At 31.6% G+C, this 144,179-nt stretch overlaps 4 protein-coding genes across 7 annotated transcripts; 2 read left to right on the forward strand and 2 right to left on the reverse strand.

Annotated features, from left to right (window-relative positions):
- Positions 1–36,799: 36,799 nt before the first annotated feature.
- On the reverse strand, positions 36,800–62,829 carry LOC134725872 (uncharacterized). Of its 4 annotated transcripts, none has more exons than XM_063590116.1 (11): positions 62,617–62,829; positions 60,835–60,914; positions 59,021–59,123; positions 57,216–57,247; positions 55,026–55,166; positions 54,000–54,202; positions 53,475–53,645; positions 52,111–52,297; positions 51,590–51,744; positions 46,318–50,298; positions 36,800–43,530 (listed from the first exon to the last, which is right to left on the reverse strand). In XM_063590116.1, the coding sequence occupies exons 2-11, from the start codon at positions 60,887–60,889 to the stop codon at positions 43,303–43,305; spliced, it is 5,256 nt and encodes a 1,751-aa protein (XP_063446186.1). In that variant the 5' UTR covers positions 60,890–60,914; positions 62,617–62,829; the 3' UTR covers positions 36,800–43,302. The 4 variants fall into 4 exon arrangements, with proteins under 4 accessions (XP_063446186.1, XP_063446187.1, XP_063446184.1 ...); XM_063590117.1 differs by having other exon boundaries at positions 55,026–55,154; positions 62,598–62,634; XM_063590114.1 differs by having other exon boundaries at positions 62,598–62,634.
- A 10,328-nt stretch (positions 62,830–73,157) lies between these two features.
- On the reverse strand, positions 73,158–89,061 carry LOC134726685 (NACHT domain- and WD repeat-containing protein 1-like). Its single transcript, XM_063591099.1, has 13 exons — positions 89,000–89,061; positions 88,208–88,339; positions 87,337–87,433; positions 86,641–86,687; positions 85,892–85,959; positions 85,288–85,328; positions 84,694–84,819; positions 83,819–84,021; positions 83,189–83,356; positions 82,087–82,270; positions 80,755–80,912; positions 75,565–79,545; positions 73,158–73,385 (listed from the first exon to the last, which is right to left on the reverse strand). The coding sequence occupies exons 3-13, from the start codon at positions 87,380–87,382 to the stop codon at positions 73,158–73,160; spliced, it is 5,250 nt and encodes a 1,749-aa protein (XP_063447169.1). The 5' UTR covers positions 87,383–87,433; positions 88,208–88,339; positions 89,000–89,061.
- Positions 89,062–89,285: 224 nt separating this feature from the next.
- On the forward strand, positions 89,286–101,994 carry LOC134725874 (mitochondrial dicarboxylate carrier-like). Its single transcript, XM_063590118.1, has 9 exons — positions 89,286–89,654; positions 91,180–91,296; positions 92,087–92,247; positions 92,838–92,879; positions 94,414–94,528; positions 95,275–95,367; positions 96,147–96,218; positions 97,282–97,338; positions 98,441–101,994. The coding sequence occupies exons 1-9, from the start codon at positions 89,553–89,555 to the stop codon at positions 98,537–98,539; spliced, it is 858 nt and encodes a 285-aa protein (XP_063446188.1). The 5' UTR covers positions 89,286–89,552; the 3' UTR covers positions 98,540–101,994.
- A 3,276-nt stretch (positions 101,995–105,270) lies between these two features.
- On the forward strand, positions 105,271–132,168 carry LOC134725875 (protein HID1-like). Its single transcript, XM_063590120.1, has 21 exons — positions 105,271–105,415; positions 106,723–106,936; positions 107,476–107,585; positions 108,853–108,897; positions 109,451–109,504; positions 109,972–110,140; positions 110,321–110,378; positions 112,772–113,000; positions 114,239–114,295; positions 114,731–114,871; positions 115,190–115,280; positions 117,615–117,766; positions 120,339–120,417; positions 120,685–120,746; positions 121,452–121,554; positions 122,997–123,227; positions 123,874–124,064; positions 124,235–124,342; positions 125,416–125,507; positions 125,814–125,972; positions 130,162–132,168. Exons 1-21 carry the CDS (start codon positions 105,350–105,352, stop codon positions 130,223–130,225), a joined length of 2,475 nt encoding a protein of 824 aa, XP_063446190.1. The 5' UTR covers positions 105,271–105,349; the 3' UTR covers positions 130,226–132,168.
- The last annotated feature ends 12,011 nt before the right edge of the window (positions 132,169–144,179 follow it).

A 144,179-nucleotide genomic window follows, 5' to 3' on the forward strand; every position in this document is an offset into this window, starting at 1 on the left:
CTACAGTTGAAGTAAATGCGTGCAAGTGCAATGAAAAAATGATGTGTGCTTCTCCTTCGTTTTGCAATGTGTTTTGATTGCTGGAATAATTGATTTTGATGTGATTAGTAAATATTTTAGCCTTAAATTAAGAAAATTAGCTTTTTGAAGATGAAATGTCATAGGAAAACGGTTATATAAAACTGATATTTTAAATAATATAAATTATTATAATTTAAATTAATTTATTTAAGTCAGATATTAGATGGACTTCGTATGGACTTATTTAAACTGTCCTGGACGAAACGAGTTTAAATAGCCTCCATTCTTCTTGTGCGTCTTAACATATAATGTTTTAACACAGAACCTTTGATCTCCTGTTTATCTCAAATCTCAACGATCCGATAGATGGGCTTGCACCCTAAAGGTCAAGTGTTCAGGGAGAAAAATTCATTGATTTGTTCAAATTATATCTTCAATCTTATATTTTTTGTGTATTAGTAATTATTTAAACAAAGGATTTGTCATTTTCAACGGTAAAGTGAAATGTGTTATATGAGAAATTGGAATTTTTGTATTAAACTCATTCCGTCGGTTTCCTTTGATCTTTGTCGGCAAGCCTTTGTGATACCTTATATGGCAGTTCAGATTGAACATTCAGTCTAGTTTGTTTACAATTTGTTTGTCTTGTAACTATCGCCATCTAGTGGATGCGACAAGGAAAATTATACTTTTTGGTCATCTAAAATTTATGATATATATATGTGTATTGCATTTTGTCTTTTTCTTGACAGGTAAAGTTATTCCGGTGAATACAGAGAATAAGCAGAAACTCGTTGCACACATTATGCATTTTTCGGAAAACTTGTGAGAACTATTGAATGTAGATTTAAAGAGTACGTGGTTTACAAGAAAACATCAAGGATATCATCTTTCAAATAATCTGGAAATGTTTATTCCACTTGTTTACTGATGTCGTCTTCTAAATTTCTTATCAGGGCAACTGTTTATAAACCTAGGGTAAGCAATTAATATCCTTTAGTTGAAATATTAGACGAAGTTTATCTTTTAATTCCTCTTTTAAAAATAAAATGAGACTAAAGCCAATTAAAAATATTCTGAAAAAAATAATAGTGAATAAATTCTGTGTTAAAATTGTCTGAGATCAAACGTATTGAAATATATGTTTCTTATTAATATAACTCAAAATCACTAACTTATACGGGTGATTATGAAAAAAATATAACAATTATAAATCATTTCTGATTATAGTTTTGGTTTTCCTTCTTTTCTGTCTTTAAAATAATTTTTCCAAACAAAGAAACAGATAAAAAATAAAATAAGGGGCGATCATTAGATTCTGAGGTGGAGAGTATATAACAGTCTTATTTTTTTTTTTTATCCCAAACCGTTGAAAAGAAATTTTAATATTATACCGAATGTGAAAAAGAATATTAGCAACGGATTTTTAAGAAGTAAGGAATTTTTTTTTAATAAATATTCCGATTGGTCCAAATTTGAAAGCTGCCCTGCTTTCCAAGAAATAAATTGTCGTCCCTCAAAAGCATTGCAAAATCTCGTCCTAGAAGCCTTAACAACCTAAATCTTTCTCAAAAAATATTCACTCAGAAGAGGCAATTGAGAAATGCAGACCTTTTAAGAGAATATCTAGACCCTGCCTTTTCTCTCGTCAGACGTTGGAGATTAAATTTAAACATATATGTGTGTGTGTTTGTTTGTTCGTGTATCATAGTGTCAGAATAAATAAATAACATAAAATCTACAAAAAACATAGATACATTTCTACGAATAACTTAGGTTCAAGCAGAAATGGAACCCGTAAGCGATACTGATGCAACAATTAGCGCTACTCAAAATGATCAAGTCTTTCTCTCTTCCTCTTTCTTCCCTTGGTTTTTGTTTTTGTATTATTGTTATTCATTTTTCCAGTTTTTTTTAATGTATCGTTTATTAAGGGTTTTTTTTGTTGTTGTTTTTTTTTATTAATAATTTGTAACAGTTACTTTAAAACTAACCTTAATGAATAGATAAATATTATTTAAATAGTGAAAACAGCTCCTTATAGAATTATTAAAATGAAAAAATATGTTTTATTCACATTCGCGACGGGTGGATGAAATTAAATTTTCATAGAAATCGATAGAAAAAGATGAAAGAAATCAGCGAAACGGATTTGATAGCCATGTATACCGCCCTCGAAGGTTATGTTACTTTTATTATATTAAAGAATCACTGAGCGTAAATTATACCCTACTGAAGCGGAATTGTTTTGTTTTGTAACATTTTATTTTTATTCCTTTTTTAACAGACTTATGTTATACATTTGTTAAAGCGCAGTACTGTTTTGTTTTATGACTATTTAGGGGTTTATTTTACCAGAAAAATGTTGTATGGAATGTAAATTTGACTTCAATATATTTATGCTATATATCCAATATTCCAGAAGTCGATTACAGTATAAGTATTTGCTAAATATTAAGTATCCCAGTATTGAGATTTTTAATTTATGATTATCAAAATTTTGTAAATGATTAATAAGCTGCATGGAATATATTTAGCCCATTTAACCATAAGATTAGTGTCATGGAAAATTATAACTGTTCATAGTCAGGCTAAAATGAAAGTACAAATTCGTTGAAACTTCACAAAAAAAAAATAACATTCCGTCCTATTATGGAAGTATTTTATATATTGACGGTCACTGATATATAATACTTCCATGGCCCTATACATTTATAGGAATTCACTTTCATCTACAGATGTGTATATAGATTTTTAAATAAAGTGTAACCATATGAATGCTACAAATGAAATCATATATGCAAAGGAAGAAAAATAAAATCAAGGAACTAAGACAAAACGACGTAAGACGTACGCGTCATCAGGAGAAAAAAACACCACGATATAAACACGGACCTCGTTGAATAGGTTTTAAACTGGATACTGGTGCTAGCTTATTGTTTGAACTTTTAAATCAACTGGACTTATTACATACACATATTACATTATACAATATTTCCAAAAATCTTCGCCTTTTGCTTGCAACATTTTGGTCGTGATACATTTTCAGGAGCAACATGGACAAACATTACCCATTCTTTATTTTAAATGTGTTATTTGTTTCATTTATGTCTGTAAATCGGGATGTAAATCATTATAAATTATTTCGGTTGGACCTTATTATCTTAAAACAACCACTAGACATAGAACTCTTCATAATAAAAATATTTTAAATTTCTTGTAGCTTGCTTGAGCTGATATTCAATATTCCTTAGAGTTGAACGAAAAGTGTCGTAGCAGATTGAATATTTCTGTTTCTACTGTAAATAGGGTCATTCCTTGTGACCTAAAATTATGACCATGCGACTTTAGGAATTTTACTATTTTATTGTTTTCTGCTCCGCATTACTTTATTTCATGCGAATAACGTGCTGCTACTTCGTAATTACGAGAAAGCAATGAGTAATGCCATCTTATGTTCCAGTGACCTACTTTTGACCTATTTAGATTACTTGCAGGTTTGGCTGGATACAGTTTATCGGTGTTTTTTGCGGTTTTATTGAATTTCAAGTTTCAAAAATGATTGATGTGAATATAGATTTGAAAAAAAAACCTCATGGGAATGTACCCTGAATCAAATGCGTCAACACAGTGTTGTTCTGATGATTCACGCCGTTGTTTATTTTCAGTGTATGAATTGGGAGCCAATGTTCTATTTTAGACAAATAATTTCATGTACACGATTTACAACTTGCAATCCCGTATATAGGGGTGAGTGGAAGATTCCAAGTTCCATTTTTTCATGGATGGGTTTCCTATAGCGGTTTTAGTTTGGGGCCGGGGAAAGTGGGAGGGAGGTAGTTAATATATCGTAGAGTGTCACATACAGCTGATATATAATGTCTATAGTGAAATTTTGGTAGCAATGACTATATGGATAATTTTTACGAAGTGAAATCTATACATCCTTCATCAGTGTATATATATTTTGATGGTTAAGTGTCCCGCTGACGCTGATGTCTCGCCTGTGTCTTTTGCTGTCATTGGCCCCTATTTCAAAATGATCAACTTACAAACAAACAAAAATAGAATCGAGAACTGAGGAATCGTAGAATATGTCAAAGAGACAAAAAAAATCGCCCATAGAGCAGAAATCAGCCCAATATCACGGCCAATCGGTCAATGCAGCGAAATATTTCCCAACTCGGAGGCGGACTTCAGCTGTACCATTAACAATTATATACTAGTTCAGCAGAAATGACGTCACACTTAAATACGAAATATAAAAAAAACACCCAAAAATATATCCTTTTATTGGTTAAATACAAAATATGAAGAATAAAAAAGATGTGGTCTCTCTTTGAATTATAAAGAAGCTTTCGAAAACAAATTATGAAAATTTGAAGAAGTTTCGACAAAATTATCTGTTAAAAAAAAATATTACTATATGTCAATTGGACATGCTTTGATACTATATATGCCCTTGAATTTTTACCAGATAACATTTTTGTTCGCTTTGGGGATTCCGTATATCGTCAGATTATCGGAATTCCAATGGGGACTAACTGTGCACCACTTATTGCGGACCTGTTTTTGTATTGTTATGAGTTACAATTTATGACAAAAATAAGCAAAGACCCATCGAAACAACATCTGATAAACAAATTTAATAATACTTTAAGATATTTGGATAATATTTTGGCTCTCAATTATGACGACTTCAGTATGTATATTAAAGAAATTTATTCTGTAGAACTTACTTTAAATAAAGCTAATACTAACACAGACCAAGAGCCCTTTCCTCGATCTTGATATCTATATCACTAACGGAAAGCTGAATACTAAAATTTATAATTAAAGAGATGATTTTTCATTTCCTATCGTTAATTATCCATTTTTAGATGGTGACGTTCCCTTGTCACCATCTTACGGTGTTTATATATCTCAACTTGTACAATTCGCTCGTGTATGTAACAATGTTTTAGATTTTAACGAGAGAAATTTATGTATTACTGAAAAATTATTACACCAGGGTTTTCGATATCACAAACTAGTCAAAACATTTACTAAATTGATTCTAAATTTTATCATCGGTATAAGGACATCATTCGTAAATATAGCTCAACATGCAGACTACTTTTCTACATTGGCTATAGAGGTATAGGGGGAGGGTTGAGATCTCACAAACATGTTTAACCCCGCCGCATTTTTGCGCCTGTCACAAGTCAGGAGCCTCTTGCCTTTGTTAGTCTTGTATTATTCTAATTTTAGTTTCTTGTGTACAATTTGGAAATTAGTATGGCGTTCATTATCACTGAACTAGTATACATTTGTTAAGGGGCCAGCTATTAAAGGACTCCTCCGGGTGCGGGAATTACTCGCTACATTGAAGACCTGTTGGTGACCTTCTGCTGTTGTTTTTTTCTTTGGTCGGGTTGTTGTCTCTTTGACACATTCCCCATTTCTATTTTCAATTTTATTATTATATCTGAATTTGAAATGTTAAAAATTAAGTTTGCCTATCAATGGTAGACTAACAAACAAATTATGTCAGTCATATTTTTTTGCAGATTCTGTTTAAAAATTGAAAACAAATTCTATCAATTTTCATCAAATTTCACGAAGGTTTGACAAAGATTTTATGTCCTAAAAAGTATAATTTCGTGTATACTTAACATATATATTTATAGAGAGACGTTGCCGACGACAATGACGAAATCTATGTCATCGTAGGCGATACATGCTCGTTTTATATACTCAATGTTCGAGATAAATGATAATAACAAAAAAAATCAATAACTCAAAGAATAAAAAAAAAGACATAAAGATATAACTAGAATTTGTGTTTTTTTTTTTAAATTTGTATGTCAAAGAGACAACAGCCCGATTAAAGGCCTTGGCTCACATCGTCGGAACAGCAAGCTATAAAAGGCCCCAAAAGTTACTATATAGTGTAAAACCACCCCAACGGGAAAACTAACGGTATGATCTATATTACAACGACAAACGAGAAACGCGTATGAACTTCATAAACAGACGACATGCAACTACTGTACTTCAGATTCCTACTTAGGACAGGTGCAAACATTTGCAGCGGGATTAAACGTTTTAATGGTACCAAACCTTCTCTCTTTTCTGAAACAATAGTATGCCATCACAACATAGAAAGACACAATATAAAATATCAATTGGAAGACTTAAGGATTATATATAATGGTTATACAACACACAAATATAAAGGACATATAATACCACAACATAACATTTCTCTTTCTGAATACTAGTATATAGTTCAAAGGATTTTTTGTCAATAATTAGTTGACTGTTTAATACCGGTGTTACTGCATGCAATAGATCTAGTAAAACAAAACACATTTCGGTTATGTCTGATATGGTGACACTACTTTGAAAATACAGTTTTTGCTCTGTGGCAATTTTAAAATATATAAAAGGGCCAGTGTCTTAATTTCTATGTATAGTGCCAAAGCAGTGTCGAGATAGCAATATTTGGCAATTACGACTATCTCGGACTGCTTTGCCTGATAAATCCATGTTTTGTCATACCGGGCCATTTCAAAGCATTATCATTTGTACACAGTATATCCGTTTTGCTCATTGTCGACGGCAGTAGATGAACAGTTATTCTCAATCATGACTGGACCTTATACCACGTATTTATTAAGCCCAGATGAGATTAAGGAGAGAAATTTGTTTACATACAATGGATGCCACGAGACGATGATATACAATATCCATATAGAACAGGTAAGCTTAGAGAGAAAGACTAATAAAAAATAATATAAACTAGAGGCTGTGTCACTCGGTCACCTTTAAAGTTCTGCTGTGTTTTGGGAAATCTAAATAGTGTTAAAATCATGATAAACTGTTAACAGTATCAGATACCCTAATAAAGATGGGCGCAGGACATTTTAGCGAAAAATTTTGAACTACTAGGGGATGATTTTAGCACCTACATTAGAGCCCATTTCAGCGCCGAATTGATCCGTTCACCTGTATTTTCGATAGCCCAATTTAGCGAAAACTTACCTGGTTGAATAATACTAACTATAAGCTTTGGGCAGAAATGCAGTATAATTCAATGCGAACAATAATGGTCCAGAGTCGTTGCTTGTCCATTATAATGAGCAATGTTATAGTTTTCACCTAGCTTATTGCGTTTTTCTTGATACTACATGTACTATCAAATTGCAAGCAACAACATACATAAAAATACGAAGTATAGACGAATGTGCACTAAAATCTAGACAAGTTAAAGAGAAAGAACAGTTTCTAATGCAACCCAACAGTATTGTAAAGTGAGGGGGTTTATCCAGAGTCCATTACGTACGTTCTCTATGATATAAATTCCAGACTAGAAAGAAATTTTTTTATTCGAAAAATTTGTCAGTTAGCATTTTAAATGATTGAAATCTTCTCTTTTACCCATGAAAATAACAAAAAATGTTATGCTTCATCTCATGTTTACCATAAAATTCAATGTTTGCCATTTCCCCTTGCTATATTAATATATACACATGATGTCACGTTGTTTCGATGGCAACCAGATTTTTAAGTGACTTTTTTTTTTAAATTTTATTGTTTATTTGGACCATTTAAAAACTTTTAAAAAAGTAATAGAAAAAAAATAATCTGGCGAAAATTTTTCATATTTGGTCTATTATTACAGAGAATTGATGTTAACATTTTGATTAAGTCTTTTAGACGTTTAGTGCTCTATTTAAATGGACATCATATAATTTATATGGTGCTGTCTTTTGTCTATTTAAGTTTTTTCATTTATTATATATTATAATGGGTTAAAAAATATTTTGCTATAATGGACATTGACAATTTTAAATTTTGCTTAAATTGGTTTAAAATCAGGCGCTAAAATGGGTTCTACTTTGGCGCTAAAACGTCGTTTTTTTTTTCTCTCGTTCAAATGTCCTATCAATGCGCTAAAATGTCCTACGCCGATAATGATTGAGGCCAAGTTTAGTTTAATTTGACCCATTAAAGTTTAATTAAACGCAGTTCATCCTATTTTAGTCTAACACTAAATAGTTAATGAAGAACCCTTTTCATTATTTGAATTAGTTATCGAGTTATTTCCTGTTTTTACAATTCACCCTTATACTTCTGTAGTTACCCCTATGTTCTATTGTTAACCATGTCGGCCATGTTGGTTGGATGACAGGGCAAACAGATACATTTTTCAATTAAGATACCCTATCGAAAATTATATGTAATTCTATTTAACCTAGTAGATAGGGTGGAAACAATTTCTAAAACATTACAAAAAATTACGAAAAAAAATATTCGTAAGGGGTCAATTGACAATTATGGTCGTGTTGACTTAGTTGTAGACCTTACTTTGCCGAACATAATTGCTGTTAACAGTTTATATATATATGTAAAAATATTCAAGATAACATAAAACTGCAAATGTTCATAAAATCACCCATTCAGGGGCAACAATCAAAGAACAGATTGTTTGATTTGTCTGAAAATTTCAGGGGAGGTAGATCTTACCTGATGAACAAATAACTTGTCGTATTTACTCTAAATGCTTTTATTTCAGAGATATAAGCCTTCAACTATATTTTACATCTACGTTCCATTTTTAGTCATGTCCGCCATGTTGGTTGGCAGGCAGGGTAACTGGACACATTTTTAAAAAAACTTAATAGCATTATTATGATGATGGCTAAGTTTGGTAAAATTCTTAAGGGGGCTCGCGGGTATAAATCAATTTGTTTTTAAAATATAGGATTTTGCTATTTTTTTCTATAAATAAACCTTGTCATATACATACTAGAAATGGGGGGGGGGGGATGAAGTCACCGTTCATTTGAGCTCACAGTCTGCCTTCGAAAGTAGAATGCATTTTTGTTAAGATATTTTTTTCTGTTGTACTACATGTAATACGAGAAAAAAAAAGTATTATCGAAATAAAACTAGAGGCTCTCAAGAGCCTCTGTCGCTCATCTTGGTCTATGTGCAAAATATTAAACAATGGACACAGATAACTTCATGACAAAATTGTGTTTTGGTGATCATCACGTGTTTGTAGATCATACTTTACTGAACATTCTTCTAGCTACAATTTTTTCTTTCTATAATGAACTTGGCCCAGTAATTACAGCGGAAAATATTTTCTATAAAAATTTACAAAAATTTACAAAAATTGTTAAAAAATGACTTTAAAGGGCAATAACTCCTTAAGGGATAAACTGACAATTTTGGGCATGTTGACTTATTTGTAGATCTTACTTTGCTGAACATTATTGCTGTTTACAATTTATCTCTATCTATAATAATATTCAAGATAATAACCAAAAACTGAAAAATTTCCTTAAAATTACTAATTCTAGGGAAGCAACCAAACAACAGGTTGTCTGTTTTGTCTAAAAATTTCAGGGCAAATAGATCTTCACCTGATAAACAAATGACCCCCTGTCAGATTTGCTCTAAATGCTTTGGTTTCGGAGATATAAGCCAAAATCTACATTTCGCCCCTATGTACTATTTTTATCCATGGCGGCCATCTTGGTTGGTTTGCAAGGTCACGCCATACATTTTTAAAACTAGATACCCAAATTATGATTGTGGCCTAGTTTGGTTAAATTTGACCCAGTTATTTCAGAGAAGAAGATTTTTTAAAAGAATACTAAAATTTTAGAAAAATGGTTCAATATTTACTATAAAGGGCAATAACTCCTTAATAGGTCAACTGACAATTTTGGTCATGTTGACTTGTTTGTAGATCTTACTTTGCTGAACCAAGGACGTATAACTAATATACGTCCTTGGCTGAACATTATTGCTGTTTACAGTTTATCTCTATCTATAATATTATTCAAGATCATAACCAAAAACTGTAAATTTTCCTTAAAATTACTAATTCTGGGGCAGCAACCAAACAACGGGTTGTCTGTTTTGTCTGAAAATTTCAGTGCAGATAGCTCTTTACCTAATAGACAATTTTATCCCATATTGGATTTGCTCTAAATGCTTTGGTTTTAGAGTTATGAGCCAAAATCTACATGTTACCGCTATGTTCTATTTCTAGCCATGGCGGCCATCTTGGTTGGTTGGCAGGGTCACGCCACACATTTTAAACTAGATATCCCAATGATGAGTGTGACCAAGTTTGGTTACATTTGGCCCAGTAGTTTCAGAGGAGAAGATTTTTGTAAAAGTTTACAGACGACGGACGACGGACAAAGTCATCTGGGACCAAAACGAATCGATTTTTTGGGTGATTTTTGTACCATACCATAAAATGACAACTAATATTGTACTAAATAAAATTTGTAATGAAAAATAAAATCTTTCAAGTTTTGCTGATTTTTTTATACCCTCAAGCCTCCTTAAGGGACCAATTGACAATTTTTGCGTCAAGTTGACTTATTTGTTAATCATTATTGCTATTAACAGTTTATTTTTTATCTATAATAATATTCAAGATAACAACTATAAACTGAAAAATGTCCTTTTAAATTACAAATTCAGGGACAACAACAGGTTGTCTGATGAGTCTGAAGATTTAAGGACAGACATATTTCAACCTGATTAACTTTTTAACCCCAACACAGATTTGCTCTCAATGCTTTACTTTCAGAGATATAAGCCAGAAACTGCATTTTACCCATATGGTCTATTTTTTTATCAGTGGCGGCCATGTTGGTTGATATGTGGGATCAGCGGACACCATTCTTGAAACTATAGATACCCTAGTGATGAATGTGGCTAAGTTTAGTTAAATTTGGCCCAGTAATTTTAGAGGAGAAGAATATTGAAAGCCTTTTATAGTGCTTGAAATTATTCGCCAACTCCGGACGGAAATTCTGTTAGGATTATTTGCTAGAAGTGGTATGTGCAATCATTTTATAGTCAAAATTCGAGTTTGGGACTATTATACTATTAGTCACTGTAAGTATGATAGTCCCAGAACGAGTGGACCAACACAGCGTCAATAAGAGGCAACATATATAAAACAAGATGTGATATGATTGTCTATTAGACAACTCTCCACAAGAGACCAAATGACACAAAAAATTAACACCTATAGGTCATGAGAAATTTGTTCAACAAGTTTGTATACAGGAAGTAAGCTTTTCGGTAAAAGCCTGAAACAAAACGATTATTTACACTTTGAAAGGAGATTGTAAAAGATAACCCAATGATTGTTTCACCTCTAAGCTATCATCTGGATTCAACATTTTATGGCCAATGAATAGTTTTGAAATTTGCAATTATTTTGTTCAAATGTATAGCCAATATCATTTATGTCTAAATAATGGTACTTTTTTTTTATCTTCTCCTTTAGGAAATAAGCCACCTGTCATAGTTATTATAGTTCTTTTCAAGTTCTCACTGTAATGCTTTTTATAATTTATAAAATATCTATTCCTCAAAAGCCTACCAAATAGATTGAATGCTTTATTGGATGGGTGTAGTTTTAGAAGAACATTAACATATTAGGAAAAGGTGAAAACATTTTGCCCACAAACTCACTTTTTTCTCTCAATGAAAATCAAGTTGAAATGGAATGCAATCATATTAAGGAAAACTTAGAAATCAAAATCAAAACAAAATTGAAACAAATAAATGAAAGAAGTCGAGTTTTATAACTTGACTGTCTTATATCAATATTTTTATGCCCAACCTACGATAGTAAAGGGGCATTATGTTTTCTGGTTTGTGCGTCGTACCGTCTGTTCGTCCGTCTAATCATCCGTTCGTCCCGCTTCAGGTAAAAGTGAATCAAGGTCGATTTTGAGAAGTTGAAGTCCAATCAACTTGACACTTGGTACACATGTTCCCTATGATATGATCTTTCTAATTTTAATGCCAAATTAGAGTTTTGACCCCCAATTTCATGGTCCACTGAAAATAGAAAAGGAAAGTGCGAGTGGGGCATACGTGTACTATGGACACATTCTTGTTACTAGTACTTATATTTTGTAGACAGATCAACTAGAAAAGGATGTAGGCATTTATAAAGGAATAAATCAGACGCTAGTTGGTCATTGAAACGAATAACAAAAAAAAATAGGTTAAAAATACCAAGGAGGCATTTGAAATTCATATGTTGAAGAGAAACTGACAGCACCGTTACGAAAAACTACAAAAAGTCAAGCAAGTCCACATAACACAACATACAAAACTGAAGAATGCGGAACACGACTCGAACAGAGGCGGATTAGGGGGGAGGGGACAGGGGACCCGCCCCCTTTTTGAGAAGAAAATTTGTTGCTTACATAGGGAATCACTGAAGCGTGACTGGAGCGGGCCCCCACTTATCAAAATTCTGGATCCGCCTCTGTCGAACCCCATAAAAAACTATGGGAGTCTGAGGTCTCACAGAAGAGAAAGCAGATCCTGCTCCAATTTACGCATCCGTTATTTCAACTCATCAAATAAAATTCGTCTTGTTCATTTCAGTTCTTCTACCACTCAGTACTGAACAGAAGGAAAGAATCATGATATACAGGATTAGTTAAAACAAGGTTCTAGTGCTGAAAGGCAAATGTGAAAACCGGAAAAACCAAACGGTATCTCTTCCCCCTTTATTTCCTGAAAAAAAAAGACCGAACCAAGATTTTTCAAGTAACTAAAGGGTCACAAGTGGCAGAATCCTTCAGCAGCGGTCAACATCAACCACCAACAACCACTGAATTACAGGCTCCTGTCTTGGTACAGGCACATAAAAAATGTGGCGGGGGATGTATATATATGACAGTTTGTTCTTCATTATGACAGTGCGAATATAAGTCAAATAAGTCAAAAATTGTTCAAAAGTCGTAATTTAAGGGCAATAACTCCTTTAAGAAGACGTCTTATTGAAACGGTTTTCTCCATGTCAGTTTTCTGTGTCTATCATGGTTTTCGGAATATTGGATATCTTTTCTCAATGGTAGATATAGTAATTAAATTGCTAGAACTCATATATTAGGCGAATATCGATTATTTAAGCTATACACAAGTTTCTTTCTAACTACGCATGTTCTCATCACATCATAAAAATGATTTCACTGTCGACATCTAAATAGTTTTCAATATTATATACATATATACTAGTAAAGTATGAAAATATAGAGCCTTTAAGGTAGAATTTGAATATGAATCAAACATGAATAGAATTTATTCATACTTTGCCAACACGTAGTATGTATAGTAATCATACAAAAACATCTTTATGTTATTAGACGCTACACTAAATGATCGAATTTTAAACATAAAATACGAGAAAATAACTTTTTTTTAAAATGATTTGGATATCAAAAGAAAAAATATGGTCAACGTACGTTTTTTGTCTAAAATGTAAAATAGCAAAAGTTCATCTAGATACTTTTTGAAAGTGCACTATTTCAGCGTAACCTCCCCTGAAAATACCTAATTTTAAAGACATTTAGACTTGTCGAAAATAACCTACGATTGTAAAAATATTAATATTCAAAATTTAAGATTTTATGAATTTGTTCTTGTAAATGAAAATTCACATTAGTTATATGCATTCCTGCATCAAATTTTGCTAACTAGATTGAAAATCTGGACCTTAGGTTCTCTGTTATTTACAATTTACAATCCATATCATCTAGTAAATTATTGTAGTACCTCTCTAACTAGTGAACTTTGAGCTTTTATTAACATCCATATAGAGCCTGCTCACTGTGCTTGTAGAACATTAATATATAAGCTTCATTTACACAGATACAAACTTTTAAATTTAGATCAGAAAAGATCTAGAAAAAATAATTTAAGATCATAGCCCTATTTAATGAAGAAAAAAAAAAGGTTTTGTGTGGACTGCAAATCTCATATTTTCTATTAAGGACTCGTTATTAGATTTTATAGACGAGAAAGTGTGTGATTTGTGTGTAAAGATATACCGACATTTTTAAATAGTGTACATCGTTATATATATTCTATTGGTGATTGGATATTGTAATTCACTACTGTATGACATTCTATTGGTGAAGGGATATATTGACTTCATACTGAAGGTGTGCTTATATTGGCAGAAAATATACAGATACAGGTACAGATACAGAATGGCAAAAGACATCCATTCTACCTTGAAGACTCTGTGTCGCTCATCTAGGTCTTTGAGCATCTTCGACGACGGACACTCTCCATCATTGTCGACTATATTTAGATTTTATGACAAAAAATCAATTCTTTCATGATCTGTATAGTCTTGCTGATCATTTTTGTTTATCGAAGTTTCTATCTATCTTATATAATTTTTCAATATAGAAGGCAAAATTGAAAAAAAAAATGGTAAAAATTGTCATTAAAAAACCCCATTAAAAGACAATAACTCCAATAAAGGGTCGTCAGATGATTTATTGACCATGTCGACTTATCGTTAAAAAGTCACGGAAAAAAGTCACGGAAAAAAGTCACGGAAAAAAAAGTCACAGGAAAAAAGGTCACAGGAAAAAAAGTCACAGTTAAAAAGTCACAATATATATTTTTTGAATGAAATAGTCATAGGGTCTGCACATACATATTAAGCCCTAAACCAAACACACCAAAAACATGTAAGAGTCATCGTTAAAGGGCAATAACTCCAATTAACTTGGTTCTGTTGAATTATTTGAAGATCTTGTCTTGCTGATATTTTCTTGCTTTGTTCTGTGTCTTGTTGTCCACTAAAGTTAATGCCCAAAATGGGAAGGGGGGTCATTAAAGTACAATAACTGCTATAAGAAGTTGACTGGAGTTTTCGGTTAAACAAATAGCAATATAATATTTTCCACAGAAATAAACCAAAAGTTAGCTTGCAATAAATCCCATTATTGCACTAGTGCAATAAATCATCAAAATTCATAACGTCATCAAAGACAAAATCTTAGTTTAAACCAATTTTCACTTTCAAATATTATATTACTACTTCTTATAATGTTTTGTTGTACTGAATATGCATTGAATATTTCCCAATGAAGGTAACGTAAGCAACAAACAACAAAATATATCGTATTTGGGTAATGCATATCTTTATGAAATGAGAAGATATATACGGTATGATGAGCGCCAATGAGACAACTCTCTACTAGAGATCAATTGACATAAAACGTATTAAAGTGCAATGTTTTTCCATTTAGATCCGAAAAGGAGGAGGATGTATATTTTGCTTTAATATAAAAAGTTTGTCGAGAATAACAAGTTAAACGGGTCTTGCTTATAAAATTCACTACACTTTCTTTAATAGCGCGGTACAACAAGGTCATGAAATGAAACGATTGTCAGACAAAAAAGGTTAATTATAATTCATCTCATATGTTTACAAGCTTTGTATGATGTGGAGAGGTATATAGCCACACTTTAGGCCCAATTTTATTTTCACTTTCAATTCTATACACATGAAAAAAAAATCGCAGTCAGTTTACGCTTCCCAAATTTGAAAATTTGATAAAGATGATTTGTTATCCTCTTGTGATATAAAACTTTTCACAACTTAAGAACCTCATCTAAACGAACAAACCCAGTCACCGGATTTTTTTATGATACTTTGTGGTCTTGTTGATAGTATCTGACTATCAAGAAAATTCTGTCTGAGGAACTATATACAGGTGATCCACCATAAATAGCGTACCCCGAATCGACAAAGTTTAAAACGTATGAAAACCGTGCAGTGGACATTGTTGAAAACGAAGTCGTTTTGACTACGCAAGTTATTTAAAAAATATGTAGCTGTTTTGTAAAGCTAAAGCACAATTACGGAAAAGGACTATTTAGCATGCAACTAATCTAAAAAAAAATATAAATAACGTCGCAAATGACTATTTATTTGTAAAAAACGGCGAAATCCGACATTGGACATCTAGCAAGACATTTGCCAGAAGCCGTTGCATTTTTATATGTAGTGTGAGTGCTCCAAAAATTCGATTTTGATATGGTCTATGTATGCACATATGTGAGCCGAATTTACACAAACGAAATATATAATCTTATATTTTAAAACCTGTAAATTTTGATAACTTAACATCTTCCAAATTCTGACCAATATGAACACTATTTGTTTTTGTCAAAAAATAGCGTTGGTCCTATTAGAAACACATATCCAGTAATATTGTTATACTTTATATATGAACCATATCATTCATTCGAATTTTCGTGGATATAACACTATTTTGAAGAACACAAACACCCCTGCTAAAGTGATTATGCGTATAGTCTGTTACGTCTGACACGCATATTTTTTACGTTTTGTCAATATGTTGTCCTTATTTTAGACTAAAGTAAAAATAAGATAAAACAATTTGTACTTTTTTTCGGAATAGTATTTACCTTAAGTTTTATATAACTTAACTGTTATGATTTGATAGAAAAGCTGTTTATTATAGTGTGGACTGGTTGGTTACATGGTATTGACGCAATAACGTGCGTAACGTGTATACAATAAAAGGTATTGGGGAATATTGTCCCTCGTAGAACATATATTGCACTCTAAAGCTCGTGCAATATAAAATTCTATTCGGGACAATATTCCACAATATTCATGCGCAATAACCCTATAATATTCCCCTATTTTTAAAATTATTTTAAAAATTGGGGAATATTATAATTTATTTAAAGTTTAATATAAAAATCATATAACACTAAACTCCAATGTTTTAGATGCATTTCGTGAGCGCTACGGTCATGTCAGAAAAGCTATCTGAGAGGATATTTAATATTAATTTAGAGGGAAAAGCCACATATGTATCAGGATGTTATCAAAACATAAGAAAATCATTATATATATATTGTATAGTATTTTTAAAGAAAGTTAACGGAAGTTATGATGAGATGATCTGTCATAATTTTTTGTCTAAAGTTTGATTTTGTTTTCAAAACTTGGAAAATATATTTATATAAACGAGTCTAAATTAAAAACTACGTTCAAACCTATGATTGCGTTGGATAAAATCCGAAATTTTTATACGTGTGCATGTTAAACAAATTTCGTTGTAGAAGGGTCTAAAAACAGCACAAACAACATTTTCCAAAAGACCAAAAAAGTGCAAAAGTATATCTAAACAAAACGCATTTGACTAAAAGGTCGAACAACTGGTGTTCTTTAACCCTGCTGACTACCATTGGCGATTGCCAAATGAAATTGATAACAAGATGTAACAAAATGCATCTTAATATAAATTTAATACTAAACAGAAATTTGTTTTAACTTGTGGTCACGATGTTTTGCCACAAACATACGGTGTCAATAATTTTTTAGTAAACCAGATCCGGATTTCGACAATAAATGTCTCTTCAGTGATGTTAGGGATGGAAACGGTATTTGAAAGGCCATATAAAAAGTACCCTCATTTTTAGATAGACTATTGAATTTTAAGAGTCAATTTAGGATGAACGGATCATATAAACCGGAGGGAAAATATGAGACAAGCCCAAACGAAAATATATAAACGAGTCTAAATTGAAAACTACGTCCAAACCTATGATTGCGTTGGATAAAAACCGCAATTTTTATATATATACGTGTGCATGTTAAACAAATTTCGTTGTAGAAAGGTCTAAAAATAGCACAAACAACATTTTCCAAAACACCAAAAAAGTGAAAAAGTATATTTAAACAAAACACATTTGACTAACAGGTCGAACAACTGATGTTCTTTAATCCTGCTGACTGCCATTTGCGATTGCCAAATAAAATTGATCACAAGAAATAACAAAATGGATCTTAATATAAATTTAATACTAAACAGATTTTTTTTTTTACTTGTGGCCACGATGTTATGCCACAAACATAAGGTGTCAATATTTATTTAGTACACCAGATCCGGATTTCGACAATAAATGTCTCTTTAGTGATGTTAGTGATCGAAACGGTATTTGGAAGGACATATAAAAAGTATCCTCATCTTTAGAAAAAGTACCCTCATTATATTGGTTCAGAAGTAGGACATATTCGGTCTTACGATAATAACAGATATGACCGTCATAGATTAATTTAGGTTTGTTTTATATCCTAAGAAATGTCTTCGCAAAGTTCTAAACCATCTTAAAGTAGATTGTAAGACGTATCTTGGGACATATACTATGATACTTTCAATGACATGACCCCTGCATACAATCTCAATGACATGACCCTGCATACAATCTCAATGACATGACCCCTGCATACAATCTCAATGACATGACCCCTGCATACAATCTTAAATTAATGAGATTTGATGATAATTATATTTATTTGAAGAAATGGGATCGTAATAAAATATTGGTTTAAAGTCTGGGATAGGTTTTGACACAGAACCATGTTTAATAGAACGATTCCATCACATAAACAGGATCAAACAGAAATCAATCGGTGTAAACTTCTTTTACATCAGGCTGCTTACTTTGTGCTTCAACTTCAAAGAATATTTTATACCATTTAGCATAAAAGTAGCAGAGAATTTTTTAATGTACACTTTTTACACCGGTTGGTTCTCGTGAATATTTAAGAATAAGTACATGTATATGCACATATTTTGCGTAATAGTTACATTATTTTTTAGTTCAGTACATGTCCTGTGTTTTCTTAACAATTTTAAAGAGGCATAACCAAAATAAAGATATATGTTTGGAAAATATTAATTTCCAGTGCTCAATTTATTGAAACTTGCATCTAAATAGCTATGTAGTACTTCATTATACAGTTCTTCATTATACATACATTCTAAACATGGTCTCGTTTGTTTCATTCTAAGTTTTTAACCAACTACATTAAGATTTACAATGTAAATTAACAAAACAGTTTACTGTTATCTGAAATTTTGTGAATTTTTTTATTTAAATAAAATGTCTCTGACGTGCCCGCCTCTGAGGGTGTCTTTCACTATCTTGGGTCGTACAAAAAAACAGAGAATCTAAAGTCAAGATTTGCAATCAAGTTAGCAAAATTCGATACAGGAATGCGGATAACTAACGTGAATTTGCATTAAAAAGAACAAATTTATAAGATTATAACTTATGAATATTAATATTTTTACAAGTGTGGATAATATCGCTTGTTTGTTTTAATGGTTTTAAATTAGCACTTTAAGGGGAGGTCACTCTAAAATAGTGCATTTTCTGAAGGAATCTACCACGGGGGGGGGGGGGGGGGGGGGGGGGGGGTAACTTCGATATTTTTTTGGTAGGGGTGTGCCATTTTTGCCTAAAAAAAGGTACCCATTTTAATATAACATTCACTGAAATTTGATACCTATAGTTATATAAAAATTTAAGAAAGAATGACCTATACTTATAAACAATATTCAAAATATGACCCATGCTTATATAAGCACTAACTCATCATCACTCACAATTCATAAATATACCAGCTAACCTTAGTTTTTATAAATGAATCGACATCGTTTGGTGCACATATATTTTATAATGTAAGATTCTCAATTTAGCATATTTATATGATCTTATATATGATATGTAGATCATACCCCAAATCAATATACAGTTATTAAAAGTAAATGCATTTTAATATAGCATGTCATTAAAAAGGAGGGTCATTCTTATATTAAATCCCGCAAAATTATGACCCATATTTTTGGCACATCCCCGTATACCCAATAATAGGAAGTTGACCCCCGTGGAATCTACACAGGATTCTGCTATGTTAACGGGAAAATACGCACGTTCGGTGACCTTATGTTTTCAATCAAATTATTTTCCCGGGGAAAACGGGAAATTAGGTCTAGCGGGACCCGGGAAATGACAAGAAAATGAGAATTGCTTACGTACATAGTGTAAGCGGGATACGGGAATCTGACAAAACAGTAAGCGGGATCCGGGATCGGACGCCCCCCCCCCCCCCCCCAATGATACCCCCTATAATATACTACGTTTTGGCAAAGTATGAATAAATTCTATCATTTTTAATTTAGTTTGTTATATCTGAGACTACTATAACACATATAGTAGTCTCGGGTTATATTCAAAAGCATTTCTGTCTTTAAGTAAGGACAACGACCATTTTAGTTGATTTCTCGTGCAGCTTTTAAAAAAGAAAAATATATATTTTTTAAAAGAGGTTCCAAAAAACTAGTTAAACATTTAAAAGTTTTGAACTTTATTTTATTTTCTGTATATCTACACGGCATGGGACATATAATTCCCGAGTATATATCTCGAAATTCGATGACAACCATTTTTTCTTACAAGTGATATTTCAAGTGGTTAATTAAAACAAATTGATGAAGTATCTAAGCAACAATTGATAAAACCAGACGATACAATGTTTGCTTGAAAATAAAGTTAACTGAATATCTCTGAATTACTAAATCAAATTATAATTAATAGATTAATGTATAAAATATAAGTTGTTGAAATAAATAGAAAAATAAAAATGATAATAATATAATTTATTGCAAGCTAACTTTTGGTTACTTTCTGTGGGAAATATTTTATTGCTATGCAATAATAATAATAATTAAAAAAAATGAGCAGAGCAAATGCTATAAAAGGCCCCGAAATGACAATTTAAACAATTCAAACAAGGCAACTAACAGTCTAATTTATGTACATAAATTTAACAAAAAATTAAAATGTAGCGCATAAACAAACGACAGCCAACGAATTACAGGCTCCTGACTTGGGACAGACATATATATATATAGAGAGAGAAAGAGAGAATGTGGCGGGGTTAAACACGTTAGCGGGATCCCAACCCTCCCCTAACCTGTGACAGTGGTGTAACAGTACAACATAAAAACAAACTATGAAAATCAGTTGAAAACGGCTTAACTCATCAGATGGAGAAAAAAAATACAAAAAATACACAGAGTGGACGTGGCCGGGTACTTGTATATCACAACAACAAAAAGACACAAGTACAGATCTCTTTTATAATATTAAGCAGGAAATAAGGAGCGATAAAATAAATTTGGATTGGTTATACATTAACAAATTATCATTTTAACGGTATCACATGTCTTAATTGAGGAAGACGAAAATATAAAAAATGGAATAAATCAAAATGAACAGTTATTTTTTTTTCTCGCCGTATTAAAACGTATTACTTTCTTAAAAATTGGCAACAATACCGTGTTATGCAAACTATTGTACAACAGACAGTGTAATACAGATATAAGACATGCGATATATGCAAAGAATTAAAGAATTAAAGAATTTCCTGTTTTAGTATAAAGTTAGTTAACAATGAAAATATATACAAGGCAGACAACGAATATTATATTATATATATCATCATACTAATGATGCCTAGATTTCATATATTCAAACTTATGTTAACAAACCAAAATTTTACTTTCTAAACTACAAAAATACAAGAGAGAGAGAGAGAGAGTTATCTATTAAATAACACGTTTAAATATCATTAATATAATGTGTCCGAAAGACTGTTTTCTCTTTTCACTGTTTCAAACGCAGGGTGAAAAATAATATTTTCAGGGAGCTACTATTTAATTTTAGGGGGGATTTGAAGAAAAAAGGCAGGACAGTAGTTTTGAGTAAAAAAGCTCAGTAGGGTGAGCAACTTGGCAAATAAAAGTCAGGATGACAATATATGTCATAAAAAGTCAGGATGACAATATATGTCATAAAAAGTCAGGATAAAGTAATAAATTAAAGACAGGACCGTATTGGGTGAAAAATAAAAAGGCAGGACAGTGATTATAAAAAAAATTGAAAAAAATTGACATCCTGAAAATAAAATGTTTGCCCTTTTAAGAACTATTCAGCTGAAGGTAATTTTCAGAAATAAATCTTATTTGATTGTTTTCTAGAAATTTTTTTAATTGTTACTTAAACATTCTAGATTACAAAAGACAAGCTGTAAAATATGTTTCAATTTTATATTTCATATTTAAAATTAACTTCTGCATCATTCTCTAAAGATTACAGAATTATCTGAATACCAAATAATCTTCATAAGTAGCTTATACACCAAACTGCAGTCGCCTTATAATCTAAATAGTATAATCAAGTTAGCATTTAATGGATTCCTTCTTAACTCTGGCACCACAGTACTTTTTAGCTACTTAATTTGTATTAAGAGAAGCGGTGCTTTGCTTTTGCGCCAATTGGCATTTCATTTGCGCCAAAAAAATCTTTCATTTGCGCCACAAACAATATTTCATTTGCGCCAAAATAAAACCTTTCAATTGCGCCAATATAACAGGTAAATACAGGTAAATAGTATAAAACACATATATTTAAAAAAAAAGACTATTGATAATTAAATAAAATTGAGAATGGAAATGGGGAATGTGTCAAAGAGACAACCACCCGACCAAATAAAAAAACAACAGCAGAAGGTCACTAACAGGTCTTCAATGTAGCGAGAAAATTCCCGCACTTAATTAAAGTTTGTATCATTGATGTATTCATGTCTGGAAAATTCCTGCTCTCAAGTGCATACCATATTGATAAAATATTGTCCGTTTTTTTTTCATGAACTGCAGTCAATTTCATTTGTTATAATTGCTTTGCAAGGTTTATTTCTATTTTGGGTACTCATACATGACTTGGTCTCAATTTTTCAGAACGTATGATCTGATAATAAACTAAAAGTGTGGTCATCAGATATTACACACTTTTAAATTATTCTCCTGTTTTATGTCTAAATTTAAAAGGACAATCTTGACACCTCGAACATGTGAACACTATATATAATTATAAACCTTAGTGACTCACAGCTTCTGAAATGAGTGTGGCATTGAACTCACCACAATTACTTACCTTGGTGACTCTCGGCTTCAGAAATGAGTGTGGCATTGAACTCACCCCATTATCCAGAGAAATACTGTAGAGACAAACCTTTTAGAGCAATGCATATTTAACGCTTCCGTTATTGCTTACCTAAATTACCTGTAAAATGGCGCAAATGAAGTTTTTATTTTTTGGCGCAAATGAAATATTACCTTGTGGCGCAAATGAAAGATTGTAATTTTCAAAAATTGGCGCAAATGAAATGCGCCCAAGAGAAGAAGTGAGCAACAATGGCATTCAAGTAATTATCCAAAACTCGGTAAAAAAATGTGAGGATTGAAAAATTTGCGTATTTTGAACGAATTGGCAGTTAGTGTATCCTGAACAGTTTAACTTGAATTAAAATAGAAACAGTTTAATAGTTTCCTACATGTATCTTTAAATACAATATTTGCATAAATGATAATAAATTAATTCAACCTTTGGCACAAACATATATTAATTATCGCCATAAAATTTGGTCTGGATTTAATAAGAATACGTTAAAAAAAATTAAGCTGAAATCCTATCAAACAACATTACACACAAAGCAAATATATAACTTACATTTAGAAGCTGTTGTTGGTGTATATGGACCACACAATAGCAAAACACTTGTTTCCCTTTTTATTATATAACTTACAACAGAAACTGTTGTTGATGTATATTGACCACAATAGAAAAAACCCACTTGTTTCCCTTTTTATTATATAACTTACAACAGAAACTATTGTTGATGTAGTCGGACCACAATAGACAAAAAACACTTGTTTCCCGTTTTATTTTAAACGTCATACAACATAAACAGTTGTTGATGTATATGGACCACACAATAGACAAAACACTGTTTCCTTTTTAATATAAAACTTACAACAGAAACTGTTGTTGGTGTATATACATACGTTACACAATAGAAAATAAACCACTTGTTTCCCGTTTTATTGTATAACTTACAACAGAAACTGTTGTTGGTGTATATACATACGTTACACAATAGAAAATAAACCACTTGTTTCCCGTTTTATTATATAACTTACAACAGAAACTGTTGTTGATGTTTATGGACCACACAATAGACAAAACAATTGTTTCCCTTTTTAACATGAAACTTACAACAGAAACTGTTTTTGATGTAATACGGAACACAATAGAAAAAACCCACTTGTTACCCGTTTTATTATATAACTTACAACACAATCTGTTTTTGATGTAGTCGGACCACAATAGACAAAACACTTGTTTCCCTTTTTAACATAAAACTTACAACAGAAACTGTTGTTGATGTATACGGACACAATAGAAAAAAAACCACTTGTTTCCCGTTTTAACAAAAGAAACTGTTGTTGATGTATACGGAACAACTGTAATAGAAAAAAAACCCACTTGTTTCCCGTTTTATTATATAACTTACAACATAAACTGTTGTTGATGAATATTGACCACAATAGACAAAACCCACTTGTTTCCCGTTTTAATCAGTTCTTCTACCTTCTAAAATATAAAGCTTTTAAGAAGTAAGCTAACGCCGCCGCCGGATCACTATCCCTATGTCAAGCTTTCTGCAACAAAAGTTGCAGGCTCGACAAAAACCCACTTGTTTCACTTACATAAAACTTACAACACAATCTGTTGTTGATGTAAACGTTACACAATTGAAAAAAAACACTTGTTTCTCGTTTTATTATATAACTTACAACAGAAACTATTGTTGATGTATATGGAGCACACAATAGACAAAACACTTGTTTCCCGTTTTATTTAAAACTTACATCAGAAACTGTTGTTGATGTATACGGACACAATAGAAAAAAACGGTTTCCCTTTTTAACATAAAACTTACAACAGAAACTGTTGTTGATGTATACGGACACAATAGAAAAAAAACCCACTTGTTTCCCGTTTTAACAAAAGAAACTGTTGTTGATGTATACGGAACAACTGTAATAGAAAAAAAACCCACTTGTTTCCCGTTTTATTATATAACTTACAACATAAACTGTTGTTGATGAATATTGACCACAATAGACAAAACCCACTTGTTTCCCGTTTTATTCAGTTCTTCTACCTTCTAAAATATAAAGCTTTTAAGAAGTAAGCTAACGCCGCCGCCGGATCACTATCCCTATGTCAAGCTTTCTGCAACAAAAGTTGCAGGCTCGACAAAAACCCACTTGTTTCACTTACATAAAACTTACAACACAATCTGTTGTTGATGTAAACGTTACACAATTGAAAAAAAACACTTGTTTCTCGTTTTATTATATAACTTACAACAGAAACTATTGTTGATGTATATGGAGCACACAATAGACAAAACACTTGTTTCCCGTTTTATTTTAAACTTGCATCAGAAACTGTTGTTGATGTATACGGACACAATAGGAAAAAAACTGTTTCCCGTTTTATTATAAAACTTACAACAGAAACTGTTGTTGATGTATATGGACCACAATAGACATAACACACTTTTTTCCCGTTTTGATATATAACTTACGACAGAAACTCTTTATAGAGCCCTTTAATTGGGAAATAAAATATTCTTAATTCTTATTCTTAATTCTATACGAACAACAAAAGAAAAAACACTCTTCTTTCCCGTTTTAGTATAAAACTTACAACAAAAACTGTTGTTGATGTATCTGGACCACAATAGAAAAAAAACCCACTTGTTTCCCGTTTTGTTTTAAAACTCACAACATAAACTGATGTTGATGTATGTGTTTAACATTTCGCAGGAAGACATGTTCCCTTCCGGGACACATCTTTCAAACTGTGAGCCAACCATGCAGTCTTTCGTTTTAATCCCTAGTGCTTAAATGATAGGCAGCAAATGTTTTAATATTTGGTTGATAGCCGGATCAAACCACGAATTCCTGCACTCGAGGCAAACTGCGTAATGATAAATTACAATAATATCTTGTCGATTTCGCAAGAGAAATTATGTAGCACCTGAGCGAACCATATCAAGAGCACTGCAAAATCCAGTTAAGTTTTGAATTTTCTAAATTATACGATGAATTGCAATTTTATTTAACTGGGACATTTTGCCAAAGGGTCCAGATGCATCTTAAATTTCAATGGGCTCGAGACTACATACATGTTCAGAGGCGTTATTATTCTGTTGTTTTTTTTTATTGTTATTTTCTTTTTCTTCTTTGTTCATCTAAAGTTTATCCGCCAACCCAGTCTTTCTAGACAGTCTCAGAATTTGCGAAAAGAGGTAAATCAAGTGTTACAATTCTTGCAGCTGCAAATTCTAATTCAACTACTAGTAATACCCTTTTCTGCAATTTCCCAAAACCTCAGTTATATTTTCAAAACAGCGTCTTATAAATACAGGGCACAGATTTTTCAAATTTTTTGACTAAGTTGATGTTGAAGTTTTCGCAGTACATTCAGATACTTTTTAACACGTTCCAACATATTAGTAAAGAATATCCATATAAATGGAGTGGAAAAAGACATATTATCTCTTAAGGGAACACTGGATTTTGATACAACGTTATTTCTCTGTTGTTACTTTTTAAAATTCCAATGCATTTTGTTTTACCTTTATATTCTTTCTGGATAGATTGATAGGAGAATCCATCTTCAATTTCATACAGGTATGCTATAAACAACTTTCAAACTTGATGATGCAACATTTTTTTACAGACAAGTCTGGACATATCCTTTAAGTGACTCATATCATAATTGACAGATCTATTTATAACTGTGAAAAATTCCAGAATCTTTAATAATCGGACGTTTGATCTTCGCTCAATTTGTATATTTCTTTTATATATATTTTTTTAAGGGGTTCCTTTTTTATGTGCAAGATATATTTTACAGACGTATAACATATACCATCTCTGTCTACGTGTTATTTTTTTTTTTGGTATCTTTAGTTTTGGGGATGTGTGTGTGGGGAGGGGGTGTCGTTGTTATATATGTTACATAAGAAATATGAGCCCGGGCAGTGTGCAGTGTGACGCGTCTTCCTGCAGACAGTAAACTTGTGAGCTATTTGTATTTTAAAAATGTTCAATGGAAAATATGGCCAAAAGAAGACTTGTCTCATACATGGACACTATATTTATATGACTCCGGCCCGATCAATCTTTCGCTCGTATTCTTAAAATATCACATCACAAGTTAACAATAATCTGGTTAGACGATGCATAGGGTCGTTTTTATGACTTTCCCACTGCATTCGAGAAGGGACCACTACCACGAGATCAAAGAGATGGTCTTGAATATAAAAAAAGGGATATACAAACTCATAAGTCGAAATTGAACTGACAACGCAGATATAAATAAAAAGAAAAAAGAAAAATACCAACAGACAAACAGCAGTTCACAACACATATCATAGAAAACTAGAGACTGAGTAACGCGAACTCGAAAAAGAACCTGACGTGATCTCAGGATGCTATGGAAGAGTTAAGCAGATTCTGCTCCACATATGACACCTGTCAGAGACGAAACTATTTAGAGTGCACTTATATATGTCTATTTAATAAGGTCGTTTGCAGTAATTGTGGGCAAAACGGATTTATATTTTATAGAATTATCTGAAACAAAACTATCTAGCCGATATTCCTGCAAGAATTTGTATGAGTTATAAATATATATACTTTACAGTTCTGTAGAAAAGTCTGGGTTCTTTACAAGTAGGCTTTCCCTCCAGTTCTGTCGTCGTAAAATGAGAAGTTCCGAAGAGGAAAATGTCATAACACATGGTTCACTTTCCCTCCTTTTTTTAATTAAAACGACATTCCCGTTTGACTGTTTTACACTAGTAATTTTTGGGGCCCTTTATAACTTGCTGTTCGGTGTGAGCATAGGCTCCGTGATGAAGGCCGTACCTTGACCTATAATGGCTACTTTTATAATTGTGACTTGGATGGATAGTTGCCGTCTCATTGTCAATCATACCACATCTTCCTTTATCTATTTAACTTAAAAAATAAAATTAGTGAATCAATGAGATATAGTTGCAACAAAATGAACTCACTGGAAGTGTTAATCTGGAAATATTTTAGTTCGAATGTACAACTAATACTAGCTTGCTCAAGTTGTTGTCAGTTTATTTTTTTATGTTTACATATCAATTTGCCGTTCCTAGTAATTCTTTTTGTTATCAAACCAAGAATGACCCAAAATTGACCATGTGTCTGAACTTATGAATATACATGTATAAAGATATTACAGAGGAACGTTGTATTTTAATATCATATGAATAACTTTTCCCAAGTTTTTTAAGTAAGGGGAAGTAACTCTAATTACTATTCACTCAAAAAGCGAAACAATTCTGCTCACAATTGATGACGTCTTAATTAATGGTTTGTATGAGAAAAAAAATTAAACCCGTTACAAGACATCTTATTCGGGTTTTATGCATTTAACTATGGCACTGATTTGAGCGTGCATGGCATGTTTTCCTGGAACAGACATTCAGGCAACAGATACTTGGCGAAACTTTTAGTTGCAATAAATTGAATTCGTATCAAAATCACAGGACTTAATTAAAATAACGCAAAACTGTCGGCATATTCGTGGTGTAGCGTATCTCATAGAAGTAATGGTGTATATCAGTGTAGTAATGGTGTATCTTAGTGTCACTGTGGCAAAGGTGCAATAACGGTGAATCTCAGTGTAGCAAAAGTGTAATAATGGTGTATATCAGTAAAGTAAGAGTATAATCGTGGTGTAGCGTATCTCATAGAAGTGATGGTGTATATCAGTGTAGTAATGGTGTATCGTAGTGTCACTGTGGTAAGGGTGGAATAACGGTGTATCTCAGTGTAGTTAAAGTGTAATAATGGTGTATCTCAGTGTAGTAAGGATGTAATAATGGTGTATCTCAGTGTAGTAAGGGTTTAATAATGGTGTGGTGTATCTCAGTGTAGTGAGGGTGTGAAAATGTTGTATCTAAGTGTAGTAAGGGTGTAATAATGGTGTATCTCGGTGTAGTAAGGGTGTAATAATGGTGTTTGTCAGTTTAGTAAGGGTATAATAATGGTGTATCTCAGTGTAGTGAGGGTATTATAATGGTGTGGTGTATCTCAGTGTTATGAGGGTGTGATAATGTTGTATCTCAGTGTAGTAAGGGTGTAATAATGGTGTATCTCAGTGTAGTAAGGATGTAATAATGGTGTATCTCAGTGTAGAAAGGGTGTGATAATGGTGTATCTCAGTGTAGTAAGGATGTAATTATGGTGTATCTCAGTGTAGTGAGGATGTAATTATGGTGTATCTCAGTGTAGCGAGGATGTAATAATGGTGTATCTCAGTGTAGTAAGGATGTAATTATGGTGTATCTCAGTGTAGTGAGGATGTAATAATGGTGTATCTTAGTGTAGTAAGGATGTAATTATGGTGTATCTCAGTGTAGCGAGGATGTAATAATGGTGTATCTTAGTGTAGTAAGGATGTAATAATGTTGTATATCAGTGTAGTAATGGTGTAATTATTGTGTATCTCAGTGTAGTAAGGGTGTAATAAAGTTGTATCTCAGTGAAGTAAGGGTGTAATTATGATGTATCTCGGTGTAGTAAATGTTGTATATCAGTGTAGTAAGGGTGTAATTATGGTGTATCTCAGTGTAGTAAGGGTGTTATAATGTTGTATATCAGTGTAGTAAGGGTGTAATAATGGTGTATCTCAGTGTAGTAAGGATGTAATAATGGTATATCTCAGTGTAGTAAGGGTGTAATAATTGTGTATCTCAGTGTAGTAAGTGTTTAATAATGGTGTATCTCAGTGTAGATATGCGTAATAATGGTGTATATCAGTGTAGTAATGGTGTGTCACAGAGAATAAAGGTGTAATAATGGTATATTGCAGTATAATAATGGTGTATCTCTGTGTAATAATGGTGTTTCTTAGAGTAATAATGGTGTGTCTCAGTTTAGTAACGGTGTACCTTGGTGTAGTAATGGTGAATATCAGTGTAATGGTGGTGAATCTCTGTGTAGTTATGGTATATATCTTTGTAATAATGCTATATCACAGTGTAATAACGGTGCATTCCAGTGCAATAATGTTGTATCTCGGTGAGTAAAGGATGTATCTCAGAGTAATAATGTAGTATCTAAAAAAAATGTTATTGTTAATTTACTCCAATTGAGGGTTAATTGCAGTTACGAAAAAAAACTTATAAAAAATCCTTCTAAAAACACATTTTTTCAAGTGATTTAATGAAAGTGACCAGTTAGAGGGGCATGCTAAATGCAAACTCAATTGATGGGCGAGGTCATCTGGTATTTTATAACCTTGAACTTACACACCATTCATGCAAAAGTGTTAATTATTCAATTATATTTTACATACAGGAACGTATTTTATTCAGGAAGACAGACGCCAACTGATGAAAAAGCATTTCCTCATTGGATATACAAATGCTTATCTTCAGGAAACTGTGTGGTAATAAATATATATATTGATAATATACTACATATACTATTGATTACTACATCACCACCAGTAGACTCGTACATGCCTACTGAAAACAGGTGCATGTGGTAAGGAACAATTTAAACCGAACTTCAGTATTACAATTTGTTTTTAAAATAATTATATCGATATAACTTTTAGCTACTCAACTACATGTATATGATCTATCCTTTCATGAAATTATGTAGAGTGTATCTTTTTTGGTTTTTTTTTTAACCATCTTGTATATTTTTTGCCCATGAAATATATATGCCACTGGACTTAAAGCAATCATCAATATTTACATTATAATGTTTTACTTTTAAGACCATTCCTGCATAAACCTACCTCGTTTAGATAATATATAATTTAGGCAGTAGGTCGTGCTGTAGATTTAATTTAGATTTACACCATGTGTGGTATAGAAGTCTTCAGAGTCCTGATTATGTCTAGCCGGAAAGAGCAGCAGGAAATTGTTTAATGGATATCCTGCTTGTATAGAGCTACCTACTATCCAGCGTCTTGGTCACTTTATTATCCTGAACCAATCAGATACCCTTATTGGATGGTACAAGGATCAATACGGAGACCTTTTAGGCCGTTAGGGGGTAAACTTTTTAATCAAACTGAAGATGGCTTTTAACCGTTTGTACAAAGTTTACTGGGATATTAAGGCAATATAAAAATAAGGTATGATATTGAGATAGCTATCCACAATGGACAAAATTACAACTACACAAGTTTTAGGTCAACGCTGAAATTTCTCCTGCTCTATTTACCATGATTGCATTATGTTGAAAGTCTAAGATCAAGGTTTTACTACATGATTCGTAAAATCTTTAACATATCAAGACCAAGGTCATATGAACCCTACCAGACAGACATGTACTATTTACATACACCAACAATAGTTGACATATAATAATTGCTTCAAGTTTTGAAGAAACAGACTTAACTATGCTGCCAAACAAACCATGAAAATGACCTTACGGTCAGATGAACACTGCTAGTCGGACACATACATCTTGTAATCATTCCTGACACCAACTTTATATTTTATCTGTTGCCTATAGAAACTGAGAAAATGGCATAATCAAGAAAAACTAAACATTTACAAATAAGTCATGAAAGTACGATAAAGGTCAAAACCATGAAAATGTGGCAAAGGTCAAAACCATGAAAATGAGACAGAGGTCAAATTAATCCTACCAGACTGACATGTAAATCTTTCATGCATTCCATACACTAAGGAAAGTTTCAGACTGAATATTAATGACGATATTGACGGCAGAAAAAAATTGGATCAACCTCTTGTTTCAGCGATTTAAGTCATAGTCTCGACAAAAAAAGTAATCCAATGGGCAATCAAACGAAAAATGGCAATGACAAAACACCCCCAAAATGTTATGGTGAACTTGATTTATAGCATCAGGAAGTTGAAACTTTAGACTCGAAAACTTGAACCCAAGATACACTGAATTATATGCAAATGGAGATGTTCAACAATTTCACATGAATCTATAAGGATATATGTCGTTCAGTTCTCACGTTGAAGAAATAAGTTTACAAGCGAATGCCTTTTTGTACAAATAACTGAAATGAAAAGATTTGTATCTGAAATACAAAGAAAAGAATCGCACATTATTATTTGTATTTAAAGCATATACATGAGCTCTCTGTTGTAATAAACCATATAACCTATGTCATGTTAACATTTTTTTAGAATGGTGCAAGCGTCTTTACTGATGTTCGGTTTGACTTTTTCTATTGTATAAAATTCAAGATTTAGTAAAAGTTTAATCTAACGAGACTCAAAGATGATTCATTTCACATCAGAATCTGACTGACGAAGGATATCTGTTATCCGAAATATTTATAAATAATTACATTTATAGTTACCTTTTTTTGTATTTGGAGTTGTTGTGTACACTTTTTTAGGCGTTTATATATATATATATATATATATATAACATGGATAATACAACGAAAGAAGTGATATCTTCAAAAACAGCACCTTTATAACAAAGCTATTACAAAAGGAAAAATATGATTGTCTAAGATTCAAACAAATTAACAAAGAATAATGCCTTCTTAGCTAGTTCACCTAAATGGACCTTTAGGTTGTAGGAAAAGGGGGGGGGGGGGTCTTGTGAGTGTGTATAGACACACTCAAGTGGCAAGATTAAGGGGTTATGATCGTTTCCCGTAATTGTACGTCGGATCATATTAGGTTTTTACTTTCCTGCGGTACCGCAGGAAGTTCTGTTGAGACCATCTCATGTCTACCCTGAGTGGCCGGTTCTGAATTGGTACCAGTTCGAGCTTGACTGTTAATGATACATAGTATGGCCTATGTATTCAGTGTTTTATAATATAAAAAATGTTAATCTTTACTCCCCTGAAACCAGGGGGTGATGCGAATAAGACCCGACGTATTTGGGGATCATAACCCTCGTTCTCTTTAGAATTTAACCTGGAGGAACTTGAGCATCCATTGCTACCAATGGTGCACAGATTTGTCAGTTAAAACTAGCATGTCGGCATTCTGTAATCATGTCAGACCTCGTCATTCTAAGTGAACTGTGGCCGTTATTTCCACAATAGTTATTTGTTTGTTATGTTTTTGCCTAAAAATGGATTCTGTGATTAATACGGTTTATCGCTTTTATAAGATAAACCAATTTAATTAAAGAGAAATGATTATTGCCTCATTCGGATCCGGTTCTTGTTTCCCGCCAATCAACGTCACATGACTCGTCAGCATTACATTGCACTAGCCAATCTTGTAGATATGTAAAAGTTTCAAAAACCCACCCACCTCCCCTTGCAATCTGCCATCTTATAACAATTCTTGTGTCTGCTGCTGTTTTATTTATCTTTTCAGAATGACCAGAACATGCCGGATCCATAACTTTTTGGACAAAAAAGAGGAGACAATCAAGCCGATGGATTTGCTAGCTGAATCATACGCTCGAGAACTATAATTATTATGTCAATGCTAATTTTCATGAATGGCTACCACCTTTATCTAAACATTTAGACACATTCAGTGCGAAAATGGAATTACCAATACCTGGTATTAGTTCTTCGCCTAGATGCATTTAACTTTTGACTTTATTTGGATAAAAATCATGCAGCATTTATTTTAATTACTCGATTCTAATTGTTCATTGTTTTGTAATAAAATCATTCGTCACAGTCAAAAAGGATGTCGGGATCTGGCAAGATTAAGGGGTTATGATCGTTTCCCGTAATTGTACGTCGGATCATATTAGGTTTTTACTTTCCTGCGGTACCGCAGGAAGTTCTGTTGAGACCATCTCATGTCTACCCTGAGTGGCCGGTTCTGAATTGGTACCAGTTCGAGCTTGACTGTTAATGATACATAGTATGGCCTATGTATTCAGTGTTTTATAATATAAAAAATGTTAATCTTTACTCCCCTGAAACCAGGGGGTGATGCGAATAAGACCCGACGTATTTGGGGATCATAACCCTCGTTCTCTTTAGAATTTAACCTGGAGGAACTTGAGCATCCATTGCTACCAATGGTGCACAGATTTGTCAGTTAAAACTAGCATGTCGGCATTCTGTAATCATGTCAGACCTCGTCATTCTAAGTGAACTGTGGCCGTTATTTCCACAATAGTTATTTGTTTGTTATGTTTTTGCCTAAAAATGGATTCTGTGATTAATTGCAGTTACGAAAAAAAACTTATAAAAAATCCTTCTAAAAACACATTTTTTCAAGTGATTTAATGAAAGTGACCAGTTAGAGGGGCATGCTAAATGCAAACTCAATTGATGGGCGAGGTCATCTGGTATTTTATAACCTTGAACTTACACACCATTCATGCAAAAGTGTTAATTATTCAATTATATTTTACATACAGGAACGTATTTTATTCAGGAAGACAGACGCCAACTGATGAAAAAGCATTTCCTCATTGGATATACAAATGCTTATCTTCAGGAAACTGTGTGGTAATAAATATATATATTGATAATATACTACATATACTATTGATTACTACATCACCACCAGTAGACTCGTACATGCCTACTGAAAACAGGTGCATGTGGTAAGGAACAATTTAAACCGAACTTCAGTATTACAATTTGTTTTTAAAATAATTATATCGATATAACTTTTAGCTACTCAACTACATGTATATGATCTATCCTTTCATGAAATTATGTAGAGTGTATCTTTTTTGGTTTTTTTTTTAACCATCTTGTATATTTTTTGCCCATGAAATATATATGCCACTGGACTTAAAGCAATCATCAATATTTACATTATAATGTTTTACTTTTAAGACCATTCCTGCATAAACCTACCTCGTTTAGATAATATATAATTTAGGCAGTAGGTCGTGCTGTAGATTTAATTTAGATTTACACCATGTGTGGTATAGAAGTCTTCAGAGTCCTGATTATGTCTAGCCGGAAAGAGCAGCAGGAAATTGTTTAATGGATATCCTGCTTGTATAGAGCTACCTACTATCCAGCGTCTTGGTCACTTTATTATCCTGAACCAATCAGATACCCTTATTGGATGGTACAAGGATCAATACGGAGACCTTTTAGGCCGTTAGGGGGTAAACTTTTTAATCAAACTGAAGATGGCTTTTAACCGTTTGTACAAAGTTTACTGGGATATTAAGGCAATATAAAAATAAGGTATGATATTGAGATAGCTATCCACAATGGACAAAATTACAACTACACAAGTTTTAGGTCAACGCTGAAATTTCTCCTGCTCTATTTACCATGATTGCATTATGTTGAAAGTCTAAGATCAAGGTTTTACTACATGATTCGTAAAATCTTTAACATATCAAGACCAAGGTCATATGAACCCTACCAGACAGACATGTACTATTTACATACACCAACAATAGTTGACATATAATAATTGCTTCAAGTTTTGAAGAAACAGACTTAACTATGCTGCCAAACAAACCATGAAAATGACCTTACGGTCAGATGAACACTGCTAGTCGGACACATACATCTTGTAATCATTCCTGACACCAACTTTATATTTTATCTGTTGCCTATAGAAACTGAGAAAATGGCATAATCAAGAAAAACTAAACATTTACAAATAAGTCATGAAAGTACGATAAAGGTCAAAACCATGAAAATGTGGCAAAGGTCAAAACCATGAAAATGAGACAGAGGTCAAATTAATCCTACCAGACTGACATGTAAATCTTTCATGCATTCCATACACTAAGGAAAGTTTCAGACTGAATATTAATGACGATATTGACGGCAGAAAAAAATTGGATCAACCTCTTGTTTCAGCGATTTAAGTCATAGTCTCGACAAAAAAAGTAATCCAATGGGCAATCAAACGAAAAATGGCAATGACAAAACACCCCCAAAATGTTATGGTGAACTTGATTTATAGCATCAGGAAGTTGAAACTTTAGACTCGAAAACTTGAACCCAAGATACACTGAATTATATGCAAATGGAGATGTTCAACAATTTCACATGAATCTATAAGGATATATGTCGTTCAGTTCTCACGTTGAAGAAATAAGTTTACAAGCGAATGCCTTTTTGTACAAATAACTGAAATGAAAAGATTTGTATCTGAAATACAAAGAAAAGATGTAAATTCATTGCAATTTTGATTTTGTAGGGAATGTCACAATTACTAATTTTGTTCTGTTGATAACCTCTGATTTTCAATAATTGTTAAAGTTTTGATTCATTTCTTAGCAAAGCAGCTACAATTAAGCAGCATATTCAGTAAAACTTGTTTAACCCGAACACATTTTATGATGGTACAAATGTACAATGTACCAGGTCTGGCCATCTACCATCATGTCTGGTTCCTTGTGATTTGTTTATTTGGTTTGTTTTTTTAATATTTATTGATGTGTTGTGCTGAACTGTGCAGCATTTTTCTTACATTTTTTTGTGCAACTTACTTAAATTAAAAGACCCTTTGAAGATGGCCCAGATGGGACATGAATTCAGGGAAATTGGACCTACTAATGTTATGAAAAAGGTTGTATGTGACAATTTATCTAAGTAATGTTTGGCATACCCAAATCATAACAGAGACTTAATGTATCACTACAAGTCAGATGCAGAAAGTAGGAATTTGTCAACTCTGCTCCAAGTTTTTCTTTCTTTAAGTGGTAGGACTGTTACTTGTCAGTTATCTCTCAGTCATGCTGACTGTATTTATTTTCTTCATTTCTGTGGTGATGACATAATCATCTCAATGCATTGAAATGTCCACTGGTTTCAAGCCTTAAATTATTTAAGATGTTTTAAACTATACTGAACTTAACTAAAAACCATTGTCTTGAACATGCATGAAATATTTGCCACCAGACATAAGCAGATATTAATGTCTGTGTCATTTTGGTCTTTTGTGGATAGCTGTCTCATTGGCAATCATACAATATCTTCTTTTTATATTTAGCAAAACACTAAAAATCGGGTTAACTGTATGCATTTTGTGGTACATTAGATGTAGAAGCCTTTTTATCCTTAAATGGAAACCAAGGAACCAAGTTACACAGTTGTACATATAGGTTCATATGACAAACTGTTGTTAAGCTGGGATGTGAGTACATTATTAAATATCATGGAGATTGATAAAGGTATGTAGCTTGAAAGGGTATCATCCAAAATAACAAAAATTATAACAATATCAAAATAAAGTTTTTTAATCATTAAATAGTTTTAGTGTAAATATCAAATTTATAACAAATAAATTAAATGTATAAGTAGAAAAACTTTTAAGTCGAGCTCAAGTTAATATATCCACAAACTCCAAATACTTTTATATATTATCAGAGTAAAAAGGTTTGAAATCCTGTAAATGTCTGAGAGAAATTGCCAATACAATGTCTTAACCTATTCGTATAGTTGTAAATGTCTGTCTTAAAAAAATGTATTTCAGATCAAAATATGAAATAAGTAGCATTTTGTAGTTAAAATTCAAAGAATGTTTCATTTCACAATTTGAGATGCCTATCCACATGCAGCGTCCATGCTTTAAGGGAAATATAAAATTTCATATGTTTAGAAAAGCAAGGAAGCATAGACTCATTACGTCTCAGAAGATATTTTGTAAACAGCTGTTTTTAGAGGAGTTGTGGATTTAAAGTGCAAACAACAAACAGAAAACAGCTAAATACAAACAGTCACACACAAACAATGATAAATATATATCCCCCACGTCACTGAATGGGGATATAAAACATATCACATGGCATAAAAAAAAGTTATAAAAAAATATAACATCTTTTATAAAATATTATATGCCACATTCTTCTATCTGTTTCTCAAACAAAACAAATAATCTTAAGAAGTGCAAGTGAATTTGCTACAATTCATGGTGTACTAGCAGATAATCACATTCACTATTGGTGAGCATGGCTGTGACCTAACATAACTATAATGGCATCATATTTTTTTTATTTTTTTTTAAATAAACATGACTGTAGAGTCAGCAAAGTTGATGTAATAAATACCGATAGATTGTTGTTTACTTATTGTCCAGTAAATATATTGCATGCACTCACAGGATAAGAACAAAGATCATGAATTAGCAAGAAGAACAATAGTTAGGTTCTGGTAAGTGGCTTATCAAGACAAAAAGAGAAAGAATTTTGGCACACCAATTCAAAATTCAAAAGACAAAATGCATAAAAGTGGCAGAAATTTTGCCCTGCAACAGGCAACCTAATAACGTCTCAAAGAGAAGTCTCACTTACAGAGAGGAAACCCACTTAAGTAGCATCAATCTGAGCATAGTTTTAATAAAGGAAAGCACTTGGAGATGAATTGTATAGTATCAAGGTGAACATTTACAAGTAATAAAGGCATACATATACATTGAATGAGTTGTAATAATATTAGGGTAATCCTTTTATGATACACATTAATATTACTGCTGTACTGTTTACTCAAAAATATCCAGGGAAATCAGTTATTTCCCCACATCTCCTTTCTGTGAAATGCTTTTGATTTTGTTCTTAATATTAAGTAATAAATGCACCATTCAGTACAATTGAATAAAACATATTAGAAAGAAAAAAAACTACACACAAGACGACCATCCTTACTTTTCGTAATTCAAGAATTTATCTCCCAATTCTCATATCTTTGGAGTTTTCAGAGTCAAGATTTGAATTTAGAACACAAACAAACACATATTAGTATGATATATAATACAAATACCAAGCATCATTACAATAACAAATGAGACATTAAAAAATTATATATCAAAAACTTACTTCTTTAAGTTCTCTGAAAATACTTTCTACTTGTTCTGAAGGTTGTTTTGAAGGTTTACAGTAGTTTAAATTTCAAATAACAAAGCAGTTTTTAATCTTTAGAAATACAAATTTGCTTACCCATATTTTATAACAATAATTTTAGGAATTTCTTATTTTTTAAAAATTTTTTTAGTTTTAGTTTAAGAATTCCATTCTAAAAAAATAAGGAAGAAAACTTGATGTTTATAATGAAAAATATTTGAACAGATGATGCTTTTTAATTTATAATAAAACTAATAACCTTTGAAGACTTCATGTAAACTACAAATACAAAATATTAATGATGTAACACCCAAAGGCTGCCACCATTCTCCTAATGTATTTTTAATTTCCGTATTATTTAATCAGAATCACAATTACTTGCAATTTTTGTAACAATGAATAATATTTTTAAAGAGTCTTGGCGTCTCTTTTCATTGTACATACAATTCTAATTTATTACCAAATGCATTGATTGCCCTCGCATCAGTTATCAAAGTATCCAAATTGGGATAAAATTACTCTAATTCAGGGATGTTTCAATAACCTTGATTCATTCACCGAAAAACAGATCAATTTTTTACTGACTGTCTATAATCAAAATCACTTGATGTGTTACCTTTTTAGAGTGTTTAGCAATCACAAGGAATGCACCATGTCACTAAAGGATGAAATATTTAAAATAAGTAATAAAATATAATTGATTCAAATATTTGTTAAGCTATAAAGAAAAATATCTGATAGTTTTTAAACAACTCTACACAAATGCACAACTGCATGACATATAGTAGGCGATATTATCACCATTTTAATATAACATTTACTTTGTTTTGGAGAGCAAATGTTTCCTGCACAACACTCAGCAAGAACTTGTCATTGGGGTTATATTCTAGTATAACTTATAGCTTATCTTTTCATATCTAGCCACTACTTCAGCGAAAAATTTCAAAATTAAAACTGGAATTTTTATTTTTCAAACCAAATCACCAATTTCGGGGACTGTCTTAGTATTTATGGAAATCATCCGACATCACAATGAAACAATGAAGACACTGTAGGAGTCCAATAGTATTCAATTAAGACAAAGTAGAAGCCCATTTTTATTGTACTTAAACCTATAAATCTATGGAGATTTGTAAAAGATTAAAAATGATATTTCCTGACTGGGATTTCAGGGTCATTAGAGGCTTTATAAGCACAGGCACTTGTCTATGAAAAAATATTAAAGTATACAGGAAATTAGTTTCCAGAGACAAGTGTCTGTGCCTAGTAGTAATAAAAAATATTTTCTGCACTCAATTTGTCAACAAAATTTAAGTTTAAATTTACTATATCTAAATTCTTTATAATTTTCTATTATGTAACTGGACAATACCCAGGCTGCTTTCCATTCAAATTAATACATGTAATAGCAATGTTATGTCCATTGATGTAATATTTAAGGAATATCAGAGCTGTATAAATTTTGAAAAGCAGGCCACCTGATCAAATCAAAATCTGAAATCAGCGACTCCTCAAATACAGTACTGCCATTCCTATTCTAATAGAATAAATACCCCTATAAAGTTCAAATTATACATTTCTAATTTTTCATAATATGACTGCAATTGAGGAGCATTTGTGCCCGTGACTCTGACAGTCAACTGTGGAATTGATTGCAGACAGTATCCAATTAAAATTGTTGTTAAATGCCGAGTTGCATTAGAATTAGATATATCTTACCAACAAAAAAAACTTAATGTTAAGAATTTAAATCATATTGGTAAAGTACATATAAAAAAAAAAAAAATCAAGTATCGACAGTGTACAACACATCATTCTTTATAAGCAGTACTAATTAGGTATCTAAAAATTTGAACAATTTATTAATTTGAGTCATTTAAAAGTGACCCCTTACATAAAAATATGTGTAAGGTTTACCAGTCGACAGACAAAAATCTCAAATATTGTCTGTTAGTTATATTTAATCAAAGTGAAAACAATCCATATAAAATTTCAATCAAAAATAAATCAAATTTTAATTATATGGGGATTTGTACCCCCTCTCAGTCCCACTAAAAGGGTATCCTTTCAACAGTGGTATACTACTGTTGCCTTTATCTATCCACAAGTACCTAAGCTTTCAGTTTGTACACATGGGGGTTAATGCAACAAGTTACCAAATATCTTCTTCTTAAATAACAACAGTGGTATACTACTGTTGCCATTATCTATCCACAAGTACCTGAGCTTTCAGTTTGTACACATGAGACAGAGTTCTAATACAACATGTTACCAAATATATATAACCAAAACAAAAACTTGTAGCATCTGAATATAACCAGGACAGGAATTGGGACATTATGTTCCTCTTGCAATTATGATGTTGAGAGGGAAATGAAAAATCAAGACAAAGAAAAACCAGAGGTAATTAGAAGTATTAACATTTGAAGAATTTATAAATATTCATATTTACTTGAGAACAACAAATAGGTGGAACGTCATATTTTATACTGTGGATTCATGTATTTTTGTGGATATCAATTTTTGTGGATTGAGAAAAACTTGTATTTTAATGAATATTTTATGTCATGGTTTTGCAAATCAGAACCCTGTGAAGACAATATCAATGACAAAAATCGAAGAATAGAGAGTATTTTCTATAGTTAAAAAAAGGTTTTGATGGTGCATGGAACTTCCCTTCATAATACATAACTTTCAGTTTATAAAAATATTTTATGTGAAAATAATAATGCTTATAAATAAATTTTTAAATATGATAAATGAAAAAATAAACTTAAAAGAATAAAAGGTTTTTAAGAATATTAGGATCAAAAGCCTCTGGATGATTTAATTCACTTTTTTTTGTCGTATTACTTAGGATTACATGTATTTTTAATTCTAAATTCCTAAAACATTACATTAATTATTCTTTAAAAAACTAAAAGCAAATATATTGAATTCCTATTTTAATTTTTTATGAACTTCAAATTTTTTTTTACAAAAGGGCAACAGAGTAACAGAATTCAGTTATAGATTTTAATTTTTATTTTACAACTTTGTTATTTTATTTATTAATAGGTTTCATCAGTTCTTATTTTTGAGTGACTTTAATTCCTGCATCCATGATTATAAATGCTGCATTTCAAAATCATGGTATAGAACATCTGTACTGTAAAATCCTTATATAAAATAGTTGTATAAGATTTTCTCCTCCAAGAATTATTTTTTCTCAACATATCTTCCACAGCTGTGCCACAGACATTGGTATAGGACAAGATGACAAACTGTATAAAAATTCATAAAATTTGATATAAAACTATAACATGTGTGACAACTACTGCTAATAATATAAATATACAAAACTAAGTAAAAATTATCATATTTCTAATATATACCTGAGATTACTAAGAAATAAGTTGGTAAAACACTAAATCTCTACCATCATGAAGATTTACATCTATTTCATATATTTTTTAATATGTTGGTACTTACAAGTTTATAACAGAACTATTCCCTATTCATTATAGGACTGTGGAGTTGAAATATCTACCAAGACACTTGGTCTTTAAAAAATCTAGATTTTCCTTAAGTCATTGAAGCATTGGATACAATTTATTTTCAGAAATATGGGTTGGGCTATATAAGAGGGCAGTAAAAATGATATACATGTAAAATTTTAGGTATGGTAAAAAAATTAAATATAAAATATATATTCAGAAATGGTTGACTTATACTTGAGTATTTCAGGAGTGAAACTCATTGATATAATACTTTGGGTATGAGGTACAAGAAATATTAACCATAATAATGTTACTGAAACCAGTAAAGCAAAGGGACAAATATTAAATTTATCAAAATAGGTATCACAAATAGCAAATATTCTCACATATTCAAACCATTCAAAACTAAGTGTAAAAACAGCACACAAAAAACTGTGCCTTATCTTAAACAATAAGTTGTGTAGAAGTACAAACTTAATAGGAAATAATGCAAAAAAATATTCATGCTGGAATAACCAGTATATTGCATAGTTTTAAATGCACATAAAAATAGATATTTTAACAAAATAATATGTATTACATGTCAAATAAATAAAACAAATAATTACAATTGTTTTTGTATATATTATATTCAAAATGTGGTTAATTAAACAAGGAAATGTGTAAATCATAAGTAAAAAAAGATCACATTCATTTGACAGATTTTTTTTTTAATCTTTATTTTTTTTTAGAAATGTCATACACAGCTACAAAGCCTTGCTCCAATTTTTTTAAATTGCAAGTACTTGTGATCACAATTTTTTTGACAATATATACAATGAATGAAAAGATGTAATAGATACAGGTTAGTATAGATAAATGGTTCCTACCCTAAATTCTGAGTACAATATTATGAGGATTTTAAAAGAGTGGAAAAAACTTGAAAGGCAAAAAAATATAGAAGGTTTTCTACATTTGCAGCAATGTAAAATAGATATTTTCAAATTCAAAAATTCATATTTAAATGTCTGATTTAATCAAATTAAGTAGTACATGTAACAACATTTTTAAAGTTAGACAAAGCATTACAATACTGAATTTTTTTATAAACAAAAGTATTCCAAAATTACTATAGAAAATTACAATTAAAATGGAACAATTTTGCATTCAAATAACCTGCTTGCCCCAAAATCTCTGTAACTATAGTGAAAGTTAAAATGATTCTGCACATCTCACATCTATTTATATTCTATCACTCTATTAACAAATTCCTGTCTATAAGCCCCTTAAACAGAGTTTCAACACTCTACAGTTTTCTCTTTTAAAAAAACCCAACCCAGACAACTGTTTAATTTAAACTTTGCGAGTTGTAGAGCTTTTAAAAAACAACTATTTGAGCTAAATAACATTGTGTAAACTTTTCCTGTGTATTACTTTTGTCCGGGATGAAGTCTGTATACTAACATTCTAGTATTATGAACTCCTGTACTGATAACTAGGTGTTTAGAATCAGCTGTGAACTTCATCTGTGTGACATCTAAGGGTATCTTCAGTTTGACCACGTCTGTTGCTGTAGTGATGTCCCACAGTATCAGCCTGTTATTCAGACACCTAGAGGCAACCCATTTACTGTCTGGTGATATAGCAATGGTGACCACCTGCAAATTATATATTATATGTCTTGTAAATTATGAAAAAAAATCAACATTATTTTTTCTAGCTCTTGTGATTTTTTCTGACTCAGGAGTCATATAGACTTATCAGGCCCGTAGCCAGGAATTTCTAAGGGGGAGTTTGTTTGACTCACAAACTTGACTTTAACAGTAACAATTCAAACAGAACACTGACTTTAACAGTGCTTTAATACATGTATTTGTTTACAAGGGTGGGGTTCATCCGAACCCCCTGGCTACGGGTATGCATATACCCCAATTATCTTTTCATATTTAATCTCAAAATTACCCTTTAAAATGATATTATAGTCCAATGGTAAATATATAAAAATATATAATGGAAATTATTGTTTGCATTAATTTTTGATGTTTGAGATGTGAACTTTATTCATGCAACTTAGATATATTTTTTACAAAACAAGTGCTGAACTGAAAAATATAGGTAATCAATTATACAAATTACAAAGTGTTTCTTGTTCTGCACAGTATGTTAAGTAATCTAAAGTCAGAAAAGCAAAACAAATATTGAGTTATAAACTCATATGCAATTCTAATTTCAAAGTCAAAGGAGGAGCTTGGACAATAGGTCATAGGAGATAAATGCCATGGTAACCAGACCTACTCCATTGAATCCATGTCATAGAATAAATTACTGGCTAAAATGAAAATGTAAATCTTGAATAATTGCATTATATAAGGAGATGTGGTAAAAAATTGAAATTAACTGTAATAAAAACTAGAGGCTCTAAAAAGCCTGTGTCGCTCATCTTGGTTTATGTGCATAATTTAAACAAAGGACACAGATGGATTCATGACAAAATTGTGTTTTGGTGTTGGTGATGTGTTTGTAGATCTTACTTTACTGAACAATCTTGCTGCTTACAATTATCTCTACCTATAATGAACTTGGCCTAGAAATGACAGTGGAAAATATTTTGTAAAAATTTACAAAATTGATGAAAATTATAAAAATTAACTATAAAGGGCAATAACTCCTTAAGGGGTCAAGTGACCACTTTGGTCATGTTGACTTATTTGTAGCTCTTACTTTGCTGTACATTATTGCTGTGTACAGTTTTCTCTATCTATAATAATATTCAAGATAATAACCAAAAGCTGCAAAACTTTCTTAAAATTAGGGGCAGCAACCCAACAACAAGTTGCTCGATTGGTCTAAAAAATTTAGGGCAGTTAGGTCTTGCACGAATGAACAATTTTTTCGTGATCAGATTTGCTCTAAATGCTTTGGTTTCAGAGATATGAGCCAAAACCTGCATTTTACCCTATATACTATTTTTAGTCATGTCGGCTATCTTGGTTGGCGGGCGGGGTCATTGGACACATTTACTAAACAAGATACCCTAATGATGATTGTGGACAAGTTTGGATAAAGGAGTAGGTCCAGTAAGGACCGATTTTGGCCTCAAATTTCAGTTTCATCTGAAGAAAGATTTTGACCACTTTTTAAACACTAAGTGTCTATTTTATATGTTTCGATTAATTTATGTGAAAGTTTTTATAATTTATTTCGTCATTAAAAATGGTCCGATTCAAGCTCAAATATGAAAAATCTACCAAATATGCGAAAAAATGTAACTTTTCAGATGGTTTTTGTCAAAAACGAAAGTGGCCGCATCCGTGTTCATCCTCAACCTTCATATATATATGTTATGTATTATCATCAAATACAACTTCCATTTCAATATTTTGGATGAACACGAATGCGGCCACTTTCGTATTACACGGAAACCGTCTAAAATTTAAGTAAAATGCTGGAATTGTTAAGATTTGACTAATTTAGTATGACTTTATGGTGCTAGTACCCAATATATGTGCATTATATTGTAAAAAACAGCCCATATTTATGTAGCAGCACCATTTTGCTATCCAATAAATAACTAAAACTTTACATTTTAACGATTTTGTAAAACTGCCAAATTTTGGGGCCAAAAAAGGGTCTTACCGGACCTACTCCTTTGTCTTTGTAGTTTCAGAGGAGAAGATTTTTATTAAAAGATAACAAAAATTTACAAAAAATTGACTATAGAAGGGCAATTACTCCTTAAGGGGTCAACTGACTATTTTGGTCATGTTGACTCATTTGTAGATCTAACTTTGCTGAACATTATTGCTGTGACAGTTTATCTCTATCTATAATAATATTCAAGATAATAAAAAAAAACGGCAAAATTTACTTAAAATTACCAATTTAGGGGCAGCAACCCAACAACGGGTTCTCCGATCCATCTGAAAATTTCAGGGCAGATAGATTTTGACCTGATAAACAATTTTACCCCCATGTCAGATTTGCTCTTAATGCTTTGGTTTCAGAGATATAAGCCAAAGTTTTATTTTTTAGCCATGGCGGCTATCTTGGTATGTTGGCCAGGTCACCAGACACATTTTTTCAAATTAGATACCCTAATGATGAATGTGGCCAAGTTTTGTATTATTTGGCCCATTAGTTTCAAAGGAGAAGATTTTTGTAAAAGTTTATGGAAGCAGGACGCTGGACGCGGGACTTTGGAGAAAAGCCAGGTGAGCTAAAAATGCATTCAAGTCTGAATTTTCAATGTTTTAATAATAATGCTTATATTTATATCAATTATTGCAGCTATATGGTAAATTCTTATAGCAAACTGGACATTACCAGAAAAGAATATGCAACCACAATGACAACAATAATAATGTCAATCATGCTTGAAAACAATAACTCAGTCTTTTTCTTGCACATTGATTGCATGCGACACAATAAAATAAAAAAATTCTTACCGAAGCTGTGTGCCTTTTCTTTGGTTCTTTTCTTCCTACTGGAAAGCCAGTGTTGGCCTCCCACACAATCATGTAGCCATCTTCAGATCCTATAGCTACATACAGGCCATCTTTACTTTGTTCCACTGCTAGACTTGTCCCTTCACAGGATTGTCCCAAGTGATCGGCTCGATACATAAATCCAAGTTTTACTCCTTTTGTCACTCTCTGATCAGATTTGCCAGTAGGAATATCCCAAAACACTACCCAACGACGAGTGGTGACCATCATGACATTTCCTTGATAGGGGCAGACAACTTCTCCTAGATGTGGACTCTTTGTCAGAATTCGATTACATGGCATTAGTCCTCCTGTAGCTTGTGTTTTGTCTATAGCATAAAACCTGTGTTTATGAGACTGTGGTAAAAATCCTCCACCTTGTTTACGCCATGATGTTTGGATGTCAGCATATTCTTTGTCAAGAATTTTAACCCTTAGTATGAGATAGCGTTCTGAATCATTTATGGACAGGTCTATTCTCTCATAAGCCAGCTTCTGTTTCAATAGAAAGGATGTTTTTACCTTGAGAAGACTGATATCTATTATTTCAATGAAATGAGCCTTTTCACCAGTTTTCAAGACATATAATGTCTTATGATCTTTTCCTTGGCAGAAACTTACTACATGTCTGATGCTCATTTTCACCAATCCATCTTCAAAATCATACACTTTTAAAGTATGAGCTTGACTGTCTAAAACAATACACATTGAGTTTATAGTTGCTGATACTTTGTGACCTGTGATTCCCATGTAAATTTTATCTTGTAGTTCTACATTATCTACAGACCAGATCCTCAAGTTTTTGTCTTCTGAAGCAGTTATGATGAAGTGTCCTTTGAGGTCAACATCAAAACCAACAATATCCTTCTGTGCCAGTAACTCTGAACCCCCACCATTGACCTCTGTTCTGGATGATTGATCACCATCAGTATTTAGTAAGGTTGTCAGCTTCCAAATTTTTGCTGTATTCTTTTTGCTCACAGTGACAACTTGATCCTCAAGCACTGCCACTTTCATGATTTCATTATTTTCAGCCTTGAAATCCCCGAAGTGTCTCCCTGTCTGTGCTTTGTACATAATTATCTGCCCTTGGTTGTCTCCAATAAAGACTAAATCATTGATCCAGCTCACTCCAAAGCTGGTTATTGTATTATTTATGTTTAACTGCTGGACAACCTCCCCATTAGAGATGTCATACACAGCTACAAAGCCTTGTTCCAACCAAATGGCAGCCAATGCATGGGAATGTGCCACAGATAACTGCAGTAACTTAGAAGAGCAGTCCTCTGTGATAGTTATTTTGACCTCATCTAGGTCAACGACTGTCAAAGTTCCATCTGTTTCTCTATTACTACTTCCTACAAGCAGGTTCTCATTAAAACCAACTGCAGCAAGACCTCTGGTAAAAGGATGACTAGTTTTCACCATTTTTCCATTTTCTGCAGCACCAACAACATGGATTCTAACAACTCCATCTTTTGTATTTTCCTTTTCACTTACAACAGTATCTATAGTGAAAATAATCTTTAAATTGTCTATACTTGTAGTGATGATGTTAGAAACATCATTTGCTTCTTCTCTCAAGGTGATGAAGTCAACTTTTTTGAAGCTGTTTGTATCCAATATTAAAACATCACCATTGCTAAATAATATTGTCAAATGTAAGAAATCGGTACTGAGACAAACCATTGTAGGTAACACCTCTTTCCCTAGGTTTTCAAAAATATCAGAAAACTTCTTAATGTTTGTAAGTTGATTATGTAAATGGAATATCTGAAGGCTGTCCTTGCCTAAGTTAATTACTCTTTTCTCAGAATGATCCAGTATGGGTGGCATTATTGGCTTGAAGTCCTTGTCATGGCTTAATTGGTTAACATCATTATTACTGGCATCATAAACTAGGTACCCTTTTTCATCGTCATCTTCCTCTTTCACATGTGTCATCAGAACTGATTCTGAACCACTTGAAATGATATTGTTGACATCATCATAGATTTTTAACAGAGCTGATGAAGCATCTTTTCTTGGTGCCAGACATGGGAATACTGGTATAAGTAATGGAGTCTTACTACAGTAGACTGTATCTTTAGCTTGCTGCAGTAATTCATTTAGATATTTCTGATCCTCATCTACATGTAATTGTGAAAGTAGATTAATTGCAAGGTTAGTTCCACTTTCATTTCCTGATTTAGAGACGAGGAAGTAATTTCTCAAAAAAGCCACCTCTTCATCATCTGTTTTGTCCAAATATTCTGTCATGTCGTCCACCAATGTTGATAAAGGCAAGGCTTGCATTCTCACTGAAAGGAAATTCAAATTACAAAAGCATTCTGACTTGGCAATTGAAGGATCTATCTGATCTCCAGCATGGGTAATGTGATATGGGGCAGCTATCAGTTTTCTTTTATTCTTCACAACAAGTAGTTGTTTTGTGACTTGTCTGTCTGCTTTCTCCACTGTCAGTTTTCGCCTGTGAAGAGTTATGTCCCTTTGAATACCATCATTGGCAATGAAATATTCTGCCAATACTTTGTGTAATATTTTGCCTGCACTACCAGTTGCATATCTTCCATGAGCTGTCTCAATGAACTGCCTATGATACCAATTCAATGTCGTTTTACCAAATGATCTTCTTTCTACTATATATTCTCTGAGATCATATCTTATCCTTGCTACAAGTACTGGTGGCATTCGTACAATGCCAGGGACAGGTGGATTATGATAGCGGTAGATATCATCTAGAACTTCGTCATCACAGGATAACACATCCTCCCATTCAATATCAGAAATTCCATTGTTGGCAACTGTAATGTAACCTAGCGCATGGCTTATCAAGACTTGCCCAAATTTCTTTTCCATGTTGTCAAATAGCTGGTTTATGGCCCCTTGTACTGAATCTTGCAAAACAAGAGCATGATCTGGTGTGTATGAGTTCCAGTTAACTGCCTCATCTAAGATAAGTTTTAGAAACAATGGACCTCTGCAATTTCTGAATGCGCTAATAATCTGTTTAGTTTGAATTTGTGTAACAGCTCTTTTCTTTTTTGCTAGATATTTGTCAATCATTTCAAAGCCTGTATCATCAGGTAAAGATGGGACTTCTACAAAGTTGGTAGTATCTGGAAACAGTTTCTGTAATGTGTCCAAAATTTCATGTTCCCTGGGTAATGTTGATACAATTATCTTCAAGTTTGAGGGGAGGATTGTAGGCAGCCAATTTAACAAGTAAGAATCATCTTTTGCTGTAAGCTGATCTAGAGAGTCCAAAAGAATAACAATTGGCTTTTTCACCTTGCTCGACACTCGACGTAAGAATCTTGGCATATATTCTATTAGATTTTTCATGTTTTTGTACCCAACTGGCTCCATTAATAGTTTTGCACAGTCAGCAAGTTGTCCACAAATTCCATATAGTACATCATATATGTTCAAACTATAACCTGATGTGCCCAAAAATCTTATAATTCCAAAGTGAGGCTCCTTTTCAAACCATTCTGGCAGATTCTGCAAGATTTTGGCCATAACAGATGTTTTTCCAGCACCTGACGGAGCATACAAAATCAGAGGCCTTCTGGACTTGTCCTTGAGAATATATTCTTTGGCCTTCTCCAAAACATCAAGTCTACCACAGAAAGTCTCGCATTTTAGTTTACAAAAGTGCTGATGATGCAGTACTTCTTGATAGTCTGTGTAATATTCTGAATCTCTTATCAGGCCTTTCTGGTCTTCTCTGGCCTTATCAATAAGTTCGCAAATGTCCTCAATAAGATCAGCACAAAGATGCCTGACATAATCACGTTGCTCTGCATGTTTTTCAGGATCGATGCCACCACTATGCCACTTAACTTGATACTGATGGATTCGGCCAGATTTCTTCAATACAGATGGAATTTGTTGCCTTACTTTCTCTCTTAATGTCTTTGCTTCTTCATCGATTACCATCTTAAAGTAGAGTTTTCAAAAATATTGTATTAACTACTTGTACTTTAACATTTTAAATACATTGCACTACTAATAATTCTTAAATTTTAGAATATTTCATAAGTCAGTGGATTCATTATAATTTATTGAGTATCTTTTTTTCATAGATTTCATGAGTAAAGGCCTAGGTGAACCACAAAATTTAAAGTTCAACAAATGACAAATGTTCTATAGGCTTATATGCAGAAGTCTGTAAAACCACAAAACTAAATATCAACGAAAAATGTATGTTTTCTTTAATTCACGAATATTGGTAGCCAGGAAAATAAATGAGTATAACTTAAATATTTTAATTATACATGGTGCATTTGATGATTCTCACTCAGACACATAGAATTATTTGTCTTTAGAAACTTTCAATATTTGAACAAAAAAGAAAATACATTACAAGTGAAATTGATATGAAAATTGAGAATAGAAATGGGGTATATGTCAAAGAGACAACAACCCGACCAAAGAGCAGATAACAGCTCAAGATCACTATTTATTTAGTTAATATATGACAGATATTTGATTTGTTTGCATTACCATTGTGGCAATAAGAACAAAACTTTGAGGTTTATATGCAAACACAGTTAAAGTCAGTTGTTATTTGTAACAAATACTGTGGATTCATTTATTTTCGTGGGTACCAATTTTCGTGGATTGAGGAAAAGGTACATGTTCGTGGATATTTGATTTCGTGGTTTTGCCAAAGTCTGCATACAAGCCTATTGAAACTTTGCCATTCGTTGAACATTTAATTTCGTGGTTCAACTGTTCCCACGAAATCCACGAAAATTGGTATCCAACGAATAATAATGAATCCACAGTAGTCTTTTTTTTCTTGGAAATTCTAATATTAAAACTTACGATGTTTATGAACCAATTCTTAATTTATGTTTTGTTCTTAGGTGAAAGGATTGTTACAATTTTTTTTATGGATATCTACTCAAAATGCTTGGAGACCTATTAATCTCCCTTTTGACTATATACAAGTTGTTGCCAATATTTTTTTATATTCACCCACTTGGTTGTCTCATGTAGAGTGTTTGCCTCAAGACTTAAAAATGTGTATTTGCTACTTCTCTACTTGGCATGCAGCAAAAAGAAGACTGGTTTCCTTGGAGTCAGAATAAATATGTGGTCAGGTAAGGTGATATTTTAAATTGTTACTGAACGTTAAGCAGACTTCAATCATCATCGTCATTTTTTTTATTGTCAAATTGTTTTCCTGCAAAAGTATTGAAATGTATTCAAATTGTATAAGTACCTGTCCATTTTTCATTTTAGTGTCAAAGTATCTTTTGGCTGTATCATCAGTGATATTATTGCCATCCAAACCACGTAAATCTCTCTGATAGGTACTAGTATGAAGATTGGGTTCTTTTGCTGTCAAGATTCCTTTATTGACTTCAATCTCAGTGACTGTAATATAAACGGTTATTTAATTGAAGAAGAAAAATGTTAACAAAGGGTAACACAGAACCCCACATCTCACCTTAAATTACAGAGGTCTTTTATCAGTTAAATATGGCAAAATATATAAAGACTGATAATTGCATGAACTAAAGAAGATTGGGCATTCACAGATTAGAATGCTGTCCAAAATTTTCTGTAGAGTATTCCTTCTGAGTAAGGTAATACCTGGCACTGTTGGTTCAGTAAAGGTTTTACAATATGAATAAAAATTGTAAATTGCTTATTATTTTTTAAACTTTTATCTTTATGAATGCCTGGTATTTCTATGCTCTAAATTGAATTTTTTTTATTATCTATTTAAAGGATCGTAACCTGAATAAAAGTATTTGTGAAGTTTGTCCTTGTTGAGTTGTTTAGCATTACAGGCAAATGTTGCTGCTTTCCTTAGAAGTGTCTGTAGAGATTTAAAGGTTTCCTCCCAACCCATTGTGTCTTTAGCTCTGGGTTCTTCACATCCAGCAGAGTAATCACCATAGAATGTAAACTGTGATCTGATTGGCTGAAATAATTACAATCAAAAACATTTACATGGTTATGGCAGAATAAAAATTAATAATACCTATAAAGTCACTGACTTTGAAAACTTGAAATAAAGCAACCCTCAGGCTGCTTGGCTCATAAACTGGTTTTCCAAGTGACAAATATTTAAATATCAGGGTTTTTTCAAGAACAAGACCAGCTAATTGCAGCTGCAATTGTTTATCTTCTATAAAACATTCAAAATGAAAAGAAAACTTGATCCCCATGAATGGAATTTATTTATCATTCATGTTAATATATAAATTATAGTAATCATTCCACAAATAGAACTTGATCCCCATTAATGGAATTTATTTATCATTCATGTTAATATATAAATTATAGTAATCATTCCACAAATAAAACTTTTCTTTTTATAAGATAAAACAAAGTTGACTTGATAAGTTCAAATCAAAATTATCAACATCAGTTCAAAAGAATAACATCATTGCTACAGTCCAGTACAAATTTTTTAACAACCAGCAAATCAAATTTGAAGCTGTATGTGAAAGGAGTAAGTTCGGTAAGGGCCATATTTGGCCCCAATTATAAAGTTCATAGTTACAAGACAATACATGTTTTAAGTTGCCTTTAAGACATGTTAGAACGTTAAACAGAACAGTTTTTGTGCAAAGTTTAACTCTAACACGTTGATTTTTACGTCCATAAAAGGTCAAAATAAGGGATTTTGGTAAATTTGACAAAATCAGCTAGATTTCAACCAAATAAAGGACCAGGAAACATAGAGCGCAGGCGTCGACAAGCTTAAGATTCAAATAAGACATGTGAAATGTCTTCACAAACATTATTTTAAAATATCTTTGTTGTCGACGCATGCGCTCTATGTTTCCTGTCCAATAAACTATGGAAATTTTCCCATTTTCATTGATTTTTTCGTGTAAAATCAACATGAGTACAACTTGTGACGTCATAATGAAGCGCAGAAACGTAAAATGTTCAACAAAATGGTTTGTATCCGAGCTAGTCAATGTATTAGCTATAATTTATCGTGATATTGGTCGATAAATCCGAGTTTGAAATTTAGCTAAAAAATGGGGCCATTTTAGGACCTTATCGAACATACTCCTTTTGTAAAAAGCTTGAATACTGCTACATTGATTAGGCATTTTGAAAATCCATTGCAAAATGAACAATACCTGTAAAATATACAGAGGTGGTTTAGCATTTTCATCCAGTAAATACCAAACATCCAATAGTTTAATATCAGGTAGAGAGTTTTCTTCAGCAACCTTCTTAATGGTATCAAATTCTTCCATATCAATTTCTATTGGGATTGGTCTGAATCCATATCTGTCACCTGATATAAACTAAAATAGAAAAAAAAGAAAAACAATAAAGCTTAGCATATAAAATTCAGATGCATTTATTGCAAACCAAATGAAACTTTTCCACAGAGTCACATCCTATTGGTCAATGTATCTAAACTCTTGTCTGTTCTATTGTGTCATTAAATATAAAATATAATAGCTATTGTTCTCTGTTTAGTTTATTCACTGGGGTTAGCAATAACATTTCTAAAAGTACATAATATACTAGAAATGATATTTCAACTATGAACACAAGTTTCTAAAGACCAATTCCGTATAACAATGAACAATAAATAAAAAAACAAATATGTAACACAGCAACAAACCACAACTACTTTATGTCTTTCAACTTACAATAAAATTAGGTCCTAAAGAAAGGTTCTGGCAATTTTCCACTTCTAGCAAACAAATTTTCTCCACAGAATGGTCATTTTGGCTATCTTCTGTTACACCCCATCGCATATCTACTATTTGAAAGTCAAGGTCATATTTGGCACAATACTCCTTCAGGAGTGGATTGACATCTCTGACAATGGCATTTCTTTCTGCTCTCATATCTGAAAAATAAACATCAAATATGACGCAAGCTTGTAGGATAAGATTTGTGAAGGCTCAATTGAGCCAGTCTCCCTCTTGCATGTATTTATTGTTTCAAATTTGAAGTGGTGTACTTATAAATAGAAACATTTAGTTAATGATGATGTCTTCCTTCTGCATAAAATCCAAAGGCTATATTCTAACCCTCTATGGATAAGTAGGACTCAAAAGTAAACCATATATTACTGCATACTTATTTTTGAAACCATACATGGGAGTAAAGCATGAATTTAATAGAGTCATTGGTAAAAAAAGGCAGAATCTTCAAAAGAACAATAAATATTAAACACAGCAATAGGAATCTAAGACATGGTTCATATTCAAGTTGAGTCTTGTAATTTCAGAGATGATTTATTATTCTAGTCTGGCAGCCATTTCTTCCATTTGATAGAAAGTATGTTCATATAGGCCTTACAGACATTATTCATCTTCTTAGGTCAGACTTAAGAAAAGATGAATAGAAATTTTGTAAGTTCTGTGCAATATATGAGGCGCCATGCCTTACATCAAAGGTTGTTTAGTGCAAATTCAAGTAATGCTCTAACAAGTTCTAACATCCACTACAAAATTTATAGCTTCTGAACGTCTTGACTAAAGAAAGAAGAAAATTTATGAAACTTTTCCCTTAATAACCTCTGGCTGCTTTGCAGAAATACATATCAAAAATAAGAAAGTTTTTAAATATTCTATTCTGATTATGAAAGAAGGAAGGTTGGACAAATTATTTATCCCTCCCTCTTATTGTAAGTTTTATTTTACATGCTACATTAGTGAGATACATACCAGAAAATGTGGAGCTCATGAATATCCTAACTGTAGAATGAGGTAAATTAGGTAGATCATCAAGACATCCTTCCAATAACCTCTCAAACTTAGCCTCAGCTTTCTTTATCTGTTCTTCTGTTGTTTTGTCTGAAATAAATCCTGCAAAGTTATATTTGCCTTGCATAATAGCATTACACTCTACAGCTTATCAAAATCTTAAAATAACATTAATGGAATACAAGTGGATTTATTTCTTATTTTCAGAATTCTTCATCAACCTACACATATATTTGGTAAAAACTACTAAAGTGAATTTTACTTTTTGGTGCTGAGTAAGATACCATTATACTCTACTTGTAACAACATTTTTTATGCTTTCATTTTTGTTTTGATATCTAGGTCATTATTTTGTTATAATTGATGATAGAAAAGTCACCCGAATTCTTTGTTTTCCTCAAGCTCTGTGCACTACTGCTGATTTGCTTTCCAATCACTTTCAAATTATTGTGAACAGATTTGATAAATTGTGTGTATTTTGAAAATTTTCAGATGTCCAGTGTGAATATGGTATTATCTCCCCTTGCTACTACATCTTATGCCTTTTTAAAGTTACACTTATATGATGTCTTGTTCTGTGAGTAATTGAGTCATAAAAATAGAAACAGATACTTAGTCATCAAAACTCATTCTGCAGAAAAGGATGCAAAAATTGATAAACATTTTGTTCATGTTTTAGATGAATTATAAAATTCTTACATCAATTGTAAGATTAAAGAATCATTTTTTTAATATTAGTATACTTTTTTTGTTTTTTTTTAGAATTGGTAGGGATTTACACCATTGTGCTTGATTATAAATTTCGCAGAACATTTATTCACCACAGCAATATTATAGCATGTCTATGTGTTTGAAAGTAAGTTTATGTATATAATATATACACATATATATGTAAGTCTTAATTGAAAACAATAATCAAACCTATAATTGGGTTGGATAAAAACTCTAAATATGTATGCATTTAAAAATATTTGTCCTACTCAGACTTCTAAAACTATTTGTCCTACTCAGACTTCTAAAAATATTTGTCCTACTCAGACTTCTAACCTTCATAGACATGATTTTATCAATTTGCCAAAATAACACTCAAGACTCAAAGTATCATCAAACGAAATTAATTTAAAATTTATATACCTTATATCTTTTTTCTTTTACTAGTTAAGAAAAAATTATGATGCTAATAGAAAAGAAAACCAAATATACCATTTTTTAAGTCCTTTCTTACTCCATTTACTAACATAACACTTTTTATCTAAAGACATGAAATGAATAATTGAATTTCTTTAAAAAAAAAAAAATGTTTGATCATAAATTTTATTATGTAGCAAACTGTTTTTTGAAGTCTTGCTTCTGTTGATGTATATTGTGTTATCTTTGGATAAAAGAAAAGCAATGTCAAAACTATTCAAGATATTTTTACGAAACCAATAGAATAACTATGCATTAACTATATAGAAATATAAAAAAAATTGTAAAAGAATTAGAAACAGGATGCATGTGAGGCTGTGCTAAACATTTCTATCCTGTATATGGCCCAGTACAAATTAAAAATTGATAATTCTAGACAAATTATGGTAATTCTCTTTATACAAAACTTGTACATTTTTTTTAAATCAATTTGTTTGGTTAAGAAAGTACATAATAATACAGGGAGATATCTCTGTAAAATCGACTAAATGTTTTAAACGCATCCTATTGTTAAGGAAATACTAAGCTTCTTAATGATCAAAATGAGTGTTTTCCAAACTGCTATTTATCCAATGAACTTTTTGAGACAAAGTTTGTGGTTCAAGATTTTTTTTAATTTTCACATCTTTTTTTCAAATGGTCAAAGTTAATATTTTGTCAAAGTTTGATGAAAATTAAACAAAGCAAGTGTTTGGTACCACCTTAAACTTTACATTTGAATATGCCAGTGTAAAAACTCTTCACAATTTGTATTCTTTTTTGACATCATAAATAAAACTCTCAGAAAAAAATTGTCAATGTCATAAAAAATGGGATATAAGGTTAGTGACTGAATATAACAAAATATATAGAAGAAGCAGTTGCAGTTTGAGAAAAAAAGGGTCAATGTTTAAAATGAAAAAGATTCCATTTCCAATTAATTTCTATTCAACAAAATACTATTAGAAATACATATCAACTAACTTTCTTCCTTGCTTGCTGTGGGCTGTACATTTCTGAAAAAGAAAATATTTAAATTTTATTGTTGTAAAATTAAAATAAATAACAAGTTAAAACAATACAATATACAAAGTAAAAGTAAGATGTGCAGTAAGTTATATCCATGATCAATTTTGTTGACTAATTGTGAGGAACTTCTTTCATGGCATTTGCTCATTGTTGAAGGCCATAGTGATACAGTGACCTATAGTTGTTAATTGCTGTGTCAATTGGTGTCTTGTGGAGAGCTGTCTCATTGGCAATCAATGAATCATACCACATCTTCTTTTTTATATGACAATTTAAAGAAGTGTTCTCTTAAATCGACCAGGATCAAAACATATTAATGTGATTCCAATTCTAGTACTTATTCTGCATTTTTAGGCAAAAGATGCCCATAATGAGCCAGATTTTAAAACTTACTATCCAAGAAACTAATTTGGCAGAGAACATGTTACCACATCAAAACACATTATCTTTACCCTAAACCTCTTAGGCTTTGCATTTACTGCTGAATGTAGCATGTGTAGTAAAGTATCAACAAATACCAACTTTTAAGGTTCTTAGTTTGACAAAATCAGTGATTAAATCTAAGACCTTCTCCATGCAAGATGAGCACTCTATCAAGATATAACTGAGGTCTTCACACCTGATCCCAATATACATACAGGATAGAAAGTGTGAAGAAACTGAGCCACAGAAAAGAGTAAAAGTACAAATGTATATTGATTTATTGTTTTTTGTTTTACTTCTAGTGAAAAACATTTCATGCATGTCAAGGACAAGAAGAAATTATCATCTGATAAATTAATTAGTTTCTGTAACATGTTTCAACTTAGATGAAAGGAGGGAAATGTGAAAATGAGGGTACATTTTATAAGGCCAGGAATTGAGTATCATAACTGGCCTTCTAATGCCTCCTCACAGACTTATCACAAGGATTATTTATCGTACAGAGAAAAAGACTGTGTCTACAGGAGGCATAAGATTTAACATCCCCATTCTGACATGATCTGACTGTGAATTTATGCATCATGCACAACCAAACAGACCATATTTCTTAAACCCAATCACACTTGGGTATGGTAAAAACATATTGATAGATCTATACGAAAGGAGTGGGTCCGGTAAGACCCCTTTTTGGCCCCAAAATAAAACAGTTTTACAAAATTATAAAAATGTAAACTTTAAGTTATTTATTGTACAGATGAATGCTTCTGCTACATAAAATTGGGCTGTTTTTGACAATACAATGCACATTTATCGGGTTGTAGCACCATTAAGTCATGCTAAATTACTGAAATCTTCAAAATTCTATCATTTTAGTTAAATTTTAGACGGTTTCCGTGTAAAACGAAAGTGGCCGCATGCGTGTTCATCCTTAATATTGGAATGTAAGTTGAATTTTATAATAATACATAACGTATATAAAGATTGTGGATGAACACGGATGCGGCCACTTTCATTTTTGACAAAAAACATCTGAAAAGTGACGTTTTTTGGCATATTTGAGAGATTTTTCATATTTCAGCTTGAATCAGACCGTTTTTAATGACTAAATCAGTTAAAATCTTTCACAAAAACTAATTGAATCAAGTGAAATAGACACTTAAGTGTTTAAAAAGATGTCAAAATCTTTCGTCAGATGAAACTGAAATTTGAGGCCAAAATGAGTCCTTACCGGACCTACTCCTTTGCAAGAAAAAGGGATTTTTTTTATGTTATAAATGTTTTTTTCAGTCTCCACCTGAATATATCATATAAATGGGGAAAGTTTTTTTCCGACATACTTGGAAGTTTTAATAACAGGTTTTGTCACTTTTGGTTTTGTCGGCTGTATCTTCTTGACCATCATATTTCCTGTATCCAAAAAGGATGACTGTCTTGTTATACCTATGATAAACATAGAACACAAATGAATATAAACATAGAACACAAATAAATATAAACATAGAACACAAATAAATATAAACATAGAACACAAATAAATATAAACATGGAACACAAATAAATATAAACATAGAACACAAATAAATATAAACATAGAACACAAATAAATATAAACATAGAACACAAATAAATATAAACATTACATTTTTAAGTTCAGATTGATTAGTGTGTAAATAAAGTTTTTTTTATTGTTTATCTACTGATAATTGTTCTTATAACTCATAACAAAACAAAGTAAATCTTAATTTCAAGAAAGAAAAGGTCATTGATTTCTCTTTTGAATTGTTTTACATTGTGTCATATCTGTGCCTTTTGAAGCTTTAATAGAAGAGAAAACAATAACACATAAGCAACATAATCTATACACAATATGTATCCTGCATACCAATATTGCATTTGTGATCGAATAGTGTGATAAAGGGAGACAATTAGGAGATAACTGTATTGTATTTTACGCTCCCACGGCATCAATTGGGGATTTGATGTTCGCAAATTAAGTTTACTGGCGACGCGTTAGCGGAGACAGTAAACTGGTATTTGCGACCATCAAATCCCCAATTGATGCCGTCGGAGCTTAAAATACAATATTGTTATCTCCATTCTAATGAAACTGACAGAAATCAACGTTAAAACATGTATTTAAAATTTGCCATATGTCGTCTGCGCTTGCGCCAACGTCCCATAGCATCAATTGTCAATTGATGCCATGTAAAATATATGACGTTATCCAATCAAAATGAATGTTACAAACGTTGTTGCATTAGAATTAATAATTGAAATTAATGCCATTGCTTTATACATCTTGTACTTTGGTCAAGTTTAAGTAAGTTTGAAATAGATATAGGAAGATGTGGTGTGAGTGCCAATGAGACAACTCTCCATCCAAATAACAATTTAAAAAAGCAAATCATTAAAGGTCAATGTACGGCTTTCAACACAGAGCCTTGGCTCACCCCGAACAACAAGCTATAAAGGGCCCCAAAATTACTAGTGTAAAACCATTCAAACAGGAAAACCAACAGTCTAATCTATATAAAAAAAATATATGAAAGTCTAGAATTGCCTACTTTAAGGTATGAATTTTATATGTGTATTTTGGTCAAGTTTAACTTAGTTTGACCTCCAGATTGCTTACTTTAGGGTATGGGTTTTATAGGTTGTACGGTGACCTGTTATCATTTACATCTTTGTCCTTTATTCTTAACGGATAGTTATCTCATTGGCAATCAAGCCATATCTTTTTATTTGAATGTTTTGTACATAAAAAAATCCAACTGGATAGAACAATCAATCATTGTAATTACTCAACCAGAACACCTCTGACACAAACAAGAAACATTAACTGAAAACATCATTTATGTGTGCAGCAAAGATTAGCATCTTTTACTAGTGACTTTTCATTTGAGCAATGTTCATATTAAATACAAAACAATGAAACAAAGGGAGATAATAGCATAAAAGATAGAGGCTGCTATTCTCTTTTCAAAGGCAATATAGACAAGCCAATTTTAACACATTTTAAAACAACTATCTAACAACATCTTTATTTCACTATAAAGATAAAAGTGAGTTTTAAATGATAATTTCATTTCTTTTAAGATACCAACAGTTTCATGGACTATCAAAATCTATATACAAAACATTAAATTCATACCTTGCTTTTTTTTAGACACTGATGTCCTGTCTGTTCTAGCAGAAGTTGTAGCCATAATAAAAGAATGTTAACCCATTACTCTGAAAATGAAAAAAAGATTTATTTAAGCAAAATATTCAAAGATGTATTTGATTAGACCAATATTGATAATTATCTTTTTCTCAAAGAAACTGAATAATATATTTAGATCATTTTTATAAAATTTCTGTCTTTTTGGACTGAAATTACATTAATGAATTCATATCCCTAACCAACAGGCAATTTTTCAGTATATCAAAATTTGAAGCGAATATTGCATGATTGTTATCCTTTTGGGATTTCAGTCTTGTGTGATTATGTGGGGATACACATACATGTAAGAATGTCCCACATAACTAAAGATTGGAATAAGCTATATGAAGTTTTATTGCTTTGATTAAAGGACTGCTGAGCTTCAAAGAAGATATGAAACCAAGAATTCCAAGTGGCGAAGTTGAAATCATTCCCTGAAAATTTTACAGATGCAACTAGAAGTAGGTTGACCGTAATTTATGGATTATCTAGTTCCAATTGTCATTACCCCATTCCTGTGACGTGATCTGCAGAATCAGTCACAAGGTTTGTGTTTACTTGCCCAACACAACAGGACTGAGGTGACACTGTGTTAGATTGTATTTGTATACCTGCCAACTTTTCAAAATGCCCACGGTGGTTTTACGTGCAAGAGGACTCTTGTGGTCCCATTAAAACCTTGAAAAGGGGCTTTAAATGCATTTAAATGTTGTGTTTTGGCTTCTTCATACTTTTAATAGCCTAAAGCAATTATAAAATTAACTGTTTTGTTTAAGATCATAGACAAAATTGCTCTTTTAAAATTTCCATCTTGGAGCTTTCATGGGGGAAATCCCCTGCAAATAGCGACAGTTGGCCGGAATGTATATTTTGAATCTGCTTACCCTTCCAGGGCACTTACATGTAGCTGAGATCACGGTAATCTGCTTACCCTTTCAGGGCACTTACATGTAGCTGAGATCACAGTAATCTGCTTACCCTTCCAGGGCACTTACATGTAGCTGAGATCACGGTAATCTGCTTACCCTTCCAGGGCACTTACATGTAGCTGAGATCACGGTAATCTGCTTACCCTTCCAGGGCACTTACATGTAGCTGAGATCACGGTAATCTGCTTACCCTTCCAGGGCACTTACATGTAGCTGAGATCACGGTAATCTGCTTACCCTTCCAGGGCACTTACATGTAGCTGAGATCACCCCAAGTTTTTGGTGAGGTTCATATTGATTAGTGGTTAGAATTCTTGTCTTGTTTTGTTAAATGTTGTCAGTTTTGAGGTCTTTTTTATTTTTTGGCCATGGCATTGTTAGTGGTTTTTTTTTTTATTCTTATTTATGTCAGTTTGAATATCCCTTTGGTTTCATACACCTCACTATCATTTCAAAAGCTACAATGATATTTCCTTTTAAATTTTACAAATTGAATTTAAGTTTCTTCATTTATACTTATGAGAGCTGTCGAAAACTTTAAAGGCAATACAGATGAATATTTCTGCATACACAATTTCAACTTCTATCATGAGTTTTTGATTTTATATCCTACCATATTGGTCCCTACCTGTTTTAATGCGATTTGAAGCTTTTTACTTTTACTATTTATAGGCTTTTGCATATCTAGGACTTTATAGAAATTTTAAAAACTAAATAAATTATCATTGAATTGGCTGCTAAAGTTTCTTTCTTTCTTTTTTTTCTTATGTGTTAAATTAAAACCTTGCAAAAGTTTGTTTACCCAGGAGACAGAATAAAGGACTTGTCAAATTAATACACCTGTCCCGAACTCTGAAGTTTGAGATATGTCGTCACCTTTCAAATGCATATTTCTTAAGAAAAAATGTTTAAAAAATTTAAATTAATTCTTTGTCAGATGTCTGTTATAAAGATTATCCTTTTAACGATACGCGTAATATTGTTTATATCAATAAATTGTCCAGTTCAGTAATACGCAATTTGTAGAATGCCAAAGCTGTGTCGGGTGCCCAAAGGGAGACAACCTCAAAGAACCAACTAAATTAATCAAAGTCAGTGAAAGTACTATAAGAAGATACTAGAACACACCCGCGAAATCGCGGGCATTTAGAGCGTGGTTGAAAGAATGTAAAGTGTTGTAGGAAGATTTATTGACTTGTGAAATTCAAGAAAAGTATCAAAAGTCATATCTAGTTTGGAACAGGATAATTGTTTTTCTAGCCCGGCTCCTCCTTTTTCCACAAAAGAAATCCTTTTTTTTTTTAGTTCTTTATTAATTTTAATGATACATGGATAATTTTAGCGCTTATCTGTATATTACGAACATTCATAAAAGGGGGGATCGCAGCGGGAGAGGTCCTGATCCCGATATCCCGGTCTTAAGAACATGAAATCCCGAGGTTCCGAATTTAATATAAATTAAAAATCTCGACAACCTGAAATTCGAAAAAAGAAATCCCGACGTCCCGAAAAGGTCCTGCTTCATTTATTACTATAAATAAAATATATTTTGTTTTAAATTCAATTCTTAGTTTAATAATCGATCCACGGCGGTCATTGATATATTATACAGACACTCTCTATTTAATAAACTCTGTGACCGCCGTGGATAGTAAACTTGAAAATGGTATCAAACAGAAAATACACTTTATTCTTAGTATATGTATTTGTTTCAAAGTATACAATAAACGCAAGCGAGAGGTCTCATCTGAATTAAAATTTGGTCCAATGATGGATATCAGACAGAAAATACACTTTATTCGTAGTATATATATGTATGATAAAAGTTTACAGAAAACGCAAACCGGAAGTCTAATCTGACTTAAAATTTCGTCCAATGACGGAAACATATCCGGACGCCTTTTTTCTTGTTTTTCTCCCAAAATAACTCAATCTGGATAATCATATGAATGGATGACAAATGCAATTATGCACTGTACATATAGGATACAGAGGCATGAAGATTAGTTTATTGTGGAAAGAAGAGAAGCGACACCCAAAATGAGGTCTTATCGTTTAATAGTATAGATAAGCTGTTTTGGTTTACAATAACGATTTTTTTTTAAATCATTGTTTTGTCAAGCCTGAAATTTGGATCATTTCGTTTTGTTGATTCAGGTCAATGAAAAATGCTTTACATCTGAATCACATAATTATTGTGTTAGAATGGAGATACCAGTATATGTCTCTGGAGATACTGAGTAGAAGATTGAAATTTATACACATTAAAATCAGTGAGAATGGAAATGAGAAATGTTCCAAAGAACAACAACCCGACAAACAAGCAGAAATCTGCCATGAAGAATGCTTTTCTGAATTCACAGCCATGGAAGCTTAAACAAAGTTGCATTTTAATTAACAAAACTATACATTGCATATCTGAGTATCTCTTTCTTATACATTTATCAATTGTTAGGCTATCAACTACAAATGTGTCAAATTGCATTTCGCCACTGGCTATATGGAATTGAGATTTTTTCAGGTCAGCTATCCTCTTTGCAGTTGTACATAATGGTTTCCTGATAATATTCAATGTTTATACTGAAAACGACGGAAACTGTGACTCGTTTAAATAATATTATTGTGTGGTGAAGTGGGATCCTATTCAGTTAGATGAACTGTTAGGCAGTTAGTAACTGACCTACGTAATGTTATGTCCAAATATACTATGAGAAACATATGTATCAGTCAACTATATAATATGTCACAGTCGTTATTTCGACAACTACCACAATCGTTTTCACGGCAAACTTCACAATGGTCACAGTGATAAGTAATGATAAGAGGAGCATCTCACAATCTAATACTTTTATATATAATTAAACATAAATCAACATGTCTTAGAAAATACGAAATATACATATTTTGTGTGCCAATTTACAATTTTTAACATTAAATTTCAATAAAACATATGCATATTTAGAATAGTAACTGCATGCAACAAATAGCAACACAAGGAAATGTGGTATGATTGCTATTTACCAACGAGACAGCTATCCACTAAAATTTAAATGCGGTGGATGGTAGCAAAAATTGAGAAAAAAAAACATACTGTAAAGTCGGGAATAAAAGTCTCGTAAATGAAAAATATGAAATTCAATTGAGAAAACTATAACGATATAATTCATAACAAAACAATTTGCCACAAAAAAATATGTCCCGGTGAGTCAGATATTGAACCAATGACAACCACTGAACTACAGGCTCCTTGGGACAAACACATGAGGAATGTGGCGCGGTTAAACATGCTTGTGATCGATTAACCATCCCCTAATCTTGGACAGACTTAACAGCACAAAATACGAACAAACTATAAAAAATAGTCGAAAAAGACTTAACTCATCAGAAAGATGCAGAGCAGAAACAAATCAAACAAAAACACAGACCGGACGTGGCAGTCTATTTTCTAGTATTTTGTATTTCCTCATCTATCTTTCAATGTGAGACAATTGAAATCTTCCCTATCCAGCGAACCAAATGTATAATTTTAAATACTCTTCTCAGTGTAATAGCACTAAACTTCTCATGGCCAGCTTTTTTTCAGTAATAGAAAGTACGAGTTATATCGCATGATTTTTTGCATTTTATTAAAATAAATGTATATAGACGTCTGACCTCTAGATGTCTTTTGTATGTTTTGTAAATTGTCGTTGATACATTGCCTTACTGCAATCTATCTTTGATGAGTATTTACCCAACAACTTGTGTTATTCATATGCATGATACATTAGACGGACATTCAAATATATGGACAAACTTAATATCTTAATATTCTAAGTCATACGTTAAAACACGTGATTATAAATCACGGCACATGTAATAGTTATTGAAACTTTACGAACTGCCTGATTGTATATATCACAAGATATTGACATATACATTTTGAATGTATCCGAACCATTTTATACAAACAACACCTTTTATGTGCTAAGGAATTCTTTTTTTATTTTTTGGCCAGTTAAAGAATTGAATGGCAAGGTTGTGCAGAAGGAAAATGATATAAAACATCAACCCATATTAGAGTTTTCGAATCCCGGTAGTATGTCATGGTTTGATTTATCATTAAAAGGAGGTGTTTTTTTTTCGTTTTTGTCTTTTCATATATTTTACACGTATATCTCAGTAACATAGTTTGTTCTCGATTTCTATCCCCGAAGTTTGTACCAAAGATTTTATGTCGAAGACCCCAATTTATTTAGACTTGTTCATCCAGAAGATGAACCTAAACAGATGAACAAAGTATTTAGGTACAAAAAAAGAGGCAAACTGCCATATGTTTCCATTGAAGTTTAAAAGTTTATTAAAGCCTATAATGATCTTTCATGATTTCCCTGATTCATATAGGGTAAATTTCTGTTTACAAGGAATCCATTCAGTGAACCAAGGGTTTCCATTGATAAAATTGAAGCCAACTCGTCGAAAGTTGAACGGAAGCCTTCACACGATTTGTTTAGGCTTTGTCTAGAAAAGTAAAACCATATATAATTAACCAAAAATCTCAATTTAATCTCTGTCAAACCCTATTTATGTCCATATCTGCTTTCTAATTATTAAAAATCTATGATGTCATGCTAACTAATACATATAATTCATTGGTAGATTTCATATAGAAGCTTCTTCAGAACAAACAACCCAGGTAGCACAAAAACATTTTATTGATATTTTTAAAATATATTGCAAAATGTCACCAAATATCATTCAAAAACATGTTTTTGACGTGATTTGTATGGCTGTACTCATGTGAATAGCATATTTTCTGAAAATATTTGTTCTGAATGTTTAAAGAGCATTATTTTTAAATATCTTGATTTTATATTGAAATAACATAATTTTGATATTATTCAGGGTCAATTGAAAATATCCAGACAACATCTTTCAAACATCTGGACATAATATTCTTCTAATGTCTTAGACTAGGATATGTTTTATTGGTGCCTTCCAAATGTTTGTTTTAAATTTAGTCGGTCAACCTTATTCCCATTTTAATAAAACGTTGATGCACAAAATTAAAATATTTTAGTCATGTCAATGGTGTGTTGATTTACATGAATATGAACAAAATTAAAGTATATACAAATTGTATTTGTTGTTTTGGGCTGGTTTAAAATATTTTTTGTTTGTGCATAAAATTATTCAATCATTTAGGTAAATACATTTAAATGACTACACAGATTTGAAAATGTTAGATAAAGAGAAGGAAGAGCACATTTTTTTGTTAGAACATTGGAATAATATAATTTTCAAGTATGTGGTATAAAGGTGGAGATAAGTACCTAATACGTTGGCATATTTTTGGCACAATGTTGGCTTATATTTCTTTATTGGCATGAAATATCAATGATGTTTTTTCATAAACACTGTTTAAAAAACTTTGAATTAGGCAAAATACAAAGAATTTTCTTGTTCTAGGCACAGATTATCGTAGTCCTATTTGGTATGACTTTATCATTTTGATTTTTTACTCGGTCCGCAATGCTCTTCAAACACAATCGTTATTCGCTAGATAGTTTTTCATTTGACTTGATTTGAATTTTCATCTAAGTTAGATAAGAATTGTTAAAAGATTTTTCTATCAAAAATGAGGAGACATTGATTTCATGTTAATCTGATTAAAAAATTATATAAAAAATATATCCTTTTTCTTATCAAACATCATGGACTTCAAACAAATATCACTAATTACAAACATAAGAAAAACATTTGTCGTACATCTTACAAATATCAATTAAAAATGTTTATAAAATATTTCTTTTTTTCATATCAAAAATGTGCTTCACACAAATATCACTGACAAACATTTGGAGAAAATTTCTAGCATACATCTTACAAATATCTATTAAGCAAATCATCTTAAAACGTTTATGAAACAGTCTTTAACTAATATTTTCTAAATAAAATCGAAAAAATATATTGTTATGATGTTATTGAAATATTCATTAGATATTACCTTTTTATATTTTTGATTAGGACAAGAAAAGTATATTGATGTTACATGAAAAAGATATTTTATTATACATCAAACCTATGCTTTACATAGATGTAAATCAAAAATGTTTTATATATATTTCTTTTACACATCTGAAAAATATATATATTAAACGTTATGTAAAAATGTCCATCAGATATTGATTGAATATTGCAAAGAAATATCTCCTCGACATACAATTGTTCTCATTTATAAAACTGTCTATTTAACGTTTTAAAAACATCAGCAAAGAATATTTATTATTCATAACAAAAAAATATTTACAAAACATGTTTTTATATTAGCAATCAAACATTGGGATAAAATATTATTGTTAAAATATCATTAATGCATAATTTCTGATGAAACTTAAAAAAATGTCTATAAAATATTTTTTGGTAAATATTTTTGAAAAACATATATATAACTAGTCAATAATATCATGAAAATATTATGTGTTAGCTGGGAAGAATGTGTCCAAATTACACGAATGCCCAATGCGCACTGTCTTTTTCCATGTTCAATGGACTGTGAAATTGGATAAAAAAAAATGACATTAAAATTAGAAAGATCATACCATAAGGAACAGGTGTAATAAGTTTCAAGTTGATTGAACTTCAACTTCATCAACAACTACTTTGACCAAAAACTCTAACCTGAAGCAGGACAGACGGACGAACGGACCATAAAACATAATGCTTCTCTTCTATCGTAGGTGGGGCATATATAAAGAAAAGAAAAGAAGCTGGCTCTATCCTTTAATTTCACTTTCCTTTATACAGATATGTTGACTCGTCTCCAACACAAACTTGAAATAACGTATACCACAGATACATTTTTTTTTGTGTAAAATATCACTCTGATTAAAACCAAAAATTATCTGAAACTGACATTATCAAAATACTTGATTTATTGATTGAAGACATACTTAATTGTTACGTTCGGGTGATGTATGTTTCAATAAACAATCGGCAATGACCATGGGAACCAACTGCACTCCTCTTCTTGGCGACTTGTTCCTGTTTTCATATGAGACTCATTTCATGCAGGAACTTCTCTACAGAAAAGTTATAAAGGAGCTAGCATGATATCCTTTAACTACACTTTCCGCTGTCATCTACCTAAACAATTTAAAGTTTGGTGATAATATGTTGAGCAAATCTATTACCTCGAAGTTGCCCGGGATAAAAGCCACAACAGACACAGTTCAACATGATATCCTTTAACTTAATGTTTTGCTGTCCTATCACTAAATAATGTAAAGTTTTGTGACTATCTTGAACAAATCTATCACATCAAACTTGAAATAAAGGACACAGCAGACGCAGTTCAGTGTGTCTCATATATTGACTAACATCTAGAATTGACGATGAGGATCAGTTAAGAAGAAAACTTTATGACAAAAAGGAGTTTTCCATTTCTATACTGCAACATTCCAGCAGCGTCTGCATATTGAATATATCTCTCTCAGATGATACGATATTCCTTCTGTACAGACATGAGCAACACGACGGGTAAAGTATGATCTGATAACCTTTAGATCACACCCTGTTTTTTGTGGGGTTTGTGTTACTCAGTTTTTCTTTTTATATGTAGTATTTTGTACTCTCTTTCGTTTTTTTTTTAGTTTGATCTTTTTTCAGCCATTGTATTGAGTTTATTTTCAACTCTAGTTTGAATGTCTCTTTTTTTTCTTTTGTCTATTTTTTTGATAATCAGACAAACCAAATACCACAATGCAGCATAATACAAAGCGGAGAGGGACATAATTGAAAGAGATCATGTTTATTCACTTTAATTTACTAAAAAAGAAGAAAAGGCTATGTTTATGTGTTGATTATCGCCTGCAAAACCCGTTTTCCAAAACAAATATCCATACCGATGCCTAAATATCCAAAAATGAAACAAAATAGTTTCAACTTCAAAGTTAAGTAAAACATAAAGAGTATTAAAATTATAATAATAGGTTGTTATTGCATCACACACTACTATATTTTTCGATCATGGCAACATTAAACATGTTAAAACCCTTCAGTAAAACTCGAAAAAGGTGAATAGATTAAACAGAGACCAAGAGAACTAAAAATATCTGAGAAGTTCTTTAACATATGACTGGGTTAAAATAGTTTATCAAGAATTCCACAATGATGTAGAAATGTTAAAAGTTCTATTCCATGTAACCTATTGAACTACTCTTTACTGTAAGTTTTATACAGGAATAACTGGTTGGATTCTACTGATTGTGCCATCATGTAAATGTGATCTTGCAACTTGAAATACACATTACACGAATTAAGAGACAATAGATTCATAAGTACATTTACCCAGATCCTAATATTACAGCGAAGGTATTGAGAATGAAAATCAATTAATGAAAAATGATTTCACAAATTCTCCAATATGGACTTTTCATTTATGTTTGTAACATTTCAGAAGAACTTGAAAATAGAAAATGTTATTTGGCCAAATGCAAGTCCCAGAAGAAGAGCCTATATCCTATAATATGCCATATTTTATTCATAGTTCTGTCAACTTTTTTTTATTCAAGTAATATGCTAGCTAGCAGCCATATGGATATAACACACTGGAAGCTTTTTGGACACTTTCTCCATTAACTATAGATGGCTTAAATGTAACATCAGAAGTCCTGTGAATTATTAAATAATTTATTGGTAATAAAATATACCATAACAGTGGAATAATAACAATGTTTAAATTGTGATGGAGGCAGTTTTAGTGAGTTGTCTTTATTAAAAAATTTGTAAGGGTTCCGCGGAACCCAGTGTCTCGCCTACTTTTGCTGTAAGTCGCCTACTTTTGCTGTAAGTCGCAGGCTCAACAAAATTGAGGAAAAAAATCAATAAAAATATTCCTCTTGATACTATCTAAAGATTGTAAGAAGCTTCTGTCCAAGTTTTAGTTAATGAATCTAATAAATGTTTTGAAAACTTTAACTGCAGACTGTATGTAATGTTAACTGGAAGAAAATCTAAGTCCATTTAAAAGTAAAATACAGAAAAAATGGAGTTATCTTTTTACAAAATTTACTTCTGGATAATATCGTATGATCATAAATAAGCTTCTGTCCAAGTTTGGTACAAACCCAGTATAGTTTAAGAAAGTTAATAAAATTCTAAAAACTTTAACCACAGAGTGAATGTAATGTTTCCCCGCAGAAAAACTAAGTCCATTTAAAAGTAAAATACGGAAAAAATGGATTTTTTTTTTTACATAATTTAGTCTGGATACCATCTTATGATCATAAACAAGCTTCTGTCCAAGTTTGGTACAAACCCAGTATAGTTTAAGAAAGTTATTAAAATTCTAAAAACTTTAACCACAGAGTGAATATAATGTTTCCCCACAGAAAAATCTAAGTCCATTTAAAAGTAAAATACGGAAAAAATGGATTTATTTTTTTACAAAATTTAGTCTGGATACCATCTTATGATCATAAACAAGCTTCTGTCCAAGTTTGGTACAAACCCAGTATAGTTTAAGAAAGTTATTAAAATTCTAAAAACTTTAACCACAGAGTGAATATAATGTTTCCCCACAGAAAAATCTAAGTCCATTTAAAAGTAAAATACGGAATAAATGGAATTTTATTTTTACAAAATTTACTTCTGGATACCATCTTATGATCATAAACAAGCTCCTGTCCAAGTTTGGTAGAAATCCAGTATAGTTTAAGAAAGTTATTTAAATTTCAAAAACTTTAACCACAGAGTGAATATTTGTGGACGCCGCCGACGACGACGGAAAGTAGGATCGCTTAGTCTCGCTTTTTCGACTAAAGTCGAAGGCTCGACAAAAATACCCAAGAAAATGTTGTATGATTGATAATAAGATAACTGTCCACCAGACTTCATGTACTTTTCTAGGATTTTTTGTTCTATGATATCATGGCAACTCATTAATATCAGAGTTCCTGCTGCAAAATATAGATAAAATGATGAAAGATGTAAAATCATGGGGAATATAATATCAATTTTGGCAAAACTATTTGAGTATACTTCCAGTATCAAATATGATGAATTGACTTACAATACATGTTATATACAAATTCTTTACATATGAAAACCCTAACAATGCATTTTTTTATTTTATATAATTTTCATTTTTTAAATTTAAAAACTCTTAAAAAAAAGTAATTCAGGAGAGTTGAATTTTGACTTGTCCAGGACATTGCTGATATAAACCTTTAAAGATGGACACCTGGTTTTCTATGATTACAGTCATGTGTGGGAAAAAACATTCCAAAAACTGAACACAGTGTTACATAAACATACTATTGCTTGCTTATAATGTGCATGATAATAAAAACAGGAAAGTTTAATTTACTAAGGACTGCCTAAAAAAATGGAGCATTATAATACTAGTATTCAAAATCTTGCCCATTTTTATAGCTTTCTTAAAAATTGTTATCGTAGTTTTCTGCAGCGGATGCTTTCAATGATTTATTTTAACATGAAATAAAAAATAAGATTAGAAAAGGACACACATTTCTGAGTTTAATGATGCAAATTTCAATATTTTTTGGGAACATTTAACAACTTTTTATAGATTAATGATAATACTACTAAAAAGGGAATAACATTTGTACATGTGCTGTGTATCTATTTCTAGTAGGTGAAAAACATAAATAAATTGGACTGTGAAGGGTTTAAACTATATAAACAAAAATTTAAAAAAACAACAACAAATAAAAGTTTCAAACTTAATATAAAAATACTGGTTATACATGGTAGCTAAGCTGCTATGGAACCCTGTTGTATCATATCATATGACTATCCTAGCCAAATACAAGTATAAAAATAAATATAAAATTTGTTGCATTATGAAATCATTGTTATTTCAGCTTGAATGAATTAAACAAATTTCATTGAACAGATTGTTATCCTATATATACCAAGTAATATTTATATTTAATTGTCATGTTTTGCCATAATGAAATGTACACATACATCCAAGTATTTCTGTATTGATTACCAGGTGTTTAGAGTCATGGTTCACCAGTATGAAGTATGTACACTAACATCCTAGTATTAGGAAACCCTGTTGTTGAGAAACCCACAAACTTAAGGACGTCAGTAAGGAACTTTTATTGTAACATCATTCTTTTAAGTTGTTGTTACTCTATACCTGAATGTGACTACTGCAATACGAATATACAGCTTACAACTTTTGTTTCCCTCACAATATAATGGTGCCGTGACCAGGATATACCCTGTATTGATTACCATGTGTTTAGAGTTATGATTCACCAGTATGAAGTATAAACACTAACATCCTAGTATTACAAAACCCTGAATTGATTAATTACCACTTGTTTAGAATTATGATTCACCAATATGAAGTCTATACACTAACATCCTAGTACTACGAAACCCTGTATTGATTACCAGGTGTTTAGAGTCAGTTGTAAATTTCATCTGTTGGACATCTGAAGGAATCTTTAGACTAGCCACATCTATTCCAGTAATGATATCCCAGAGTATCAGCATGTTATTAAGGCAGCTAGACACAACCCATCTACTATTTGGGGATATTGTAATATGAACCACCTGAATAACAAACATCAAAACTTATCATTTAATAAATAAAAGACAAAATGAAATTATGTATCTTATAATAAACAAGAAAATGTGTGAAGAAGGCAGATCATGCCTCACTCACATTATCACACTTACAAGTTCAGTCAATCATTTAGTTGGGACTGAAACCTTAAGTCTCCAAGGGCAATGAAACGAATAAGAGTTTATTTTTGACATGTTGGATTTTTTGTAGATTATATTTTAGTGAGTTTTTGGCTTTTACAATTTCTGTCACAGTATATGCTAACAATGCAAAAAGATATGCTAAAAAAAATCGTATTTGAAGGGCAAAAACTCTCATAGACAGTCAAATAGATTTTAGATTTTAACGAGAGAAATGTATGTACTACTGAAAAATTATTACACCAGGGTTTTCGATATCAAAAACTAGTCAAAACATTTACTAAATTTTATCATCGGTATAAAGACATCATTCGTAAATATAGCTCAACATGCAGACTTCTTATACGTTCAGGTATTTCACATCCAATTTTTTATGGAAAAATTCTTTATAAAGAACAAAGGTGTCAGTATTCACCTCATAAACTTACAAAATCTTTGAATAGACTTATTAAGAAGGGATTTAATTACAATACTGATGTCAAGTCATTAAAGATTGCATATTTTGGCATTAATATTGAGTCACTGATAAGGTCTTTGCGTCGGAACTAAACACATTTATTCTAAAAACAGTTGTTGGCATGACACGGGTTATGTTCTTCTCATATATGTTATGATGGTATGATACTAAACCCCTAACGGGAAGGATTGTGCCTGATGTTCATATGATGAAATCATAATCTTTCAGTCAGTTTAATTGAAGTCTGGAGCTGGCATGTCAGTTAACTGCTAGTAGTCTGTTGTTATTTATGTATTATTGTCATTTTGTTTATTTTCTTTGGTTACATCTTCTGACATCAGACTCGGACTTCTCTTGAACTGAATTTTAATGTGGAGATTGTTATGCGTTTACTTTCTACATTGGTTAGAGGTAAAGGGGGAGGGTTGAGATCTCACAAACATGTTTAACCCCGCCGCATTTTTGCGCCTGTCCCAAGTTAGGTGCCTCTGGCCTTTGTTAGTCTTGTATTATTTTAATTTTAGTTTCTTGTGTACAATTTGGGAATTAGTATGGCGTTCATTATCACTGAAATAGTATATATTTGTTTAGGGGCCAGCTAAAGGACGCCTCCGGGTGGGAATTTCTCGCTACATTGAAGACCTGTTGGTGACCTTCTGCTGTTGTTTTTTTATTTGGTCGGGTTGTTGTCTCTTTGACACATTCCCCATTTCCATTCTCAATTTTAAATGTTGATTTTGTCCATGTGACTTGTTTGAAGATCTGATTGTCCTGGTTATTTTTACTGTTCAGAATTTCTCTGTTTCTATTATTGTTTTCAAGATAAAAACCAGAAACTTTAAAATTTGGTAAACATTGATGTGATAATAATAGGTGCAAAAGCTCAAAAATGGACTGTCTAATGTTCATGAAAATTTTAAAGAAAATAGACCTTTACCTCCTGAGTATTATACCGATGTAAGTTATTTTATTGAACAGTTTGTTTTTGAGGTAAAACCCAAAATTATGAAATTAAAAAAAAAATCATTTCAGGGGAAATAACTCAAAAATTATTATTGTAATAAAGGAAAATTAAGAGCTTTTGAGATTATGAGCATAAAAAGCATTTCCCCCCTATGTTCTAATTTAAGCAAAAGCAGACGTATTTGTTTATAGAACAAATCCTTGTATATAGTTCAATACAAGATACATTAGGACAATTCAGGTACAGTTAAGTAATATTTAAGGAATGACTAATATTTTTCTGTCTATGAAGAAACAACATAAAAAATTTGGTGCACACTGAATAATGCGCGCATTGGGTAATTTAATAGTGTGCACCCCATTTTTTATGTTATTTTGAATAGACAGAAAAAATATTACAGTCATTTCTAATTATTTAATTCTAAATTCCATTTTAAAATGTAGAAAACCATGAAAAAATGTTGATGACATCACGATCACATGACTAAATTCACATGACTAAATTATGTCTATGAGCTGATAACAAAATAAGGTCAGCGAATCAGAAGACCTGTTACATCCAAAATTAAATTATTTAAAGATGTTAAAAGATAAAATAAAACATACCGAAGCTAAATGCCTTTTCTTAGGTTCATTTCCTCCAGCAGGCAGACCTGTTTTGGTTTCCCATATAAGCATGTATCCCTCCTCTGAACCACCTGCAACACAAAGACCATCTTGGCTACATTCCATATTTAATATATAGGGAGGTTCCTCCAAATGTTTTGGCTGATACAAAAATCCAAGCTTTTCTTTCTTGATAATTCGATAGTCACATTTGCCAGTAGGAATATCCCAGAAACAAACAAAGCGACGTGTTGTGATCATCATAACATTGCCTTTATATGGCCGTATAATCTGTCCTAGGTGTGGAGTCTTGGTCAAAACTCTATTACATGGCATTAAACCGCCTGTAGCTTGGGGTAGATCAACTGCATAAAACCTGTGTTTATGAGATTCAGGCATAAACCCAGCATTGCGCCAACTTTGTTTTTGCCATGCTGCTAGAATGTCTTCATATTCTTTCTCATTAACTTTCACCCTTATTGCTAAAAAACGTTCAGAATCGTTTAATGTGAGATCAATTCTGTCAGTAGTTATATTTTGTTTCAATAGGAATGATTTTTTAATTTTAAGAAGTCCTACATCAATGATTTCTATAAATTGGTTGTTTTCTGCAGATTTCACTAGATACAATGTCCTACAATCTTTTCCTTGGCAAAAATCTAACACATTGTGGGTGACCATATTTTCTGCTCCCTTTTTAATGTCCACTATTTTCATGGTCTTGGTAATTCTATCCAACACAATACACATTGAGTTAATTGTTGCTAATACTTTTTGACCAAGGATTCCAATGTGGATTTTATTTAGTAGTTTCACATTATCTACAGACCAGATCCTCAGATTTCTGTCTTCTGAAGCAGTTATTATGCAGTGTCCTTTTAGGTCAATATCAAAACCAACAATACCTTTCTGTGCCAACAAATCAGTTCCCTCAGTACTGACTTCGACAATGGATAACTTGCTGACACTAGCTGTAAGTAATGTTGTCAACTCCCAAACCTTAGCTGTATTCTCCTTGCTTACTGTTACAACTTGATCTTCAAGTACTGCGACTTTAATGATTTCATCACTATCAGCTTTGAAATTTCCAAACTGTTTCCCTGTCTGAGATTTGTACATAATTATCTGCCCTTGGTTGTCACCAATGAAGACTAAATCATTCATCCAACTCACTCCAAAGCTAGTTATTGTATTTATTACGTTCAATTGTTGGACAACCTCCCCATTAGAGATGTCGTACACAGCTACAAAGCCTTGTTCCAACCAAATGGCCGCCAGTGCATGAGAATGTGCTACAGATAACTGCAGAACTTCAGAAGAGAGATCATTATCAATAGCTATACTGGCATCTTCTAAGTTTATTACTGTCAAAGTTCCTCTATTTTCCCTATTACTACTTCCAACAAGTAGACTTTCATTATATCCAACTGCAGCAAGGCCTTTAGTGAAAGTATGGTTAGTGTTTACAATCTTTCCATTGTCTGTACTTCCAATAGCATGGATTCTGATACAACTACTGGTATTCTTTCCCTTTTTTTCTGCACTGATACTCAAGATAACTTTTAAATTTTCTTCATTTGTAGTTATGATGTTAGAAACACTATCTGGTTTCTCTCCCAATGTGATCAAGTCAACCTTTTTAAAACTGTTTGTGTCAAGAGTTAGCACATCACCATTGCTGAACAGAATTGTAAGATGTAGGGAATCAGTACTGAGACAGCTCATTGTTGGATAACATTTCTTGGTCCCAATATCTTTACTAACTTTAGAAAACATATACTGGTTAGACAGCTGATTATGTAGATGGAAAGTCTGCAAACTGTCTTTCCCTAATTGGATTACTCTTTTCTCTGACTTATCTAGTATGGGTAGCATTATGGGTTTGAAATTTTTATTCTGATCCAATTGGTAAATTTCATTATTGATTGCATCATAAATGGAATAATATGCTCCATCTGAATTTTTGACTCTAGAATTTGTCATCAAAACCGATTCTGTACCGTGTGAAATGATATTATTTATATCATTATAGGTCTTCAATAGAGCTGTTGAAGGGTCTTTTCTTGGTGCCAAACATGGAAATACAGGGATAAGAAGTGGAGATTTACTGCTGTACACTGCATCTTTTGCTTGGTGAAGTAATTCCTCAAGATATTGTTGATTCTCAGCAATGTATAACCTTGACAGTAGATTTATAGCAAAGTTGATACCATATAAATTTTCTGATTTTGAGACAAGGAAGTAATTTCTTAAGAAAGCCACCTCTTCATCATCTGTTTTGTCTAAATATTCTGTCATGTCATCCACCAAAGTGAATAATGGCAGGGCTTGCATTCTCATTGTCAAGAATTTTAAATTACAAAAGCATTCTGACTTGGCAATTGGAGGATCTATATGATCTCCAGCATGGGTAATGTGATATGGCGCAGCCATTAGTTTTCTTTTATTCTTAACAACAAGTGGTTGTTTTGTGACTTGTCTGTCTGCATTCTTCACTGTCATATTTCTTCTGTGAAGGGTTATGTCCCTTTGGATACCATCATTGGCAATGAAATATTCTGCCAATACTTTGTGTAATTTTTTGCCTGCACCACCAAAAGCATATCTTCCATGAGCTGTCTCAAAGAATTGTCTATGATACCAATTCAAAGTTGTTTTTCCAAATGATCTTCTCTCTACAATATATTCTCTGAGATCATATCTTATCCTTGCTACAAGTACAGGTGGCATTCGTACAATGCCAGGGACAGGCGGATTATGATAGCGGTAGATATCATTCAGTACTTCGTCATCACAGGATAACACATCCTCCCATTCGATATCAGAAATTCCATTGTAGGCGACTGTAATGTAACCTAGAGCATGGCTTATCAAAACTTGCCCAAACTTCTTTTCCATGTTGTCAAACAGCTGGTTTATGGCTCCTTGTACCGAATCTTGCAAAACTGCATTATCTGAAGTGTAAGAATTCCAATTTACAGCCTCATCTAGAATCAGTTTAAGGTACAAAGGCCCTCTGCAATTTCTAAATGCATTTATGATTTGGTTTGCTTGATTCTGAGTAACAGCTCTCTTCCTTTTTGCTAGATATTTTTTCGTCATTTCAAATCCTGTATCATCTGGAAGTTTAGGCAGTTCTATGAAGTTGGTGTTATCTGGAAACATTGTCTGCAGAGTGTTCAAAATTTCATGTTCCTGTGGTAATGTTGACAAAATCATCTTCATGTTTGATGGTAGGACTGTTGGCAGCCATTTTAATATAAAAGCATCATCTCTTGAAGAAAGCTGATCAAGGGAGTCTAGGAGAATAACAATTGGCTTTTTCACTTTGTTCGACACTCTACGTAAGAATCTTGGCATATATTCTAGTATGTTCTTCATATTTTTGTACCCTACTGGCTCCATCATTATTTTAGCAATGTCAGCAAGTTGTCCACAGAGTCCAAAAAGTACATCATATATGTTCAAGCTATAGCGAGATGTGCCTAAAAACCTAATAATTCCAAGGTGAGGCTCCTTCTTGAACCAGATCTGTAAATTCTCCATAATTTTGGCCATAACACATGTTTTCCCACCACCTGATGGAGCATGCAAAATAAGAGGCCGTCTAGATTTGTCCTTTAGAATATATTCTTTGGCTTGCTCTAAAACATCAACTCTACCACAGAAAGCCTCACATTTCAGTTTACAGAAATGCAGATGATGAAGTACTTCATTATAACTCATGTAAAATTCCCTTTTTCTTATTAAACTTTTCTGGTCTTCTCTAGCTTTATCAATAAGTTCAGAAACATCCTGGATAAGATCATCACATAGCTGTTTGATGTATGTAGAATGATCTTTATGTTTTTCTGGGTCAACTCCACCTTCATACCAATTGAGATTATATTGATGAATTCTTTTTGATTTCTTTAAGGCCAATGGAACCTTATCTTCAACCATTTTCCCTCTTAGTAACTTGACTTGATCATTTATTATCAACTGAAAAGATATTTTTGAATGCAGAATGTTAAAAAGGATATTTACAAACAAGAATGTGTCCATAGTACACAGATGCCCCCACTTGCACTATCATTTACTATATTCAGAGTGCTTAGAAATTAGAGTCAAAAGTCTAATTTGGTATTAAAATGAGAAAGATCATATTATATGGAACATGTGTACTAAGTTTCAAGTTGATTCGACTTTAACTTCATCAAATACTACCTTGACCATGATGGCCAAAAACTTTAACCTAAAGTGGGACAAATGGACAATTGAACAAACAGATGGACGGTACAACAAACAAATGGAAGCACATAATGCCCTAGATGGGACCTCAAAATTTAAAGACCACCATCAGGCATACATGTCTAAGCCATACCCAGATACCAAATCAATATTGATGAACTTAACAATAAATAAAAACAAGACATATCAGACAAGCTGATTTAGTTTTAAGAATGAAGATTGTTATAGGGATATACAGTTGATATTGTTTGTATTGAAATCTTTAGCAGATGAACCAAGAGAAACTAAATTGTCTATAAAGATAACTGCAGCAGATAAACATTTGATAAGTTATTTGTTGATATCCACTTTATTGTCAATGTTGTCAATATTGAAACTTCATGACGTCTTGGACATAGGCCATAAGGGTAACCTATTGCTTAATTTTTATTGTTTAAGAAATAGATATGAATCATAGAATACTGAAAGTGAGTTAAAAATTCATTGACTTTCTCTATTCAAGAAATTCATCAAAAACTACTCCTAATTATAATCATTGGTTGTATTAATGTTATTACAGTAGAATTTACCTTGCCATTTTCTATGTTAGTGTGGTTGTTTTAATGTTATTACAGTAGAATTTACCTTGCCATTTTCTATGTTAGTGTGGTTGTTTTAATGTTAAAACAGTAGAATTTACCTTGCCATTTTCCATGTTAGTGTAGTTGTTTTAATGTTATTACAGTAAAAGTTACCTTGCCATTTTCCATGTTAGTGTGGTTGTTTTAATGTTATTACAGTAGAATTTACCACCTTGCCATTTTCCATGTTAGTGTGGTTGTGTAAATTTTATTACAGTAGAATTTACCTTGCCATTTTCTATGTTAGTGTGGTTGTGTAAATATTATTACAGTAGAATTTACCACCTTGCCATTTTCTATGTAAGTGTGGTTGTCTTAATGATATAACAGTAGAATTTACCTTGCCATTTTCCATGTTAGTGTCGAAATATCTTTTTACAGCTGTGATATCTGTACTGTTATCAATGTCTAACCCCAACAATATCCTTTGGTAGACACTTGTATGCATTTCAGGTTTATCAGCAGTCAGAATTCCTTTCTTTACTTCTAATTCAGTAACTGAAAGAACAATGTTGAAATTAACAAAATACAATTTTCCCTGGTACATAAATAATTGTAAGAATTAAAAAAATTAAACATGTTTCTAGTACTTGAGAAAAAAGGACTGTTTGACTATGGAAAATCTTAAAAACCAAAATTATTTGAAGAAAAGAAAAAGATGACAAATGAACAATTTCGACCCATTCTAGTTATCACTTTAATACATGTATAATATAACATCAATTCATGGAAACTTAGATATGCTTCAAAGTCATTAGACTGTGACTGAGGGTTGAGGCCAAATATTCTCCATGGAAATGAGATGTGCTAATGCTTATACAACTGAATACCAATTGACATTGGCCTACCACTAATTTTTCTTCTTGAACTGACATAATCACAAACTAATACATAAGAACTTATAAAAAATCTCAAAGTCAATAGACCATGACTGAGGGGGCAGAGTCAAATTATCTCCATGGAAATGAGATGTGCCAGTGCTTATACAACTGCCTACCAAAAATCATTGACCTACCACTTGTGGTTCCCTGTAAACTGACCTAATCATAAAATAATACATGTAAAATAAGTAAAAGTTTCGAGGTCAATAGACCATGACTGAGGGGCCAAGGCCAAATAATCTCCATGGAAATGAGATGTGTCAATTCTTATACGACTGCATACCAAATATCATTGACCTACCGCTTGTGCTTCCCTATAAAATGACCTAATCACAAACTAATACATGTAAAATAAGCAAAAGTTTCAAAGTCAATAGACCATGACTGAGGTGCCAGGGCCAAACAATCTTCATGGAAATGAGATTTGTCAATGCTTATACAACTGCATACCAAATATGACTGACCTACCACTTGTGGTTCACCACAAACTAGACCTAAACACAAACTAATACATTGTTGAAGCCAACGCCGCCGACACTGGAAACTGCATACCTATGTCTCGCTTATTGACTCCTTCAAGGCGAGACATCTTCAATGGTTTTCCTGTTTGATTGGTAATACACTAGTAATTTCAAGGGCCTTTTATAGACTTGCTGTTTGGTGTGAGCCAAGGCTCTGTGTTGAAGACTGTACTGCGACCTATAATGGTTTACTTTTACAAATTGTGATTTGACAATTGTCTCATTTGCACTCATATCACATCTTCCAATATCTATTTTGGAAATAATTACCTGATTTAAAATAATTATGAAGTTTTTCTTCACTTAGTTGTTCTGCATTACATTGCATTGCTGCTTGTCTTAGAATGTTTTGTAGAAGCATGAAAGTTTTCTCCCAACCAAGTGTGTCTTTAGCTTTCAGTTGTTCACATCCCACAGAGTGATCACCATAAAATGTAAACTGTGATCTGATTGGCTGAAAAGTAAAGGATTTTTCTCTAAAACAATATATTAGAATAAAACAAGATGTGTTAATATGAATATAATTATTTTCTGTGACTGTATCTTACATTAATTTGTAGGATCCTTTACTATAGATAATTTAGCTGATCTGTAACAATAACATCTTCATGCCTTATATATCATGTACTGTAGTACGCCACTAGATTAAAACTGACGTGGAAAGGTAACACATGGCCAGCGAAAGCTCTTTTTTTGAGAGCCCAGGTGGTCGTGTGGTCTAGCGGGACGGCTGCAGTGCAGGCGATTTGGTGTCACGATATCACAGTAGCATGGGTTTCGAATACCGGCGAGGGAATAACCAAAAATTTGCGAAAGCAAATTTACAGATCTAACATTGTTGGCTTGATGTTTAGACGAGTTGTATATATATATATATATATATGTGACAGCAACCCAACGACATAAAAAACAAAAGACATTTAGATGTGAGTATACAGTTTTCCACAATATGTCTAGCTCTATATTTTCCTGAGTCTAATAAAGACGTGATTACATTTTAAAACAGATACTTTAAAAGTTTTGCAATCAGCAACAAATTCTACTAATGACAAAAAAAAAACTAACAACAAAAATCAGAACAGTGAAAACACTCAGATGTATAAATTATTAAAAAACACAAGAAAAACCTTATCTATCTGTGCCTCCATCTTGAGTTTACTGTGTAGTTATTGTGGACAGTCATTTGTCACTTTGTTGTTGTTCTTTAATTACAGCATTGTCAGCATTTTTTTGGTTTACTGTTTTAGTAGTCAAATCTGTATTATCTCCCCTTTTATCCAATAAAGTGTATGTCTATTATTCACATTTCCCCACAATTAAGAAAAATATCATATTCCAAATGAGCACATAATTATACTGTTATCTAAATTACCTGTAGAATATATTTTGGTGGTTTAGCATTTTCATCAAGTCGATACCAAATATCCAGCAATGCAGCATTCTCTGATTCTTTCTCTGCAAATGTTTTCATAATTTCAAACTCTGTCTTCTCGATTTCTGTAGGTATTGGTGTAAAACCATATCTGTCACCTGACAATAGCTTTAATAAATAAAAGACAAACAACCAATTAAAATATACCTCTTGTGCTGCCAAATCCAATTACTTGATTGGACTGGATAAGCTAAAGTTTTTTCAAAAGATATATTTTTCTCAATTGTAATACCAATTATCTATAAATTTTACATTTCTAAATTCATGAAAGCATATTTTCAAATTCTATATTGTTATATTAAATGCTGGGCAAGGCATTCACATGATTTTAGAGGAAAAAAATATAAAAAGTTTAAGATGCTGATAATGAATGCTGAGTGATGGGATTCCATTTTCAAATTAAAATATCTAAGTTATCTCCCCTTATTATGAAAAGTTTTCAGACTTTTTGAATCAATCAAAATTTTTAATTTAAAATCTCATAAGTTTCTTTTTATAACTGTTGAAAGGAGAAGGCATGATAAGCCTTTCAGTGTAATATGATAAATATCTCCTTAGACTTTTACTTACAATAAAGTTAGGACCAAGAGAAATCTTCTGACAATTTTCTACTTCCAACAAACAAATTTTCTCCACAGAATGATCAATTTGGCTATCTTCTGTTACTCCCCAGCGCATGTCTACTATCTGAAAGTCAAGGTCATATTTGGCACAATACTCCTTTAACAATGGATTGACATCTCTGACAATGGCATTTCTTTCAGATCTCATATCTATTTTAAAAAAGAAAACAAAACTTCATCCTCATTTTTTTTAGGGAAAAGAGGTTATCAATATACTGTGAAATCAGAAATTATTGTTTGCATTTATTAATGCAATTGTAAAAGAGAGGGGAAAAAAAGTTAGTTTGATTATTGCGATTTTGGGAAATATCTGCGTCAAATTTTTCAAATAGGTAAAAAAAACTTTTCGAAAGTTTCTGAATTTACTGTGAATATTACTAATCTATTATTCAATTTAACAATTGGCCATTTCAGAATCTAAAGCATCATGGGTAATTTCATTGTTTGTACCCCAAAGTGAATAATGTTACGTCATTGGTTGAATTTCCATTGTGTACGCTTATGAAAATATTACCCAGGATGCATTAGATTCTGAAATGGCGAATCCAAGAGAAACAACTCTGAGTTAGTACAATGGAAAACAATGAAAATAGAACCTGAAAAGATTTTTATAGAAAAAATAACAATATAACCAAAATCTACTGTGGGGAAACAATAAAAATCAAACTTGACAGAATCAGCTATCAATAAGTGAGATACATACCAGAAAATGTAGAGCTCATGAATATCCTAACTGTTGAATGAGGTAAATTAGGTAGATCATCCAGACATCCTTCCAATAACCTCTCAAACTTAGCATATATCAATATGGGAGATACTTACCAGAAAATGTAGAGCTCATGAATATCCTAACTGTTGAATGAGGTAAATTAGGTAAATCATCCAGACATCCTTCCAACAACTTGTCAAACTTAGCCTCAGCTTCCTTTATTTGATCTGAGAGTTTATCTGTAAAGAAAGCAGCAATAAATATGTTTTGAAATTTGTGTGTGTGCGTCAAGATTCAAGAATATACTAGTTGGTATAAAATCATACATACTATACATGTTTAAAATTGTATATCGATAAATCAAAGAAGATTAAAGACACAAATATTCCATAATTTTGCATATTTCTCAGCTGTTAAAGAAAAAATAAATCTACATATTTGTTTCTGTTCACTAATGATACCCTCTCCCTGCTAAAAGTATCAGGTAAACAGGAAGTTGTTGAGTAATGAATCTGAAAAGCATCACAAGGTATAACTGATTCATATAAACCCTGAAACCAACTTTCAGAAATCCTTGTATTGCTGTTCCTGAGCAAGATGCAACAAAAAATTTCAATGGATGGACTGATGAACTGACAGAGGTAAAATAGTATACCCCTAGTTTTTTAAAGCAAGGTTTAATTAAATTTTGTAAATATTGAACATACCTGATCTAGCTTCTTCCTTCTTATCACCGTTCTGTAAGGATCTAGAAATATAGATTTTATAATAAAGAACTAATTTCAAACTATTTCATAACATAAGAAAAAGACGCAAATCTAATAAATAATAATGCTATCAAATATGTTGTAATAGTCATGCAGGCATAAAAAAATTATCCCAATTACTGTTACTTTCCCCTATAATGATCATAGTAGTTCAAAATAACTTGCAAAAACAAGAGTGATACAGGTTTATAGTAAGTTGAAATCCCAAAAACCATCTAATGAAATAAAACATTAGTAACAAATATTAATCAACATGCGATCAGGCCTGTAGCCAGGAATTTCCCGGGGACTAACGAACTTGACTTTAACAGTCATAATTCGAACAGAACATTGATATTAACAGTGCTTATTTGTTTTCAAGGGGGAGGGGGGGTCGTTCGAACCCCCCTGGCTACGAATATGTGCAATTATGATATAGGAAGGGTATAGTTAATATAAACAAATTAAAAACATAGAGCAGCAGATGCTCATCCAATGTTTATGCTATATATGTCACTCAATGATGATAGAATTTATAATACACAAGATATATGTTAAAGCATACTTTAAGGTCTTTGGTGCTGGGTTTGTCACTTTTACAGATGTTGGTTTCTTTACTGTCATAGCTGCTCTCTATAAAAAAAATCATTAGAATAACAATTTAGACATGTTTACTTGTTAATATAAACATCATAATAAATGTTAGGGAATCATTAAAAATCACTTATCTTTTGTGCACCTATATGGGAATAAGATAGTAGCCAGAAATAAATTTAAAAAAAAAACTGTTTATCTGTATATTTGACTTATAAATGGACTTTTTTCTGCCAGTTTATATAACATTCACTCTGTGGTTAAAGTTTTAAAACAGCAAATATTATCCAATTCAAAATGAGGAAGCAACATCATCCATGTTTTGTTTCTACAACTTTTGTCAAAGATGAGACAAACAATAGTAAAGTTCAACTTGGAGTAAATGGCTATGTCACAGATTTTGGCAACATTTTTGCAAAAAATATAAATTCCGTTTTATAAATTGTATAGCAACAAAAGTAAATAAATACCTTATTATCCAAATATACAATAACTAAAAAAATGGGACTAGGAAACAAGAGCAGTGCACTTTTATAAATCCTTCTACCTAAATTCAAAAATAAAATAAAATAACTATGTTTACATGCTGAATAGCAAACAAATATGTCTGTAACAAAATAGTCAATTATGAATACTAAAATAACCAAGGGATTTGAGAAATTAATGGATCTGAGAAATTCTGATATATATATATTTGTATCTTAAAAAATTATGGTATACCTCTCCATTTACAACTGCACCAAAAGACGATTTGTGCTTCAACACACCTGTAAGAATATAAAAAAAAAGTTTATCATGTGTTTAAATAAGTAACAAAGTTATTAAATATTAGTTCTTTATATACATTATTTCATGTAAAAGAAAGAGAATATCTGAAATTCCAATGAATTTATCTCAGAAGAAAAATAAAAAAGCTTGGAATAAGAAATGTAATCATTATATTTGAACAATTATGGTGTTTTTATTGAGGTAGATTCTCTCATATGTGTGCTTCGTAATTTTCTTGATTTAGCCTAGTTTTTTTTATTGAAATTATTATGCAGACCATGCACTTATTTTTCTTTTCCTTATGTTATTTCCTGCCAACCTATCTTTCATATATCTTGATGTGCCTTGAGGTTTCCTTAATGTTTATATTGTTTCTGTGGTTTACAGTAAGAGAGTTGTTTAATTTTTAACAAAACTTAATAGATTCCCTTGTTTGAAAATAATACAAAATTTCTTGATTATTACCCTGTAAATATTGATAAGATAGCTTGGCTGGAAATAAATTTGAAACGTAGGTATGTGACCATAGGTCAAGGTGATTTAATATAAAAAAAAAATCAGCATTTTTGTCCTTCATAGTTTTAGCTATGCCTCTTCATACTGTAACAAGTAAAATAAATACTTTATATAACATAATAAAAAAGTTACCTGTCATGTTTGCAGGCACTGGAGGCCTCTTGGAACCAGCAGACATTATGACAAAATTTAGTTGTTAATTCATTGCCATTGGATAATATCAGAGAACCTGCATAAACAATATCAGTATTTAAATGTAAATTATTACATTGGAACCAGGGAATTTTCAGATTTATTTAATCAAGAAAGTTAAATTGGAAAATTTTACTATCTGTATCAGCTAGTGAGATGGGATGAATCGTCCCATGGTACCTATGGCATGTATGTAAGAATCTGTTTCTCTTATGGTTTTCAAATAAATTTTCATTTTTTGACTATTGAAATTCCATTCAAGCCACTTCTACATTTTCGATTTTTATGTCATACAAATATATTTACAAATGAAGATGTCAATTTCTCTACACCTGTGAGCATATTTTGATTTATCCAGAGCTGATAAAGGTTATGACATCTTAACTAAGCCAACCATTCAATAAGACACATGTTGATTAAATCTTTTTATACAATGGGTCCAGAAAGGGTTAAATTGTCACAAAATTAGAGAAATCTAGTTATCTCACTTTTTTCTAAAAAAGTTATAAAATCTCTGAATAATCAATAAATTTAGCTGCACAACTGATAGGGTTATCCAATAATGATATGGTGTTTTTGGTTTATGCACTAGCCTTAGACAGTAATGTAGTTTAAGGGTTAAATACTTAATGTTCTATTGAGGAATGAATGAAAACATAAAATCTTAATATGGTGTTATGGTAATAGTGCTTAGTTAAAATATCAACTAGTGCTCTTAGAAAATACAAAAATTTGACTGTTTTTTTCATTCTTAATCTACTGAAACAATTTCATTTTCTAATCATTTTGAATATTCATGTATTATATTTACAGAAATTTCTGTATGCTTTTCTTTCTTTCTCACCAATTTGAGATTCTGTGATTACGTTGAGTGACAAGTGGCATCCAATACAAACATATCTGTCCAACAAGTGTGGCAGTCATATTGACAATTAATGGTCATCTATAAATTTTAAAATAAAGTAATTAAGTTCAATTTTCTCTCACTTCTCTATAAAAAAAAATGTTGAAACGCACAATAATTTTTTTCTATTTTTTTAAAAAACTTTTCAACATTTCTTTCGAAAAATGTATAATTAAAAAAAAACTTTTCCAAATTGCTGTAAAATCATTATGAAATTATTTGATACAAATTCATATTGTGATTGTGAGTTAACAGAAAAAAATAGGTGTATTATATGATGGCCGGATGCTGCCGTTTCGCCTTTTTTCTTTTTCGCGTTTTCTCTTCTCACTTTCACGCAAAATGGAGAAATGGAAAAATCGCAAAATCGAGAAAGCGAAAACGCAAAATCGAGAGAGCGAAAACGCAAAATCAAGAAAGCAAAAACGCGAAAACGCAAAATGGCCACATCTGGCCACCATATTATTACTAAAATTACAGGGAAAAAATGTTTTAAAAACAAAATGATAATAAAAATCAAGGATTTGTATAGTGACTATACAAATCCTTGTAAACATCAATTAATTATTGTTGGGCAATGGCAATAAGAATACTGCAAAATATACAAATACTGAAGCCATGAAAATTATCTGTTTACATAGGAGGAATGAGTCATATTCGTGATCAATTGACACCGGTGAGAAAAAGCCTTGAAAGTACCTATATTATTATTCAGTAAGCTTAGAACATTATTTGTTTATCCAGACAACAACATACAAAAGTACTAATTTGTGTCCGATAGTCCCGAATTTGTACGTACTGTGATTTCCATGATTTTATGTTTTAAATGGATACAAATAATCGGAAAAATACTTTAACAATATATATGTCAAAGAATAAAGATATTTTTTGGATGGTGACGAATGGTTTTATAGTAAGAGAAAAGAAATGATTCAGATTGGCAAAGACATAATTTAGGTATTTTTTCAAGGACAGGTGCCCGAAGGGAGATAATCAAAGGTTGTCTGCTATTTAACCAGAAAAAACAGGATGAAATAAATTGTATTTTGTAAAATTTGATACAATTTAAGCGTAACGGTCACTGTAAAATTATGTGATTACCTTCATTTACCTAAAAAAAAATACAATGAGTGATTCCTTATAAACTGTTAAAGTCACATAAAAAAAAATTGAAAGCAAATTGTCACAGAAAATAATTTTGCCAAGATACGTGACCACTCACTTGGCTTTCATTGAAATTGAATATTCAAACATGTCCCAGATTGACAAGACAAAAAGGGTTGGAAGATGGTATTTTGGAGGAGTTGCGAGTGCCATGGCAGCTTGTTGTACACACCCACTTGATTTGATGAAGGTTTGTTAGTGTACAATCCAGGATGTATAACTCTGAGGTGGTCCTATCAGTTGCATATATATTTGAATAAGTAAAACATATGGAAAAAAAATATTTTTGAAAATGAAAGTAGTGATTTTGTCCATAATGAAAGTAGGATAGAAATTAGCCTTCGTCATTAGTAGAGATTCAAATTTTACCATTGGCATGTTAATTATGGCTCTCTAAAGAAAATGCACTGATGGATTACCCTGGGACAAGCATATTTTATTAGAATAATAATGGTCTATAAGCAGTTAAATTTATTTCATGTTTGACACAGATTTTCTTTAATTCAACTTGACTTTACCAATGCATAATCACTGAACTAGTATATATTTGTTTAGGGGCCAGCTGAAGGACGCCTCCGGGTGCGGGAATTTCGCGTTACATTGAAGACCTATAATAATAAATATAATAGTAAAAATTTCAATAGCGCCCTATATAATAATCAAATCACTCTAAGGCGCTTTACATATATATATACATGATAAAAATACAAAATGGAATAAAAAATGTTATGTTTAAAAGAACTAAAAACGCATATATGAAAGATATATGAACATAAATAATTATATTGATAGAAAAATAATAGAATTAAAATCAATAATAAGTACAAAAAAAAATTAAAACATAGAAAGCGAAAATATATTAAAAATTTAGCAGAAAGATTATAATAAATAATAAAACTTGTTGGTGACCTTCTGCTGTTGTTTTTTCTATGGTCGGGTGGTTGACTCTTTGATAAATTCCCCATTTCCATTCTCAATTTTATTGTACCCAAGGGGAAGAATAATTGTGTTCTGAGGTCTAGGAGGGTAAATGGGATGTTAAAATTGCTAATCACAGTTCACTGGGAAAACAAATTTCCTCATTGCAGCTTACAACTAATTTGATAATAATTAAGCAGGTTGTTCACTAATTTCCTGGAAAGTTTAAGTACATTTACAATATTTTAAATCAGTTTGGATATCACCATACATGTACCTAAGAAAATGATTACTAGAAGTAACATAATTCTTTGATAGAAAGGCTGAGAAGCAGAAAGTTGGGGATAACAATATTGGGGAAACATGCCATTCAGCAATTTTGTGGTCTTTTTTAATCTGCAAAAGTGGATTATATATTCATTTAACCAATAAAAACTACTAATTTTAATTAAGGAATGACTGTAATATTTGTTCTGTCTATGAAGAAATAACATAAAAAATGTGTTGCACACTGAATAACCTGTGTAGCAGGTTATTTAAAATGTGTGTACCATATTTTTTATGTTGTTTTGAATAGGCAAAAAAATATAACATTTGTTTCTTATAATTTAATCTTAAATCCATTTTAAACCGAAGTAAATCATGAAAAAACGTTGATGATGTCACAGTCACATGACAAAATTATGTCTATGGGATAATATAAAAAAGACTTCAGCCAAACAGAAGATGTGTTACATCCAAAATTAAATTATTGATAAATGAATGATATATATTTCACAAGTGGAGTTATTTTACAGGTGCATCTACAGACCCAACAGACTAAAGTTAAAGTCACCACATTGATAGGAAGCCTGTATAAAAGTGATGGAGTTTTAGGATTTTACAATGGATTGTCAGCATCTGTTACGAGACAGGTAAAATATAACAATAAGATAATGTGGTATGATTTCTTATGAGACAACTATCCTTAAGAATTCAAATGCAGAGGCGGATTTAGAGTGTTTTCAGGGTGCCTGGGCCTCCTTTTGAGGGAAAAATTTGGTTGATTATATATGGAATCACTGGAGCATGACCCCTCTTAGGCTTAATTTCTGGTTCCGCCACTGAAATGAATGTTGAAGTAAGCACTATAAGTCATGGTATAGACTTTTACATTCACTGAGTGAACCTGACACCCTATAGTCTGCTATAAAATGCCTAGTTAAAAAACATATCAAACAATTTAAACAAGAAAACTTACCACCTAAAATGTAACAATTTTTTTTTTTTAAATTATTAAGTCTTAAAACAGATTTGAACTGACAACTACTGTATAACAAGCTCCTGACTTTGAACAGGCATATAAACATGATAAAGAGTTTGGAACGATTAAACCTGTTTTTGAGTGCTGAACCCTTAGAATCCTTGGACATTCATGTAACAGGATAATAAAAACTAAAAGTAAAATAAACACAATTGACACAAAGCAACAATATAAGTGTACTCTCAGTTACTGAAAGCTAGATCAAAGCCAATTACAACTAATGAATTTATCATGTTCTCTCAGACTTCATTTCTGTTGAAAAATTAACTTAGAAATATACATATTTTTTTGAAAAGTTGGAAAGAAACAGATTGCTCCTGTGTAAAACATTTTTTGAGTAAGCCTAAAAAAAGATGTCTTCTTTTTGCCAGTTACATACTTTTCAATTATGTTTTTGACAGCTTACATATTCAATGACCAGATTTGCTATATATGAAACTGTGAAGAAAAACTTAACCAGTGATGGAAGTGTGATGCCACTGTATCAAAAAGTAGGTGTGGCTGGTTTTGCAGGGGCCACTGGAGGGTTTATAGGTACACCACCAGATCTAGTCAATGTTAGGTAAGTTTACTATCAAGTATGATCTTAATGATGTCTTACATGTCATTCAGTCATTTTACATACAGACCTCAATGAGTGGGTCTCATTGGGGTCTAAGCGTGACGCAGGATTGCTGATTATTTGTAAGCGTGACACGTGAAAGTCAAATTATTATGTTGTGAAAATTGGAAATGGGGTCTAGCAGGACCCAGGAAATGACAAAAAAATGTTAATTGCTTTCGTACATAGTGTAAGCGGGATACAGGAATCTGACAAAACAGTAAGCGGGATCCGGGATCGGAACCCCCAATGAGACCCCCCAATGAAGCACTACATATAACGCAGTTAGGGAATATGCATACCAACATAATTGTGAGTTGAAAAGAAAAAGAATTTAGTACTGTTAAAATTAAAATTCTGACAAAGAATTATCAGAGTGAAACGAAAAAAAATGGCACGTTTTTGTTTAATATTTATGAAACTCTAGGTTTTAATATAAAACAAAAAGCACACATGGAAACATAAAAGTTTTCATCAACAAAAAATAATATGATATTCATCTTCAAAATGTCTGATGTTGCCAAGTTACCACTGCATTTTTTTTCATACAGAATGCAGAATGATGTGAAACTGCCAAAGGAACAAAGAAGAAAGTATGTATTCAGAGTATATAAATCAATTTAGAGATATTCTAAAACAAAAATATATGAACAGACACTGTTATCTGATTTGCTGTATAATTCAGTCAGTATTTCAAGGTATATCAGCAGAAAATTGATTGACCAAATTTTGTCAGTGGACTCCTTATAGGTGCAATTGTTTTTGCATGTCTTTAACATTGTTTAAAAATGTTCATAAAAGTTGTAAAAAAAGTTCAAAAACTGAAGATCTGCCATCAACACCAGAGTATTAAATTATTAAAAATAATGAAGATAACTAGATAACCTCAGAAATTTAGGTATAATACCACCAAACCAGGGTTTATCACATCTGGTTTCATACGAATAAGAGCTGAAAAAAATATTCCCTTGAATTTGAAAGTTGTGAACCCTGCATTTCAGTGCAGAAAGAAATATCTAAGTCATAAACATATTTCTTTGGTGCTTTAAAGCACCATTTTGTGTTTCTATAAAACACTATAGGATTAAACACATTTTTTTACAATGACCCGGTTTGCACATCAATAACATCTAGAAAAAATGTGTTTAAGCCTTATAATTCTTCAGCCAAACAAACGCGATTATTAATTTACATTATTACTTTGATGGCTACTATACGTACCATCAGAAGCACAATGGCATGTCGTAACTAAGGAGTACACCGCCATCTTGATTTTCTAAAAATGTTCAATAAATGCAACAGAATCTAAAATGAACTAACACCTACCTCAAAAACTTCATTTTAATGATACTATCCGAATTTGAAGCGTACAAGTAATGAAATAATCTTCCGTCTGAAAGTTTTAAATCGTATGACGTCGTGTTTTGCCATGATGTAAATTTGCCAAATCATTCTTGAAATTTCCCGGAATTTTATTTAAATTTTATTTTTATACATTTTCAAAGCTTTAGTGCATTTATTTTATTTCTTTTTTTTGTTATATATATGCATTAGAATAGAAACAACTGTTATGCAATTGTGTTTATAATCTCAACTTGCTGAAAATCCCAATATCCCTGCAAAAAATGTGTATCGCGCATGAATAGATTACAAAAGTAGTTTCGGAAACATGGTTTATTGAAGTGTAAACCAAGAGAAAAATTCTACTTGACCAATCCAATTCAAGCATTTATAGATAGGCAAATGATATAAGAATTATTATCAAATATTTTTGATACTTGCAGTGACATGGTTTTGTAAACATGTAAAAAAAGGTGTTGAAATTTGTTTACCGGTAGTTTACTTCTGGTGATGGTTATAATCTCATTTCTATCATTTGAATTGCTACGAATTATAAAATAATGGATAATATATTTCAGTTTACTCTTTTCCATAGATATAATATACAACAAAACAGAAGTTTTATTTAAGTGATACTGTTTTGAAGAGTGCTATTAGTTTCCAAAAACAAGCCCGCAATGATTTATTTGCTAATATAGAAATTATGCCTTCCTTCACTCAAACAGAATTCACACTTCTTGTAATTTTCATTATCAATGTTTTTGAAAAGTTTCCTACTTCCTTTAGCTACAAACATGCAATTGATGGTCTGTTCAAAGTGTACCAGGAGGGAGGTTTGTCAAGGATGTTTAGTGGAGCTTCTATGGCCAGTTCAAGAGCTGTCCTGGTGACAGTAGGTCAGGTCAGTCAGTGATATATAGTGTTTTTTTCAATGTAATCAAAAGTATATTTGACTGATAACATCCTAAACAATGAAGCAGTTTTTCCCTTTGTGTGAAATACGAGGCAGTGTAAACAGAGGTGTTGTTTAATTTTCCTAAGAAGTTTACAGCTTTTAAGATGCCTACAATAGTAAAGGGGAATTTCATGTTTTCCAGTCTGTGTGTTCTGTTTTTAGGATCTGTCAATTCATCCTTATGTCCAACTCATATCAAGTTAAAGTTTTAGTTAAAGGATATTTACCATGAAGTTGTTGTTTCATGACATTGTATTACTTATTACAGATATTCTTTTTGATGCAGAATTATTATATTATGCTGAAGACAGGTTTTGATACCAATTTTAAAATCACTGAACATGGATATATGATTGGTTTGAGTTCAGTAAACATATACTAGTATTTATGTCTTAAATTGCTACAAAATTTGTATAACAATGATAACTATAGAACTGTGAAATATACTTTTTCAAAATGCACTCTGTTTTTCTATTATAATTTCTGAACATAAATAGAGAATTCCTTGAATTTACTATGACAATATTCTTGGTGCCTTGATTGCTATTCTATGCTTAGCCACTGTGTATGGTTTATTGAGAAATAAAGATTAAATTATATAAAAATGCTAGAACAATTTATGAATGTCTGCATCAACATCAGTAATAACAGTTATTTCAAAGTTTTCCTAAATTATAAATGTTTTTTTATAGCTTGCAGGATATGATCAGATCAAACAGCTGTTGATAAAGTCTGGATATTTCAAGGATAACACAGTGACACATCTTACCTGTAGTACTATGGCTGTAAGTTTAATAGGTCAAACTTTATTTTATACTATATATATCTTTCATTTATTTTAGATCATACATATTCAATTACTTTGATGTTATATATCTGTAAACAAAAATTATTATGACCCTGTAATGAAGTTGTCAGTGCCATATAGTTTAACCCTTGTTACTATTAATTTTATTCATTAAATGAATTCATATTGTTTAGAGATGTGAAAAAAGTTGACGCACAAAAATGTCTCCCCTGCTGCATTAGAAAATTATTTCAAAATTCATCACTCTTAAAATGAGGACATGGTCAATTTGTGCTGTGTCCATTGCAAATTTTTATGTAGGTATTCTTTTAATGAAATACGATGATAGTCCGTTGAAAGGGGACATTAAATGACTGACCTGATTTCAGAGAGAGCCATATCTCTTGCATGTAAAACACACCTTTGTAGATTTTAAAAAAGAGCTGGCTAATGCCACTTCAAGGCAGCACTCGCACCAGCAAAAGTGGAAAGGGATTGATAAAAGTTGCAATAACTTGTGTGCCAATCCACTATAAATAATATGTTTAAACAACTGAATTTCCATACAATATATTTCAAATTTGTCATTTATAACTTCTTAGAAACAGAACACATCAAATCCAAAAACAGCATCATATAAACAATATTTGATAAATTTTGGATATCAGTTGAGACAATGCTTCAATGTGTAAAGTGTTTTGCATGATTGGAAAAGCATCATTTTCTTAATAAGGCAATGACCACAGATATGTAATAGACGAAATATTTGACTTTCAGGGATGTTTAGCCACAATGCTGACAATGCCATTAGATGTCATGAAGACAAGAATGATGAATAACCCATATCCTGTAAATATTGATTAGATATCAATTAAATAAACAATTAAATAACCAATGAAATGAATAAACAATTATTTATATAGCATAAAATTGAGAATGGAAATGGGGAATGTGTCAAAGAGACAACAACCCGACCAAATAAAAAAACAACAGCAGAAAGTCAATGTAGCGAGCAATTCCCGTACCCGGAGGCATCCTTCAGCTGGCCCCTAAACAAATATATACTAGTTCAGTGATAATGAACGCCATACTAATTAGCATGATGTGTAGTATTAGAAGGTTTTGCTTATTATTGAAGGCCGTAGGGTGACATATAGTTGCTTACTTCTCAGACATTCAGTCTGTGGTAGAGAGTTGTCACATTGGCAATCATACAACATCTTATTTTCAAATTAATAAATTTCAAAGAACAAATCAAAACAAAACATACAATACAATTTAAGAAAAGAAACACTTTTGTAGCTATTATGACTTAACTATACATGAAAAAATTAGCCAAGCTAATGTTAAAGTGCAAACAGAATCACACTTATTTAGATATAGATTATCTGCCCCAAGTATAGTTGATAAGCTGCAGATTATGAGTGACTTTACCTGAACATACATATTTATAAAAAACTTCAGCACCTTTGTAAAACCACCTGAAATTGGTCAATTTACTGTGCATTCATTATTATTCCTTGGATACCAATTTTCATGGAATTCATGGGTACAGTTAAACCACGAAACTATATGTTCAACGAATGATGAATACTCTATAGGTTTGTGTGCAGACTTCAGCAAAACCATGAAATTAAATATCCATGAATATGCAAGTTTTCATTAATCCACAAAATTAAATATCCATGAATAAGCAAGTTTTCATTAATCCACGAAAATTGGTACCCACGAAAATAAATGAATCCACAGTATTTTACCAGTTTTTATGAAAATTTAGGATGCTACAATGAAAACATAAAAGTAATGAAACATTTTCATTCAACGATTGTGTCATAAACAATCATACCACATATCCCTATTTTTATATTTTAAATTGCCCTATAATATGAATACTTTTTATGTTATTTTACAGAGTATCTTAGCATGTGCAGTTGATATAGCAAAGCAAGGTCCTATAGGATTTTTCAAGGTAAGTTTTAAGAAGCAGTATGTTTTTTTTCAAAAATAGTTGTAAGGCTTGAGTTGTCTGTAAGCATGTAAGATTTGATTGTTTGTTTTGGTAAGTTCTAATAGATAAAAATGATGATGATATAATATAATCATTATGGGAATTGTGTAGAATATAGAAATCCCTCGAATACAATTGTTCTTCTTAAAGCAATGTGATAACAGCAATAATTATGTATTAGGGCAACCATATTTTGTATTATATAATTACATCAATGTCTACATGTAGTTCAGACAGGATTCTCTAAATCTTTTAAGAAATTTTATTGGTCAGTGATCAAGGTTTTGTTTTCATGATGATAGGTCAGCAATATTGCTATGATAAAGTTGATGTGAAAAGTAAAATATAACCTTTATCTTTAAAACTTTCACATAATTTCAGTCATGATAAGTAATGCAAACAAGACAATTCAGCCAGTGCCCTACTATTTTTATACCCCATTTTAAAAAAGTGGGGGTAATCTGTTTTACCTCTGTCTGTCCATTAGTCCATCCATCTGTCCGTTCATCTGTCACATGAATATTTTTCCTCACATTTTTCTCAGGAACTACATCAAGGATTTCTGACATTTTGTTTCAAGGTTTATATAAGTCAGCTATACCATGATATGTGTTTTCAGGTTCATCACTCAAAAACTACCTGTTAACGTAACATTTTATTATTTTACACATGATAGCCCAGTTGAATTATTGTTGCATCTTTTTCTGGAACTACAATACAAGTATTTCTGAAATTTGGTTTCAGGGTTAATATAAGTCGGCTACAATGTGTGATGCATTTTCATATTCATCTCTCAACAACTTTCTATTTACCGAAATATTTGGGCTGGGATATCATCAGTGAGCAGTAGCTCACACTTTCACTTATTCTTTCTAATTAAAATGTTAAATAACCTCATCATAGAAACCAGGACTAAATTTTGAATATACGCCAGACGCAGGTTTCGTCTACAAATGACTCATCAGTGACGCTCGAATCCAAAAATGTTAAAGAGGCCAAATAAAGTATGAAGTTGAAGAGCATTGAGGACCAAAATTCCTAAATATTTATTGTTTATTTTCAGGGCTTCTTTCCAGCGTTTGTAAGATTAGGACCACATACAGTGTTCACTTTCCTCTTCTTTGAACAAATTCGTCAGAACTTTGGAGATGACCCCAAGTAAATTTCTAGTCAACCAAAGAAACAGGATTTAGAAATCACAGTATTACCTCTGGTTTAAAAATCAGCTTGCTTTAATAAGTTGATTATAGAATGTTTGTCAAATTTCATGTAAAATGGATGAGGTTTTATTTGGTCAAGATATGCATTCCTAAGTTCTGTAAGTTATGTTTGTTATGTTTTTATTTTGATGGGTAAATAGTAATCAGTAATGTGCCATATTTACAGCAGCATTTTTACAACAAACAAAAAAGCACTTCAAACCTTTTTCATCTAATTTATTATGTGATTGTCAGTATTTTGAACTTTGGTTTTTATCAGTAAACATATAAGTTTTTGTATTGCATTTTCACATGGTTTTGTGTAACTTTTTTAATTTCTCTCTATACAGATTACAGATCACGTACAAATTTTGATTTTAAGCAAATCAAGGAAAGCAAAATCAGAAGTGTAATTTGTAAAATTAAGAATGTTGTTTTGAATATTATTTAAAGTGCTGTCAAAAAAAAATTTTGTTTGTCCATTTATTGTAAGGTCTATGTGCAATCTGCATCTAATATTTAATCAATTTGTTAGTAACAAGCTAATGTATACACTTTTCCAAGTCCTATAATCTAAAAGCAGCATACATGTAACTGATTTTGTATTCATTGCTATTTGTATTAGCCAATCTGAGGTTTCACCTTTTCTTCAATTTACACTCCAATAATTCATTTTAGATTTTCAAGATTGACAGAAGGGTATTATACACAACTATGTAATATACATAGCTAGATGTGCATGATATGGTAGTCTTGCATTTATAACAAAATGTGGAGTGAGTTTCAAACTCACAAATATTGGCCATGGAACAAATAAGAGATCAATTTACCTATATAAAGGAAATCACTGCTTAATTTGTAAAATGTAATAGTCATAAATCATTTATTTTAAAAGTTGACTGCAGGAATGTTAGTATGAATATGCTTTATGGCAATCAGTTTTATAAGTATCTAAACTGGAATGTCCAGTCTAAATAATTACTTTCAGCCAAAGATTGCACAGGAATGTCGGGCCAATTGATGCCTTAAGTTTGGATGTACAAGTTAATTTTTGTGAGAGATGATATTTTGAAGAGAGAAAGTTTGATACAATGTTATATGTTATATGTTAAATTGTACCTATTTATTGGTATGCTGGTCATTTTTGATAACATTTGTTAATTATTTCTAAAATAAAAGAGTCTTTTACTCTTTCTTTTAAAAGTTTTTAAGGCATATTTTGTATGTTGATTTTTTAAATATTTATAAATATGATATAGCAAGAGTGCTTTATTTTTTAATTTTGAAAATAGTGACTTGAACTAAAAGTTTATTAGAACATAGGATTTTTTTCCTCTTGACAAACTGCTACTTTTATATATATTTCTGATTTTGTCTCAGAACGATGTTCTTGTCTTAAAATACTTATATCACTGATGTAATTTTCATTTGACATTCAAAAATAACAAGTCATTGGACTGAATTACAGTTCTGATATGACTGACTTCTAAAGATTTATGGCAAATGTTACTTATCTAAGGCATTTTGAGTTGAAAAAAACTTCAAACAGTCAAGGTTGTTAAACACTCCTGTAGTAGAAGTAGAAGAAGTAGTCTATTTTTTTTATTGATTACTGTGGATTCATTATTATTCGTTGGATACCAATTTTTTGTGGATTTAGTGGGAGCAGTTGAACCACGAAATTAAATGTTCAACGAATGAGAAATTTTCTTATGGCTTGTATGCAGACTTCGGCAAAACCATGAAATCAAATATCCATGAACATATAAGTTTTCCACAATCCACGAAAATTGGTACCCACAAAAATAAATGAATCCACAGTACATGTTAATGGTTATATCCATAGCAATCGTTGACAGCATGTCTGTGAGTCTGTGACATTGAGTTTGTCAGTTATATTGATATCTATCTCAATAGAAGGATAAGGTATTTTCAATTTGTGTTCATTTTAGTCATATATTTTGTTATTATAGATTAAACAATCTTTGAAGATTACATTTTTTTAATGAGCTGTATAGAAAAAAGAAACTTGTTTTAGATTAAATTAGATATAACAGGTTGAACGTGATAGAAGAACATGTTAATATTTTGTCAAGTTTGTTTTAGAAAATCTTAGTGAACCTCTTCTGTGGAGAAGGAATTATAAGGGTGTATAATTTTCTATGAATTATTTTTTTTGTCATTTTACTTTTTTCACATATATATTTATATTTCACATTATTCAGAGCTTATTTAAGATGTCAAAAGAATGTTTTTTTCTTTTTTAAGTTACATTTAGCAATTAGAATTGGATTTATTGTAATTTTGGTAGTTCTGTAATTTAAGGCGGTATGGGTGTCTTCCTCCATCTTGGATTGTAAAAAACAGAGAATCAAAGGTCCATATTTTCTATCAAAATAGCAAAATTTGATGCAGAAATGCAGATATTTAATGTGAATTTTCATAAGAATATATGTTATAAGTATTAATATTTTTGCAAATGTTGATTATTTTTGGTTGTTTTAAAAAAAAAATTAAAAAAATGGCATTTTAAGGGGAGGTAACTCTAAAATAGTGCATTTTCTGAAGGATTCTTCATGGAATTTTCCTATTTTGTATTTTAGCCTGAAATTTTCTTTTGATTTTCTTAAAGCACTGTCTGAAAGCTATCTTTTCCTTAAGTATTTTACAATTTTATCATTTTGTTTAGTTTCTACTCATTAAAAGGTGTTTTTTCCTGTATAATCCATACAAAATGTGTCATTTTGTCACATCCTGTAGCTTGAGAAAATAAACGGTGACCTATCATTTTGATTCTATTTTTCAACATATATCAATAGATACTATGTTTTGGCAAAGTATGGACAGTTTCTGTCATTTTTATTTTAGACTCCCATACCACCTTAAAACTGTTAAACACATTAAAAATTCATTTTATGGTGGCATATTTTTAACTATTTTCTATGTTAGAAATTGCTATTAATATATAAATGTTATGCAAAATTATAGCAAGAACAGACAGGAAATATTGTTTAATTAGCCTAAAAGTGTGTTTTCTGTAAGACTGAAATTCTAATAATGGGAAGTAACTCTATATTCCTGAGAAATTGTTATCATCAAAGTTTATTTGACTTATGTAAATTTTGTATGCAGATAGTATTAATTACAGGTAATTGATTCATTATCCATGTTCAGAAATTATTCTGATTAAACTTGCTATAATTTTTTTATGTAACTCACCAGTCTACTATTAAGAAATCTGTTTGTATAAAAGATTTTTATAGAATGGATACTTGAATGAAAGTGAATATACTGTACTATTTTGTATTTAAGTACTGAGTGCTGAAGTTAATCTATATTTGTTTAATTATCTTTAATGTTATGCAGCCAAGCTGTATAGATCCATGCTGAACTTATATTTTAATCTTATAAAAAGTTTTAAAACATTGAGAGTTATTTGTTTTTACTTTGGCCTTGCTGCACTTTGAAAGATGTTTATCACATATTCATCTGTTCTTGACTATTGCTCTTGACCATTAAACACCATAAATAATATACAGTCTTCTTCAAAGACCTCAGCATCCTTTTAAAGGATATAAACATTACACTAAAATAGAATAATTGACTCTAACCCTATTTAACTGAATTTTGTAGTTGTGATGTTTAGCCACTGCCCATGGTTAGGAAAAAGAATTGAGTGCTCACAATTCTATATGTGCCTGCCTATTTTTACAATTGATGATTGATATCTCTCATTTGAGCTATTGACCTGACATACTCACATTCAATTTGTATTGTTATACATATTGTAATGAGGAGAAGACTTTATAAGTATGTCCTACCTCTGATATAGATTGCCTTAGCTGTATTTGGCAAAACTTTTAGGAGATTTTGGTCGTCAATGCTCTTCAACTTCATGCTTAACATATTTGATTAGAGAATAACTGATGAGTCTTTTGTAAACAAAACATGTGTCTGATGTAAATATAAAATTTCGAACCTGGTATCTATGATGAGTTTATTTACTTGTGTCTGATTCTTTTTGCTTTGAGCAAAAACATATGTATGAACCTGACATTGAAAGTTCTCTAAAACAGGCACTCAAAAGATTTACCATGACATATGAGCACACATATACTCGATGGCATGTGAAAGGATTTCTTTTGGACTAAAAACACTTATAACATGAATAAGAGATGCATAAGGTTCTTTGGAGCTTAAAATAAGATTTTGATATGGTGGCAGGTATGCTTATTCATGAAAGTAGTTTAAATTATAGATTTGATGTGATATCATGTTTGGTAATCTTGCTATGAGTTGAACACATCTGTGTTAAAGTTATCTCCCCTGGCAAAAAACATTTAAAAAAATGATTCATAAATGTCAATAATTGTGTAATATAATGCTGAAATAAACATATAATCCTGCTGCAAATGTTTGCACCTGGCCTAAGTCGGGAATCTGATGTACAGTAGCTTTCGTTTGTTTATGTTATTTATATGTGTTTCTCGTTTCTCAATTTTTATATAGATTAGACCGGGTTTTCTCGTTTGAATGGTTTTACACTAATAATTTTTGGGCCCTTTATAGCTATTCTTTCAGTGTGAGCCATAATCATATCAGGTGGAGTTGTAACTGCTTCTGGGTTACTTGTTTCCATTCCTGGTCAGTGTTAGCAATATCTTACAACTTAAAATGATTGAATGTGATTGTAAAAATACTGAGTTATATATACCATACAGGTAATTTTTATTACAAGATTTTTTGTGAATCAAATGCCTAGTTTATAGAGGGATTATGTTGCAGATTAAATTACCTGTATGGTATATATAACTCAGTATTTTTTCAATCAATCATTTTAAGTTGTAAGATATTGCTAACACTGACCAGGAATGAAAACAAGTAACCCAGAAGCAGTTACAACTCCACCTGATATGATTCATTCGGTGAATGTCATAAACTAGCAAAAGACGGCAAGTGGCAAATATCTATGATCATCTGTGACACACATATTCCTAAACACTTTACCAAATTATATGATGCTATTCACAATACTTTCAGAATTTTTATCAGTGGCAGATCATTCTAGCTCCAGCAAATTTTGATGAGTGAGAAACCAAAATGTGTTGTTCTGACCTGTGGTATTTCAACAATTTGTTGCTTTCTAAAAGAGTAAGGTCCATTTTTTAAATATTAATAATATCATTGTGATACACTGGTGACTCATCATGTACTGTTTTAAAACTTCTGTGGCTATCATTCCTAGAGGTCTCTTTATTAAAAGAAGGGAAACCATACTTAAACAAACGAATTTCATAGACACATGGATGAACCCAGGAACATATATATATTGACACAATTGTATTGACAACTAGATATACTGTTCCCAGATGAACCTCAAGGCATCTAGTATTTTTTCAATTTTTTTTTTACTTTGAACAGTCAACTTTTGTACAGTCATAAAAAAACTTCAGACATTTCTGCATCTTATGGTATCTATTTTATTAAAATTTGTCATAGAGTTACTTGGTAATATTTTTTTTATTTTTTTTATTTTAGTTGAAATGATATGTCATTTTTTGAGTGGGAACTCACTTTTGTCCAACCACTGCTATAAATTATCATCCAAACTTAACCAAAATAGCTTTGTCATTAAAAATACAGCAATAACTATTCAGGATTTAATTGACACAAAATATGTGAGACCAATTCTTATGACACTTATAATATCAAAACAAAGTTACAATACATTTTACTATGATTTTATTCATAAATAATTTATATTCACAATTATTCTTGATTTCAAGTGATTTTATATATTGTATATGGGTAAGAATGTCCTTTATCATAAGAAGTGAAGGGTACACGACAACTCGTACTTTCGGCAAGTCGTACTCAACCAACTCGTACCCTTTTTTTACCAACTCGTAACCATGTTTTATTTAATTGATATTATTTATCTAGTTTATATGCATAGTTATTGTTACTTTCTTTCGTATATCATTATATAGCAAAATACAAATGAAAAAACAACTTTCAATGTTAATAAAATGCAATCATAATTGTTTTAAATAAGCTTATAAAATGCTAATCGTTATAATCATTAGTATTCCTTAGAATTGATTGTTTGAAATTGTTTGGACGGCAATTTATTTGATATGCACATTAAAATAATTATGAGTACACAATATGCTAATCAGTGGTCATTAGTGGATATCATTACCTACAAAAATAGAATGGATTTGTTAAAAATAGAATAAACAGAGAGAAGTAGATAAATCAGTGGGTAAATAATAAAATATGAAGCATTATAATGTTAAAAATATTTTCTACTAACACGAAAAAACTAAGACATGTTCAACGCAATGTTCACTAACAAATATCCTTTTCATATTCTATGGATCTACTTCAGGGTGCACTGGGATACTTCAAGGAGTTAAAATATCCATATCTACGGATATAAACGTAGAAAACTTATATTATAATGCTAAAAAATTATTAGGTACGACTTAGTAGGCGTACGAGTTGGTAGAAGTACGAGTTGCCGAAAGTACGAGTTGGCTGAGTACGAGTTGCCGAAAGTACGAGTTGACATGTATCCAGAAGTGAAGCATCAAACCATTCATAACAGCTAAAAACAACAAACAATTGGGAGAAAACAGTGTTTCAGTACTTTGATTATTTCCTCTACAGAGTAATCTCCCATATTTGCGGTTTTCATCATAATCTAATCGATTTTCTGACAACAACAACATTCTAAAATATGCTAAAATCTTAAAAGAAAACAGTCAGAAATGGGAAATACAGACACTAAACTCAATTTTAGGAAAGCTGTCATACAGCTTACAACTAAGACACAGGTGAAACGATGAAACGAGTGAACAACACACGAAAACCCCATTCATACGTGTCACATTTATATCGGATCAGAACAGCAAAAAAAATCCTCTCAAACAACACGCATGACCAATTTTATTAATTACAATAAAAGGATTTTGTAAAATGAGTATTTCCTAAAAATTTGAAGGCTAGTTGGAGAACAACTAAAGTAAATTTACATCCAGTTGTTGCTCTGGGTCTGACTTTCATAGACATAGACCTTTAGCTTGTGTTGTCATTTATGAAATTATATGAATGAGTTGCATGTACACTAGTTATCCTAGTTCAGGGACTATAATACTTTGTGTACCTGCTAGTATGATAGTACCTGACAAGGTCGATCTGCAGAAAGAATGTGTCAACAATTAATGATGTACATTTTTAATTTGCTCAAGCATTGTCACAAAGGAAATGCAAAATGTAGTCTTGAGATTACTCTGACGTCGAACAAAATGAGAAATGAACAATTTGATGCCCATATTCTGTTTTTATATTGATCTAAGGCTGTCAGTCAGCTCTAGGTGCAACGAAGCAGCACATCTATTTTAGACGGGCAATATCAACTTTTTGATATGGGACAAACTCTAACATCCCATGGCCCCAGTTTGTCTAGCAAAACAGCTGTTAGACGTCAGAGTAATCTTGGACAAAGGAAATGTAAAGAAAAATGTAGAAATATTATTTTATGGTGACATGAGGCCCTGGTGGACGACCCCAGAGAAAATTCACAGCTATATAGGTTACAGTTCATGTATGGCCTTCAACAATGAGCCAAACCACATAGTAAGCCATGAAAGACCCTTATGACAGATTTAGCATAATTTTGAAAGAAAACTAATGGCCAGATTTTATTTACAAAATTATCATATACATCAAAATGCAACAACCACTGAATTGCAGGACCTGACTTGTGACATGCACATACAAAATTTGATGGGGTTCAACTAGTTTTCTGGCACCAAACCCTACTCCTAAACTTGTACAGTGGTGTTCAACTTGAGAACAAATTATAAAAAGCAGTTGGAAAGGGGTCAACTCATCATATCAAAACAAAGCCGGCAAATGACTAACAAAAACACAGACCAGAAACACAAGGGAATTTATAGTTACTGGCAGCTAGTTGAAAGCTTATAACAACTAAAAGAAATAAGCGTCTAAGACTAAAATAAAAATGAGTACAGATCCAACATCTAACTTTAAAAGGCTACAAGGACACAGAGAAGAACAGTGTTTAATACACTCGAAGAATAAAACTATCAATCTTAGATTTATATTTTTCTTTCAATAGCCAATAGAAGCCAGTGATGAATCATTTTGGGAACAGTTTTGGTCTGACAGTGTCACCTGTGTACAAGATGTCTTTACTCTAATACCTGCCGCAGAGATACGAGCACTGCGAGAAGAATCTCCGTCGAATCTAGCAACATTATGTTACAAAGCTGTGGAGAAACTTGTAGCAGCTGCAGAAAGTGGTTGTCCTTCACAGAAAGAACAACAAATTGGTAAAATGAGTTTATATTGGCACCACATCTTCCTATATCTATTATATGTTCTCATTTCTGTTACAAATGTGATACAAACACTCAAGTTCATAAAATCATTAATATACAAATGTATACATGTATATTTCTATTATAAAATTCACATGAAGTTAAATTGTATAATACAGTAAAAACAGACATTTTGAAATACCTGTGTGAAGATAAGAATATCTTTAAAGATGCTTTACAATTCTTTCTTAACCTAAACCTAAGATTATAGAATACATTTTAATTTTGCTGATATTTCATTTTGGTGATAGTCCTGCAATATTAACTCTTTAATCATCAATTTTAGTATAAGTAACAGTTATTCCTAATCTTTATCAAACCAAAGAAGATGTAATACAATATATATTATATAATTATCTTTATTTTGAAGTTTTAATAGGATACATATCTCTGGGAACTGATTCCTGCAGATTATAGAAGAAAATTTATTTTCACTTTTGTAACGACATGTTGCCAACCTTAAAGTTATTGTTTATTCTATTTTTTTTCAGTTTTAAATTGTATACGGTTGTTGACAAGGGTGCTACCATATATATTCGAAGACCCAGATTGGAGAGGATTCTTCTGGTCAACTTTACCTGGTCAGTCAGAAGACTCAGAGGTGAGTGCTTGATAATTGATTACTCTTATCCATATAAGCAAATCAGTCAAAAGATCAAGCTTTTCTAATCTTTGCTGCTTTTTTTTTTAACTATAGAGTGATAATAGATATTGTATTTTATTGAATTATATTTATAACTTGATTTCCAACAGCTGGGTAAAAATAAATACAAACAAATTATAGTTGTTGCTTATCTGTCAAGCAGACATCTGTTAGTGGTGAGATTAAAGACTTGTGAACTTGTCTTTAAATATCTGTTTCAAGCAGCTTGGTTAAACATAAAGCTGGGTATATTTATATTACTCATTACACATTACAGCTAAAGTGTTAAGTGAAAATGCATGTAATATTTGCTGCTAGATGTTAATATAAAAAAGAAGATGTGGTTTGATTGCTATTGAGACAACTCTCCTCAAAAGACCAAATGACACAGAAATCAACAAATATAGGTCGCTGTACATCTTTCAACAATGAGAAAAGTATTTCATAGTCATAGTCATCCCCAAAATATCAAATATAAAACAATCAAAATTAGAAAACTAGCGTCTAATTGATGGAGAAAAAAAATGGAAAAAAAAATATAACACATCAAAAAATGGTAACCACTAAATAACAGGCTCCTGACTTGGGGCAGACACATACATACAGAATGTGTCAGGGTTAAACATGTTTGCAGATCCTAACCTCCCTTTAACCTGGGACAGTGGTATAACAGTACAACATAAGAACGAACTATAAAAATCATTTGAAAAAGGCTTATTTCATCAGATGGATACAAATACACAGATGGGATATGGCTGGGTACTTGTTTATCCCAACAACAAAAAGACACTAACAACTAACTACTCACAACTAATAAAACTGTAACAACTAACAACTAATAAAAATACCCACATCAATCGATCTGTAGATTTTACTGTTTATTTATGCATCCCACACAGCCAGATGACACACCATGCTGGGTTGACTTTCCCTTTTCATAAATTGTGACCAATATGATACAATTTAAAATTCATAAACCATGAAAATTATTATCCTTGAATGGAAGTACTTTTCAGGATACACCCAGTTATTATCAATTTTGATTAACTATTGATTGTTATTTATTTGGAGTGCTGCCAAAAACATATTTTCAATTGGAATCGAGTTTTACAAGAGCATCACTTGAATGTTGAGTACCACAGAATTACACAATTAGGTAATATGCTTCCAGGGTAACTTGTGTAAATAGTCGTTCATGTATTATGTCAATTTCTTTATTTTACAGACTGAGAGTCCTCCGCTAGCCCAGTCACTTCTTAATGCTCTATCAGTAAGTTATTACATAAATATCTCTTTGTATTTATACGGCTATTTATAATAATGGAAAGTTAAGAAGGCATATAGTTTTCAGAAACAAAATGTAATATCTTATGTAAAAGTTTTGAATGATAATAATTACAACAATAATGATAATAAATCCCACAAATTCTTAAAATGACTTAATTTTATTATGAATAGATAAGATTGATATGTAGGTCAAGACAATTTTCAAGACAACCTTTCAGTTGCTTAAGAATATATTTAATTCCTATTATCTTGTGATATGAAACTATACTGTATGAGAGATTGGTACATGTACAAAAATATTATGGAAAAACTTAGTCCTTTGAACATAGAGCTCATTTTAACATAACAAATGTTGTATACTATAATTGATTAGTTATTCAATTTATTTTTTCAATAAAACTAGAAGTCAACCAATATAAACAAGTGTATGAAATAGGAGTAAAATGTGTGAACATATATTAATTGAATATTTCTTATTGAAATATATTGATGTATTTTAAGATCTGACCTATAACTAAATATTTTTGTCTCCACAGGATCTGTTGTTTTGTCCAGAATTTACGGTGCAGTCAAACAGAAAGTCTGGGCCTGTAAGTATGTCTGTTGCCAACATATGAAGGATGAGGGTCTATTTGAATATACACAAGGGTGTCAATTTTAAGGAACTCAATGCAATTATGTTGTATAAATGTTTATAAACAAGAGATTAATGCTGCAATTGTAATTAAATAAAATACATTGTGGACTACAAAAAAATTCTGAAATATCCGAGTATTTTAGTGAATTTGAGAATATTACTTTATGTCTTTATCTTGACAATGCTGGCTTCATTGTTTCCAATCTATCTTTCTAATTGAGGACATTTAAAGTAAAACTGTAAGTAAAGAAAGGCTTATATTTTGATTTCTTGCCTAAGTACTGAAGCAAGATATGGTTGCTTATTACTATATAAGGACAAGTTATGTGGACAAAAATCAACAGACTCAACCCTTTTTTGTGCAGAACAATGGTGGAAGTATAATTCCTAATTATAAATAAATAATGTTTATATTTGTAGGATAACCCAGAAGATATGACTTCTATAGACAGTTGTGAATATATATGGGAAGCTGGTGTTGGATTTGCACACTCTCCTACGCATAACCATACTCATGATCAAAATCGTACAGAAATAATCAAACTTCTACTCACTTGTTTCTCAGAAACTATGTACTTGCCTCCTGTCGGTAAGTTCTGGCTTCCATTCTTCTTATTTTCATGCATCATTTGAGAGATCAGACATAGAAAAGAAAGTTTGGAGTTAGGTTGTCATGACTTATTACATTTAGAATATACAAAGAAAAAAATGTGAAAACACTTCATAGTATTTTTAGTATAGTGAATATTTCCATTTTGTTTAATTTCAGCTGATGCCCATACATCACCTAACCAATGGATTCATTACTTCTCATCAACAGATAACAGGTAACTGTGTAGAAAGTATTATTAAATGGTTGTTGCTATTTTTATACGACCGCAAATTTTGAAAAAATTTTCGTCGTATATTGCTATCACGTTGGCGTCGTCGTCGTCGTCGTCGTCGTCGTCGTCGTCGTCCGAATACTTTTAGTTTTCGCACTCTAACTTTAGTAAAAGTGAATAGAAATCTACGAAATTTTAACACAAGGTTTATGACCATAAAAGGAAGGCTGGTATTGATTTTGGGAGTTTTGGTCCCAACATTTTAGGAATTAGGGGCCAAAAAGGGCCCAAATAAGCATTTTCTTGGTTTTCGCACTATAACTTTAGTTTAAGTTAATAGAAATCTATGAAATTTTGACACAAGGTTTATGACCACAAAAGAAAGGTTGGGATTGATTTTGGGAGTTTTGGTTTCAACAGTTTAGGAATAAGGGGCCAAAAAAGGGCCCAAATAAGCATTATTCTTGGTTTTCGCACAATAACTTTAGTTAAAGTAAATAGAAATCAATGAAATTTAAACACAATGTTCATGACCACAAAAGGAAGGTTGGCATTGATTTTGGGAGTTTCGGTCCCAACAGTTTAGGAATTAGGGGCCAAAAAGGGACCCAAATAAGCATTTTTCTTGGTTTTCCCACCATAGCGTTAGTATAAGTAAATAGAAATCTATGAAATTTAAACACAAGGTTTATGACTATAAAAGGAAGGTTGGTATTGATTTTGGGAGTTTTGGTCCCAACAGTTAAGGAAAAAGGGGCCCAAAGGGTCCAAAATTAAACTTTGTTTGATTTCATCAAAATTGAATAATTGGGGTTCTTTAATATGCCGAATCTAACTGTGTATGTCGATTCTTAATTTTTGGTCCCGTTTTCAAATTGGTCTACATTAAGGTCCAAAGGGTCCAAAATTAAATTTAGTTTGATTTTAACAAAAATTGAAACCTTGGGGTTCTTTGATATGCCAAATCTAAAAATGTACTTAGATTTTTTATTATTGGCCCAGTTTTCAAGTTGGCCCAAATTGAGGTCCAAAATTAAACATTGTTTGATTTCATCAAAAATTGAATAATTGGGGTTCTTTGATATGCCAAATCTAACTGTGTATGTAGATTCTTAATTTTTGGTCCAGTTTTAAAATTGGTCTAAATTAAAGTGCAAAGGGTCCAAAATTAAACTAAGTTTGATTTTAACAAAAATTAAATTCTTGGGCCTCTTTGATATGCTGAATCTAAACATGTACTTAGATTTTTGATTATGCGCCCAGTTTTCAAGTTGGTCCAAATCAGGATCTAAAATTATTATATTAAGTATTGTGCAATAGCAAGTCTTTTCAATTGCACAGTATTGTGCAATGGCAAGAAATATCTAATTTCACAATATTGTGAAATAGCAAATTTTTTTTTAATTAAGAGTTATCTTTCTTTGTCCAGTATAGTAAGCAAGAAATATCTGAAAGAATTTTTTTTAATTGGAGTTATCTTTCTTTGTCCAGAATCAACTTAAATCTTTGTTATATACAATATACAATGTATATTCACTTTTTACTACCAACTGATAAATTTAAATAATCTTTACCATTCAGTGATAACAAGCAGTGTTTTTACATCTTAATATTTTATGATGTATTTAAATGAGTAGTAATTGTTGCAAACTCCATTAGAATATTTTAATTGAAATTAGTTTTGGAATAAGGGAAAGGGGGGTGTGATTAAAAAATTGGGTATAATTTTTCTCATTTGAAATTTCATAAATAAAAAGAAAATTTATTCAAACATTTTTTTGAGAGGATTAATATTCAACAGCATAGTGAATAGTGAAGAGAAAACAAAAATTTTAAGTTCATTTGAATACATTCATTCTGTGTCAGAAACCTATGCTGTGTCAACTATTTAATCACAATCCAAATTTAGAGCGGAATCCAGCTTGAATGTTGTGTCCATACTTGCCCCAACCGTTCAGGGTTCAACCTCTGCGGTCGTATAAAGCTACGCCCTGCGGAGCATCTGGTTTTAATTTCTCGAATAAAGAGATATTCCTTTCATGAAGAGATATCTTTTGAATCAAAGTGCTGGAATATGATACAAAAAGTGATATGAAAATTGCATTAATTTGATTGGCTTAACCAACATCATGAAATATTTATGTGACATTTCCAATGGCTATTCCTTAGGTTATTAATGACTTTCTAAATCAAAAAGATGTATATTTATATCGTGGCAACACAGATATCTGAATTCTTCAATTAATACAAAACACTCACACTTCTCACATTAAAATTCCTTTGTTATCATTGAAATGTTTTAAATTCTTTAAGCACACCATCTTCACTAGACAAAGCTTTTGATCAGACCTGCTCAACTAAGAGCCAATTGGTATATCATTACTTATTTGTTTCAGACATGCTCTACCATTATTTACCTCCTTACTCAACATAGTGTGTTCATATGACCCTGTTGGGTATGGCCTACCATATAACCACCTGATGTTCACAGATTCTCGGGAACCACTCGTGGAAGTAGCCCTTCAAGTTTTATGTGTTACATTGGAGAATGAAGCATCCAACAACCAGAATGTATCTGTGGACGGAACTTCTGGTGGAACTGCTATGGAAAATGGACAACCAGATGTAAGTTGGATATAAATTCTGCAACTTTATCGAATGCAATACAATATTACTCCTCAGGACAGTTAGGTTCAACTGTAAAATGTGAGTCTAGCCAAGTGTTCAGAATATTTTTTAATTTTAACTTTCAAGAGTGGAGAAATAAAGTATTGCTTGAAACACTGCGGTAGAATCTTTATGATACGCTTATGTAAGCATCTGATGTTTTACTGTTTCAATTTTATATATTTTGTCATTTTATATTGCATTAAAAAGTGGGGAAGAAGATATCTCGAAGCAATGAATAATATCAATAAAAAATTTGTAAGGGTTCCGCAGAACCCAGTGTCTCGCCAATTTTTGCTGTAAATCGCAGGCTGAACAATAATGAGGAAAAAAATCAATGAAAATATTCCTCTTGTTACTATTTTATGATTGTAAGAAAATCTAAGTCCATTTAAAAGTAAATTACAGAAAAAACGGAGTAATCTTTTTACAAACTTTACTCCTGGATACAATCTTATGATCATAAATAAGCTTCTGTCCAAGTTTGGTACAAACCCAGAAAGAAAATTTAAGAAAGTTATTAAAATTTTAAAAACTTTAACCACAGAGTGAATGTAATGGTTCCCCCATAAAAACTAAGTCCATTTAAAAGTAAAATATGGAAAAAATGGATTTATTTATTTACAAAATTAACTTTTGGATACTATCTTATGATTATAAACAAGCTTCTGTCCAAGTTTGGTACAAACCCAGGATAGTTTAAGAAAGTTATTAAAATTCTAAAAACTTTAACCACAGAGGGAATGTAATGTTTCCCCACAGAAAAAAACTAAGCCCATTTATAGTAAAATATTGAAAAAATGGAATTTTATTTTTACAAAATTTACTTCTGGATACTATCTTATGATCATAAACAAACTTCTGTCAAAGTTTGGTAGAAATCCAGTATAGTTTAAGAAAGTTATTAAAATTTCAAAAACTTTAACCACAGAGTGAATATTTGTTGACGCCACCGACGACGACGGAATGTAGTATCGCTTAGTCTGGCTTTTTCGACTAAAGTCGAAGGCTCGACAAAAACCAAAAAGGTGTAACCAAGAAAAGAAAGATGATACATTGCACTCAAAACATTATACAGAAAACTAAAGATTAAGTAACATCAACCTGATAAAAACACTGGGCATGTTTAATTAGTGTGCTCATGAAATGATGGCTAATAAGAATTCTATATTTGTATTTATTTTTTGCTATTTCAGGCTGCTGGTCCAGATAATCTGTTTGTCAATTACCTGTCCAGGATACACAGAGAAGAAGTATGTAGTTTGATTTCAGTTGTTTATATTATTTTTCTCAATAGCATAATTCATGCATTGGAAAAATGAGTCATCAAAATGTGTTATGAATATGTTGAAACTGTAGGGATAATACCGCCAAAACAAATATTACAAGTTAAAATAATGATGAAAAAATGATTTTTTGTTGATATTTGATTTTATGGTTTTGCCAAAGTCTGCGTACAAGCCTATAGAAAATATGTACTTTGTGGAACATTCAAATTTGGGGATCACCTTTACCCCCAGAAATTCATGAAAATTGGTATCCTAAAAATAATGATAAATCCACAGTTTGTATTTTACTTTAACATTTACTCTGTAAATATAAAAAAGGCTAAATCAACTCATGGATAATTTTAGCAAGGCAATTACTGGGAGCTTTAATATACATGTTATACATTCCTTCGTTTTCAGGATTTCCATTTTATATTGAGAGGCATTACAAGGTTGTTAAATAATCCACTGGCACAGACTTATCTACCGGGTTCTACTAAGAAAATACAGTTTCATCAGGAACTATTAGTTATGTTCTGGAAAATGTGTGATATAAATAAGGTAAAAAGGATACTTTTATTCCTATAAAGATAAGAAGGTGTGGTAATATTGCCAAAGAGACTCTTCTCTTCTAGAGACAAAATGATGTAGAAGTCATCACCCATCAGTCATTGTGCAGCCTTCAACAGTCAGTAAAAAGAACATATCAAAGAAATAGAAATAACTCATTGTAAAATTATATATATATTCATTACTAAAGTCTAGAGCTTTATTGACCATATCAAATGGCCTCATTGTTGTTAGTGACAGAAGAAATGTATAATACAGGTTTCTTTTTTTGTCAAACCAAATTAACATATAGTGTTTGTCTATTTGCAGAAATTCATGTTTTTTGTCCTGAAGAGCAGTGATGTATTAGATGTACTGGTACCAATTCTGTATTTCCTTAATGACGCACGGGCAGATCAATGTAAGTATAATCTCAGACGTTTATTCAAGTTAATGTTCAGAGGTTTTTACATTATTTATTTTGGTGCTTCACTTTGGTAGAAATTTTTGTTTTAGTCATTGACTTTATTTTCATAAGTTATTTGATTACTGTAAACTAACTTATTTTCACAGATACTTCATTTGGCGTTCAGCCCTTGCTAGCCGATTTTACAGTGATTTTTTTATTCTTGGGGAAAGTCTCCAAATAAATTGATTGCGAAAATAAGTTGTTTTACAGTATTGTATGCAGCATTTTATTACAAATTTCAACATGTATCTCCAATGTTTTATGTTTTCAGATTCAGGTAATGATAGTTTTATTGACTAGATGAACCTAACAATCTCAGGAAACACATATATTTCTCTTGATGCATGCTTAATGTAGGCTTGATTTATAATATTGTTGGACATTTTTTAAAACTGCCAACATCCAAATATAAGTTTTGCTTTAATATCTAATCTCTATGTTAGATTATTTATTATTTCAACAGTTATAAGTTAGAGAGTATAGGAAAAAACTGAGAAAAATTGTTTCCACAATGAATAAATTATGATTTTTGCATAGCCCCTTTATATACATATTAATTCAAAATATGAAAAGTACTTGTTGGTCAATTTTCATTCAAAATGTTTTGAGTGAAACAGATCTTGAGATATAAGAAATCATTGAATTTATGGCTTCACATATATTCATATATGAACTCATACTTTTTTTTTTAACCTTAGCCACTATTTGACCAGGGCACATAGTCTTACCCTTGTCATTTCATCATCTGGCCCTCCTGTAATCAAACAGTTGTCCAATCATTTATGTGTTTAATGGGGATTAACAGATCAAGTATTCTTTCTATTCTAAGTGATTAACTTTTTACGGAATTGTGGCCTATAGACTTGTACTTGTCATGACTGTTTTGTTATGCCTTCAGTTACATAGCTGATATTTGGTACATTTATTTGTTATGATGTTAAACAGATAAAGTTCTGAACGACCAACTTTTCAAAATGAGGCTGCAGACAGAAGAATCTGTGTTTTTACTAAAACATCTTTTGTACATGTATATTTCCTTTTGATAGAAGATACCCAGGGCACATCTTTTTAGCACTTTAACTGCCTAACAGAGCTTTTAGTTGATTTGCAACACCAGCACATTGCAGTTAAATAATAGTTCCCCCTTTTCTCTCTAAAGATGACAGAAAATACATTTCTATTAAAATAGAGCTTACAAATTTCTGAATAGCTTCTTTGAGTTAGTACCTTACTAGTCCCCTACCGACAAAGTCAAAAGACAAAAGTTTTGCACTCTGTCTGTCTGACTGTCTGTCCATCTGTCAGTCCGGCAAATAAGTTGTCCATGTTTTTTCTCCCTGCTTGTTTCTTATCATTCTCAATCTTATTTATATATTGTTCTATAAAAGAGGCAAATTGTGTGATTTAAAAAAAATAGGTTGAAGTTACAAAGTTTGAGTTGTTGTTTATCATGCTTTAGAATTGATGAGTAAGACAACCTATTTTACGTTAGGCTTAAAATTGAGAATGGAAAAGGTGAATGTGTCAAACCCTACCAAAGAGTACAAAACACTCAGGATAAAATTCAAATATAATATCCCAGGCCATGTGCTAATGTCCAACAAATCTATGGCTTCCTTGAATTGTTACTTAAACAAAATCAAAATTGGATATTGTTATTTTACTATGAATATTTGAATAGTCCCTCCTTCTTTCATGGGATAAAACAATTTAAAAAATATTCAGATAGCTTATATCTTGAGGCCAAGGGTGTTAAATGTACTACCAAAATACAAATATAATGAAAATGTAATTTTCAGAATGGTTTTGATTGTCAAAAAATTATCTTGTGATAACTTTTCCATTAAAATTATAATATTTAAACTTTTGTGTGAAGATTTTCTGCCTCAAGTTTAAATATAGATGTGACAAAATATTCATGATTGAAAAGAATTTAACTTTCCTCTCAAATGGTCAATCAAAGCTTTCTCTAACAATTGGCAGTGCAAAAATCTACAGTCATGGGACAAAAGTAATTTCTCACTCAAAAAATGTCCCTATCATTTCTACCAAAATCGATATTTTTCAAAAAATATTACCAAGTAACTGTATGAGCGATTTTTATAACTGTTTATCATTTACTTTTGCATCCATAATCTGTTTATCAAGTGATTTACAGCCCTATTGCTTCTTGTGAAATAAAGAATTTTAGAAATCTGTCATTTGATGAATAGCAGGAAGAAACATATTACTCCTTAAAATGTCTATAGTGTTATTTACTCAAAATGAAATATATTATTTTTTCAGCTCGTGTTGGTTTAATGCATATTGGTGTATTTATTTTGTTACTTCTGAGTGGAGAGAGGAATTTTGGTGTAAGATTAAACAAGCCCTATACTGTACGAGTACCAATGGATATACCAGTATTCACTGGAACACATGCTGATTTTCTTATAATTGTAAGTACTAATGGATAGCATGTAATGAACTGGATTGTATTCTAATTTAAATATATAAATCTTTAAAAAAACATTTCAGATATATCTCAGTTCAATGTGTTTCTTTAAATAAAAAATGTATGTCCAATCCGATGTTGTTTTACAATAGTAAGCTCACATTGTCAAGAAGGAATGAAAAAAGTGATGATGATAAAAAAAATTTATTATAAGTTTAAGACCTCTATAGAAAAAAATATCAAACTGTCGTACAAAAACGTTTAAGTCCATATGAGTTTTGTTACCTGTCCTAAGTGCTTATTAAAATAATGTTGTGATTGTCAGAGATTGAGGCTGTTTCAGTGTGAAATAATTAATGCTAAATTAAGGAACCACTAGTTTGAACTTCAAAGAATCAAATTTTACTATAAAATCTACCAAGTTAATGAGAAGAAAATTTCTACTTAATCTATTGGTGTGTTCTTATGGAAGAAGCACAAGTTAATTTCTATTTACCTAGTGCCATAAATATATGATGGGAATATATTAAACCAAGCCTAACCATCTTCTGTTTTGTGGGTAGGTTATTTGTACACTAAAATAACGATATGTCTAATACAGTTTTACAGAAAATTAGTGACTTAAGTTTATATACAGTATTTGTTAAACAAAATAATCATAATTCTAACAAGTAGAATCAGATTGAATGGGACTCATATACCTGTCAGTGGAATGGAATAGGCCTGTGTTGTTTACATTATATATTAATTAACCCAAATTTGTTCTTAATATAAGACCTAGAGGACTTTATATGACATATTTTTCACATATTTTACAGTTTGTTTATGAGTTAAGTAATATGTAAAAATATAATTCTCTAGCAGCGTTACTTGGGGAGGTTGCTTCTTTTGTTGATTTTACTAACAAATGGTCAGAATTTCCCTTTCTTCTTAAAGGGCTGTTCCATATAAAACAATAAGTAATACACTTGTCAGTTTTTATATTCTATCTTTAGTATATCTATAGATATTTTAAATTCAATCAGACTATATTGTAAAACCTATGCTTTGCTAGCTGACCTTCAGTGTGAAGATGTACTATCTCAAGGTCGTGTGTCTTATTGTACAACAGATAATATAAAAAAAAGAAGATGTGGTATGATTGCCAATGGGACAACTCTCCATAAGAGACAAAAATGGCACAGAAATTAACAACTATAGGTCACCGTTTGGCTTTCAACAATGAGCAAAACCGCATAGTCGGCTATAAAAGGCCCCAAAATGACAATGTAAAACAATTCAAACAAGAAAAATAACAGTCTTATTCATGTACAAAAAATGAATGAAAAACGAATATGTAACACTAAGTCTATTATTTAAAACAGTGATTTGAATACTTCAGTTCAAAGAATATTGACTTATGTGATATCATATTTATCTGTTCATCTTTTTTTATTGATTGTTTTGAAGACAAGACAACTCTCTTGGTTTATATTCAATTTTGAATACTAACATTGCCTTTTTATTATGGGCTGTTCCTCATTTCTTCTTTGAGCATTTTTTTCTATGTATCACATGTTTTTGTTGATTTTTAGCATGGCTCTTCACTAAGCAATTCATTTCATAAATTTAAACATTTCGATAATGCTTATTAATGGAACAGCCCAAGGATGTGGATTTTTTTATTCTAAGCATAAATAAAATCTTTTGCATGAATTTGAATATTTTTATTTTTTAGGATATTATATATATATATAGAAATTACCCTCTATAATAATAGAAATTAAGGTTCTAAATACTATCTTAATTTTATTTCTTGAATTTGGAGTTATATTGCTTATTATATATAGATAATTACATGAACATAGTATGTTGATTTCCTACAACAAGCATAAAGATAAAATAATATAAGGTCAATTAATATTTCTCAAATTCAATATATCAAGTTTTAAATTAGGGTAGTGCTACTTTCACCAGTCTAGAGTTATGTCCCTTTATAACGTTATATGCAAGCAAGGCATAAACACACTCCACATTTAATTGTTAACCTTAATTTCTGATGGTATGCTCTCCAAGTTAGAATTAAAGAGACCCTGATGCTTTTAGGATCTGGGTCCCTGCTTTGTAATCTGTATCTGCCTTTTATGCCCCCATTGCTAGGGGGAAAGGTAGGGACTAGACCTTAGCTTTTATATTACTCATTATTCATTTTAGCTTGTAATATTTTTGTCCTAAATGTATTTTATCCAGCAAGCATCATCTGCATTACAATTATATAAACAATAAAGTGGTGTCATAATACTTATATGTTTGGAACAATGACCTTACATCATAATACTAATGTGTTCCCCAGAATGACATTCATAGTCTTGAAAAGTCCCAAGATGGACAAAAGCGCTAGACAATGCTGCTTTTAAAACTCTTTTTGTGTATTTACTATTTTTAATATATATTTGTTTATTGTTCTAGTAAAATTAGACCAATGGTAGAATATTTAGAGACAGAAAAATATGGTTGGTTATATAGGGGTTAATTGGTGGTATGACACCTATAATGAAACTGTGTTGCCCATATAATGAAATCATTTTGTTTTCCAGGTGTTCCATAAGATAATTACCACAGGTCATCAGAGGTTACAGCCTCTGTTTGATTGTCTGCTAACTATTATTGTAAATGGTAAGGAGAATATATTGCTAGATCCATATGTTTTATGGTTTATGTTGTTAAATTACTTTTCAGACAAATTAATTGCCAAATCTTTTTTTTTTAACCAAAAGCTTAATAACATAAATGGTTCAAATTTTTCGGCACCAGATGTGCATTTCGACAATCGTGTCTTTTCAGTAATGCTCGAAGCTAAAATATTGAAAATCCAAAGCTTATTAAAAAACTTAAAGAGCTATAAACCAAAAAGGTTCTAATCCATATATATTTCTATTTCAGTATCTCCTTACCTGAAAACCTTATCGATGGTTGCCAGTACAAAATTATTACATTTATTAGAGGTAATGTTCAATTTAAAACATACAACTTCTGTGCAATTACTCATTTTCATGGATAACAATTTTTGGGTGAATAGAGGGAAATATTGTATTATCATGGATATATTATTTCATTGCTTAAACAAATTCTCCTTACAAGCCTTTAGAAAATTTGTACCTTGTTAAACATTTAAATTCATAGATTAACTTTTCCAACAAATTGCAGTAAGGTAAATATTCTTTAGATTCCATACATGATCATGTCAAGCTATTGATTAATAATTTATGCAAGGAACTAAATGATATATTTGTATACCATACAAAAAAATGTGCTTTTAAATTGCATTAGATGCAGAAAGTAGTGCAGGGCATATGCAGTTATCTTTTCTACTTTCAATTATTGACAAAGGGAGATAACTTTATAAAAAATATTGTTTGAATATTTTCTGTTACATAGTACAATGAGAAATGAAAGCAATCTTTCCCCACAGTGGTGTACACAAGTGCTTTGAAAAAGAGGGACAAAAGATACCAGAGGGACATTTAAACTCATAGATGAAAAAAAACTGACAACGCCATGGCTAAGAAAGAAAAGACAAACAGACAAATAATAGTATTTAAAACAAAACACAACATAAAAAAAATAAAGACGAAACAACACAAACCCAACCAAAAACTGGAATTGTATCAACTGTGAGTTCAAAATAAATTGTTTGATTTGATTTGTAGGCATTTAGTACTCCCTGGTTTCTGTATGCCAGTCCTACTAATCACCATCTTGTCTTCTTCATCCTGGAAGTCTTCAATAATATCATACAGTACCAGTTTGATGGTGAGTAATATAATTAGTACTTCTTGTCATGCATTCTTAATTTATTAGGAATAAATTAAAGTCAATGAAAATAGGTACATATTTATGTTGTAACTAATACTTTATTATTTTTATGCCCCACCTACGATAGTAGAGGGGCATTATGTTTTCTGGTCTGTGCCTCCGTTTCGTCCGTCCACTCCGTTCGTCCCGCTTCAGGTTAAAGTTTTTGGTCAAGGTAGTTTTTGATGAATTTGAAGTCTTATCATCTTGAAACTTAGTACACATGTTCCCCATAATATGATCTTTCTAATTTTAATGCCAAATTAAAGTTTGGACCCTAATTTAATGGTCCACTGAACATAGAAAATGATAGTGCGAAGTTCAGGTTAAAGTTTTTGGTCAAGGTAGTTTTTGATAAAGTTAAAGTCACATCAACTTGAAACTTAGTACACATTGTCCCTATGATATGATCTTTCTAATTTTAATTCCAAATTAAAGTTTACCCCAATTTCACGGTCCACTGAACATGGAAAATTATAGTGAGAGTGGGGCATCCGTGTACTATGGACACATTCTTGTTATAAGACTTTTTACAGGTATATTTTTAAATCACTCATATTTTTATAACAATATTATACTCAGAAATATATTGCAATTATTTGGGTTCACATTTAAAATTTGTTGGTCTTTATATCTGTTCCTCTGCTTTCTTTTTATAACTCTGTTTTCTTCAAAAGATAAAAAAAAAAAGACTTTAGCTATACAGACATCTGAATACTACCCTATCCTTTGAATGCTTTGTTTTAGAGGATAGTTTGACTTTTGTTCAAATGTATGGTACAAAAGATCTTCAATTGTTGATTAATATTTTCAGTTTTGTTGTTTATTTGCCCTTGCAAATAAAAGATAACAATGAATGTGCTTTAAAAGAAAATCCCATGTCTTACAATTTTAACTAAACATTATGATTTCAAAAGCACAATAGAATTGATTTCTTTTTTAATCCCATACATGATATAAATATATGTAATGTTTAACTCTCAACCAAAGTTGGTTAAAATACATATGAAATGATTAAAATAAATTCTATTTTTATTGGTGTTTTGGATCAACTGGTCTATATCTTTTATATTTAACAGGCACTAGATTTAAACTTTTAAGATACTCATCTTTTGTCATTCTTAGAGATGTGTTCTTCACATTTTCTGAAAAGTTTAGACTACAACAGATTTAAAGGAATTTGACAAAGATAACAACTGTCTACTAAAATTAAAAATAAATTAAAGTACATTTACAAATGGATTAGCTAATGTGAATGCTACTTATTATTACTTGGAATTTTTATATGTAATTTGTTTCTATGCATGAAATTGCAGTGCAACATGATTTTTCTTACAAGATAATGTATGTCTACTGAGATAAAACAAAATTAACTAAAATGAACTCACATTTTTTTATAGGCAATTCCAACCTTATCTACACAATAATACGGAAGAGAAATGTGTTCCACCAGCTGGCAAATCTACCTGTAGAACACTCTGCTATAGCTAAAGCATTGTCTAAGAGAGGCAAGAAGTTTGTAAACTTAACTGCCGGGGCAGATCACAAAGAACCACAAACAATGGAAGGAGCTATACCTGCATCAGAAGCTGAGCCTGGCACACTTAAAACATCATTAGCTGCTACTCCAAGTAAGAATAGTGTTATTTAAAAATAATGGTGAATAATTCTATATGTTTGTCATTTTATGGAAAATTAAGACAAATGTTCATTACTTACATCATAAAATCTTAATTTAGAAAGAAGTTAGTCTGGGTTTGGAAGGGAACTATTATATGAAAAAAGAAACATTTTGAAATATTTAAATGAAAGTAAAAAGATATTATCTTAATTTTTTTTATATAAATAAGGTCGTTAGTTTTCTCTTTTGAATTGTTTTACATTGTCATATTGGGGCCTTTTATAGCTGACTATGCGGTATGGGCTTTGTTCATTGTTGAAGGCTGTACAGTGACCTATAGTTGTTAATGTCTGTGTCATTTTTGTCTCTTATGGACATTTGTCTCATTTACAATTATACCACATCTTCTTTTTTATATTGATACAAGTATATCATGGCAGATGTTTTGTAAATAATTAATAAGGTTAGAAATTAATAGTTTATTGTTTTAGATAAATGCATTTTTGAATTGTATACATTGTATAAATGTTTATGTAACTATTAAAAAAGAAGAAATTACAAGTTGTCTACAACAAAATTGCCATTTGTCTGGAATAAGAGACTGTTTGTTCTTAATACCAGGACTTAGTGTAATGCATATGAAAAATTATTTCCAGGAATTGACAAAATGACTGAGAAGGCAGCTCCAGATGAAGCACATGCTGATGCTCCACCTCCAATACCACCTATGCAAGATCTGGCCACACCCAGTGGCACCCATAGTATCCAGCCTCCAAATGAAATACACAACCCAACAGAATCTGAAGAACAGGAAGCCAGAGGAAAACTTCAAAAAGCTAAAAGTTTGGTTAGTGAATTGATTTTTAGTCCCGATTTTAATTAGCAAACAATTTATTTGCAATCTTGTTTTATCTGTTCAACATTTTTATAAACCATCACATTATATTGTTTTTATCTGTCCATTTAAATTAATTATCGAGGACTCATAACTTAATGTTACATAATTTTCATTTTCAGCCAACTCCTCCCTCCAGTCCTACGCATTCTGTAACAAGTGAATCAAGCAAGCCTCCACTATCTAGGATGGGATCCACAGCTGGTGGCTGGGTGGCAACACCTGATTGGGTAGGTATATTTTCTGTGAATATATACATGTACTATATGTCACAGGGTAATATGGCCACTTGGTCTAATCATTAGGGCGTTGAATATTGTGACGAATAACGATGTAGCAAAACCATTTATTCACACTGAAAGTACATAATTATAATAAACATTTATTTCAAATGTTAACTTGAAGTTTCCTTATAAATTGAACTATTAATTGGATATAAGTATATGCATGATAAGGCCTAAAAGAAAATGTGCTTACCTGAAAGTAGGGAATAAAGTAAGATGTCCCTATGTAGCGTGTGTGCTAAAGTGTGTGAAACATTAGTGCATTAGTGCGAGTTCACCGTATTTATAGTGCTAGGAAAAGTGGCGGGGTTGTTAGCATAATAACTTCGTGCAGAGTAGTATAGAATAAAGTCTGTCCGTCAATGAATGAATGAATGAATGAATGTAAGAATGTATGAATGAACGTAGTATATAGATAGTACACACAACGTATAGTGTAGTACTAATATATAAATGTACTGTAATAAATAGCTATGGTGACATATACAGCAAAGATTTGTTAATCTGAAGAAAAAAAACTATAAAAAAAGTTGTGCTCAATAAAAAAAAAGTAAAGCTCTATCTGAATTAAAAGTATCTTTGTCACATACATGCAGTAACAAACAAAGTCTTTATTACTCATGGGTTTTGAAGTCATGAATCAAAATCAAACATTTTAATCTGAATGACAAAATTTGGCATGTAATTAATCATAGAAAAACAATGGATATGAGGTATTCATCCATGACAAAAAATCAGGACATGCATAGCAAAAACACAAAAAAACAAGGCACAGTGAGGCCTTCAACACAAAGCTAATAAAAAAATCTAACCTCACTGCAAGTTTAAGATAGCACCTAGCACTACTTCTGGATTTGATCCTCTTGAATAATTTTACTGTCATAGTATTATCAATTTATATATACAATCCATTACATAAATTTGTCAGAACAAAAGTTAGGTCTGTATTGTAGACCTGCTATCATTATATAAAATAAAACAATAGAGCTACATCAATATCTTTATTTTTTCATTTATAGGTACAGTCTTGGAAACAGAAGTTGCCCTTGCAGACAATAATGAGAATGTTACAAGTATTAGTACCCCAAGTAGAGAAAATATGTATTGACAAGTAGGTTTACATTAATAAGATAAAACACAAAATTTCTCATTTATGGCCAATTATATCAGTATAAATTAATTGAAAGTTATTTTTTTCGTTAGGCTTTGAATCTGATTTAGAAATAAAAAAATGTGTTCTTAGTAGACAGAGGCAAAGGTATTGTAATAGTACAATAGTAATTGAAATACATTTACATTCTTTGGGTTTCTTGGATGGTAGAGGGATTAAAAAAAATAATTATGCAGAACATCAGCATTTTGAAATAGGAAATTAATAACAAACTTTAAAACAGTTATATCATTCTTTCATTTACAGGGGCCTAACAGATGAAAGTGAGATCCTGAAATTTCTACAGCATGGCACATTAGTAGGTCTGTTACCTGTACCACATCCTATACTGATTAGGAAATACCAGGCTAACTCTGGTACTACTATGTGGTTCAGAACTTACCTGTGGGGAGTTATATATCTCAGGTAAATATTATGTACAGCATGGCACATTAGTAGGTCTGTTACCTGTACCACATCCTATACTGATTAGGAAATACCAGGCTAACTCTGGTACTACCATGTGGTTCAGAACCTACCTGTGGGGAGTTATATATCTCAGGTAAATATTATGTACAGCATGGCACATTAGTAGGCCTGTTACCTGTACCACATCCTATACTGATTAGGAAATACCAGGCTAACTTTGGTACTACCATGTGGTTCAGAACCTACCTTTGGGGAGTTATATATCTCAGGTAAATATTATGTTCAGCATGGCACATTAGTAGGACTGTTACCTGTACCACATCCTATACTGATCAGGAAATACCAGACTAACTCTGGTACTACCATGTGGTTCAGAACCTACCTGTGGGGAGTTATATATCTCAGGTAAATATTATGTACAGCATGGCACATTAGTAGGTCTGTTACCTGTACCACATCCTATACTGATAAGGAAATACCAGGCTAACTCTGGTACTACCATGTGGTTCAGAACCTACCTGTGGGGAGTTATATATCTCAGGTAAATATTATGTACAGCATGGCACATTAGTGGGTCTGTTACCTGTACCACATCCTATACTGATTAGGAAATACCAGGCTAACTCTGGTACTACCATGTGGTTCAGAACCTACCTGTGGGGAGTTATATATCTCAGGTAAATATTATGTACAGCATGGCACATTAGTAGGTCTGTTACCTGTACCACATCCTATACTGATTAGGAAATACCAGGCTAACTCTGGTACTACCATGTGGTTCAGAACCTACCTGTGGGGAGTTATATATCTCAGGTAAATATTATGTACAGCATGGCACATTAGTGGGTCTGTTACCTGTTCCACATCCTATACTTATCAGGAAATACCAGGCTAACTCTGGTACTACCATGTGGTTCAGAACCTACCTGTGGGGAGTTATATATCTCAGGTAAATATTATGTACAGCATGGCACATTAGTAGGTCTGTTACCTGTACCACATCCTATACTGATTAGGAAATACCAGGCTAACTTTGGTACTACCATGTGGTTCAGAACCTACCTGTGGGGAGTTATATATCTCAGGTAAATATTATGTACAGCATGGCACATTAGTAGGCCTGTTACCTGTACCACATCCTATACTGATAAGGAAATACCAGGCTAACTTTGGTACTACCATGTGGTTCAGAACCTACCTGTGGGGAGTTATATATCTCAGGTAAATATTATGTACAGCATGGCACATTAGTAGGTCTGTTACCTGTACCACATCCTATACTGATCAGGAAATACCAGGCTAACTTTGGTACTACCATGTGGTTCAGAACCTACCTGTGGGGAGTTATATATCTCAGGTAAATATTATGTACAGCATGGCACATTAGTAGGACTGTTACCTGTACCACATCCTATACTGATTAGGAAATACCAGGCTAACTTTGGTACTACCATGTGGTTCAGAACCTACCTGTGGGGAGTTATATATCTCAGGTAAATATTATGTACAGCATGGCACATTAGTAGGACTGTTACCTGTACCACATCCTATACTGATCAGGAAATACCAGGCTAACTCTGGTACTACCATGTGGTTCAGAACCTACCTGTGGGGAGTTATATATCTCAGGTAAATATTTTGTCAAAAAAAACAGTGGTATAAAAAACTGTTCAGTGTTTATATCTTAGTTTGATATATACAAATGATTCAGATCTGATTGTGCAAAGTTTAATAGATCAGATATATTGATCAACACTGAAATCATACCCATAGCCAGGGGGGTTGAAAACAAATAGCACTGTTAAAGTCAATGTTCTGTTCGAATTGTGACTGTTAAAGTTGAGTTTGTGAGTCCAACGAACCCCCCTGGAAATTCCTGGCTACTGGCCTGCTGAAATTACAATATGACAAGGGTGTATCTCTCTTTGAGTGAAGCAAGAAGTTAAAAGAACATCTCATGGCTAAAAAAAGTTTAATAATTGTGTCACCTTTTGGTCAAATCTTAACAGAACAACTAACAATCTAGATCAGGTTTTTTTAAATTATATTTTATCAAATTTAGATTTGTCTCCAAATTGATATAAGCTTTAGGAAGGATATTGTTTTAGGTCTTTGTTTTAGTAATGGTAAGTTCATGTGAATAACAGTATATTGCTTAATGTATGAGCTGTGTCTGAGAGAAGTCAACCTTCTGCTATTACACTTTATTAAGTGTACTCGTGTTTGATTGATTTTGGATCATTTAGATACAAAATAAAAGATGAATTTGGCCTGTTTTGTGGGGTTCTCATAACAACTCACGGTTCAAACAGTCGCAGACATTCTGTAGATAATTTTTCAACCTGAAATAGGTTAACAGATGTATTGATATTCATTTGCACAAGGTTGATTTCTATCCCATACAGCTCATATTAATAAACTGTAAAAACTAGACTAGCCTCATATTTGGATTGCTTAGAATTGATTTTTTTTCACTCAATTTAAGAGTTTCTTTGTGCTAATGTGGGATCAAAAAAGTCAGTGGGAATTGATTTGCAATTCTTCGAAAGGCCAGGATTTTTTAATTTGTTGGTTTACCCGATTTTGCCGATTTCCACAATAAAAATAAAATTGACTTTTTAGGCTTTTTTATTCTCGCTGACCCTAACAAATGCATTATCCCTAAAAAATAATTAAAATATCCTGTTTCATGAAATGAAATACATTAATCACTAACAGAAGTGATGACAATTTCTGTTGTAAAAAAATGAAACTTCCAGTTTACGTTTCTAAGAATAGACAAATCAATTATTAATGACCTTGAAATGTTGTTTGCGCAAATAGTTTTGCAGAACGAAACCTGTGTTTAAAACCAACAACTCGATCAGTTCGTTTCCCTTATTTGTGACCAGTCCGTAAGATGCATGTACTCATAGAAATAGACTTGTCCAAATGTGGACAGGTGGAAGTTCAAGACATCAAGTTAAAGTACTGAATTTTAATAAAACATTTGATATTCAAATGTTTCAGAGATAATAAAAAAATATCGTCCGTTGGGATAAAACACGGGAATTCATGATAACAGATTATTTAACCTTATATTCTCGTTTTTCCAGTGGACGAGTCTATTATGTTTTTGACACGTGTGTTGAAACTTAATTTCAATACGACGTTTTTACATTTTTTTTCTTTATCAGTTTTCAAGCTTATTATTAGTCTCCAAGTTTTGTTTAAGAGCTACTGACAGTAATCTGTTTTTCTTGTTTGTGAAATGACGATTTAATTTCATCTTTGTCCGTCTACCCCCCTTTTTTTAACAGGAAATTTTTAGACAATGTCATGCGATGTTTACAGCTGAGCAATAATATTTCATCAAACTAAAATTCAAGAATGATGACAAAATAGAGTGACAAACATATTATTAAAAAGGTGAAATATATTTTATTTTGCATGTCTTGAAGGATCTTTTTTTTCCCGACCGACCGACCCGACTTTTTCATGGAGAAAATCCGTAAACCAACAAATTAAAAAACTGTGGCCAAACAATGTTGGTTGGTAAAATCTTGAGGTTTAATAGTTTTAAAACACCAGATTTTTCAAGCAATTTAAATTTATGTTTGATTTTTAAATGAGTATCCAATGTTTTAATAGATTTTTCAAGTCCACTCTTTCATAGAAAGTGTTTACACCTATTGCTTTTCATTATTCCAGTGAATAGTCAACAGTATTGATATATTTATCAAAACAGTGCAATTAGTGAGAAACTGCAAATAATACATCACGTTACAGTACATTTAAAAAAAAAGAGGTTTTTTGAAATAAAAATCATTTCTTTGACCTACATATATCTCAAAATATTTAACTGTCAAATACTGAATTATAACTATACTGCAACATCAAAAGGATAAAAAAATACTTAATAATACAATCTATATCTGCTTTCAGCAATATGCTGAAATTGTTGCAATCTTTTTTATGTTTATGGAATTCATTTTACTGTAAAGCTGAATGTCACCTTGATGATTTATTGCCTAAAATTATGTACCCTTCCCATTTAAGAAAAAAAACTGGTATAGAAACAGGACATTTTTCTTGGAAGGTCTTATCATTACGATTAAAAATGCACAATAACATCTTGTTTTAGTTTTTGGCAAAGTATATCTTTTAGGAATTTTGTTATTCTTAAACACTATATTCTCTTTTTCAGAAATGTTGATCCTCCAATATGGTATGACACGAATGTCAAACTGTTTGAGATCCAGAGAGTATAAAAGTGAATACTTACAGCCAATGAAATCCTGTTACAAAGATCTGACATTTCCATGTAGTGTTGTGTTTATGTTTTATGTAGTTGTTGGGGTAAAATACAAATCTTGGGGAATATATACTTATGCAATGTTTTATTTGCATAATATTCATATCATTTAAAAAGTAATCTCGTATACAGCATAATCCTATGTCTTACTTAGTATTCATTGTGTGTTTCATCCATTATTAAAGTTATTTAGTGACATTTATTTGAAAACTAAAAAAATAACATTTCAATAATTTAGAATAATCTTGCACATCTATTTGAAGAATATTAGAAACATTTGCAGAGTTTATAAACTAGTCAATTTTCTTTATTATTTTAATCTGGTATGTACCAGGTATATGCCTTTGGTGAGACATGATATTGATTTTGATGCAATGGGTTTTAGTTACTGAGATTTTTTCTTATTTTTAAGACTATAATTAATGCATATTTTAAACTTGGCTTATTTCTTTAATGTGTATTAAAATAAGAATAAGGACAAAGGTCATGATATAGATGCTGTCATAACCTATTCGGAAGTTAGCCAAATGATCAGACTTTTAACTTGCTTGACTCTGAAACAATTTGTTGTTATGTCTGCTTAAAGTTCACTTTTGTTCAAGTTAAGACAGTACCAATCTGTTAATTTTTTCAAACACCCTGTATGTAACATCATCAGAACTTAAGAGAATTTATTGATAAAGTCATACATTATATGTTTATATCCAACTCACACTAACTCCATTAACCTATACAAATGCTTAATTTTTCCAGCTATGAAATTTTTTGATTTTTATTTGGCTTATTTTGTCAATAAAAAGACTTGATTTGCACAATTTTCTATTGAAATAGGCCAGTTTGACTTATATATATCTTTATTACCAAAGTCAAAGTCAAAGATTTGTTAAGATTATTTAAAAGTTTGGATTTCCATTAGAGAAATTTCTAAAAATTGATAAATCCTAATTTAGTGTTTATGACAAATCATTTCTGAAAATCTATCATATGTTTTTTTGGTAAAACCTATTTTTGATTACTGCTCTTATAAGTACATGTATGAAATGTTATAGTTATCACCAACATGTCTTAAAGTATGTTTATGGCTTACTACAGAAATGGCGTTATTAACCAATTTTCAACTCAATAAAATGGCAACACAGTGACACAAATAAAATCATCAAAGTGGGTTACTTTAGGTTTTAGAATTATATACTCTATATAGTAAAATGTAAATATAAATTTTATGGTCTTCAAATATATCATTCCAAGCAATATGTAAATATGGGCTTTAAAAGAAAAAACCTGTGATATAGATTAGAGTTGTGAAAAATATATATTGTAGTATGCAGTTTTACCTTTGACCCTGTTATAGGAGTAATGGAAAACATATAGATTAGAGTTGTGAAAAATATATATTGTAGTATGCAGTTTTACCTTTGACCCTGTTATAGGAGTAATGGAAAACATATAGATTAGAGTTGTGAAAAATATATATTGTAGTATGCAATATTACTTTTGACCCTGTTATAGGAGTAATGGAAAACAGTAAGAAGGGAACACTTTACAAATTTTCATTATTATATTTATTGATTTTAATTAATTCCAGCTGAAACTTTTATTAAATAACACTTCCTGGCACATATGGCTGATAAATAGTGTACTTTTTTCAAAGGGCATTTTCTCACTTTGTAAATCTACCCTTGCTCCTATGCCACTGTGAAAACTAAGATGTGAAATATATAGCTATAGATATATTTATGAAATCTAAGATGTGAAATATATAGCTATAGATATACTTATGAATGGCCAAAAAATGTGTTAATAGCCAACATCTGTTATGGTGATACATCTATTGATAGTTATTTATTCTGTTAATGTGTATGTTATATTATATGTCATTAAATATTTGTTGCAACTGAAGTTATATGTCATATTTTATGATATATCTATATGCAAATTAGGGACAAGAGCCTGTATACCTCAACATGTAATATTATTTTCGACACACAGTCCTGACTTTATTAGTACAAAACATTCCACAAAATTGTGGTCAATGTATTCTTTCATTAAAATCAACAAGAACTTACAAGCCACTTCCATTTGATAATGTTATTACTGTGTAATTCCAATTTCCATGGATTTGGTGAGTATAGTTAAATCACGAATTAAAACTTCAACAAATTTCCCTCTATCTATTACATAGATTCTTTTTTTTAAAGAATATTTACTTGAATACCTCTAGTTATCTCCCTTTAAAGTTAATAAGTGTTCTCTCAAAGCCATTATATCACAATTTCTGAATTTTTCCTTGGACATTTATTTTAGATTTTTTGGAATAAAGGCCATTTTTGGATAACTAGGATGAAGGATTGGTGCAAATCTTATATGATATGCCCAACAAGATTAATATTTTGAATGATTTTGACATCACATTTACAATGAAAAATTCCCTTGTGGTGTGGTCAAACGATTGTCTAGAAAAGTGAAGTTCATTTAGAAAATTAAAAACAAATCTGGAAGCTAAACACACAATCCTGTCTATGAAGGCAGCTTTCAAATTATCTGAAAACAGTAGAAAACGTACATATAGGTATAGCAACACATGCACTGAGAGTACTTGTAATTTTGATTTTGAGTGATCATACAAGAAAAGTTGAACGAAAATTTTAGCATGTTAACAAATAGATTTAACAATTAGTCAACAAATAGACAAGTCACACCTTATGATGATCACATATCAATCAAAGATGATCAGGTGTCATGCCATGCTCCTGATGAAGATCTTGATGATCAGGTGTCATGCCATGCTCCTGATGAAGATCTTGATGATCAAGTGTCATGCCATGCGCCTGATGAAGATCTCGATGATCAAGTGTCATTCCATGCTCCTGATGAAGATCTTGATGATCAGGTGTCATGCCATGCTCCTGATGAAGATCTTGATGATGAGGTGTTATGCCATGCTCCTGATAAGATCTTGATGATCAGGTGTTATGCCATGCTCCTGATGAAGATCTTGATGATTATGTGTTATGTCATGCTCCTGATGAAGATCTTGATGCTCAGGTGTCATGCCATGCCCCTGATGAAGAACTGGATGATCAGGTGTCATGCCATGCTATGCTCCTGGTGAAGATCTTGACTATCAGGTGTCATGCCATGCTCCTGATGAAGATCTTTATGATCAGTGTTCTTTTTCATATAAAAATGATGACTACAAATAATGTCAACAGTAGTATACCGCTGTTCGAAAAAATTAAATTGATTGTGAGATATAATATCTAGGTTACAAACTAAAACTGAGGGACACATATCAACTATGAGAGGAAAACAACAAAACAACTGAAATACTGAAGTGCAACAAAGGGGTACATGATACAATTGAAGAACTTCCTTTATTTATAAAACAAAAACAGACCTCAAGATAGAACCTGTTCAGGAAGCTCCAGCAGGTACTTGACTCCCTGCATTTCAGCAAGATTTATAGCTGGGACCATTGTTTTGATGAAATATATGAAAAAGGAGACATTCTAAGAAAACAACTGGGGATCCAAAAGGTTTCCCATCTGGAAAAAATAATATTAAACTCTGAGGAAAGTTCAAAACGGAAAGTCCCTAATTAAATGGTAAACTCAGAAGCTCAAACACATCAAACGAAAGGATAACAACTGTCGTATTCCCAACATGGTACAGGCATTTTCTAGTATAGAAAATGTAAGATTAAACCGGATTTTATATCTAGCTAAACCTCTTACTTGTAAGAAGTCGCATCAAATTCAATTGGTTTACAACGATGCGTGAATAAAACAAACAAACATAATAGTTAAAACATGTCCATTATTCAGTAGTCAATATTGTGCTATAACCCAAATCACTTAAAACATACAAACATGTAACAAAGAATCACAAAATGGCATACGGACCAAGCAAATTTGTAAAAAATTAAAGACAAGAATACATTATTTACCATAGTCAATTGACACAATGACGGGATGTATAAATATAGAGCCACGTCATATATGTAACGAAGATACACAAAGCACATATAAAAAAAAAGGAAAAAAAACAAACAAGTTGTCGAAGTAACACCAAAAGGCATAGAGACTAAGCAAAATGAAAGACAAGAAAACGAGAATATCATAAACAATAATGACAGAATGTACAATTACAAGTATCGTAACACCAGGACAAACAAGTAAAGTAAGTTAGTTCAGAGATGGAATGGAATATCTGTTTCACAGATAATGATCACAGGGTATTAGGTACCAGACACTGTACGAGAAGGGCTAAGATTGAAACTCTTGAGATAGCCGTGTTAAAAAAATAACGAAAACGCGCGTTCCAAAATATGGAACTCGGTTATTTAAGTAGAAATATTTTTTTTTATTTGAAAATAATTTAACATATCCTGTTCTTGTTGCCTGACAAAATCTGGATTTTACAGCCCCGTTTTATTGATCACTAGAAGAGAAAGGTGAAAACGACCACAATCACAAACTGCCTATAGAAGGGGGATAGCGACCACAATCACAAACTGCCTATGAATTAAAAGGAGTTCTGCATCATTACAAGATTGAAACCTTGCGGTCAATAATGAAAGCAGCGAAAAAAGACTATGCAGAAACTTTGATTTGACAGATGCATGTTTCTGTATATCATTTTCACACATTTTTCTGATATTCATATTTCTAAGCTTTAACAATTTTGAGGAATGCCGTTCAAACTTCGAACTACTTCAAGAGTGTAAATAAAAATTAATGGTAGCATGGGAGTGTACTGACACAAGTTGTACACTCATATACGTAATTATTCATGCAACTTACATACAAGGAAAGAAAAAATGTGGTATGTACTATAGTGTAGGAACAGCCATGTCAAGATGACGGGATGGACATTTGTATAAATATGTTTGATACAGCTCAACCGTTCCTGAAAGCAAATCAAGTAAATTCTCTAATTGTAAATGAAGTAGAGTGTTTGTATATGACCTCCAACTTCCAATACTTGTTCCTTGAGTGTTGCAAATGATTCGAAAAAGAAACGATATTGGTTTTGCTGATTTCACAAAAGTGGCAATGACATTCTTAATATCGTCAGATGTTGAAACTTCTGATAGCTATTGGTGTAAAGCAAACAACCAACCAATCAAACAATCAATCCGAATATGACAGTTGGTTTAGAGAAACACATTATCAGTTTCATTTCTACAACTATTCCAAAAGTATCAGAATTTTTAATCTTGTTATCAGTCAGCTATTGATTCATACTAAATAAGTGTTTGTATCGTTGTCTAGTATGATTGCAACTCAAATTACAACTTGTGTGTTGCTTTTTACATATATGAAACCATAAAACAGACTTCAGGATGGGTAGGACTGTTTTAGGGTTCATGCTAGTGTGGTTGAGATGCCAGATAGCATCTCCGTATCCTTTTGAGAGACGTAGATAACAAGTTGTTGCCGAACCAAATTGAAATTCAATTAAATACCCTTCAGCAACAGTTTTTTACTCTTGGTTTCTACTTCTTACATGGACGAAAATCAATATTAAAAAAAAATAGTTACTGAAAAATTATGAGCACCTAATTTCTAACACATTTATATCAGATATAAATAAAATAAAAATGTAGAAGCATTATATAAAACCAGAGTATACCTTCCGGCATCAATCAAAATGAATATATTAAGAAAGAAGGACTGAGGGTATGAAATTCAGTGATGTTAGGCTGGAATGGTGTATTTTTCGGCCGTCTAACTGCTTTTAATTTTGTCGATTTATGACCTTCGAACAGTGGTATACTACTGTGCCTTTATTTATATTGTTTTTTTGTTAACTTCCGCATTATTACCAAATTAAAAAGAACAATAAGTTTTATATTCCACGCATCCTTTACACATCCGAAACGTTAGAAGGTGCAAATATTTTTTTCGAGTGTTGATCTCGCGTCTTGCTACTGCCAAGTTGAATTAAAATAGAAGGAAACAGAAATTTGGCATTTCCAAGGCCACAAAGTGTATACGAGTTTTACTATTTAGAGCCAGATCTATTTTAGAAACTGATTGAAAATGTATAAGGGATTTTGATCTCAATCATGTTAAATATATTTTTATGATATTGCGATTTTTAGTTGATCTTTTGAAGAGTACATAATTGGTGAAGAATGGTATTTAAATGATTAAAACGTGGGGTTACATTCAAGTCTAACTAGAACCAATCGTTAGTCGAAGCAGTAAATGACTCTCAGTAAAAAGTATAAACACAAAAATACCGAATTCCGAGGAAAATTCAAAAAGGAAAGTCCAAAATCAAAAGTCCAAACACATCAAACGAATGGATAACAACTGTCATATTCCTGACTTGGTAACACCGTATTAGACAAGGCTTAAGGTGCTTCAATGTTCCAGACATGTAATTCAATTCATGTAATATATAAGCTCATTATAGTGTGTCATGGGGAAAAAAATACATGTAAAAGCACAATCCGTACGTTAGCTTGTCAGGGCCGCATATACAGCTATATCAAGATGCTTATTGCCATCTACTTGACTATTATTTTTTGATAAAAATGTCCTAATGTTCTTCATTTTATGATATATGTCTATATATTTATGGTTCAGAAGATCATAATTTAAAGTTGTAACAAGAGGTGATCGTACAAAATAGATACGGATCTAAATTAATGTCACTACACTTTTTAAACATGCGGATATTGAAACTATTTCAACAAGAATGTGTCCATAGTACACGGATGCCCCACTCGCAGTATCATTTTCCATGTTCAGTGTTCACATGTGAATTTGGGTAAAAATCTCATTTGGCCTCAAAAGTAAAAAGATCAACCAATAGGGAACATGTGTACTAAGTTTCAAGTTGATTGAACTTTAACTTCATCAAAAACTACATTGACCAAAAACTTTAACCTGAAACTCACACTTTCATTTTCTATGTTCAGTGGACCATGAAAATGGAGTCAAAAGTCTAGTTTGGTTTAAAAATAAGAAAGATCATATCATAAGGAGCATGTGTACTAAGTTTCAAGTTAATTGGACTTCAGCTTTATCAAAAACTACCTTGACCAAAAACTTAAACCACCTAAAGTGGGACGGACAGACGAACGGACAGACGAACGGACGGACAGACGGACGTACAGACCAGCAAACATAATGCCCCTCTACTATCGTAGGTGGGGCATAAAAATATCAATAAAAAGAGATACACATTTCTAATATATATTTTTAATGTAGCCGAGTTTGAATCCGTGTAGTTGATATTTATAAATAGATTTGTTGTAGGCAAGTAAAGCAATTATATGTTTTACCATCTGATATTCGTTTTGCTGTATTTTTTGCTTTATGTTTACCGATAGTGTTTATCAATAGTCTTCTTTTTTAGAATGTCTATTGCAACACTTGTCCCGTTAATCCCATACATTTTTGTACATAAAGTACCATAATTTACTAAAGACTAAAAAGATGAGAGTAAACAAGGATAATTGATAATATAAAAAAGAAGATGTGGTATGATTGCCAATGAGACAACTATCCACAAAAGACCAAAATGACACAGACATGAACAACTATAGGTCACCGTACAGCCTTCAACAATGAGCAAAACCCATACCGCATAGTCCGCTATAAAATATGCTTCAATATAAACTCGCGCAATTGAACTCTCTGTTTTGTGGTAATTGATACCTTTGCGAAAATAATTATGGAGGTACATGATACATCTTAAAAAATGCAATTAGCGTAAAAGAACTGTAGCAAATTAAAACTAGACAGAATACCCTAGCAAGATGTCATGTTTAATATTGAGAACCATCAAAACTAGACAGAATACCCTAACAAGATGTCATGTAAAATATGGAGAACCATTAAAACTAGACAGAATACCCTAACAAGATGTCATGTGTAATATGGAGAACCATCAAAACTAGACAGAATACCCTAACAAGATGTCATGTGTAATATTGAGAACCATCAAAACTAGACAGAATACCCTAACAAGATGTCATGTGTAATATTGAGAACCATCAAAACTAGACAGAATACCCTAACAAGATGTCATGTGTAATATTGAGAACCATCAAAACTAGACAGAATACCCTAACAAGATGTCATGTGTAATATTGAGAACCATTAAAACTAGACAGAATACCCTAACAAGATGTCATGTGTAATATTGAGAACCATTAAAACTAGACAGAATACCCTAACAAGATGTCATGTGTAATATTGAGAACCATTAAAACTAGACAGAATACCCTAACAAGATGTCATGTGTAATATGGAGAACCATCAAAACTAGACAAAATACCCTAACAAGATGTCATGTGTAATATTGAGAACCATTTAAACTAGACAGAATACCCTAACAAGATGTCATGTGTAATATGGAGAACCATCAAAACTAGACAGAATACCCTAACAAGATGTCATGTGTAATATTGAGAACCATCAAAACTAGACAGAATACCCTAACAAGATGTCATGTGTAATATTGAGAACCATCAAAACTAGACAAAATACCCTAACAAGATGTCATGTGTAATATGGAGAACCATCAAAACTAGACAGAATACCCTAACAAGATGTCATGTGTAATATTGAGAACCATTAAAACTAGACAGAATACCCTAACAAGATGTCATGTAAAATATGGAGAACCATCAAAACTAGACAGAATACCCTAACAAGATGTCATGTGTAATATTGAGAACCATTAAAACTAGACAGAATACCCTAACAAGATGTCATGTGTAATATTGAGAACCATTAAAACTAGACAGAATACCCTAACAAGATGTCATGTGAAATATTGAGAACCATCAAAACTAGACAGAATACCCTAACAAGATGTCATGTGTAATATCGAGAACCATGAAAACTAGACAGAATACCCTAACAAGATGTCATGTGTAATATTGAGAACCATGAAAACTAGACAAAATACCCTAGCAAGATGTCATGTGTAATATGGAGAACCATCAAAACTAGACAGAATACCCTAACAAGATGTCATGTGTAATATTGAGAACCATTTAAACTAGACAGAATACCCTAACAAGATGTCATGTGTAATATTGAGAACCATTAAAACTAGACAGAATACCCTAACAAGATGTCATGTGTAATATTGAGAACCATGAAAACTAGACAAAATACCCTAGCAAGATGTCATGTGTAATATGGAGAACCATCAAAACTAGACAAAATACCCTAGCAAGATGTCATGTGTAATATGGAGGACCATCAAAACTAGACAGAATACCCTAACAAGATGTCATGTGTAATATTGAGAACCATTAAAACTAGACAGAATACCCTAACAAGATGTCATGTGTAATATTGAGAACCATTAAAACTAGACAGAATACCCTAACAAGATGTCATGTGTAATATTAAGAACCACCAAACTAGACAAAATACCCTAACAAGATGTCATGTGTAATATTAAGAACCACCAAACTAGACAACATACCCTAACAAGATGTCATGTGTAATATTAAGAACCATTTAAACTAGACAGAATACCCTAACAAGATGTCATGTGTAATATTAAGAACCATTAAAACTAGACAGAATACCCTAACAAGATGTCATGTGTAATATTGAGAACCATTTAAACTAGACAGAATACCCTAACAAGATGTCATGTGTAATATAAAGAACCACCAAACTAGACAAAATACCCTAACAAGATGTCATGTAAAATATTGAGAACCATCAAAACTAGACAGAATACCCTAACAAGATGTCATGTGTAATATTGAGAACCACAAAACTAGACAGAATACCCTAACAAGATGTCATGTGTAATATTAAGAACCATTAAAACTAGACAGAATACCCTAACAAGATGTCATGTGTAATATTGAGAACCATTAAAACTAGACAGAATACCCTAACAAGATGTCATGTGTAATATTAAGAACCACCAAACTAGACAAAATACCCTAACAAGATGTCATGTGTAATATTAAGAACCATCAAAACTAGACAAAATACCCTAACAAGATGTCATGTGTAATATTAAGAACCATTAAAACTAGACAGAATACCCTAACAAGATGTCATGTGTAATATTGAGAACCATTAAAACTAGACAGAATACCCTAACAAGATGTCATGTGTAATATTGAGAACCACCAAACTAAACAGAATACCCTAACAAGATGTCATGTGTAATATGGAGAACCATTAAAACTAGACAGAATACCCTAACAAGATGTCATGTAAAATATGGAGAACCATCAAAACTAGACAGAATACCCTAACAAGATGTCATGTGTAATATTGAGAACCATCAAAACTAGACAGAATACCCTAACAAGATGTCATGTGTAATATGGAGAACCATCAAAACTAGACAAAATACCCTAGCAAGATGTCATGTGTAATATTAAGAACCATTAAAACTAGACAGAATACCCTAACAAGATGTCATGTAAAATATGGAGAACCATCAAAACTAGACAGAATACCCTAACAAGATGTCATGTGTAATATTGAGAACCATCAAAACTAGACAGAATACCCTAACAAGATGTCATGTGTAATATGGAGAACCATTAAAACTAGACAAAATACCCTAACAAGATGTCATGTGTAATATTAAGAACCATTAAAACTAGACAGAATACCCTAACAAGATGTCATGTGCAATATGGAGAACCATTAAAACTAGACAGAATACCCTAACAAGATGTCATGTGTAATATGGAGAACCATCAAAACTAGACAGAATACCCTAACAAGATGTCATGTGTAATATTGAGAACCATCAAAACTAGACAGAATACCCTAACAAGATGTCATGTAAAATATGGATAACCATCAAAACTAGACAGAATACCCTAACAAGATGTCATGTGTAATATTGAGAACCATCAAAACTAGACAGAATACCCTAACAAGATGTCATGTGTAATATTGAGAACCATCAAAACTAGACAAAATACCCTAACAAGATGTCATGTGTAATATGGAGAACCATCAAAACTAGACAGAATACCCTAACAAGATGTCATGTGTAATATTGAGAACCATTAAAACTAGACAGAATACCCTAACAAGATGTCATGTAAAATATGGAGAACCATCAAAACTAGACAGAATACCCTAACAAGATGTCATGTGTAATATTGAGAACCATTAAAACTAGACAGAATACCCTAACAAGATGTCATGTGTAATATTGAGAACCATTAAAACTAGACAGAATACCCTAACAAGATGTCATGTGAAATATTGAGAACCATCAAAACTAGACAGAATACCCTAACAAGATGTCATGTGTAATATCGAGAACCATGAAAACTAGACAGAATACCCTAACAAGATGTCATGTGTAATATTGAGAACCATGAAAACTAGACAAAATACCCTAGCAAGATGTCATGTGTAATATGGAGAACCATCAAAACTAGACAGAATACCCTAACAAGATGTCATGTGTAATATTGAGAACCATTTAAACTAGACAGAATACCCTAACAAGATGTCATGTGTAATATTGAGAACCATTAAAACTAGACAGAATACCCTAACAAGATGTCATGTGTAATATTGAGAACCATGAAAACTAGACAAAATACCCTAGCAAGATGTCATGTGTAATATGGAGAACCATCAAAACTAGACAAAATACCCTAGCAAGATGTCATGTGTAATATGGAGGACCATCAAAACTAGACAGAATACCCTAACAAGATGTCATGTGTAATATTGAGAACCATTAAAACTAGACAGAATACCCTAACAAGATGTCATGTGTAATATTGAGAACCATTAAAACTAGACAGAATACCCTAACAAGATGTCATGTGTAATATTAAGAACCACCAAACTAGACAAAATACCCTAACAAGATGTCATGTGTAATATTAAGAACCACCAAACTAGACAACATACCCTAACAAGATGTCATGTGTAATATTAAGAACCATTTAAACTAGACAGAATACCCTAACAAGATGTCATGTGTAATATTAAGAACCATTAAAACTAGACAGAATACCCTAACAAGATGTCATGTGTAATATTGAGAACCATTAAAACTAGACAGAATACCCTAACAAGATGTCATGTGTAATATAAAGAACCACCAAACTAGACAAAATACCCTAACAAGATGTCATGTAAAATATTGAGAACCATCAAAACTAGACAGAATACCCTAACAAGATGTCATGTGTAATATTGAGAACCACAAAACTAGACAGAATACCCTAACAAGATGTCATGTGTAATATTAAGAACCATTAAAACTAGACAGAATACCCTAACAAGATGTCATGTGTAATATTGAGAACCATTAAAACTAGACAGAATACCCTAACAAGATGTCATGTGTAATATTAAGAACCACCAAACTAGACAAAATACCCTAACAAGATGTCATGTGTAATATTAAGAACCATCAAAACTAGACAAAATACCCTAACAAGATGTCATGTGTAATATTAAGAACCATTAAAACTAGACAGAATACCCTAACAAGATGTCATGTGTAATATTGAGAACCATTAAAACTAGACAGAATACCCTAACAAGATGTCATGTGTAATATTGAGAACCATTAAAACTAGACAGAATACCCTAACAAGATGTCATGTGTAATATTGAGAACCATTAAAACTAGACAGAATACCCTAACAAGATGTCATGTGTAATATTAAGAACCACCAAACTAGACAAAATACCCTAACAAGATGTCATGTGTAATATTAAGAACCACCAAACTAGACAACATACCCTAACAAGATGTCATGTGTAATATTAAGAACCATTTAAACTAGACAGAATACCCTAACAAGATGTCATGTGTAATATTAAGAACCATTAAAACTAGACAAAATACCCTAACAAGATGTCATGTGTAATATTAAGAACCATTAAAACTAGACAGAATACCCTAACAAGATGTCATGTGTAATATTGAGAACCATTAAAACTAGACAAAATACCCTAGCAAGATGTCATGTGTCATATTGAGAACCATTAAAACTAGACAGAATACCCTAACAAGATGTCATGTGTAATATTGAGAACTATCAAAACTCTTTGCAAAGATGATTTATCAATTTTGATGCATAAATTCTACAAATATTTGATTATTGTTAAACATATTGGATAACTGGAGGGGAATTGTTGATACATTAGACAAATTGTTAAATATATTGGATAACTGGGGAGTTGCTTATAGTTGGTATTGATACATTAGACAAATTGTTAAAGAGGCCAAAGTTCTGTTTTAGGAGATAATAGTATTACACCATCATCGATATTGTTTGATATTTTAAATGCACTCTAGTGCACAAAATCATGGTATGGGATAATTTGCTTTAGAATTAAAAGATTGCAATTGTAAAAAAAAAAACAGTTATAAGATAATATTATAATCTCTTTATGTGAATAGTCTCTGAATATTTTTCTGAACTATTTGATGTCAATGATTGTATGAATATGCATATATTTTGTTTGTTATCAATTTTTTTTCTTTATTTATGGATTGTTTTAGGACCCTAATGAAGATAATCCTTGACACTAATGATGTTATCATTTAGAAAGGAATTATCAGATTGTGCGAGACTGACTCTATATAGATATTGCTATATTTGTTCAGCGTCATCTACATCTGCATCATGATACACTATATGGTTTACTATGTGCATGTGTCAGGGGAAAAAATATAAACTCGTTTGTTTAGTCGGTTGTTTTTTTACTATGATAAATGTGACAATTTACTCTCGAAATTAGACAAAAGCCTAAAAAAATGTAATTTTTCATTACGTTTAATTTTACGAGATTGCAATCTTTTTTGGTGCAATAACAGCTTTACAATTTGCAACTGGTTTAAATTGGCATTCCTTTTCTCTTTTATAATATGATTTATACATGTTTATATGACACACCCTTCTTTCTTTGTGG

This window comes from Mytilus trossulus, chromosome 7, assembly GCF_036588685.1.
Source record: "Mytilus trossulus isolate FHL-02 chromosome 7, PNRI_Mtr1.1.1.hap1, whole genome shotgun sequence".
Classification (NCBI taxonomy): domain Eukaryota; kingdom Metazoa; phylum Mollusca; class Bivalvia; order Mytilida; family Mytilidae; genus Mytilus; species Mytilus trossulus.

Coding starts and splice junctions, on each gene's coding strand:
- LOC134725874 (XM_063590118.1), top strand. CDS start 89,553: ATGTCCCAGATTGACAAGACAAAAAGGGTTGGAAGATGGTATTTTGGA. Junction 91,297..92,086: donor CAGCATCTGTTACGAGACAG/GTAAAATATAAC, acceptor TGTTTTTGACAG/CTTACATATTCAATGACCAG. Junction 95,368..96,146: donor TTACCTGTAGTACTATGGCT/GTAAGTTTAATA, acceptor TTTGACTTTCAG/GGATGTTTAGCCACAATGCT.
- LOC134726685 (XM_063591099.1), bottom strand. CDS start 87,382: ATGTCTGCTGGTTCCAAGAGGCCTCCAGTGCCTGCAAACATGACAG. Junction 84,820..85,287: donor GAAGGAAGAAGCTAGATCAG/GTATGTTCAATA, acceptor CTTTCTTTACAG/ATAAACTCTCAGATCAAATA. Junction 84,022..84,693: donor CATGAGCTCTACATTTTCTG/GTAAGTATCTCC, acceptor TTTTTAAAATAG/ATATGAGATCTGAAAGAAAT.
- LOC134725875 (XM_063590120.1), top strand. CDS start 105,350: ATGGGAAATACAGACACTAAACTCAATTTTAGGAAAGCTGTCATACAG. Junction 113,001..114,238: donor TGGAAAATGGACAACCAGAT/GTAAGTTGGATA, acceptor TTGCTATTTCAG/GCTGCTGGTCCAGATAATCT. Junction 120,418..120,684: donor GCTAACTATTATTGTAAATG/GTAAGGAGAATA, acceptor TTTCTATTTCAG/TATCTCCTTACCTGAAAACC.
- LOC134725872 (XM_063590116.1), bottom strand. CDS start 60,889: ATGGCTACAACTTCTGCTAGAACAGACAGGACATCAGTGTCTAAAAAA. Junction 59,124..60,834: donor AGTGTCTAAAAAAAAGCAAG/GTATGAATTTAA, acceptor TGTTTATCATAG/GTATAACAAGACAGTCATCC. Junction 54,203..55,025: donor CATGAGCTCCACATTTTCTG/GTATGTATCTCA, acceptor TTTATTTTTCAG/ATATGAGAGCAGAAAGAAAT.